Source organism: Muscardinus avellanarius (genome assembly GCF_963383645.1).
Source record: "Muscardinus avellanarius genome assembly, chromosome: 13".
Classification (NCBI taxonomy): domain Eukaryota; kingdom Metazoa; phylum Chordata; class Mammalia; order Rodentia; family Gliridae; genus Muscardinus; species Muscardinus avellanarius.
In genome coordinates this window covers 34,310,074-34,454,252 of record NC_137799.1, presented here as the reverse complement: position 1 = coordinate 34,454,252, position 144,179 = coordinate 34,310,074, and the positions used below count along the sequence as shown (strand labels likewise).

At 41.3% G+C, this 144,179-nt stretch overlaps 2 protein-coding genes across 2 annotated transcripts; both read left to right on the top strand.

Moving 5' to 3' along the window:
- Positions 1–24,659: 24,659 nt before the first annotated feature.
- On the top strand, positions 24,660–127,503 carry LOC308272145 (tomoregulin-1; the record flags this gene model as incomplete). The annotated part of the gene is made up of 10 exons (XM_080708920.1): positions 24,660–24,819; positions 56,019–56,128; positions 66,628–66,757; positions 70,177–70,203; positions 72,886–72,982; positions 94,626–94,774; positions 97,235–97,300; positions 112,884–113,007; positions 122,659–122,817; positions 127,419–127,503. The coding sequence occupies 10 exons, from the start codon at positions 24,660–24,662 to the stop codon at positions 127,501–127,503; spliced, it is 1,107 nt and encodes a 368-aa protein (XP_080565046.1).
- Positions 127,504–129,053: 1,550 nt separating this feature from the next.
- CAVIN4 (caveolae associated protein 4) lies at positions 129,054–138,008 on the top strand (the record flags this gene model as incomplete). Its single annotated transcript, XM_080709371.1, has 2 exons — positions 129,054–129,461; positions 137,340–138,008. The coding sequence occupies 2 exons, from the start codon at positions 129,054–129,056 to the stop codon at positions 138,006–138,008; spliced, it is 1,077 nt and encodes a 358-aa protein (XP_080565497.1).
- Positions 138,009–144,179: the final 6,171 nt, after the last annotated feature.

Sequence of the window (144,179 nt, the reverse complement as noted above, 5' to 3'; positions counted from 1 at the left end):
TAAGAATAGGGCTGAGGGTGTATCTTGGAGGTAGAATGATCCTGGGTTCCATCTCCAGTACCCCCCCAAAAAGAATGGTGGTCCTGCTATATGCGAATGAGAGGATTATCCAAGATTCTAGTTCCGCTTGAAAAATGTCCATAGGTCACCACCAGTATGGGGGTGGGGGACTAACCAAAGATATTCACTAAAGGGCTGAGAGTGTGAGCAGATCTCCAGACATAAACATGGGCTCCCTTTCTTAACTCCTGGTGACTGCTAAGAGATATAGTTAGGTTCTGGTCTGAGTTATCTCTTCCATGGGTTTGCTGGGGGAAAATTCCAAATTCTTTTTTTGGTGGTGGTATTAGGATATTCTGTCTTTAAGCTACACATCCCATCCCTATTTTTTATTCTTTTTTTTTTTTTTTTTTTTTTTTTTAGTACTGGGGGTGGAACCCAGAGGCTTTCTACCTCTGGGCTCTACTCCCAGACCTATTTTCTATTTTATTTGGAAACAGGGTCTCACTAAGTTGCTGAGAACCTCACTAAGTAGCTGAGGCTGGCTTCGAACCTGTGTAATCCTCCTGTCTCAGCCTCCCAAGCGTGGGAATTACAAGCATGCGCTACCACGCCCGGTTTCTATTTTTTATTCTTTATTTTTGAAACAGGCTCTCACTTAGTTGCAAAGGGCCTCACTAAGTAGTAGCTGAGGCTGTCCGTGAACCGTGATCCTCCTGTCTCAGCCTCCTGAATGCTGGGATTACAAGCATGTGCCACCACTCCCAGCTCAAAATACTTTTACTTAAGAGATTGGTTCTTTTAATCAAAAAGGATACTTGTTGTAGTGGAAATATTGTGAGTAGCAGCAGAAGATTCCAGTTCCTTTTCTGTCCCAACATTTGGTTCTACTCCCAGCATAATCAGGAAGGAAGCTCAGGGCAGGTGTTTTGCTGGTAAGGTACATATGGGTCTAGACTCTTTGTGTGTGTGTGTGTGTGCTGGGGATGGAACCCTGAGCCTTGCTCACACTAAGTACAGTCTACCACTGAGCTATTCTCTCCCTGAATCTAGATTCTTATTCATGAATCTACAGAGAGTTTCTTGGCATGGGCTGGTATTATAATTTATTCAGGACTAGAGGGGAATCTCTCCAGGTACTCAGCCACTGGGACATGTGGGCAGTGCCTGGGGTAGCCATGGACCTCTTGTGTGGTCACTATGAGTTCCAGGCTGAAGGGGCCACAGCTATCCAGGGGAAGCTCTTCTCAGGGAAGAAGTACAAGAGGGCAAGTATTGTTATATCTGCTAATAGCTCCTTGGTCAAATCAATTCACATGGCTGAGCCCAAAGTCAAGGGGAGGGAAGCAGACTTCTCCAAAGAAGAGGAGGGGAGAAGGTGAATAATTTTGAACAATAATTTAATCTACCAAAATATTAGAAGGGGGAAAGACACTAGTGGGATACCAAGAAGATGAGATAATATTATACATTAGGAATAGGAAATCTATGCAAGTAATGTGTTCCTTATTTTCTATTGAGACACCTCTCCCCTTTCTTCCTTTCATTTTTTTTTTTATTTGGAGGGGGAACAAGATTTTTAAAATGGCAATAATAATAAAATATGCTTCACTGGATTGCTGAATTAAATGAATGATACAGATGCTCTTCCATGTACAATGAGGTTACATCCTGATAAACCCATAGTAAATTGAAAACAGCATAGGATGAAAATGCATTTAGTAAACTTAACCTCAGAGCTTAGCGAGGCAGTGCACTGAGGAGCCGGCATTGCTTCCCCCCACGCTCACTGTCCTGCCCAGCATCACAAGGGAGCGTCTCAGTGCACCTGGCTAGACAGGGGAAAGATCAAAATTCAAAGTATTGTGTCTACTGAAGGCTTCTCAGTTTTGTATCATCGTGAGTCACACCAATAAAAGTCAGGGATCAGCTGTATATGTATTTAGAACAGTGGCTGGTATAACAATAAACACTATAAACTTTAGTCCCTTTGTTTTTTCTCCTGAAGTAATATGGCTTCTACTTGGGAATAAAAAGGTTTAAACCAAGTGGTCGGCTCCCAAAATCATGGTTTTAAGAATAATAATACACCAGCCGGGTGTGGTGGCGCACGCTTGTAATCCCAGCATTCGGGAGGCTGAGACCTGGAGGATCGCGGTTCATGGACAGCCTCAGCTACTTAGTGAGGCCCTCTGCGGCTTAGTGAGACCCAGTTTCAAAATAAAGAATAAAAAATAGGGCAGGGGGTGTACCTCGGAGGTTGAATGCCCCTGGGTTCCATCCCCAGACCCGCAAAAAAAAAATAATAATAATAATAATACACAAGTCAGGTGTGGTGGCACAAGCATGTAATTCTAGTATTTGGGAGGCTGGATTGCAGGCCAGCCTCAGCATCTCAGCAAGACCCTGTTTCAAAACACTAAAATATAGCCAGGTGTGTGGTGCTTAGCTATAATCTCAGTACTTGGAGGCTGAGATTGGAGGATTACAGGGATTACGGGATTACAGATTCAAGACCACCCTCAACAATTTAGCGAGAGTCTCAGCAACCTAGCAAGACCCTGTTTCAAAACAAAAAATTAAAAGGGTATAGCTCAGAGGTCCCTAGGTTCAATCTCCAGTACCATGCACAAATAAAAAAATATATACATATATATATTTCTGGGGTTAGCCAGGCATGGTTGCATATGCTTGTAATCCCAGTACTTGGGAGGCTGAAACAGGAGGATTACAGGTTAAAAGCCAGCTTCAGTAACTTCAATGAAGCTCTCAACAACTTATCAAGACCCTGTTCCCAAATAAAAAATAAATTAGATAAGGGGGTTATAGCCTGGAGGCAGAAGTTCCCTGGGTTCCATCCCCAGTAGAAAGAAAGAAAGAAAGAAAGAAAGAAAGAAAGAAAGAAAGAAAGAAAGAAAGAAAGAAAGAAAGAAAGAAAGAAGGAAAAGAAAAGAAAAGAAAAAGATCTTGGGTATAGCTCAGAGGTAGAACATCCTTGGGTTCAGTTGCCAGTGCTAGAAAATAAAAATCATAACACAGACTATTTGGGGTCTCAGTTAAAATCTTAGCTTCGTAAAGAATGTTTACCTCCTGAGTATTCAATTATCATCTTCAAAAGACCAGCTTCTTATGATTGCTATAGCAATTACATGAGAATATAAAATGGAAGAGCCGTGTCAACTATAAAATCAAAACAAACAAGCAATCCCTGGACCTCTCTTCTGATCTTTTGTGTTACAACAGAGTCTGAGATGACCTCCCCTCCTATCACAGGCCTCATTGTAATTTCTCTTCCCAGCCTCCCCACCCTGTGACAGTCCCTGAACACAATCTCCGGCCTCTCAGTTTCAGTTTTGTAGCCAGACTGTGAAGACATTTCTGTTGAGACCTCACCTGGAGTGCTTGCTGCCTCTCTACAATCCCTTCCCATCACCTACAATCCATTCCCAACACCAAGGAAGTGTTACCCATTCCTCAAGGTCAAGTGAACACCAGGACCAACTCCTGGGACCTGGGCGCTCATGCAAATCATCCTGTGATGGTGGCCAAATTACTGGGTCTCTCTGGATATTACTTTCCTTGCTTGTAAAATAAGGGTGTTAGAGAAGAGGATCTCTGAATTCCCTTCCTGTGTTCTAATTAGTCTCATTCTGAAGTTAAACTAATCTTTTCAATTTACTACATGTAACCCAAGTTTTTAATTTAGCATTCTCCTTAAAAGATAATGTGTACATAAATAGAATTCAAATATTGCATCCAAGTAGATCAGCCCCAAGGAGGAAAGCACCATTTGTGAAAGCTATTGATATTAGGATCGTGGTTGTACTTACACTGTGCATAACACAATCTAAATATAGTTAGTACAAGAATTTCTATATAATGGGAACAAAAGTGTTGTTGCTTCCCCAAATGTAATTTCCCCAACAAAATGTAATTGGCTTCTGCTTAACTGTTTCAAATTGTCCAATTCTATACATTATAAGATACTTCTATTTTGAAAATTTCTTTGTCCTAAGGCAATAATGTGCCCAGAATATGCAGATATTTGTATTTTTTTGAGGGAGATACTGGGGATTGAACCTAGGGGCATTCTACCTCCAAGCTATATTCCTAATCTGTTTCTTAATTAAAGTGTGTGTGTGTGTGTGTGTGTGTGTGTGTGTGTGTGTTTGCACACGTGCGCATGTGCACGCACACACAGGCATGAACTACTAGGGTTTAAACTCAGGGGCATTCTACCTCAAAACAACACTCCCAGCCATTTATATATTTTTTTGTTTTGAAACAGGGTCTTGCTAGGTTGCTGAAAGTCTTACTACTTGCTAAGGCTGTCCTCAAATTTTTTATTTTGAAATGGGGTCTTGCTGAGTTGGTGAAGGTCTTATCTATCTATCTATCTATCTATCTATCTATCTATCTATCTTCTTAATCAGTTGATCTTGGTAGAAAATATCTATTGGAAAACCAGGGCTGTCTGAAAATCTACTTTAAATGGGAGGATGTCAGTATTTATTGAATATCTTCTATGGGCCCTAGGCATGTTTATATATTATTTCATTTAATACTTTAAAATTTTGCAGGTGTAGTACTATTACCCTGCATTTTACCCTACAATTTATAGATAAGGAAATTAAGCTTTAAGAGGTTGATTTGTTCATAAGCATGTACCCAAAGTTCTGAAAATGGCTAGTGGTGATTATTGTATGATTATGTGAATATACTTTAAACTATTGGGTGTTATACTTTAAAAACGGTTAAAATAGTACATTTTATGTTTTACCACAATAAAAGAAGAAAAAGATTCACATACCTAATTAAGTAGCTTAATTAGCCAGGCATAGTAGCTTATACCTATAATCCCAGTAGTTGAGAGGCAGATACAGGAAAATCACAGGTTCAAGGTCAGCCTCAACAAATTGGCAATACCCTCAGCAACTTAGAGAGACTCGGTTTCAAAATAAAAAATAAAAAGGGCTAGGGGTGGTAGCCCAGAGGTAGAAGGCCCAATACTAAAATAAATAAAATAAATAAAAAAGGGCTGGGGATACAGCCAAGAGGTAGAATGCCCCTGGGTTCAATCTCCAGTAGCAATAAATAGGTAAATTAATAAAAATAAAAATAAATAAGCAGCTTAATTAGATTTAGATGCCAAGTCAGTGTGCATTGATTGGTGTACTCATGGCATGGGAGAAAGGCACTCTGATTGGCTGGTTCTGTTCCTAAGGCTCTGCCAGGCACTGAGGAGCCAGAAACAGAGGGAGGAGGAGAACTACTGAGGTTAAAGGCACACTCTGGCTGAGACAGGGAGCTGAAAATTAGTGGCCAAGCCCAAAAGGAGATGTTACCAGTCAATCCCCATTTAGATTGATGTTCCTCAGACATCCGTGTACATGGGAAACACCCCGGCATCTTGCTGAAAATGCACATTTTGATTAAGTCTGGGGTGGGGCCAGATCTTTTCAGTTACTTGTTATGCGTAACATCTGAGAACCATCGATATCATCCTGCCATGCTAAATAAAATCATTTCACTTTAGAAAGGCTTCTCACATTCTGTTCCTTCTGTACCAGCACCCCAGGTTGACAAAGATGACCATTAGACCCACTTTGGCGGGTGAGAACACCAACATCTCTAATTGTTATGTGAGGGGCCCAGAGACTTTCTGACTTCCAGGAAAACGTTCTTTTCATTATTTTGTGGCTTGCTTTCCCACTTTGCTATATCTTATACTCCTATACAAATTAGAAGTTCTTTTATATCTAAAAAGCTCTGGAGAGCATTTTTCTTACTGTGATACCTTTAAAATTTCAATCTAAGCTGGGCAAGGCAGTGCACACCGGTAATCTTAGTATTTGGGAGGCTGAAACAGGAGGATCCCAGGTCCAAGCCAGGATTGGCAAATTAGCAAGACTCTGTTCAAGGGGGGGAAAATGGTGGAGGAAGGGGCCTAGGTATATATCTTGAAGGCAGACTGCCCCTGGGTTCAATCCCCAATAACCCTTCCCCCAAAAAAACAGAAAAAGGATTTCAATTTAATTTAGCACATTAAGCAGCACAGTTTATGTTTATAAGCATAATATATCCAAGGTCATGACACCAAAGAAAATATTTGGTGAAGTAATTAAGAAATAGACTGCCTTGAGTTGGGCCTGGCGGTGCAAGCCTATAATCCCAGTACTTGGGAGGCTGAGTCAGGAGGATCGGCACTTCGAGGGCAGCCTTAGCAAGTAGTAAGACTCTCAGTAACTAATGAGACCCTGTTTCAAGACAACAAATGAAATTAGCTTGGAGATAAAATGCCCCTGGATTCAATCCCCAGTACCATAAGAAAAGGAAAGGAAAGAAAAGAAGGAAACTGCCTTGATATTTTTAATCTTTTTTTTTTTAACCCTTCACTTAGGTTTACCAGCTGTTTTTCTCTCTTTCAACCATTTGCGAGAAAGTTTCAGACATCGTCCCACTTCAGCATGCACATGCTAACAAAATCGCATTCTCCTACAAAACTGCAATCCCATTATCACACCTAAGAAAATTAACATTAATTCAGTAATATCACCTAATAAGTAGTCTACAATTCAAATTTCCCCAGTTATCCTAATGTCTTTTATTGCTGTTTATTTTCTCAAATCCAATCAAGGTTTATTGCCTTTGGTTGTTTTGTCTCTTTATATCACAAGTCTTTCTCCTTTTTCCCCCCATAACATTAATTTCTTTTAAAGCCCAGGCCTTGTGAAGTTCTCTGTATTCTGAATCAACTTAATTACATCCTCGTGATTAGATTCAGGTTAAAAAAATTTTTTGAGCTGGGTGTGGTGGTGCATGCTTATAATCCTGGTACTTACTTGAGAGGCTGAGATAGGTGGATCGCAGGTTTGCAGCCAGCCTCAGCAGCTTAGTGAGACCCTGTTTCAAAATAAAAAATAAAATAAAATAGGGTTGGGGGTATACCTCAGAGGTAGAATGCCCCTGGGCTCAATCTCCAGTACCATAATTTGTTTTTGCAAGAATATCACGTAGATAAATAGCACATTTCTTTCACTGCGTCATTTCAAAAGACGCATCTCTGCAAATTGTCCCACCATTGTTAACACTAAATATGACCACCCGTTGCAAGCAACATTTGCAAAAAGTCTTCAATATAAAAGTTGAGTTCTTTTACTCGTAGCTGGTAAGTTGTCCATGGGGCGATGCTCTAAGATTCTGTGAATAGCCTCTCCCTCCTAACCTCGCACTCAGTGATTTTAGCAGCCACCGACGATCCTTGCCTGAATCTGTTACTTCACTGAGAATTGCAAAATAGTGATTAAATCAGCCTCGACCATTTGTGTGTACTCAGATGGAAAGAGACCATTTCCTTTAGAACTCCTTTGCTGGAGGTGGTGAGAGCCAGGGATAGACACCCCATGTCGACAAACACTGCCCTGAGACTAATTTCCTTCTAGTATCCTGTTGCTATGCATTCCGGTTCTGGTGTCTGCCTAGTATTATCAATCTCTCCTGAGCTCTGCTGGGAAAAATTATATGCTTTCTCTTCCATTATCATTAAAGGCCACTTTGATATTTTTCTATTCTTTCCAAATGGAACGCAAAATGTCTATCTATGTAGCAGAGACCAGCAATCTGGTCAGAAGGAAGAGAGGCCAGGGCACTTGTTTTGAAATGGTATCTACTACATAAATTGCATAATATAGATATATTTTTAAAGTAACATTTTATATAAGATTGAGAAAATAGAGTTGTTCACATCAAAGATTGTGATGAAGATTGGGGTGGGGCTAGACATGGTGGCACACACCTATAATCTCAGTATTTGGGAGGCTGAGATGGGAGGATCACGGGTTCATGGTCAGGTCAGTAACTTACTGAGACCCTATTTCAAAATAATAAATAAAAAATAAAACAGAGCCAGAGTTCTCGTTCAGAAGTAGAATGCCTCTGGGTTCAATCCCCAGTACCTCCTCCTGCACGCACGCACGTGCGCGCACACACACACACACACACACACACACACACACACACAGACTAGGGTGGGGAGGTAAAGAGAGCTGATGGAGATTCTAGTGGGACTGGAGTTTCCTTGCATTACCTTCTGGTATCGCACTCCCCTCAACCCTGACCCCCATTCTGCCCTACTCCCTTTTCAGAGAACATAGAAGCCACGATCTAGCACTTCCTCAGCACCTTATCTCCATGCCCCGCTGCCTCAGCCTCCATTCCATCTTCTCTCGAAAGCCAATCCTGCTGGGCATGATTAGCAAACCTATGTCATCCCAGTATTTGAGAGGCAGACAGAAGGATCACGGGTTTGAAGCCAGCCTCAGCCACTTAAGGAGACCCTCAGAAACTACTCAGACTTTGTTTCAAAGCAAAAAATTTAAAATGGCAGGGAAGCCAGCCATGGTGACATAAGCCTGTAATCCCAAGCACTTAGAAGGCTAAGACAGGTGGGTCGCAGGTTCAAAGCCAACCCCTGCAACTTAGGGAGGCTCTCAGCAACTTTGTGAGACCTTGTTTCCAAACAAAAATTAGAATAGGGCTGGGAGTGTAGGTTTTAGGTAGAATGCCCCTGGCTTCTATCCCCAGCATAACTACCATAATAAAAAAGGGTGCATGTGCACACACACACACACACAGCCAGTCCTCCCATCTGTGCTTTCAGTACTACTCCTTATCTTCCCAAGAATTTTACATAACCGTGTATTGCATATTCAAGCTTCCCTTTCCCCCTTACTGGACCTTTATAATCACTTAAACATTTTATAGTCTCATCTTAAAAATTCCATCCTCTACCCACAGTCACCTCCTGCTTGGCTTCTCTTCTTCCCTTCACAGCTGAGCTGTCTAAATGTTCTGTCTCCACTTCCTCCTTCTTAGTTATGTTTCATTAAACTCAAAACTGGGTTCCTCCCCTACCACTTTACCAAATGGCTCTCGCTAAGATTACCGGTGACTTCAAGTGACTGTACCCGTCGGATGCTCTTTGGTACTCATCTCTATTGACCTCTCAGTGGCATATGATCCGTCGGCCACGTCCTGCTTCTGGAAACACATTTGTTCCTGGGTCGCCATGACACTGTTCTTTCCTGGTTTCCCTTCGTTTTCTGACGGTTCTGATGCAATTCCCTCCTTTGGAGCTCCTCAGCTTCCTTGGGGCTCTCTTCCCTTCTTTTATAGTATTTCACTAAGTCATGGCACTCATTGCTTTGACTTCATTTGCCCTCTGGTGCCTCCCACGTCTACATGCCCAGACTCATTCTCTCTTATAAGCATCAGATTTACAAATCCAGCTGCTGCTGAACTGTCCCATGCAGATGCCCCGTAGCTCCTCAAACTCAGCATGCCTAGAACTGAACTCCTGTCCCCTCTCCAAACCTGCTTGTCTTCCAGAATTATTTTATAAATGCTACTGAACCTGGGGATATACAATATATAATACATTATTTGCAAATACAATTTATCATTAACTACAGTGAGCATACTGTATAGTAGATCTTTTGAACTTATTCCTCCTAAGTGTAATTATACATGATTTGACCAATATCTCTGCCCCTAATCACCCAGCCCCTGTTGACCATCATTATATTCTCTACCTATTCGAGATCAACCTTTTTGAGTTGCATGTATGAGAACACATGGTATTTGCTTTTCTCTGTTTCCTGACCTTGCCATATTCTTTATTTCAGTTTTACATGTTGAACTTCCTCCATAGAACACTGTCTCTTCTTATCCCCTCTGGCTCTACCTTAGTCTTTGAGACTCAGCCAAAATGTCACCCCTGGGCAGTGCTCCTCAGTACCTCCAGCTCCTGGTAGATTAGGATTCCAAGCCTTTCTCAGTCTTTTGCCAAACCCTTCAGAGCTGTGCTCATTTAAAGTTTTATGTCCCTACTAGACTACAGGCGGGGGACTCTGTCTGCCTTGCTCACCTCTGTGTTTTCACTGCCTCACACGGTTGCCTGGCACATAATGGTGACCTCTAAACGCTGTAGGATGAATGAGGCATTGTCAGCATGCTCCCTGCCCCGCCCTGGCCCTGCGTTCATCTTTGTGCACTCACTGCTACCAACCAACGTGACCTTATGTCTTACCACTATTGTCCTGCGATGAGAGAAATGACTTCAGAATATGGTCTTGCCATCTTACCTTTTCAACTGGGAGTAAAGACTAAGTGTTAGCCAGTTGTGGTGGTGCCCATTTGTAATCCCAGTACTTGGGAGGTGAGACAGGAGGATGATCTCAGGTTTGCAGCCAGCCTTAGCAGCTCAGTGAGGCCCTTTGCAACTTAGTGAGACCCTGTTTAAAAATAAAAAATACGCTGGGTGTAATGGTGCACGTCTATAGTCCCAGTACATAGGAGGCTGAGATAGGAGGATCTCAGGTTCAAGGACAGCCTCAGCAAGTAGTGAGATGCTCAGGATCCTAATGAGACGCTGTTTCAAAATTAAAAATAGGGCTGGGGTGTAGCTTGGAGGTAGAATGCCCCTGGGTTTCATCCCCAGTAACACACACACACACACACACACACACACACACACACTGAAAAATAAAATAGGATGCTCAGAGGTAGAATGCCCCTTCCACATACAAAAAACTAAAGGTTGCTGGGCGTGGTGGCGCACGCTTGTAATCCCTGTGCTTGGGAGGCAGAGACAGGAGGATCATGCAGGTTCAAAGCCAGCCTCACTGGCTTAAAAGACCCTGTTTCCAAATAAAATATAAAATAGGTCTGGTAGTGTAGCCCGGAGGTAGAAGGGTTCCATCCCCAGTACCACCACCAAAAGACAAAACAAAACAAACAAAAACAACAACAAAAAAAAAACCCCAAAAAACTAAAGGTTGAGTCCAGCTGCACTGACCCTAATCCTAAGCACCTCCCAGGCCATTAGATTTAAGGGAATAATTTTCAACAGAGAGCCAAAGGAAAAGATTTTTAAAACTTGACTCAATTCAAGCTCACATGTACATATACAGGTGAGTTGATGCATAATGTATGCGTGAGCACATACATGTAGGTGCACATGTATAAACACACGGCTGAGCTGTCACAATCAAATATGCATGTATGCACACTCTCACAGAGACAACCTGATATATACTCATTCCTTACATATGTACACAGAGACTAAAATGGCATATGCTTGGCACTTATGCATATGTACAGAGGCAAGCTGATATACTCATTACATATGTATACACACAGGCAAATGACATATGCTCAATACATATGTATACATACAGAGGCAAGCTGACATACTTAAACACATTCAAGGGTAAAATATAATTATTTAGCTCCATTTGAATAACTTTAATTCCTCCATGTACTGAGCTCCTTGCTTTTATCTATGATTCTTAGCTCAACGGCTGCCATTTGTGTTCTCAGAGTCTTGGCTGCAACCTCTCGTCCCTCTCTCTGACCCACCTGGCTATCTGTCTTAACCTCTCCTCCCAGCAGCTTGGCTGCTTCTCCAGTCACCAGGCTGCCCTCCTGCAGGTTCCTCTAGTGGGCAGCCAGCCCACATGGGCTCTTTTGACCGTTGAAATTAACTCTTTGGGGTTTAATTCAGAGTGTGGGCTGTGCAGTTAGACAGACCTGGTCCCAGCTCTACTGGCCACCGACTGTGGAATCTTGGGGAAAAGACACAACCTCTCCAAACCTGTTTTCTCATCTAAAGAATAAGGTTAATACTAGCACCTTCCCTATTTGGTTTTTGGTAGTATTACATAATACATGTGGAGCTTTTAGGCTAGTACAATAATTATTGTTAATGACAACTGCCACTAACAATAGCATCTTTCAGGTACAGTGGCACAAGCCTATAATTCCAGCTACATAGGAGGCTGAAGCAAGAGGTCTACAAGTTTGAGGCCAACCTGGGCAATTCAGCAAGATTCTGGTGTTTTTTTTTTTGTATACTTTTATTGTGCATTGTACTTACACATCATAATGAGATTCAAAGTGATATTTTTTCTTTTTAGTATATTTTTATTGGTGCATTGTAGTCAAACATCTTAATGGAATAAAAAACTTGTGGAGATATACATGCACACATCACCCAATTAGCCTTTATCTGATCCCCATCCCATTCCATCCCCCTCCCTCGTTCCCATGCTTGACTTAGTGATTGACTTTGATATGTTTAAGTACATCATGTGCTTTAGAGAGTTTCCATCTTCTCCCCTCCCATTATCTCAGATAGGTCACCTTAATTGCTCCTCTACAAGGCCCCTTCTTCAACTCGAGTTCCTCCTATTACACATTTCTCCCTAGTTTTTTTTATACATGAACACATCACCTGGTGTATTTCCCTCCCTCCTCCCCTACCCAAACGCGTTAGTGAGTCTGGTAGGGGTACCTTTGAATATGAATATAACATCATTTGAACTTCCTCAAGCATCCTTTCCCCCTCCCCATCTTCCTCCCCCAGTCCTCTTCCACTGTTCTATGGGTCTCTCTCCTCATTCATTATCTGAATCTGTTTTGTTTCCTGTTTTCTAGCTTCCCAATATGAGAGAAAACATATATGACACTTGATTTGCTGAGACTAGCTGATCTTGCTTAGTTTAATATTCTCTAATTTCATCCATTTTCCTAACAAATGACATAATTTTATTCTTTTTTTTTCCTGTGGTACTGGAAGTGAAACCCAGAGGCATTCTACCTCTAAACTACACCCCTAGCCCCATTTTTTATTCTTTGCTTTGAAACATGGTCTCCCTGAGTTGCGAAGGGCCTCACTAAGTAGCTGAGGCTGCCCGCGAACTGCGATCCTCCTGCCTCAGCCTCCCAAATGCTGGGATTACAGCATGGGCCACCACGCCCAGCTGAGCCTACACTCTTAATTATTTGGTTCCGCCTCCTGCTTCCATTTATATGTGATTGTCTTGGCCAGGGAAGCTATATCTTCAGTATGATCCTTTATGAGTTTATGAGTTAAAACCCTTGGAGTTTTTTTTTTTTTTTTTTTTTTTTTTTTTTTTTCGGTACTGGGATGGAACCCAGGGGCATCTTACCTCCAAGCTACACCCCCAGCCCTATTTTTAGTCTTTTTATTTTTTTAAAACAGGGTGTCACTGAGTTGCAAAGGGCCTCGCTAAGTAGCTGAGGCTGTCCGCGAACCGTGGTCTTCCAGTGTCTGCCTCCGGAATGCTGGGATTACGAGTATGCGCCGCTATGCCTGGCCCTGGGAGAAATTTTTTAAATGCATCTGAAAATTTCCATTTGCTGAAAGATCAAGAGAAATAGGAATTATGTATTCAGAGCAGGGCTGAACAATTGAATGACAAGAAGACCTGCAGAAAAAAACCCAGAGATGTCTACCTACCTCTCTACCCACTCATGGGGACTGTTTGGGTGAGAAGGCTTTCAAGCTGACAGAATTATTGTGAGGAGGCTGTTCTCTGGATTCTGTAGCACTTTTTGTTCATGTCTTTAAATGCATTCTTGGCTTCTGCCAACCATCTCTGTAATTTAGGGCCACCAAGGGCTGTGGGTAAGATATTAGTGCCTTCAACTGGAGTCCTTTACAATGCGATCACAATAATTATTATCATAAGAATCCCCAACAAAAGCTCCCGGCACTCTCGCAGGGTGTCAGGGGGGCTAGTGCAATCTCTTTAGTGCCTACAGTTGGTTTTCGTGTTTTGGTGCTGGGGATTGAACCCAGGGCCTCATACATGTTAAGCATGTGCTCTTCCCTGGACTACATGCTCAGCCCTTGGTTTTCATCTTTTTTATTTATTAATTGTAGCAATCAATGGGGTTCAGTGCAATATTTTCATACATGGATACAATGTGCATTGATGACATCTAACTACCTGTCTTCCATCCTCCCCTAACCTCACCCCCATGCTTCTTTCCCAAGCCTTAGTAATCCCTATTCACTCACATTGACTTAAAACAATTCACATATGAGAGAAAACATTTAGTATTTATGTCTGGCTATGTGTGTGTGTGTGTGTGTGTGTGTGTGTGTGTGTGTGTGTGTGTATTACCGGGGGTTGAACCCAGGGGCATATTTTTCCTCTGAGCTACACCTCCAGCCCTGTTTTACTTTGAAACACTACGTTGCTCATTAAGTTGCTGAGGGACTCACAAGGTTGCTGAGACTGGCCTTGAACTTATGATAAGTCCTCTCTCTGCCTCCCAACTACTGGGATTACAGGTGTGCACCACTATACCTGGCTGGCTTATTTTATTTAACATAATGGCCTCAAGTTCCATCCATTTGGCTGCAAAAGACAGGATTTCATTCTTTATGGCGAATAATACTCCACTGTGTATACATACCACATTTTCTTTGTTCATTTATCTGTCAATGGGCACCTAGACTAATTTCCCATTTTAGTTATTGTCAGAACCCTAGCTGCACTCTCGGTAGTACCGATATTTGCTTGATTTTGTATCAGATGATGATGCTTATGATGTGGTGGGCTTTCAGGTCATAATGAACCAGATAACTCCGACTTCCTTACAGATCCTTTGCCTTGGGTACTTAAACTCATAAGGCCTTTGCCGCTTCGCCTATAAAATAAAAATAATACCTTATCAACAAGGTAGGTAGGACGATTAGTGACAATATAAAGTCTCTGACATTACCTAGGAGGTTCTCAGTGAATTACCTAGCAGATCCTCAGTGAATCAAGTTTATTATTATTATCATGTATTGCAACAATTATTCTCTCCCACCGACTCCTTTAGTAGCTGGTCTGTTACTAAGGTATAAGCTCTATGAAGACCAAGGACGTTGTTTTGATTACTGCTATTTCTCTGTATCTAAAACAGTCCCTAGACCCTAGTGGGTGTTTAGTAAATACTTGTGGAATCAATGAATGAAGTTCTGAACAAGTGGGCCAGGCACTCTTAGGCCCTTCCTACTCTGGCCAGAATTTGGACCCTTTTTACTATAGGCCACTTGCTCCCCCCCCACTGTGTGTGTGTGTGTGTGTGTGTGTGTGTGTTCCTGAAGACTGAATCCAGGGAGATTCTGCCTCCAAACTATGCTCCTAACCCTATTTTATTGTTTATTCTGAAACAAGGTCTTAATAAGGTGTGAAGGTCCTCACTAAGTTTCTGAGGCTGGCCACAGAACGTCAATCCTCCTGTCTCAGCCCCCTAAGCACTGGGGTCACAAGCCTGGGCCACCACACCTTGCTTGCTTGCCCCTGGTCTCTTTGTTAGCTTCTATTTGTCCTTCCAATCTTAGCAGAAGCGTCACTCCTGAGAAACGTCTGACTTTCTTCATAGCATTTGTTAACTACACTGCAATTTTACTTTTAATTCATATAACTTTGATTAATATTTGCTGCAAACTTCCAAAGGACAAGGACCAGGTCTATTGGACTCACTACTGAATCCTCAGGAACTGGAGGTAGGACTCCAATACAAACTTACCAAATGAATACATGGCTTATCCACTCTTCATTTAAAAAAAATAATTTTAAGAGAATTTAATAATTGGGGGGTTGGGAAGAGATAGAGATGACAAATTCTCCTCCACTTTGTTCCCCTCTCTGTCTGTCTCTCTCAGAAGTGGACTCCAGGGTCTCAGGTTGTATTAGAGATCAGTGCTGCACCATAATTCAGCCCTTTCTCCTATTCTGGATCTAGCACTGTGACTGTCTCCTACCAAGGCTGACATCTCTGTCCTCAGGTGTCTTATCACTGTTTCTCATTATGCAGCCAGACTGTCCAGCAAGAGCCCAGAGAAGCCTGGGTTTTAGCAGAGCTGGGAGGATGGAATGGGATCTGTCATTTACTTCTACCCCATCCTCATCCTATTTATATTATTTGTTGCACTGTGTTGTAACTAATTTTCACATCTCCTTTGCTCCAACACAGTGCAAACAGGTGACCTCTTTCCACTAGAGGCCACTGTGGTGTCCAGCATGCGATGGGAACACACAAAGTTCTCTTGAAGGAATGCAATGTTTTCCTTTGATTGATAACCATTATGTATAGCAAGAAATCCCTTTTTATTTAATTTGGGTTGACTTTTCTATTACTTGAAAATATTTTGATACAGCAATTGATAATGCAATGCAAAGCTTCACTGGGGACAAAACTCAACTCACAGGGGAGGGTACTACCTCTGGCATTTTTCTTTTTCAATCTGAGTCAAGAAATCCCTCCCCACCTTTTTTGTGGTGCTGGGGTTGAATCCAGGGGAATTCTACCTCTGAGACGGAGCCACAGCCTTTTTAAATTTTGAAATAGGATTTCATCAGTTTGCTGAGTCTTGCTGAACTGCTGAGGCTGATCTCGAACCTGCGATCATCCCATCTCAGCCTCCCAAGTGCTGGGATTACAGGTGTGTGCCCCTGCCCTCCCCACATTTTTTTCTTCTTCATTATACTAGGAATTGAATCCAGGGGCATTCTACCTCCCAAGCAACACCTCCAGCTTGCTTAGTTTTTGTTTTCGAAACAGGGTCTTGCTAGGTTACTAACAGTCTTGCTCAAAAGATGCTGAAGTGGTTCCCAAACCTGCATTCCTCCTGTCTCAGCCTCTTAAGTACTGGGATTATAGGCATGAACCATTATGTATAGCAAGAAATCCCTTTTTATTTAATTTGGGTTGACTTTTCTATTACTTGAAAATATTTTGATACAGCATAACTAATAGTGTTCAAGTATAGAATCTCTTGTGTGTGTGTGTGTGTGTGTGTGTGTGTGTGTGTGTGTGTGTACTGAGGATTGAACCAAGGGCTATCTACCTGTGAGTTATACCCCCAGTCCTATTTTTTTTTTTTTTTTTTTTTTTTTAGTCTTTATTTTGAAACAAGCTCTCACTAAGTTGCAGGGCACCTCATTAAGCAGCTGAGACTGACCGTGAACCTGTGATCCTCCTGTCTAAGCCTCCCAAATACTGGGATTACTGATAAAAAAAAATTTTTTTTTTTTTTTGTGGTACTGGGGTTCCTGGAAACCCTTCTACCTCCGGGCTATACTCCCAGACCTATTTAATATTTTTATTTGGAAACAGGGTCTCTTAAACCAGCGCATCTGGCTTCGAACCTGCGTGATCCTCCTGTATCTGCCTCTAAGTGCAGGGATTACAAGCGTGCACCACCATGCCCGGCTACTGATAAATTTTTGTTAAAAAATAATCACTCTAGCTTAGCGCGGTGGTGCACGCCTGTAAATCCCTGTACTTGGGAGGGTGAGGCAGGAGGATTGCAAGTTCCAGGCCAGCCTCAGCAACTTAGTGAGACTGTTTTAGAATAGAAAATAAATGTAAGGAAAGGGCTGGGGGTGTAGCTCAGAGGTTGAATCCCCCTGGGTTCAACCCCTAGTACCAAATATATATGAATCTATACTTTTGGGGTGAGCTCTAGGATGATGTTAGCAGGCATGTGCAAAGAGCAGTGTGGAAAGTGCATGCGTGGTTGGCCTACCTCCTTGCACCATCTCATTGAGAATTCCTTCGGGTAGCTGTTACTCTTCTTGCCACAGTCTCAGAATGAATACTGTCGGAGTGGACCAGTGCTCAGCCTGTACACGGGAGCCAGCCCAGCTGGATCTGAGGCACAGCTATCCAGTTGGCCTCGCCTCAGCCAGTGGAGCCCAGCCAACCCCCATGAGACCTACGAGAAATGATTATTGTTTCCTGCTGCTGAGATTTCTTGGTTGTTTGTTATGAGGCAATAGCTGATTGATCAAGATTAGGTCAGGGGTTTCCCACCTTGGCAGGGTGTCTGAGTTACCTTAGAGAACTTCAAAAGAAATAAGAGATACTTGTGCTCCACCCAGACTGTCTGGAGTCTGGTTCAGAAATCTCCATTCCTTTTCAACTCTCTGGGTGGTTTTTATGTATCAAGTCCCACATCCTTTTGCCATCCGGTATTTTGAGGCCATTCATGTTAAAGCATGTAATGGGTGGTGTTTTATTAGATAACATCTAAGATTAGTTTTTTTTTTCTCTGAGATTTCCTATGATAGAAATCAGAGGAATCCTGTTTTTGAAGTAGAGTCCTTTTTAGTTTGAAAACTTTTGAGAAATCTGTGTTGAATTTTTCTTACCTAATTTGGAGAGAGATGCAGATGTACATTAATTTGTGATATATGGCCGTAGGCTTATTTGCTCTTTATTTAAGCATTGTCCACTCAATATCTTTGCCTGAGCTATAGTCAGCAGACAAATAAAAAATTAAGGCAGAATACTGGGGTTGGGAGAGCCAAGACACAGGTCAGGGAAGAAGAGCATGAAAAATCAAGCTTCAGAGAAGCTTCTGAAGCAGTGGTCTGAGAAGGCGTCTCTGGCTGTGGCTTAGCGCTCTGGCATCTGGAGTCACACCCCATTCAGGAGAGCCAGAAGTTCAACTACAGACGTAAAGATCATGAAGCCACTGCAAGCAGTTTAGAGGTTGAGGCAAATCTTTTTTTTTTTTTTTTTTTTTTTTTTGGTGGTACTGGGGAAGCCTTTCTTCTACCTCCAGGCTACAGTCCCAGACCTATTTTTATACTTTTTTTTTTTTTTTTTTTAAACAGGGTCTCTTAAGCCAGTGCTGCTGGCTTCGAACCTGCATGATCCTCCTGTCTCTGCCTCCCAAGTGCGGGGATTACAAGCGTGCACCACCATGCCCGGCTTGAGGCAAATCTTAATAAAATATTAAAAATGCAAATTGGTTTGTGTAAGAAGCATGATAAAAATGTGATTTATTTATTTTGGTATTGGGAATTGAATTCAGGGCATTCTACCTTCAAAATACACCTCCAGTCCTTTTTATTTTTTGAAACAGGGTCTCTCTAAGTTGCTGAGACTAGCCTTGAACCTATGAACTTCCTATCTCAGCCTTCCAAATACTGGGATTATAGATGTGTGTGATCATGCCTGGATTAAAAATATGATTTAAAAGGATATAGCTAGCTGGGTGTAATCCCAGTACTTGGGAGGGTGAGACAGAAGGATCACAGGTTTCAGGCCAACCTCAACAATTTAGTGAGACACTCATCAACTTGGAGAGACGCTTTTTCAAAATAAGAAATAAAACAGGACTGAAGCTGAAGCTCAGAGATAGAACACCCCTAATTTCAACCCCCAGTACCAGAAAAACAAAACAAACTAGCCAGGAAATAGCTTTGTGAGGTATGGTGATGCACAGCTATAATCCCAATACTTGGGAGGCTAAGACAGGGAAATTGCAGGTTAGAGGCCACCAACTTAGTGAGATCCTATTTCAAAATAAAAACGAAAAAGGGCTGGGAGTGTAGCACAGAGATATTATACCCGTGGGTTCAATTTTCAGTACCAAAAATTAAAAAAGAAAGAAATATATTTAAAAAATTATAACAACAAAAATTTTCATTGAAAAACTTTCAGATCATACTGAATAATACAAAGAGCAGTGTGATGGTATTGGAAAATTGCTCCAGTATTAATTTCCAATATGTAAAAAGCAGTCAGAGCCTGGGTGCTGAGCAGGCACTCAGACAAGAAGGGACTGTGCTTTTATACTGCAGAGCTCCCCTTGCTCTCTGCCTTTTGTTCTAATGTTTACCCAAAAGTAAAGCCTTTAGCCTTAAAAATACATAAATTTAAAGCTCTAAATCACAGTGACTGCCTGGAGAATTTCAGGGTCTTAAAGGTAGTAAAAGCCTTATGCCTTGCTCTTAAAAATTACACAGTCACACTGGCTCTAATCAGTGCCTCTTGTTTCTTTCCTATTCTTTGGGATCCATAAGCTTCATGTGCTGCTTCAAAGCACCCACAGTTGATGGTCAACCAATACAACCCAATACGGCAGAGGTAAAAACAAGGTCGATTATTGACCTCTGCACTTAGTAAGTGTACTGCCTGGAGACAAAGAGGCACCATCTGCCTATGAAATAAGTTACTAGCCCGTCGCCTTGGTAATACTGATAAGAACATACCAATACAAAATCTGTATTAAAGGTTGAGACAGAGAAGGGGGCACAGTTCCATTGTTGGGCTCCAGTGTGGAAGGCACGCTGCTTTTCTTCTCTTCCCTATTTCCTACTAACTTTGTAACAAAGAATTGTTAAAGATGTACCCAACCTATTAGTTTTAACTTCCCAATTCAACAGTCTTAGTTGAATTGAGGAAAAGAGCCTACAGGATCCTTATAACCATAACACAGGTACCTAATATTCATGTGACACTTTAGAGATGACTACTGGTGATATATTGCTGTATATATATATATATATATATATATATATATATATATATATATCCTTATTTTTTCTATATTTACAAATGTACATTTTAGAAAAATAGGATTTTCTTATACATACTCATTAGTACCCTGCTTTCATCAATGTGAATAAACATTAACCTCACCATCTTATTTTATTTTTTGTATTGGTGTTTGACTACAGGGACATTCTACCTCTGAGTTATACCTCCACAACTTTTTACTTTATTTAGAAACAAGATCTGGCTTAGTTGCTGAGGCTGGCCGTGAATCTGTGATCCTCCTGCTTCAGCCTCCCAAGTACTGGGATTACAGATATGTCCCACCATGTCTGGCTATCTTTGTTCAAAGCTGCATAATTCTCTATTGTACTAAGAGGTATCATACTGTAGTTTTCACTGGTGGACACTTAGGTTTTATCTTACTATTATAAAAAGGATGTGATGCTGAATGTGGCATGTCTGTATTTCCAGTACTTGGGAGGGAGACAGGGGGACTGCAGATTCAAAGCCAGCCTTGGCAACTTAGCAAGGCCCTCAGAAACTCAGTTTGTTTAAAAACAAATAACATAGGTCTAGGGGTGTAGCTTGAAGGTAGAAGACCCTGGGGTGTGTAACGGTGAAAACTGTTATGGTACCCTGTTGGGCGCCAAAACTGTTACAGCGCCAAAAACTGTTACGGTGGTACAACATTACAAAGGCACCCAAACTATAACAGTGGGATATAACCACGGGTTCTTGTTCTTAGCTATGTGTAGAAAACAGTAGTCAGAACTTCTTTTTGCTATAAGCTTAAACGATTTTATTATTACAAAAACTGAAAGATAGGACAGAGTTAATAAAGCCCTATACCAGAGGTAGTAAAGGGAAATGACTTGAAAATAAGTCACTGAAGTCTTTGGACAAAGAACAGTTTTATACCAATAGTCTTCTGACCCAACTAGACCCACCCCTTCCTGGGGCAGGTCTTTTGATGTGGGGATTCCTTCCTATAGGCCTGCCCTGTCTCTGGTACAGACACCAAGCCTTTTATTACACCCCAAAATGTGTTAATTGATTATTGGAGTCTGGGATCTCTTGAAGGCTTATGGCATCCCCCCTACATCCTTGGGGAATTTTTGCTTGTCTTTAAAATGTAAAAAAACCCTGTGCTCCCTCTTTTTTCTTGCTAATCACCTTTGGTGCCTGAACTCTGCAGGATCCCTTCCCTGTCTGAGTGCCTGCCGGGTCTCCAAGCTCTGGTTCTCTAATACCAACGTTATTTTCAAATACATCTTGAAACCATTTCCCAATACCTGCACGTTAATAGCAAAGCTATTTTTAAATACATTTGAAGCCCTTTCCCAATACCAGAATAGGGTGGGGAGGCACAGTAGCACATCCTTGTCATCCCAATACTTGGGTGTCTGAGACAGAAGAATCACAGGTTCAGGATCAGCTCCAGCAATGGACTCTCAGCTATCTAGGGAGACCCTGTTTCAAACAAAACATAAAACATAAAACATAAAAAAAGGGTTGGGGGTATAGACTGGAGGTAGAATCCTCTGGGTTCAATCCCCAGTACCACATAAAACTTAAATAAATAAGGCTGTAATTGATTGGTTGGGTCCTCGGGAAGTGACCAATGAGGGGACAGGAGGCAGAACCTCGTAAGCGTAGATATCATGAGAGTCCAGGTGCCTTGAGACTCCAAACATAGCAAGACATACTTGAGATCGGGAGACTACAGATGTCGCGAGAGAAATGGTGTTCCCACGCTTAATCACATCCCCCAAAATACTGGTTTAAAAGCAGGACCACTTCCACCCCGCCAGATGGGTATTTTGGCCAGCTGATTGGCACTATGGGTGACTCTCCAGGCCAGTAGCTCGTCAGTCCTTTCCCCCACGACTGGCTGACCTCTTTCCGAACCTCGAAGGTGCTGAAGTGCTGAGTTCTTTGGGATTCTTCTGAGTAGAAGCAGATTCTGGTACCTCGCTGGCTGCTTGCCTCCTTCGCAATCTCCCCAAACTTTACAGTGATGCATATTCTTATTTATATATTTTTGTGTTGTCTGATCATTCTTCAAGGATGATTCTTTAGGATACCAAAGAAGGAATGTCGGGATCTTTAGGATAAATTCCAATAGGTGGAATATCTGGAACAAAGGAAAAGGTTTTTTTTTTTTTTTTTTTTTTTTTTTTTTGGTGGTACTGGGGTTCCTGGAAGCCCTTCTACCTCTGGGCTACACTCCCAGACCTATTTTTACATTTTTATTTGGAAACAGGGTCTCCTAAGCCAGCGTGCGCGGCTGGCTTCGAACCTGCGCGATCCTCCTGTCTGCCTCCCAAGCGCGGGGATTACAAGCGTGCGGCTAAGAAAAAGTTTTTTACATCCATAATCAAATTGCCCTCCCCCAAACATAAGTTTTGTTAACTCTTTTAACCGTTGTGAATCATTCAAAAGGGGGGAAGTTCTTGTGATTTCGTCTTGCTTTTTACTACTAGTGGCTTTGAACATTTTCATACATTTATTTTTTAACTTTTGGTGACTAGGACAAAGTGAACTTTCTATTTTTTTGTTGTGTCAACCTTTTCTTCTTGACTTCTGTCTACTGCCTCAAGATCTGTCTTATCGTTAAGTTGAAGGCATTCTTTCTGTTCTATTTTCCTGTTCCTGTTCTGTTTTCCAGTGTTTTTGTGGTGGCTCTTCTTAATTTTGTGAGTTAAATGGATATTTCAGTGAGGTTTGTTTTGGCACGGAGGATTAAACCCAAGGCCATTCTTCCTCTGAGTTATACCTGTTAGGTTTTTAGGTGCAAATAAAAAAAGGCGAGAGAGACCGGTGCGCCAAGAAGAAAAAGAATTTTAATGCGGTCTTTCCCGGGTATCAGAGATGGACCGCACCTGAAGACCTCCGAGCTCCTCCAACGCTGGAAGGGAAATGCACTTCCTTTAAAGTTTACGCCTTGTGGGTGAAGTTACACGTGGAAACTCCGCCCCTCTCGCGATATCGCCTGTCTCGCAATATCGCCCCTCAGTCTCCTCCTTTTCTAAGGTCCCGCCCCGCGGGACCCAACCTGTCAATACCCTCAGCCTATTTTGTTTTTATTTTTGTAACAGAGTCTCACTAGGTTGATGAGAGTCTCGCTATACTTGCTGAGGCTGTCCTTGAACCTGAGACCCTCCTGTCTCAGCCTCCCAGGTACTAGAATTACAGGCATGTGCCACCATGCCTGGCTTCAAATAAACCAGAGTTTTGCTAGATTGCGAGGCTGGCCTAGAATTTGTGATCTGTCTGCCTCAGCCTTCTCAGTAGCTGTGCCACACCACCCCTGGCTCAATGAGATTTAAGAATCCCTTCTGAAGTGGGGGGCAGCCTAACACACTGAAACAGGCAGAAGACTTTGGAAGAATCCAGTCCAGGATCTTACTGCCTATGGCGGGGCAGTTACCACCTAGCAAGATGCGGTCTCAAGAGCGCAGGACTCGGATTCAGATCACGTTTCTGGGTCTCAACTTCCTCGTCTGTAGATCAGAATAAAAATTCCCTTGGAGGGATGTAAAGGGAATCGGAGGAATGCACGCAAAGCCCTCGTGTATAGCAGGTGAGGTGCTCTCTCAATTGTAGCTATTTTTCAGGGGAGAGGGCAATACAGACCTTAAAACAAAACAAAACAAAACAAACTCCTGTAAATTCAGCCGGTGTGTGAGTATCTGGGAACCTGGTGAGGTGCTGGAGACTCAGCCATTCACCCAACTTCCCTGTCAACTGTACAGCTGGAGTCAGAACAAAACTTGGGCTCCAATCCTGAGGCCGCCCCTGTCTAGGGATGTGACCTTGCACACGTCACCTTTACCTCTCCAGGGAGCTGCTTCTTCACCTGGAGAGCAGAGACAGGATAGCCCACCTGCCCTCCTCCCGCAGCCTTCCCAAACCTTTGCAGCAAAGGCTTCAAATACGCTCACCAAGGGCGCCAAAAGACGTCTGCTGGATAAACCCGGGGTGGTGACCCCCGGCGCCCCAAGCCCCGCAGCCTCGCGCCCCCAGCCGGGCCGCCTGAACAATAGCTGCCCCGGGGCCGGGGGCGGGGCCGGGGGCGGGGCCTGGGCGCGGGCGGGGGGCGTGCGCGGGGCGGGGTCGCCGCCTCCCCTCCCGCCGGCGGCGCCGTCACGCGCCCCTCACCGGGCGGGCCGGGGTCTTTGTGACGCGGTGGCGACGGCCGCGGACACAAAGGGAAGGCGAGCCGGCGAGCGAGGGGCTGGGCCTGCCCGGGCGCCGCGACCCCCGCCCGCCCGCCCGCCCCCTCCGCGCGCGCCCGCGCCGCGCGCGCCCGCCTCCCGCCCGCGGGCTCGCGCCTCCCCGCGCGCCCGCGCCCCGCGCTGCGCCCCGACCCTCCGGCTCCGTCCCGAGCGAGCGCGGCGCCGGCCCGGCGGGGATGCCGCGGGGCTGCTAGGAGGCGCGCGGGGCGGGCGCGGCTGCTGCCCGGCCTGCAGCTCCTGCTCCTCCGCCGTCCCGGGGCGCCAGCCATGGGCGCCGCGGCCGCGCCCCCGCTCGCGCTCTGCTGCTACACGTCGGTGCTCCTGCTCTTCGCCTTCTCGCTGCCCGGCGGCCGCGCGTCCAACCAGCCCCCGGGCGGCGGCGGCGGGGACTGTCCCGGCGGCAAAGGCAAGAGCATCAACTGCTCAGGTAGGAGCGCCGCCCGCCGGGTCCCCGCCCGCGGCCGGCGGGAGGCTGGGGCGCGGCCGGGCGGGCGTCCGGGGTGCGATGGTGGGGCGAGCGCGCGTGTGTGCGGTGAAGGCTCCGGGAGGAGCGCGGCCCCGGGCCGGGGTCTGTGGGTGCGAGACCCCGAGCGGCTGGGGCGCCCGGGCTGAGGACCAGAGGAGTGACCATGTGGCTGGGGGATGCTTCGGTCGGGCGCAGAGGTCCCGGGGGTCGTGCGGGCATCGGAGCGGGTGGCCCCGAGGTTGGCGGTGCCGAGTGCCGTGTGTCTGTGTGTCCTTTGGGGTTAGAGGTGGGATGGGGGGCTTGGAGTGTCCCCGGGTCTGTGGATAGGGGCAGGGGAAAGACCTAGGGCCTAGGAAGTGACCCCGTGTTTTTGTGTGCTGTGTGTGCACAAAGTCTGAGCCAGCCTGGGGTGTGCATTGAGGAGGAGGGATAGAGTCCTGTAGTGGACCCCGTTTGTCAGAGGGAGAGGGGTAGGGAGTCATCTTGTGTGGGGTTTGGTGGTAGAAACAGCTAATTACGCCCCAGGGAGTACCCGTGTGTAGCGAGGTGTATCTCTGCGTTATTAAGGTGGTGTGCAAAGAGGAGGGGATATTGCTTTGATTGTTTTGCGTGTTTTGTGGGAGGGCCAGCAGATTGGCAGCAAGGGGAGCCCGGGAGTGACCTCTCCCCTCTCTCCAAGGCCGCTTGCCCTCACACAGCTGTTGGAAACAAAGAGCTTGCTGGGGCTTTAATGGATGACACTGAGGAGGAGGGTACTGGGCAGTTAAGTTCCCTCTTCCTTTCTAAAGGGGTCCCCGAGGAGGAGCTGGAGAAAGTCAGGCCCTGGGGCAAGGAGAGGCATCCAGGCCTCTTTTGGAGGTGGGTGGGTCCTCCAGGAGCTGGCCTGGTAGATGCTAGTGATCAGAAACCGATCCTTCCTAACTTGCTTTTTTATCAGTTCTCGGTCCTCCACTTGTCTTCTTTAAACCAGGCGGGAGGAAGCATGGACCTGAGGCCACTGGGGATCTGCCTGCCAGACAGCCTTTGTACCTTTGGGTTCTTGGAGGGGCATTGTTTCTGGGGGAGTGATGGAGCAAGAGTGTCTCAGGGCTTCTGTTACCCTAAGTGAAGAAAGGCTTTGGCCTGCTCTTTAGGTTTGAAAGCCTAAAACCTTTTAATAAATTTCACATGGTATGTTTTATGAGGGGGGAGGGGTTTTGAGAACAGTTAACAATGGCATGTCCATTAAAAGCATTTCCACCCATGAAATAAATTTTATTCTTCTAATGGCAAATGGGATATGACATAGTGCTTTAATAAGTAATCACACTTTTAAGAATAAGAGCCATTGGTAAATTAAGAGTGCCTTTAAAAAAATACTGGTTATCAAACTTGCAAGTGATCACATTATGTCAAAATATTTTACAGGCGAAATGTGCTGTGGTTATTTGTTCTTTCTAAGCTTAGTTATCCTTAGCAAAATATAGTGTGTGTTGATGGATGCCTTTGTGTATAGTTTTCTAACTCTTAAGTACATAGGACAAGGTTTAAGAAAGGAAATAGAGGACTGGAAACCCACATGGTGTGTGAAAAAGGGTGTGGGATCTAGGAGTCATGGCCTTTGTTAAGCAGCTGTGTAATTTGGGGCAAATTACTTATTTTCATTAGTTTCTTTTATTGAAAGAGAGCTTGGATTTTATAATATCTGAGCCTTCTTTCAAGGAATATTTGTCACTGATATAAATGTCAATAAATTAGGCTGATCAAATAAAACATTTTCTGGTGCTAAGATACACTTGAGTAACTCTGAGTCTGATGCTAGAGTTTTAACTAAATGATATTTGCAGATTCTTGTTATAACTGTTTCAAAGATGAAGACTGGGAAAAAATCAGATGGAAAAATACATATTTTTTAAATTGATGAATGTGGACTATAGTAATCCAGACTGGACAAATGCCTCTGTTAATGCAGCTTGAGATTGTGTGTAGATCTTTTAATAGCTTTTATCACCCAGACATTTCCTACATAAACTGAAGTTTACTTATTCATATATTTGAGTATAAAATCTAAATGCTGGGCTTGACTCCCTGTTGACTTTTAGTTTGGCTTTTGGACCACCATTTGAGCTTTCTGAGATCTTTATGGGACCCTCATTCTGTCAGCCTGGGTATGTTGGGTCACTCAGAGCTTTGTGTCACATACAAGTGTGAAGAGCAGGTCTATGACTTTATTATATTTTTCACTAAATTAATAGAAGTGATTTAGGTTGTGGGAGAGGATGGAACTCTGCACTGTTATGCTAGAGACTTCCTACTAAGTTGGTTGATGTTGGTAACATTATTCAACCAGATGTCACCTAGCTATGCATCCTCTTAGTTGAGTTTAACAGATTTTCTAGCTTAATGCTATATTCAACATTTTTCATTCTGTTCAGCCTGTCATTAAAAAAAAAGGTTTGGTTAGAAGGTCTGTTAGAATCAGTCATTTTAGGAATCCTATCAAAAAGCAAACATGTAGAGCTTGCCTTAGGAAGGAGCTCCTAGTGGCATTCTCTTTTTACTGTGTTCAGACTTGTCATTTTCCCACTCTAGAATTTTTCCACAGACACATGTCAAGGTAACCCATAGATACTTTTCTGGATCTGCATGTCTTCTTTTTTGAAAGTTGAAGGTGATTCTTTCATTTCTGATCTGGCACCTTGTTAAGATAGCTCAAATACTGGTCAGCAGTAGATTTAAAAGTTTCCTCTTTTTTATGTATCATGAAGTTAATTGATCAAAAGCAGATACTTTTGAACTGGCTCTATATTCTGCTGCTGTCCACTATCCATGCTACTAATCATAGATGTCAGCTCCCTTTTGCTAGAATTCTAATCTTTGAAGTTTGAAGATCAGGCTCCTTGTTGAAGACAAGCAAAGAAGCTAGATGGGTCTACATGGTCTCTTGAGCTCCTAATATTATGACATTCTCCCTAAGCAGTGGGCCCTTTGTTTATCCTATCATGCTCCAGACAAGCTCTTTTTGTCCTCCACCACAGAATTCTACTCTGGACTTCATGCTTATCAGCTATCAGCTTTCATTTTTATTTCTTTTTATTTATGCCTACTCTTCAAATCTAACTTATGAGGAAGCTGTATGTTCATCCAAACAGAAGAGAGATTAGCAGTACATAATATTTGTGAAGAAAGATGAAAGTTGATTTTAGGAGACCAGGTCACTAGATAATGATTTTTTTCCCCCACTTGTAACATGAATGAATGGTCTTTTTTGGTGTTCGGGTGTTTGAGAAGAACAAATGGAGCTTGCTGGCCTCTGGACCCTGTACCTCTTAACAGTCACTACACATGTCTCCCTCCCCCATCCCCTGGCTGCTACTAATCTACATTCTGTCTCTATGGATTTATCTGTTCTGAATAAGCATGTAAATAGAATCAGACTATGCTTTGTCTTTTGGGTCTGGCTTCTTCCACTTAGCACGTTTCCAGTGTTAATTGTGTTGTAGCATATATTAGATCTGCATTCCTTTTTATGTTTCAATAATATTTTGTTTTAATTAGCTTTTTCATTGTGATGCCCAAAATATCTGACAAGCATAACTTAGAGGAAGAAAGGTTTATTTGGGGGCTCACGGCTTCCTTGTTGGCAGCTCCAAGGCAGAGACCATGGAGGCAGGGTTTTAGGGCATGGCAGAGGAGAAAAAACCATGCTCAACTCAATTGCAGAGCGAACAGGGAGAGAGGAAATAGCCAGGGACAGATATAGTGTCTCCAAGGCCAAGCCTCACTGACCCACCTTCACTCACCAAGACCCCTCCAAACCTAGCTGCACTGCCTAACATATGAGCATTTCATTTTGGTGGTACCATGGATGGTGATTGAACTCAGGGCTTCTCTGCCTCCCAGCTATACTCTCTACTCTTTTTATTATTTTTATTTTGAAACAGTCTCACTAAGTTACCATGTGCTGACCTGGAACCTTTGATCTACTCCCAAGTACTGGGATTTGGGGATTATAAGTGTGTGCCACTGTGCCTGGCATGGGGACATTTTATTTTTTTCCCCTTCTTCCCATGGGGACATTTTAAATCCAAACTACTAACACTATTTTTTTTTTTTTTTTTTTTTTTTGGTGGTACTGGGGATGGAACCCAGGGGCATTATACCTCCGAGCTACACCCACCCCTATTTTTCAGTCTTTTTATTTTTGAAACAGGGTCTCACTGAGATGTGAAGTGTAGCTTAGGCTGTCCATGAACTGTGATCCTCCTGTCCAGCCTCCCAAATGCTGGGATTACAAGCATGTGCCACCATGCCTTGCCAAACTACTAACACTATTATCTGGATATTCCACATTTTGTTTATCCTTCCATTGATGGATATTTGGGTTGTTTTTACTTTTTGGTTATTATGAATAATGCTGCTGTGACATTCACATACAAGTTATGTGTGGATGTGTGTTTTCTGTTCTCTTGGGTGTATCCCTAGAGTAGAATTGCTGGGTTACATGGTAAGTCTATGTTTAACATTCTTTTTTTTTTTTTTTTTTTGCGAGGAAGTGTTCTGCCTCTGAGCTATACCCCCAGCCCTATTTTGTTTTTTAGTTTGAAACAGCATCTCACTAAGTTGTGGAGGGCCTCATTAAATTGTTGAGGCTGTCTCAGTCTCCCAAATGCTGGTGGTATAATTATGTACCACCACGCTGGGCATTGTATAACATTTTTGAGGAACTGCCAAACTTTTCCAAAGTGGCTGTACCCTTTTATTCCCGCTAGCAAGTATGAAGTTCGTATTTCTCAACATTCTCTCTAGCATTTGTTATATATATGTTATATATATCTATATATTTATTTATTATCCTTTCTAATGGGTATGAAGTTGCATATCAGTGTGGTTTTGATTTGCATCTCCCTTTGACTAATTTCCCTATCTCCTTTGAAGAAATATCCATTCAGATCCTATTCTGGTCTTGGTTTTGACATCTTAGATTAATCATTCCCTAGTAGACCATACTAACCAACTCCCACAGCCATTCAAACTGGCAGGCTAGGCCTACCTGGCCTGTGCATCCTCACCAAGAGTCAGTGTGTTTTTCACACTTATTTATACCAGTGGTCCTTGTGAGTATCATTTAATAAATATTATTCAAATCAAGAAATTTGGATACAAAAAGTTATTTTATGAAAGGCTTTGGAAAGACTTGATAAAGCAGGAAGCTTAAGAAACTGCCTTTGAGTGAATTAGATTTGTGAACAAGATAGCTAAAACAGAGTGGGAAAACACTGTCAACTTTGGAAAAGAGTTCCCAGAAAACATTACAAGTATTTTTTAAGTCCTTGTTTTATTTAAAGAAAGGGAATGGGGCCCGGGTCGCGGGACTCTGGGCCCCTGCCGAACTGCGCGTAGCACGCCAGACCCCTGGAGAAACCGGACCCAGTAAGACGCTGGGTTCTGGGCGGGGGTCGCGGGCTGGGCACGCCAGATGGGGCCCGGGTCGCGGGACTCTGGGCCCCTGCCGAACTGCGCGTAGCACGCCAGACCCCTGGAGAAACCAGACCCAGTAAGACGCTGGGTTCTGGGCAGGGGTCGCGGGCTGGGCACGCCAGATGGGGCCCGGGTCGCGGGACTCTGGGCCCCAGACCGAACTGCGCATAGCACGCCAGACCCCTGGAGAAACCAGGCCAAGTAAGACGCTGGGTTCTGGGCTGGGGTCGCGGGCTGGGCACGCCTAATGGGGCCCGGGTCGCGGGACTCTGGGCCCCTGCCGAACTGCGCGTAGCACGCCAGATCCCTGGAGAAACCAGGCCCAGTAAGACGCTGGGTTCTGGGCAGGGGTCGCGCGCGGCGCACAAAAGCCGGGGCCTGGGTCGCGGGACCCTGGGCCCCGGGCCGAACTGCGCGTAGCACGCCAGACCCCTGGAGAAACCAGGCCCAGTAAGACGCTGGGTTCTGGGCGGGGGTCGCGGGCGGGGCACGCCTAATGGGGCCCGGGTCGCGGGACTCTGGGCCCCTGCCGAACTGCGCGTAGCACGCCAGACCCCTGGAGAAACCAGACCCAGTAAGACGCTGGGTTCTGGGCAGGGGTCGCGGGCTGGGCACGACAGATGGGGCCCGGGTCGCGGGACTCTGGGCCCCAGGCCGAACTGCGAGTAGCACGCCAGACCCCTGGAGAAACAAGGCCCAGTAAGACGCTGGGTTCTGGGCGGGGGTCTAGCACAGGGCACGCCAGCTGGGGCCCGGATCGCGGGACTCTGGGTCCCGGCCGAACTGCGAGTAGCACGCCAGACCCCTGGAGAAACCGGGCCCAGAACAGAAAAAGATAAAGAAAAATATCGGAGAGGTGGTAAGAAAGCCGTTATGGATGCCAGGACACTGGAGATGCAGACAAAACTTATCTAAATGCACTGGAACTTATGGAAAAATTCGCCGTGAAAGAGGACTGCTATTTCTCTATATTGTTAAGAATCTCAGACATCACATATAAGGAGAGAGTTTAGCGGAGACCAAGGAGAAATGCGGTGTTGAAAGAGTTCTTCGCAATGGTGGTAGAGACTTGTATTCAGGAGAAGCAGAAACCGGATCTTACCAACTTTATTTTTTTGGAGAAATTACACCAAATGTCGAATGCTACCATCACGCATGCTTAGGAACACTGGACAACATTCAGAGTGGAAAAAGAGCCTGGGAAGGATTTGAAACGGTGGAGGCAGTGGCAATGCCAGTGGCCAATATTCGGGGGAGGCAGAGATCTGATACATTACAACTGGAACCTTTGAAATACTAACCACAGAGACAGTGATCGGAACCTGCTGAGGGGTTAGGCGGGCGCCGGGGCCAGTGGCCGACATCGGAGCTTGCTGTGAGGCAGGGCCACTACTGAGGCCTCCGTGGCGGGATTGTAACCTGCAGAGGGGTTAGACCGATCCTGGGGCCAGCGAGGCCGGCATTGGAGCCTGCCATGATGCAAGGCTTGTGCTAGGGCCTCCGAGGTCGGGTCCGGAACATGCTGAGGGGTTAGGCCGATGCTGGGGTCAGCGAGGCCGGATTCGGAGCCTGCCGTGAGGCAAGGCCAGTGTTGGGGCCCCCGAGGATGGGACCGGACCCTGCTGAGGGGTTAGGCCGGTGCTGGGGCCAGCGAGGCTGGCATCAGAGCCTGCCATGAGGCAAGGCCGGTACTTGGGCCTCTGAGGCCAGGATAAGAGCCTGCCGAGGGGTTAGACCGGTGCTGGGGCCTCCGAGGCCAGGATAAGAGCCTGCTGAGGGGTTAGGCCGCTGCTGGGGGCAGCGAGGCCGGCATCGGAGCCTGCCTTGAGGCAAGGCCGGTACTGGGGCCTCTGAGGCCGGGATCGGAGCCTGCCGAGGGGTTAGGCCGCTGCTGGGGCCAGTGAGGCCGGCATCGGAGCCTGCCGTGAGGCAAGGCCGGTACTGGGGCCTCCGAGGCCAGGATAAGAGCCTGCTGAGGGGTTAGGCCGGTGCTGGGGCCAGCGAGGCCGGCATCGGAGCCTGCCTTGAGGCAAGGCCGGTACTGGGGCCTCGAGGCCAGGATAAGAGCCTGCCGAGGGGTTAGGCCGGTGCTGGGGCCAGCGAGGCCGGCATCGGAGCCTGCCGTGAGGCACGGCCGGTACTGGGGCCTCCGAGGCCAGGATAAGAGCTTGCCGAGGGGTTAGGCCGGTGCTGGGGCCAACGAGGCCGGCAGCAGAGCCTGCCGTGAGGCATGACCAGTGCTGGGGCCTCCGAGGCCGGGATCGGAGCATGCCGAGGGGTTAGGCCAGTGCTGGAGCCAGCGAGGCCGGCATCGGAGCCTGCCATGAGGCAAGGCCGGTACTGGGGCCTCCGAGGCCAGGATAAGAGCCTGCCAAGGGGCTAGGCCGGTGCTGGGGCCAGCGAGGCCGGCATCGGAGCCTGCCTTGAGGCATGACCAGTGCTGGGGCCTCCGAGGCTGGGATCGGAGCCTGCCGAGGGGTTAGGCCGCTGCTGGGGCCAGCGAGGCCGGCATCGGAGCCTGCCATGAGGCAAGGCCGGTACTGGGGCCTCCGAGGCCTGGATAAGAGCCTGCCGAGGGGTTAGGCCAGTGCTGGGGCCAGCGAGGCCGGCATCGGAGCCTGCCTTGAGGCAAGGCCGGTACTGGGGCCTCTAGGCCAGGATAAGAGCCTGCTGAGGGGTTAGGCCGGTGCTGGGGCCAGCGAGGCCGGCATCGGAGCCTGCTGTGAGGCAAGGCCGGTACTGGGGCCTCCGAGGCCAGGATAAGAGCTTGCCGAGGGGTTAGGCCGGTGCTGGGGCCAACGAGGCCGGCATCGGAGCCTGCCTTGAGGCATGACCAGTGCTGGGGCCTCCGAGGCCGGGATCGGAGCCTGCCGAGGGGTTAGGCCGCTGCTGGGGCCAGCGAGGCCGGCATCGGAGCCTGCCGTGAGGCAAGGCCGGTACTGGGGCCTCCGAGGCCAGGACAAGAGCCTGCCGAGGGGTTAGGCCGGTGCTGGGGCCAGCGAGGCCGGCATCGGAGCCTGCCGTGAGGCAAGGCCAGTACTGGGGCCTCCGAGGCCAGGATAAGAGCTTGCCGAGGGGTTAGGCCGGTGCTGGGGCCAACGAGGCCGGCATCGGAGCCTGCCGTGAGGCATGACCAGTGCTGGGGCCTCCGAGGCCGGGATCGGAGCATGCCAAGGGGTTAGGCCGGTGCTGGGGCCAGCGAGGCCGGCATCGGAGCCTGCCGTGAGGCAAGGCCGGTACTGGGGCCTCCGAGGCCAGGATAAGAGCCTGCCAAGGGGCTAGGACGGTGCTGGGGCCAGCGAGGCCGGCATCGGAGCCTGCCGTGAGGCAAGGCCAGTACTGGGGCCTCCGAGGCCAGGATAAGAGCCTGCCAAGGGGTTAGGCCGGTGCTGGGGCCAGCGAGGCCGGCATCGGAGCCTTCCTTGAGGCATGACCAGTGCTGGGGCCTCCGAGGCCGGGATCGGAGCCTGCCGAGGGGTTAGGCCGCTGCTGGGGCCAGCGAGGCCGGCATCGGAGCCTGCCGTGAGGCAAGGCCGGTACTGGGGCCTCCGAGGCCAGGATAAGAGCTTGCCGAGGGGTTAGGCCGGTGCTGGGGCCACGAGGCCGGCAGCGGAGCCTGCCGTGAGGCATGACCAGTGCTGGGGCCTCCGAGGCCAGGATCGGAGCATGCCGAGGGGTTAGGCCGGTGCTGGGGCCAGCGAGGCCGGCATTGGAGCCTGCCGTGAGGCAAGGCCAGTACTGGGGCCTCCGAGGCCAGGATAAGAGCCTGCCAAGGGGTTAGGTCGGTGCTGGGGCCAGCGAGGCCGGCAGCGGAGCCTGCCTTGAGGCATGACCAGTGCTGGGGCCTCCGAGGCCGGGATCGGAGCCTGCCGAGGGGTTAGGCCGCTGCTGGGGCCAGCGAGGCCGGCATCGGAGCCTGCCGTGAGGCAAGGCCGGTACTGGGGCCTCCGAGGCCAGGACAAGAGCCTGCCGAGGGGTTAGGCCGGTGCTGGGGCCAGCGAGGCCGGCATCGGAGCCTGCCGTGAGGCAAGGCCAGTACTGGGGCCTCCGAGGCCAGGATAAGAGCTTGCCGAGGGGTTAGGCCGGTGCTGGGGCCAACGAGGCCGGAATCGGAGCATGCCGTGAGGCATGACCAGTGCTGGGGCCTCCGAGGCCGGGATCGGAGCATGCCGAGGGGTTAGGCCGGTGCTGGGGCCAGCGAGGCCGGCATCGGAGCCTGCCGTGAGGCAAGGCCGGTACTGGGGCCTCCGAGGCCAGGATAAGAGCCTGCCAAGGGGCTAGGCCAGTGCTGGGGCCAGCGAGGCCGGCATCGGAGCCTGCCGTGAGGCAAGGCCAGTACTGGGGCCTCCGAGGCCAGGATAAGAGCCTGCCAAGGGGTTAGGCCGGTGCTGGGGCCAGCGAGGCCGGCATCGGAGCCTTCCTTGAGGCATGACCAGTGCTGGGGCCTCCGAGGCCGGGATCGGAGCCTGCCGAGGGGTTAGGCCGCTGCTGGGGCCAGCGAGGCCGGCATCGGAGCCTGCCGTGAGGCAAGGCCGGTACTGGGGCCTCCGAGGCCAGGATAAGAGCTTGCCGAGGGGTTAGGCCGGTGCTGGGGCCAGCGAGGCCGGCATCGGAGCCTGCCTTGAGGCAAGGCCGGTACTGGGGCCTCCGAGGCCAGGATAAGAGCTTGCCGAGGGGTTAGGCCGGTGCTGGGGCCAACGAGGCCGGCATCGGAGCCTGCCGTGAGGCATGACCAGTGCTGGGGCCTCCGAGGCCGGGATCGGAGCATGCCGAGGGGTTAGGCCGGTGCTGGGGCCAGCGAGGCCGGCATCGGAGCCTGCTGTGAGGCAAGGTCAGTACTGGGGCCTCCGAGGCCAGGATAAGAGCCTGCCAAGGGGTTAGGCCGGTGCTGGGGCCAGCGAGGCCGGCATCGGAGCCTGCCTTGAGGCATGACCAGTGCTGGGGCATCCGAGGCTGGGATCGGAGCCTGCCGAGGGGTTAGGCCGCTGCTGGGGCCAGCGAGGCCGGCATCGGAGCCTGCCGTGAGGCAAGGCCGGTATTGGGGCCTCTGAGGCCAGTTTAAGAGCCTGTCAAGGGGTTAGGCCGGTGCTGGGGCCAGTGAGGCCGGCATCGGAGCCTGCCGTGAGGCATTACCAGTGTTGGGGCCTCCGAGGCCGGGATTGGAATCCTGCCAACGGGTTAGACCGGTGCAGGGGCCAATGGCCAGCATCGGAGCCTGGCGTGAGGCAAGTCCACTCCTGCGGCCTCCAAGGTTGGGACCAAAGCCAGCTTAGGGGTTTGACCGGTTCAGGGGCCAGCGAGACCAGAACTGGGTCCTCCCATGAGGCAAGGCCGCTGCGTGAGCCAGCGAGATCTGGATCAGTCCACTGAGTAGCCAGGCCACTACTGGGACCATCAAGAGTGGGATTGGTACTTGCAACGCAGCATGCACAGAGAAATATCGCAGAAAATATAAATCAGACGCTTCTCTTAATCAGCAATAACTAGGAGGAAAAGGGCAACAGGAAGAGGTTGAGCTATAGAAAGGGCCCTATAGTGAAGCAACTAATGTGATCAATCAGAGGGTATGTAATACTGGAGGACGGAGCCTCTTTAAAATGCAGGAGGTACATAAACAAATATATCAAAGTAAATCACCAAAGAAGTGTGGGATGGAGGGAGGGGGAGGGAATGGGACGGTGGCTGGAGGAGGGCTAATTGGATGATGTGTGCTTGTATATCCTCTCAAGTCTTGTACTCCAATGTGATTGATATATGACTACAATGCACCAATTTAAAAAATAAATTAATTAATTAAAAAAAAAAAAAAAAAAAAAAAAAAAAAAAGAAAGGAACATCATAGATGATTATCCCTGTAGTTTATCTAAGAAAATGGGTAACTACTTCTAGCAGACTCATACTCAAAGAAGCCTTGGTCTACTTTGGCAAATGGAAGCACATTTATATGTTTGAAGTTACGGTGGTTCAAGTATGTCTGTGTCATTGGTAAATAAATTTCTGCTTACCTACCTTTTTGATTTATCACTGATCACTCCTGTACGTACAAAATGAGGGCTCCCACTGTATAAGGTGCCTAAAGGAAGGAACAGATACGGTGTTGAGGAAATGAATAATTCTGATTTGTAGGAATAAAAAAAAAAATAGCTTCCCAGAGCAAGCGGCACTTGAGCTGGGCTTTCCGGGAAAGTGGAATGTGAGCTTGAGACACTAGGTACATTTGCCTGTGGCCTTTGCTGCTGCTGTTCCTTTTGCCTGGAACCTTCTTGTCACAGTTATTTATCCCCGTAACTCCTTTGAGTCCTCTCTAATGTCACGTTCAAAATGATGCCTTAAAACCCCTTTCCTCTCTCTTTCCCTCTCTCACCCTAACTTTCCTTCAGGCCTTTTTTTCTTGTGCCAAAGAACTTTATCCTGTGTGACTTACTATACATTTTACTTACTACTTTTCTCCTTTATATAGTTCCTTGAAGGCGGGATTTTTGATTGTTTTGTTCCGTGCTGTCTCCACAGTGTCTGGCACCGTTAGTTGCCCTTTGCATGTTTCTTTGTGGGGTGGATTAATGACTGAATGAACCCAGCAACTGAGGAGAATGGGCAAAGGTTTTCTGGGTTGAAGCAGTGGCTTTAGGTAAGGTACCATGTGGGCAAAACAAAGGCAGTATTTTGGGATTACTGCCCTGGGTCGTGGGGATGAGGGCAGGTGACAGGTGTACAGGATGCTGCCACATCAGTGGTAGGGCTGATGTGAAAGTTCAGTGTTCTAAACACAAAGGTAGGCTTTTAAAGGGGGGTTGAGTGACTTTGTGGTTTTATTTATTTATTTTTATTCATTTTTTTTGGTGGTCCTGGGGTTCCTGGAAGCCCTTCTACCTCCAGGCTACACTCCCAGACTTATTTTTACATTTTTATTTGGAAACAGGGTCTCTTATGCCAGTGCGCGGCTGGCTTTGAACCTGCGCGATCCTCCTGTCTCTGCCTCCCAAGCACGGGGATTACAAGCGGCGCCACCACGCCCGGCTGACTTTGTGGTTTTAGAAGGCAGAGCCTGCATCTGGTGCAGCTGAAATAGAGAAGAGAATGGCAGCATGGTGGAAGCAGAGTTGGAGATGGGGATAATTGTACTGGCCTACGAAGTAGTTTAAAAAGTTGCATTGTAGCCGGGTGAGGCAGTGCAGGTTTGTAATCCCTGTGCTTGGGAGGCAGAGACAGGAGGATCACGCAGGTTTGAAGCCAGCCTTGCTGGCTAAAGAGACCCTGTTTCCAAATTTAAAAAATATAAAAATAGGTCTGGGAGTGTAGCCCGGAGGTAGAAGGGTTTCCAGGAACCCCAGTACCACCAAATATAAAAAATAAAGAAAATAAAAAGTTGCATTGTTGGTAGCCATTAAAATCTAGAAACTTTGCTTTCACGTCAGGATTTCTGCCTTCCCTTCTAAACTTGTAGGTACTGGCAGCTTCGGGCGCTCATTTCCACGAGCCAGAAAAGCCTGAGCTGTCTAGCAAGGCAGAAGCCCTCTCTACTTTGCTGGTCCAGATCCCGCCGGCCTGATGATAACGCTCCGGAGTCTGGATGAACTGTGATGCTCTTAATTTGGAATGGAGAGGCTGTTTGGAGGAGTCAGATTGGTGTGCATCCTTTCATTCCTGCTGTTCAGTCACCAAGTTGGATGCAAGTCCTTACTTCTGCAGTGCCCAGCCCCTCCTGTCTGAACATCTCTTCCGCCTGTATTTTAACTTCTGCGCACGCTGTCCTCCATTCTCTGTTCTCCGAGAAACTTCTATTCCATACTCTTCCAAAGGAAAAGAACGATCATCATTGGCAAATGGAAGTTCCAGCAACATAGCACCAAGAGGGGCTTCACTCAGGATGTTCCTCCTCTACCCTTCCCTAGATTCCACCTACCCATTGGTGTTTGAAAACTACCCTCCTGTCTATACCATTTTCCTTGAAACTCACTAATGATATTTTTATTATGTCTACTTTTTCCATTTTTGTCTTTATTTTTTTGTTTTAGTACTTCCTCTTCATAAACTTTCCCTTTCTTTTTCTCTTTTTACGTTCATTATGTTTCTGTTTCTTTAACACTAAGGCATTTATGTTAAAAATTCTTCTCAAAATTGTCGTAAAACACACGAATTCAGAGAAGTTGCACATAATTTGTTTCATAATTTGGTATTATGATCTGAGAATGTGTCATATAGAATTTTGGGGTTGTTGTATTAAAATTAGTTGAATCTTTGCAACCGAGTATAAGAACAAATTTTGTGATTCTTGTACCCGAGGAAAGGAAGTATGGTTTCGCTGGCTTTTAACTTTTCATATTAAATATTAATTTTATTAAAAAGTTTAAAGATTTTGCCTGGGCATGGTGGCACATGCTTGTGATCCCAGTATTTGGAAGGGTGAGACAGGAGGATTGCAGGATTGTGGCCAGCTTCATCAACTTAGTGAAGCGCTCTGCAACTTTGCCAAACTTTGTTTCCAAACGAAAAATACAATAGGGCTAGGGATATAGCTCAGAGGTAGAATGCCCAGTACCACAAAAACAAAACAAGACAAACACACACACACAATTTTTAGGTACTTCACATAGTTTGCTTTTTTAAAACCTATCATCCATCTGTCATTTTTTTTTATGAGCATAGTCCTGCCATGTTGGCCTCTAGCAAAGGGAAGAGTTTAATTTATTGTTTATATCAATTCTTTACGTGTGTGTGTGTGTGTGTGTGTGTGTGTGTGTGTGTGTGTGTGGTATTAGGGATTGAACAATTTTTAGAAAATTCATAGAGAGGTTGCAGCAGTAGATCCACGTTTCCCAGTTGTTAAGGTATTTCACGTTTGCCTGGTCATCGCTTTGTGTATCTATTCTTTTTCTTACCTATCATCTGTCATTGACTTTTTTTTTTTTTTTTAATGAACATAGCCCTGCCAGGTTGGCCTCTAGGAGAGGGAAGGGCTTAATTTATTATTTGTATCAGTTCTCCCCTCTCCCCCTTTCTTGGTGGTACTGGGTACTGAACTCAGGGTCATTCTACCTCTCAGCTACAACCCCAGCCCTATTTTACTTTATTTTGAAACAGGAACTTGCTAGGTTGATGAGAGTCTCAGTATTTGCTAAGGCTGTCTTTGATTTGCTTGTTTTCTTTCTTTCTTTTCCTTCCTTCCTTCCTTCCTTCCTTCCTTCCTTCCTTCCTTCCTTCCTTCCGTACTAGGGGTGGAACCCAGGGGCTTTTCTACCTCTAGTCTATACTCCCAGACCTATTTTATCCTTTATTTGGAAACAGGGTCTCACTCAGTTGCTGAGAGCCTAATTAGCTGAGGTTTGCTTCGAACCTGTGCGATCCTCCTGTCTCAGCCTCCCAAGCACTGGGATTACAAGCCTGTGCTACCACGCATGGTTTGTAATCCTCCTTTCTAAGGCTCCTGAGTACTGGGATCACAAGTGTGTGGCACCATCCAGATACTTTTAATTTTTATCTTTTTTCATCTCCTGTTAGTGAAATATTGATGCCTCCACATATGATATAAGCTTATTTTTCAGTTTTCTTGTAAGAATTTTTGCTATTCTCTTTAGAATGGAGAACGGGGTGGAGGTGCTTGCAAAACAGCTTCTCATCTCTAGGGAGTTGAAGAATTCTAGATGTGGGCTAGGAATAATGAGGAATAGAGATAGGCTAGTAAAGGGGAGGAGTCGTGTCTTTTCTGGACCAGGTGGTAGTGGCAGGTGGGGATCTTCTAAGAACTCAGATCCGATTGCTTTTCATTCCTTTTTGGTCTGGTATTTCTGGTCATGGTGGCTGGTAGGTGTCTTTAGCCCAGGCCACAAAGGTGACAGACGCTCATGAAGACCGTGATGTCATACCTTTTCATCTTATTGCACTCATCCTATCCAACATCTGCAGCCCAAGTAAAGAGTTATTGTTTTCCGCAAAAGTAGACTTCAAGTCTCTGAAACGTGATGTAGGCAACCATTATCATGATACTCCATGGGGACACTAATAACATCTTGCCCAGCTGTGTAACTTCCAAAATTAGAAATTTTAAAATTAACTAAGCCTGGCATGGTGGCGCACACTTGTAATCTCAGCATTTGGGAGGCTGAGACAGGAGGATCACGGTTCGAGGACAGCCTCGGCTAATGAGGGAGGCCCTTTGCAACTCAGTGAGACCCTGTTTCAAAATAAAGAATAAAAAATAGGCCTGGGGGTATAACTCAGAGGTAGAATGCCCCTGGGTCCCATCCCAAGTACCACAAAAAAAAAAAAAAAAAAAAAAAAAAAACAACACACAAAAAAACTAAGAGCTAAGAGCAAGTGAAACTAGAGAGTTTATTTAGGTTTTTCCTTGGTAATGTACCTAGGAATGGGATTTCTGGGTCACTTGGTAACTTTTGTTAGGGGTTGGGTATGGGATGTCCCCCAGAAAAGCTCCTGTGTTGGCAGTGCAGACCTGTTTAGAGTGATGACCTCATCTGTGGATCAGTCATTTGAATGGGCAGACTGGGTGGTAACTGCAGTGGCCAGGTGTGGCTGGAGGAGGGTGTGTCCTTGGGGACTGAGTCTGTCTCTGGTCTCTTTCTTGCCCTCTGCTTCCTGCCCTGAGTTGAGCAGCTTTCTTCTGCCAAGTCCTTCCTCCATGATATTTATGTCTTGAAGCTGCAGGTTATGGGTTGAACCCCTGAAACCATGTGTCAAATAAACCTTTCCTCCTCCAAATGTTCTCATCAGGTATTTTGGTGCAAAAGATAGTAAAACAATTTTGAAGAACTGTTTTCCAAAGTGGTAGCATGGTGTTATATTTTTACTAGTCATGTCAAAGTGTTTTGTTTTCTGCATTCTTACCAATACTTGTTAATTGCCATTTTTATTATAACCAGCCATCTTTATTTAAGTACATAGTTGTTATTCGTTTTGCTTACATATGTGGTTTCCTTCTTTTTTCTCCCTTGGTACTGGGGATTGATCCCAGTGTACTCTACCTCTGAGCTATACCTTTAGCTCTTTTTAAATTTTGAAACGGGGTCTTGCTAAGTTATCAAGTACTGGCTTCAAACCTACGACTCTCCTATCTCAGCCTCCCAGGTACTGGGCTTACAGTGTGTGTCACTCTGCCTGACACATACATGGGTCCTTTAATGGAATTTAAATTTTTACTTTTTTTAAGCTAGGTTAGAGAACTTCAACCATTTACCCTCCCTTCCCCCATTTTTACTTTGTTAGGAACATTGTTTTAATATAACTATGTTCATTATTTCTGTTATTCTATTATTAGCTCTCATGGGAGAAATATGGTATTAGAAACTTGGCATACTTCTCATGTGCTTTAAAATTCTATGTTTAAATTTTAAAATTCTCTTAGCATATGCTATTTTATGAGATGATTTCCTTTATTGTTAATCATTTATTACTATTCAAGTCCATTTATTTTTAAAATGTGTCATATATTTTCCATGGTTCAATTGCCTCATCACTTTTTCAAAAGTAATTTAAGGTTCTAAAGTTCTCTTTCTTTTTTCCTTTTTTTTTTTTTTGTAATAGTGGCAATTGAACACAGGGGCGTTCTACTACTACATTGCGTACTCAGATCTTTTTATTTTGAGACATAGTCTCTCAAAGTTGTCCAGGCTGGCCTTGAACTTGCGTTCCAAGTAGCGTCACTCCTCTGTAATCTTTTAACATTTAGATCTTCCTCTCTTCCCCTCCTCCTTACTCTTTAACCTTACTGCCTTAGTCTCCTAAGTAGTTGGCATTACTCTTCTGTGATCTTTTGACATTTATGCGGAAATGAATTCATTTGGTAATCAGAAAGATTTTTAACTTTTTGGTATTAATTTTTGCCTTGACATTTCCTATTTGTATTGGAGCTACTACTGAGGTTAGATCTCCTTCTGAGATTAAGTTCAGTTTCTTTTGCTCTGACCAGCTTTCATCTAATACTGTTGTGCAAATGAAACTAAACTGTTGCTATTGCTGTATCAGTCCTGTTGTTTGTAGTCTAATATATTTCGACTCTCTTTTGCTTACGAGTCACTCAGTCTTTTGTTTTAGTTTATGTTCATTTTTCATAGCTCCCCCCTTTTTTTTTAAAAAAAAGTGGCTCAAGGTAATTTTTAGGGGATACACTTGTATTTACCATTATTATTTGCTTCTTTAAGTTTATAGCATAAGTGCTTTCTGATTTATTACTTAATTAAGCCTAGGTGTTTTCTTTCTTTCTGTTTTAATTCTTCACTGTTTTTACAGCAGTTTGCTGGGGTTTAAGGTTGCAGTGTCTTTTTCAGTTTGATTTTGATGGCTTCAGCCAGGGAAAAGAAATACCTTTTACAGTATCCAGTGTTCTTTTGTCCTCATTTAATCCTTGTGGTCCTATGAGGTATTATTGGACCCATTTTTAACTCCAGAGAGCTGGGATTTCTCAGGTTTAGTGCTTGGCGGGTACTTGGCCAAGGTCACGTAGTCATTCAATCTAACAATTGGAACCTTAAGTCTGAAACTCTCTGATGCACCAGGATATGGGAGGGCTTATAAAAGCTCTCCTTTTAAACAGTTAATACTGAGTTCGCCAGTGCCAGTTTGCAGGTGTGCGGTTACGGATCTCTGTCTTTGTGGGTGAGTTCTCTAGGTTCTGGCTGCCCCCTTTCTACTTAGTATTACAGACAGCAAGGAACAGTGGTTAGAAATGGAACCAGAAGGTGTTATTCTTGTGTTTAAATTTATTTATTTATTAATTTTTAAAAATTGCTGATGGAAGAAGCCTGTTAAATGTATTTGCAAAGTCGTCCTAAAACATATATGTGTTACTCAATAAAATGGGATTATAACTATAATTTTATGAACTGCCACTTTTCACTTTTACAGGGAGTCTTAGTCTTCTTTCCATATGCATACATGTGCTTCCAGTGTCTACCTAGTATTTGATCAATAATTTAATTAATTCCCAACAGATGGACACTTAGGTGGGTTTTTACTTTGCTGTTTGCTGTTATAAAAAATGCTGATGTTAACAGTCTTGCGCATATACTTTTGTCTCCTTTTATCTTCAGCATCATTTCTTACAATTAGAAGTGTTGGGCAAAAGGATAATTACAATTTTAATACGTATGGCCACATGAGAGTTTTGCTAGCATGTATCCTCCCATAGTTGGTTCAGGTGCTCATTTTCCCACACCTTTTCTAGCACTGATACTAATAAAAAAAAGTAGTAACCAGCACTTAATATAACACTCATTATATGTCACACACTGCTCTTTTTGATCCTCTGTCAGCATTACGAGAGGTACCTGTTTTATGGGCAACAGAGGTGGTAAATTATTAAGGTTATGCAGCTCATAAATGGAAGAGCCAGAATACTGATTGAAGAGGTCTGGTGTGCCAGGATATGCTTCTTCTTCTTCTTTTTTTTTTTTTTATGGTACTCGTGATTGAACCCAGGGGCATACCCTCAACCCTATTTTTAAATTTTTATTTTGAAACAGGGTCTTGCTAATTTAATGAGAGTTTCACTACTTGCTGAGGCTGTCCTCGAACCTGTAATCTTCCTGTCTCGGCATCCCAAGTACTAGGGTTATAGGTGTGTGTCACCTTACCTGGCAGGGTATACTTCTTAAACTCAGAATTATGATGCCTGTTCATTTGTTGTTTGCTAATTTTTTCTAAAATATAAGTAGTGTGATTGATTTTATTTGATTTTTTTTTTGCAGTACTGGAGGTGGAATTTTTATCTGATTTTTAAGTCATTTTTTGTTAGGATGATTCATATTGTGTAAATATATACAATTAAGTGATTTTTATATATTCACTTTTTTGTGCAGCCATCATCACTGTCTGCTATCGAATCATAGAACATTTCATAGAAATCAGAAATCACCACGGAAAGCATCTCTGTAACCATTAATCATGGTTACATGGCAGTCGTATGGAGATTTTCTGTCTCTATAGCTTTACCTTTTCTGGGCATTTTATATAAATTGAATCATACACTATGTGGCCTTTTTTGTGCCTGTCTTCTTTCTCTTATCATAGAATTTTCGAGATTCTCACATGCTGTAGCATGTAATTATTTTATTTGAATTTAAAAGTATTACAAGATCATAAAACTCAAAACAATTCAGAAAAGTATAGAATGAAGAAAGGTTTAATCCACCTTCTCCCTCCCCAGTACTTGGGATTGAACCCAGGATCTTGCTAGGCCAGCACTCTACCACTGAGCAACACCCCCAACCTAAAAAGTTGAAATTGTCTCAAAAGATAACCGTGGTTCATATTTTGGTGTGTATACATATTTTATGAGCATTAAAAAGTTTGAATTATACATCTTACTTGATTAATTGACTAATCAATTAATTTACTAGTGCTAGAAATTGAACTAAGGGGCAGTCTACCTTTGAGCTGCACCCCCAGCCTTATTTTTATTTTGAAGCAGGTTGATGAGAATCTTACTACTTGCTGACACTGTCCTCGAACCTGTGATCCTTCTGTTTCATCTTCCCAAGTACTAGGAGTACAGGTGTGCACTACCATGCCTTATATATATTATATATATTATATATATATAATATATATATATTATATATATTTTAAAAATCTGCCTTTATCTGGGTGTGGTGGCGCACAGTTGTGATCCCAGTACTTGGAAGGCTGAGACAGGTGGATTTCACAGGTTTGAAGTCAGCCTCAGATACTTAGTGAGGCTTTCATCAACTTAGTGAGACCCTGTTTCCAAATAAAATAGAAAATAGGTTGGGGAGTGTAGCTCGGAGGTAGAAGGCTCCTGAGTTTCATCCCCAGTATCACAACAAACAAACAAACAAACAAAACCCCCCAAAAATCTGCCTTTAAAGAAAAACCTTAATAATCTTCATAGGAAACGTAGAGGTTTTTCATGTGTATGTGTTCTACCCCTGAGCTAGGACCCCTACCTCTTATTTTTATTTTACTTTTCTTTTTTTTTTTTTTTTTGTGGTACTGGGGTTCCTGGAAGCCCTTCTACCTCCGGGCTACACTCCCAGACCTATTTTTACATTTTTTCATTTGGAAACAGAGTCTCCTAAGCCAGCGCGCGCGGCTGGCTTCGAACCTGCGCGATCCTCCTGTCTCTGCCTCCCAAGGGCGGGGATTACAAGCCTGCGCCACCACGCCCGGCTTACTTTTCATTTTGAAACAGGGTTTCATTTTGTTGCTGAGGGCCTCTGTAGTTGCTGATCCTGTGATCCTCTTGTTTCAACCTCCAAGGTACTGGGATTATAGGTCTGGGCCACCATGCCTGGCTCATCGTTATTTTTAATCACTTTCTCATAATAGATTCAGTTACTGATCTGTGAGATGGAAGCATATTACAGGTTTGCCAAGCTAGTGTCAGACCTGAATCCCAAAGGGTAGGCAGGAGAGATGATCACTGTTCAGGACCTTTGGCTAGGACTGGGGAGGTCTGGAAACATCCTGGACGCCTTTCACGCTCAGCTTGGGATCCAGCTCTGTTCTTACATCTGATCCGGCAGTAGCTGTCCTCCCTGTCACCTTGCCTGAAGCATCCCAATGGGGCATTTAGAATTGAAGTGTAGGCAGCAGGAGAGAGCGCAGGTGTGGGGGTGGAGGATTGACAGGATCAGAGTGTCGTTTAACAAAGGGTAGCTTGGCAGTAGCATGCAGATTGGAATGAAAAATATTGGAGTCTGATAATTGTGTGGCATATGTGAAATTTCTTTCCTCAAATATAGCTTAGAGAAATTTTAAGTCATTTCTGCTGTTAAGGCTTTTTAATATTAATGTAAGCTGCTTTTGGTTTTGTATCATGAATTATTAAATAAAGTTTATTTTCTCCCTCACATCTTTATAGTAGAAGGTAAATACCATAATATGGTTAACTTAATAAACAATTTGAGGAAAATTAAATTTTTTTTTTGTGTGTGTGTGTGTGTATGCTGGGAATTGAACCCAGGGTCTCATGAGTAGTAGGTTGGTGCTCTACCCCTTAGCTATAGCCTTAGCTCAAGAAAATTTAATTTCTAATACTTATGATTTGCTAGGACTTAAGCATTGACTACATCTCATCCTTGATTTTACCCTGAATTATATTTCCAGAGATTTGTGTCATTAAAGATGCCCCTCAGATTGATTGGGAGTTGATATGTACAGAAAAAAAGGAAGTGAATGTTACACATTGTACCTGCTTGTTCCAGGTACTATTGGTCCTTAATACATTATCTCTTGTGACCATACAGAGGGGGGGAGTATTATTCTAAGAGGTGAAGACCTAGTGTGTGAATCTGCCTGTCACTCACCTCCAGACTCTTGCTTTTCCATTACATAGCAATGATGTCAGTGATGGCCTGAAATCACATTGAGCTTTTTCCACTGTAAAATAATAATTGGCACAGGAACTTGAGGAAAAAATCACTCATCGTTCAACTGGTACAATATAGTTGCTATTACCACCTTGTTTTTTCTTTACTGGATTTTTTATGTTACCATGTGTATGTGTATAGTTTTGTGCTTTTTAATATTAATTTATTGATACTATATTTAAGTCACTATATTTCATGACTCTATCACACAATTTCTAGGTGAGGAGTATTATAAACCTTTATGTATTTATTATGGTACTGGTGATTGAATTCAGGGCATTCTACCTCTGAACTACACCCCTAGTCTGATTTTGTTTGTTTGTATGTATATATCTATGTATGTGTGTATTATGTATGTATTTTTGTTTTGTGGTACTGGGGATTGAACTCAGACACATTCTACCTTTGACCTACACCCCAGACCGATTTTATTTCTTATTTGGAAATAGGATCTTACTACGTTTAGTCTGACTACTTGCTGAGGCTGTCCTTGAACCTCTGATTCTCTTGTCTCAGTCTCCCAAGTGCAGGTATTACAGGCATGTGCCACCATGCCCCGCTTTATTTTTTATTTTGTAACAGGGTGTCCCTAAGTTGCTAAGGTTGGTCTCAAACCTGAAATTCTTCTCTTTTAGCCTCCCAGTACTGAGATTACAAGTGTACACCACCATGCCCTGCTTTATTATAAATGTTTAAATAATTTAAAAAAATTTATATTTTTTTACTGTTTTCTGTACAGAGGCTGTAGTATTGTTTATCCTGCAGTTGGGTGCAGGTTTAGGAATGAGCAGGACCTGTCATATTGTATTGGCATAGTTTTCTGAAAAAGGGTAGGTTTCCCCAAATACTGTTAACGTCTAGAAAATGAGTATAAACTCACTGAGGTTTTGTTTTTAAGGAAAAGGTAAAAAGTTTGAACATGTCTTTATTGGGAGTCAATAAGGAATCAACTAGAGATAAGTGAAAGGTTTCCACATTAGTAAGGTCTTAGCATTCATTTATAGAACTTTCCCTGGCAATGTTCTGAGGACCGGAAGTAGCACTGACAAGAACAGAGGACATGGCTGTGTGAGGCCGGGAGACCAGGCTGAACACCGACGTCGGGGTGAGTGCGGGCGGCCCCGGGGCGGCCGGCCGATGGCGGCAGAACATTTTGTGTACAGTAGGAGCCCTCTTGTCATGTTTCTGTGCGAGGAGTCACAGAAGTGATTAGTAAATGCATAAAACATTTTATTTTAACTTAAAAACATATAATGATATTTTAAAAGATGACCCCGGATTTTCTTAGGGAATAGTTTTCTCTTTCTTGATTAAAACATTTTTTTCTCAGTGCTTAGAGATCAAACCCAGGGCACCTATGGTATGCTAGGTAAGCTCCTCTACCACTGGGCTATATATCTTCAGCTCTTAACACACACACACACACACACACACACACACACACACACACACACACACACACGCATACGGTGCTGGGAGTTGAACCCAGAGCATTCCACTTTAAAGCTATACCCCTAGCCCTATTTTATTTTTTATTTTGAAATAGGGTCTTGCTAGGTTGATGAGCCTCACTACTTGCTGAGGCCGTCCTCAAGCTTGCAGTCCTCCTGTCTCAGTCTCCCAAGTACTGGGGTTATAGGCGTGTGCCACCAAGCGTGGCTAAAACACATTTTTAATGCATTGGGTTTAAATTCTAGTTTTAATCTTTTTTAAAAGGAACTTAAAGATTTGCGAATGCAAAATTGTAAATGTAACCGCAATTTTCTGGAAAGCCGTTCACAGTTTCCAAGTCTTTAGTTTAAGTTTTCATAGTAACAACTTTTCACTCAAATGAAATGTTGAAGTCACATCATGATAGTAACACATGCAAGGGGCCTAACTAGGCCTGACAGCATTCCCGGAAGCACAAGAACTGCTCCCGTGGTTGGAGCTCGAGTGCTCGTGGTCATTATGGAGAGTGACCTGGTAGCCTTGAGAATTCCTTGCGCCACAAGTGTTCGTCTGCACACTTGGGTCCATTGGGAGAGTTGTTTAACCTGCAGATATGTTCTAGGAGTACAGTAGTCATGGACAGGGCAGTAGTAGTGTCAGGGACAATAGCTGATTCCTCACCTTGGGACGGTTAGGGTCCTTGGCCTATGTGGTTGAAAAGAATTTCAGCACTGGCCAATCTGAGACATAGACAGAGGTTTATTTGGGAAAGTAGGAAACTCACATTTAAAAGAGTGTGTGGGCTGAGCGTGGTAGCGCACGCTTGTAATCCCTGTGCTTGGGAGGCGGAGACAGGAGGATCACGCAGGTTCGAAGCCAGTCTCGCTGGCTTAAGAGACCCTGTTTCCAAATAATTATATATATACTATATATATATATGTATATATATATATATATAATTATACACACACACATATATATGATAACAATATATATATATATATATATATATATATATATATATATATATATATAAAATATAGGTATAGGTTTGGGAATGTGGCCCAGAGGTAGAAGGATTCCATACCCAGTACCACCAAAAAAAAAAAAAAAAAAAGAGAGAGAGAGAGAGAGAGAGAGAGAATTTGGGCTACCCCCAAAATGAGGGAAGTCCTTTGGGAGAACTTTGATGCCGGGTGGGCAGGAGGTATGTGAAGATGACCTAGTCCAGTAGTCACAAGATGACTTCGGGTGTTTCTGGTCCTGACCTGCACTATCTTATTTACCATGGGGATCCTTTGAAGTTATTCAGTGACCACCTCCAATGTTGAGATTGCTCTCTGGGTGGTACCCAAAGGGATTCCTTCTTTTGTGTCATCTGTTGTCAGATACACGTCTCTGTAAGGGTTTACAGCAGGGGTCATTTGTAAATTCCTCAGAAACTTTTGTGTTGAGTAGGCCTCGGCACAGGCTTTCATGCTAAAGTTACATTTTCCTTGTTCTTCCTTATATCTCCTTTCTACCTATTTCATTTCTTGTATCCCACATCAGTAAGAGAAGGACAAAAGGAGTAATTTAATGAGAAGTGGTCCAGAGTCGGGAGATAATGAAGACGGTTGGGTAAGAAGGGGAGGCCTGGAATATCAACTGCTGGAAAATGGTCAAGAAAAGACTTAAGGGAAACGCTATTGGCTCTTTAGAATAGGAGGTCGTGTTGACTTTAGAGAAAAAGTCTTGATATGAAGAGAAAGAGAACCAGGCTTGCTGGAGGTTAAGGCATTATTATAGCTGGAGCCTCTACTTTGAATCCTAGCTTGACACAAGCTTGGAGTTGATATTTTTAAGTCCTGCCACCAAAATGGGAAATAGCTGCGGTAATTTGCCAAGATCTTGGACGTAGTGTGTGGGGAAGGGGGATGTTTGGTAGAGTCTGGTAGTCTACATTTTTGGTGTCCATGGCTGGTGTGGCAGCTAGTGGGTAGAGGCCAGGGATATTGCTTCATATCCTGTGGTAACAACATAGCCCCTGCAACAAAGAACTATTTGGCCCCAAACGTCTAGAGTGCGCAGATTGAAATGCCCTGAATTCTATTGTAACACCTTATGAAGTCTGATCCCTTTTGTCTGTTAGCTAAACAGACTACCTTCTGTTTCCTGGAAGGGTGGTAGAAAAGCCATACCATTCTGGAGGGCTGCTAGGTCTCATTTTGAACTGAACTCAGTGAGTGGTGCCAAAAGTTGGGAATTTTGGCAGCTCAGGTTCAGTCAGCAGGATTCCCTCCCATAGTGTGCATTGTTTCCCAGCTTTGAGATGTTAATTAAATTTGAGACAAGTTTTGCATTTTGAGAATTGCCTGATGGGCAGATTTGCAACTAGCACAAAATATTTTTGTTTTGAGCTACTCTTCTGGGCGCTTCTTTATGTAAAATATTTGTTCAGAGAATTGACTTTTGAGGGCCTCAGCAATGGCTCATTCATTTTGGTGAATTTTCATTTGGGTTTAAGAAGGCAGGAGCATTGTCATCGTTATACAGCGTTCCCTCTGGATGCCCGGTACTCTACAGCATACATGAAAAGAAAGAACATTCAGAAGATGATCCCAGAGTAGATTGCTTCTGTAGCAAGGTTACGTGCAGGCAGTGGTTCTCACATTTGTTAGGAGGCAGAACACCACGAAGTCATGGCGCTCTTGAGAAATTCATAAGTGTGGACTGTGATATAGCACAAAATTTATTAAGATTTTGCTTAGTAATATTGGTCTTAATTAAATTTACATGCAGTTATATTGAGATTGTGTTTCACTGTATCAGTGACTTGACCAATAGTGGCTTATATGACAAGGGCTTTATTATTTTATGTATTCATCCATTTATTGCCTACAGTAGTCAGTCTGGAGGGATGAACCCATAGTAGGCCTGGTGAGTCCAAGATGCTTCTCCTTCTACTCTTCTTGCTCCTGGCTTTTTTCCTCTATCATCTTGAGCTTGTGGCTTCCATCTCTATACTTGTAAGGGCGCTGCTTCATCCTCAGGCAGCAGGCGTGCGCTCCAGTCAGGAGAAAGAATGGAAGAATGAAGGAGGAAGGGACAATACTGCTTATTTATGAATTGTGGCACTAAGCAAGGGCTAAGAAATATAGGTTACATGCTTAGGTACCTTGTTTTACTGAATCAGCTAGTGGTTATTTTACTAAGAAAGACCAAGAGCATGGATCCAAGGAAGGTAATTAGCAGTAACTACCAAAATTACAAAACAATTTAAAATGCATATTCATGAGCTTGTTATATTCATGACCTATGTTATTTTAAAGCACTGTTGGAATTTTTCTGTAATAGTGTTTATTTTGGATATTTTGTTGATAACTAGCAAAGAAGTAATTTCAAATACTGAAGGTTTAAGAAATATAACTGAAAAAAGTCTTACAATGATAAATTATTTTCCATTGCTTTTTTTTTTTTTTTTTTTTTTTTTACTTCGTGAATGAGAAAAATCTGACTTGGTTTTAATGAAGATATACTCTTTTCCTTTTTGTGGCACTGGTGATGGAACCCACAGAGACCAGCTCTTCCTAAGGAACATTGTGTGGGAACCAGTGAAATCTGTGTACTACTAAATTACTTTGTCTCCACTTTTCACTTACCTTGTTTTTTTAGTGAAGAACATTTTCCCCCTCTTTTAACATTATTCAGGTTATGGGCAATTAAAACATTTTTAAAGCATCTTTTCTAATTTCTCTTTAATGAATCTATATTAGTTTTATTATCAGAAAAAAAATCTTTGCTGATTTTTTTAAGGTCAATGCAAGTCTTACTTTTTCTGACACTGTACCCTGTTCTTTTTTTTTTTTTTTTTTTTCGCTACTGGGGATGGAACCCAGAGGCATTTAACCTCTGAGCTATACCCCCAGCCCTATATTTTATTCTTTATTTTGAAACAGGGTCTCACTGAGTTGCAAAGGGCCTAATTAAGTAGCTGAGGCCGTCTGCGAACCCGGATCCTCCTGTCTCAGCCTCCCAAATGCTGGGATTACAAGGGTGCGTCACCATGCCCGGCTTGTACCCTGTTCTTCTATCTTTATCCATGGTTTTTAGAAACTCTTAGAGCAATCATAGACTGTATAACACTTTTATATCCTTAATTATCGGCATATTGAATTCATCACTAACTGTTACATATGCTAGCAAGATCATAAGCTCTCTGTTACGTATTTTTCTTTTTCTTTCTTTCTTCTTCTTTTTTTTTTTTTGGTGGTACTGGGGTTCCTGGAAGCCCTTCTACTTCCGGGCTACACTCCCAGACCTATTTTTACATTTTTATTTGGAAACAGGGTCTCCTAAGCCAGCGCGCGCGGCTGGCTTCGAACCTGCGCGATCCTCCTGTCTGCCTCCCAAGCACGGGGATTACAAGCGTGCGCCACCACGCCCGGCTTGTTATGTATTTTTCTGTATGTTCCAAATTCTGAGCATAGTACTAGGTACATAGTGGATGTTTAATAATTGCTTCCTGATCAACTACATAATCATTTAACACTAAGATACATGGAAATAGCATGGGATTGGTTGTAAAACAAACATAAAAGAAAACATAACTCATTACCAGAGTAATCAGAATTTCCTTTCATCTTTACCTATTGTTATATAGAACCTTGTCTGAGTCTGTTTTCTCTTGTAATAAAAGAATGCCCGAGCCTGGATAATCTTTATAAATTCTTCTTTATAAAGAAAGGTTTATTTTAGAGGCTGGGAAGCCCAAGATCTGGCTGACGCATTTGATGAGGGCCTGGTGCTCCCCCTGTTTATGGTGGAAAGCAGAAGGGAAGATGAGCACATGCAAAAGAGAGAAAAGGGACCTGGTGTGGTGGTGCACACTTGTAATCCCAGGTCTTGGGAGGCTGAGACAGGAGGATTGCAGGTTGGAGGACAGCCTCAGCAATTTAGTGAGACCATTTCAAAATAAAAAGCAAAATAGGGCTGGAGATAGAATGCCCAGTATCAATCCTCCCCCTAAATATATACACATATATGGAGAAAGAATGTGTGCGTGAAAAGGGGTGGCATTCCCTAAATAGCTAACCCATTCCTTTGAGAAAGACATGAATTCATTCATGAAGACTCTGCCTCCTCCCACAAGGCTCCACTTCCCAACACTGTTACACTGAGGAATTAAGGCTCCAGCACATGTACTTTTGGGGGACGCACTTAAACCACAGCAGACTGCTAGGTCTCATAAATGCCTCCCTTCTGAGGGTGTGTCCTGAGGGTTCGCCTTTATATTCTGGCCACCGCCGCGCTGCACCTGTCTTTTTCTTCCTATACCCCAGCGGGTGTACGCTGTGTCTTCTGCCAGCTCTCAGAGGTGTGCCTCTTTGCCTGGCATCACTTTCTCCTTGCCTTCTGTTGTCTCTGTGTTCTGCTGATAGGCGGGCTGGGGGCCTCAGCCGTGTTTCCCACTTGTGAATATCAAAGCAGAGCTCCTTGTTGTGTGACTTCCAGGCTGTTAGTGAGATTGAGGCTGAAGCCATTCTTAAGTTTCTTGTTGTAGCCCGTCTATCTCTGTCTTGGCTCCAAGTGACAGACCTCACACTGTGCTCGAGATGTCTCCTCCTCCTGCCCAAAGCTTTGATTATTAGACCAAGCTTTTACTGCCTCTCTTTGGTAAGGATGATTATTCTCATAAATTTTCCTTAGTCCCTTATGCAAATAGGCTCCCAAATGCGGGCATTTTAGTGGCAGGGGTGGTTTAGATTCTAGAATGTGTTTACACTTTACTACGGAACACAAAAGATGGAACACAATGACATCTCAAAAGACCCTCAAGCCAAGACAGCAAGTTATTACTCAGCATTATCTTGATCCTCAGACCCAAAATTCTTTCTTTTTAATGTCTGATAATATTATAGATTATAATTGAACCCAGTGTGAAGTTTTAAGACCCCAAAGAAAAGAAAGAAGGCAGGGCATGGTGACACACGCTTGTAATCCCAGCATTTGGGAGGCTGAGACAGGAGGATCGTGGTTCGCTGATAGCCTCAGCTACTTAGTGAGGCCCTTTGCAACTCAGTGAGGCCCTGTTTCAAAAGAAATAATAAAAAATAGGGCTGGGGGTGTAGCTCGGAGGTAGAACGCCCTGGGTTCCATCCCCAGCACTGCAAGAAAAAAAAAAAAAAAGCACTAAATTTTATTTCTTGAATTGTGCAATTCTTATTTCCTTGGTTCTTGAACTTTGTCAAGCCTGGAGTTAAGCAAAGATATTATGCATTTTTCTTTACCCTCTTTTTCAGGTCATCTTTTTACTAAGATTTAGGTACTTTCCTTGGGTACGAAGCTATATATTTGATAGTTATTTGGAACTGGATCTTGTATATGTTTCTAGGCGGAGTGTGGGTAGATAAGGAAAAAAATGACCTGTCTGTAAGAGTAAGCCTCAGATGCTAAAGCATATAGTAAAGGAGGAAGGGGGAGAGTGAGCAAAAGTTGGGAGAGGGTGAGAACCAGGGACCTAGAACCTTCAAGCCCGGGCCAGAGGGATTTAAAAGACCATCTTCTGTACTTGGGATAGTTTGTGAAATAGAGTAACAAAGCACCTGTGTTCATTACCTCTTGTTTAAGTGTAAATGCTTGAACTTTAGAGTAATCCAATTCTGTGTGTCTGAGATCCATTTAGGAACAAGAATTGTAACCCACAGTTATAGGCAGTGGTTATCCTAGTGCAGTGATTGGTTCATAGTGGTTCCTCACAGAGGTGCCCTGGACTGTCACTTCCTTGGGTATTCAGGTACTTGATTCTCCATTCCTGGGAATAGCAGACGCTACCTAACGCAGAGCGTGAGAACAGGTGGGCAGAGAGGTCAGCAAAATGTCACAAAGATTCACACCACCTTGAATCTCCTTGACTTAGTCCACGTGTCCTTCTTTGAAATCTAGGAGTAGGAATAACCAGGGATGGGGTGGGGAAGGACTCCTGAGATCCGCTTACTAGACCTCATCGTCATCTAGAATTCAGGAGACCTTGTGCTTTTCCCAGTCACTCAAGGTATTGAGTGGCAGACTGGGTTTTAAGGTAGGCCTCTCTGCTCCCAGATTCATGTGATTATAACTATGCTAGAATTAAAAAAAAATGTCATTTGCTTATTGTTTGTACAAGTGCATTTGTTGTTGTAGCTTGCATTCCAATAGTGAGAACACAAAATTGCATTGTAGGGCTTTTTACCTGATTCCATGCGGTTGGCAACGTTACCCTGAAGCAGTTATTTAGTTTAGTGAATGCTTGGTCCCATGCTTTCAGTGCAGGACTGACAGTCTTGCAGCAGGAACAAATCATCATAGAATGATGTATGATGTTGATTGACTCCACTTTCTGTGATAGAGTAAAACGAAATCAGTTATTTTAAAAGTTCTAAGACTATTTAAATCACTACGTTAATTTTATGTGTATAAATGTTCCATTTATATCTGTTGTATGAGATTCAAGTTGCTTTTACAATTGTTTAATAGTTAAGATTGTTTATTTGTGTAGAATTATCACTTCAACTTTATTCTGAGTACAGAAAGAAGATTCCTTCTAGTTATGTATTATCAGTAAACATAAGTTACTCAGGAGAAAAATAGCCCCAAATGTTAAGATAATAGTAAGAGGACTGGGGAGCTCAAAAATAGAAAAATTCTGTAGATTTACTTTGGGAATTATGTTAAATCTTGAAATTTTGAGCTTCATTTTGGGGCAGGTATCTTTTAGGCATATTATTAGCATTCTCTTTGGGTATACTGAACATTTCACATCCTGATAATAACTTTTTGTGTATTTACTTATTATTATATTTGTGAATAGGATCCCCAACCCATTTTAAGATTTTGCTTTTATTATCTATGTGCATTTGAATTAAAAATACATATATGTATATTTGAATCAATTTTTTCCTCTTGCAGAGTTAAATGTGAGGGAGTCTGATGTAAGAGTTTGTGATGAATCATCATGTAAATATGGAGGCGTCTGTAAAGAAGATGGAGATGGTTTGAAATGTGCATGCCAGTTTCAGGTGAGGAAATCAAACCTATTTAAACTAAAGTAATTTTTATTATATGTTAAAATTTTGTTTTTTAAATTTAAAAGCTTATAACACATTGACCCCTCATGAGGAAGTTGAGTTCAAAGCCTACTAGTTCTTTCTTGTCAGATGAAACCCTGATATTTGTACATTCCATGCTTCTTTCTTAGAATTAAAAAGAAAGACAGGCTGGCAATAATAGGTGAGAAAATGCTTTGGAAAAATATTAAGGTTCTGTCAACTATAAGATTTAATTGAGCTGGGCATGATGGCGCACGCTTGTAATCAGCATTAGGGAGGCTGAGACCTGGAGGATCGCGGTTCGTGGACAGCTTCAGCTACTTAGGCCCTCTGTAATTCAGTGAGACCTGGTTTCAAAATAAAGAATAAAAAATAGGGCAGGGGCTGTAGCTTGGAGGTCAAATGCCCCTGGGTTCCATCCCCAGGCCCGCACAAAAAAAAAAAAAAAAAAAAAAAAAAAAGATTTAATTGCCACCGGGTGTGGTGGCTTATGCTTGTAATCCCAGCATTCGGGAGGCTGAGACTGGAGGATCGCAGTTCATGGACAGCCTCAGCTACTTAGCGAGGCCCTTCGCAACTCAGGGAGACCATGTTTCAAAAATAAAAAGACTAAAAAAAATAGGGCTGGAGGTGTAGCTCGGAGGTACAGTGGCCCTGGGTTCCATCCCCACTATTGCAATTTAATTGCCACCGAAAGGAAGTAAAGTACAGGTTGCATGAGAACCTATTTACCATGTTGGCATCTTTTCCCTTTTCCTCTTCTGTCAGTCTTTCTTTTTACCTTCTATTCTTATTTGTTGCTGTCTCATCTTATTAGACTGAAGGACTTGACTCACTTAGAGATACAGGGTAAGGCAGGGTTAGAATTGGACTAGAAAGTAGAACCTCAAACTCAGAGTATGGATATCTTTGCTTTTCAGGTGCTGTTTTAGTTGTGATTTTATTGTTTAAAAAAAGAAGCAAAGGGGAGTAGGTTAAATCCAAAATTTTTTGTATATTCTCTATGATTAAATTATGATCTGGCATCCAAATGTTTCTCACAAGATAGTTCCTGACTCAGTATTTGAGATGAGACAGAGAAGGAACTAGAATTTCTTTGTTCACTCATGATCTAGTTAAAATATACCTGCCATTTTGGATTTGGGGCAGGGGGTGGGAGAAAAGGGATCAGCGGCCAAGAATAAAAGCATAGGAGAGTTATTATTTCCAGTAGAACGTCAGATGAGTTTCTGTATGACCTAAGGTTATTTCTTCCGTATCAGCCAATATTCCATTTGAAAAGAGAAGTCCCATTTCCTCCTCCAGTTTATGATATTGTAATGAGAATCAAAATTAGAAGAGAGTTTGCACATGAAACCTCTTTGGAGACTATTTAATATCATGGTTTTTTTTTTTCATTAAAAGAAGTAGAGAGTTTATGGAGGAAGGGTAGAAGGGTGTGCTGTTGTCCAGCCAGACAGGTTATTCATGATCGAAAGGGACTTTGCATCCAGTCACAGAGTGCTAAGGGGGTTCCTCTTGGGCATTTTCACAATAGCTGCCTTCTTGCAAGCTCACTTAGGTACTTTTGGCTGCCTTCAGATCCGTGCTGCCTGTTGGCTGGAGACATTAGTTCTTTGTCAGGGGTGCCTTTCTATAGGGCTCCTTGCAGCACGGAAGCTGGCTTCATTCAGAATGAGATAAGTCAGTGATAATCAGACTTTCCCCCCCTATGGGTAATGTGTCATTTCTTCCTGGCTGCTTCAAGATTTTCTCTTTGTGTGTTTAGTAGTTTGATTGTAAAGTGCTTGTGTGGTTTTCTTTTTGTGTGTGTGAAAATGGGAGTTGAACCTAGGGGCATTCTACCTCCAAGCTACACCCCTAGCCCTATTGCTATTCTTTATTTTGAAACAAGGTCTCACTAAATTGCAGAGAGCCTCATTAAGTAGCTGAGGCTGGCTGCGAACCTGCGATCCTCCTGTCCCAGCCTTATTATTTCTTAAAATATTTGTTTTCCATTTTATCTTTTTTCTTTCCAGTACTAGGGATGGAATTCAGGTGCATTCTACCTTCAAGCTACACCTCCAGCCCTATTTTTTATTCTTTTTTTTGAAACAGGGTTTCACTAAGTTGCAGAAGGCCTCACTAAGTAGCTGAGGCTGTCTGTGAACCACGATCCTCAGATCTCAGCCTCCTGAATGCTGGGATTACAAGCCTGCGGCCACCATGACTGGCCATTCTATCTTCTTATCTGGGCCTTGAGTGGAATGTTAGACCTTTGGATTTTGTTTCAAGGTCCCCTGAGGCTCTGTTCTTTTTTCCCAGGATTTTTCCTCCTTTCTCTTTTCCATAAGCAGATAATTTTGTGGATCTGTCTTAGCTTCAGTAACCATTTCTTCTGTTATTTCTATACAGTGAAAATTTTTTTTTTGGAGGTACTGGGGTTCCTGGAAGCCCTTCTACCTCCGGACTACATTCCCAGACCTATTTTTACATTTTTATTTGGAAACAGGGTCTCCTAAGCCAGCACACGTGGCTGGCTTCGAACCTGCACGATCCTCCTATCTCTGCCTCCCAAGCGCGGGGATTACAAGTGTGCGCCACCACGCCTGGCCTACAGTGAGATTTTGATTTCAGATTTTTAAATTCTAGAATCTATAATTTCTTTTAACTGAAATTTCCTTTTCATTCATTACATTTTCATTGGGCATAGATATTACTGTTTGCCGGCCCCTCCCTCCCTCCCTCCCTCCCTCCCTCCCTCCCTCCCTCCCTCCCTCCCTCCCTCCCTCCTTTCCTTCCTTCCACTGTAGATTGAACCCCTGCCTTGGAGCTATACCCCCAGCTAGGTTTTATTTCTTATTTGGAAACAGGATCTCCTTAGGTTGATGAGGCTCTCACTGCCTTGCTGAGGTTGTCCTTGGATCTACGATCTTCCTGTCTCAGCCTCCCAAGTGCTAAGATTACAGGTGTGCGCTACCACGCCTGGCTTACTGCTACTTTAATATGTTTTTCTGCTATGGTTATTATCAAGGACATCTTACATATAGTTTCTGTTGGTTTTTTTTTCCATTTGGGAATAGATTGTTTTCCTATGTTTTTGTGTTAGGCTACTTAAAAATTTATCCTATACAATGTGAATAATATGATTTACAGCATCTCTTAAGTTTCTTTGAAGAGTATTTGTTATTTACTTATTCATTCATTTATTGCAATGCTAGGTATTGAACCTAGGGCCTCATATATTGAACCTAGGGCCTCATACATGCTAGTCCATTGAGTAATGGACTACCATTACCATACATGCTCTACCATTGAGTAATGTTATTTTTTAAGTGATTAAGATGACTGGACTCTATCTGCAGAATCTGTCTTCACTGTGGTGGATAGCAATACAGATTATCACTTCATTTCTCTTGGTGTTAGTGAGTCTGCTCACGTGTGGTTCAGGGTCAGCTAGAAATTAGTACTGTATTTATACCCAGAAGTTGGAACTACCCACTTGCTCTTCTCTTCCTATGATTTCCCTCTCATATTCTAGTGATTTGGGTTGCCCTGGACTCTGTTTTCTGATTCATCAAACCAGAAGGATTTCAGGTTATGTGTTGGAGTTTTAGCGACTTCACATGGGTAAGACTGAGACTGTTCCCCTCTTTCAGTTGTCCTAAGTATCTGGCCAGTGGGACGCTCACAGTGCAGTTAACTAACTTACCAACAGCATCACATCAGACTGACTGTCTCCCCTTAGCTTCTTGATCATGGATTTTGTCAGTTCCTTTTAAATTTTATTCATCGGAAGAGCAACAAATATTTGCACTTGATTACTAGAGGAATTGAAAATACGCCATTTATTTATTGGCCATTTTTTGAATTAATATTTTACATTTTTGCCTCTCTTGAATGTTTTCCCTTTAGCTGATTTGTAAAGATGTATGTGTGTAGTATATGTGAATGTACGTGTATATACTTAACACAGTACAGTATTTGAATACTTAGATACTGCTTTCTATGCTGAGCACGCACTTTATATCCATGAAATCAGAAACTGATGAGAACCTAATGTTTTGATGCGTTTTTAGAGAGTAATATATGCTCATAGAAAATGACTTGAACAATATAAGAATATAGCAAAAAAGTCTTTCTTGCTCTCCTGATTCTTCTTAGAAGCAATATTTCCTATTTGTATTTTTTCTAGAAATATTCTGTTTAACATGTAGTTTTAATTTCCTTTTAATTATATAAGTTACTTAATAGTATTTACCTTAGAGAGTGAAAGGGATTTCAGTTTATGTAAATTGCAGAAAAAGGATTCTGGATTTTAAATAAATAGTAGTTATTTTCTGCAGTTTTTTTCTTTAAAATTTATTTTTAATTGACAAGTAAGAATGACATATGTTTAATTTTCATTTTGTTATATTGTTTGACGTAAAGAAATTTGAGATTTTCATTATTTATCTTCCTGTTTTTGTCTTTATGTTTCTACTTTTCTTCATTCTTTGAAAAATATTTCCTTGAAACTTATTTTCTTTGCAATACTAGAGATTAACTCCAGGGGGTGCTCTACCACCGAGCTACAGTCTCAACTTTATTTTCTTTTAAACAGGGTCTTGTTAAGTTGCCAAGGCTTGCCTTGAATTTGCCATCCTCCTGCTTCAACCTTACAAGTAGCTGGGGTTTTATAGACTGAAACTCTTTAGATTATAAGGAAGTAGCTTTTTTTTTTTTTTTTTGGCAGTTTGGGGATTGAACCCAGGGGCATTCTATCTCCAAGCTACACCTCCAGCCCTATTTTTTATTCTTTTATTTTGAAACAGGGTCTCACTAAATTGCAGAGGGTCTCACTAAGTAGCTAAGGTTGGCTATGAACCTGCCATCCTCCTGTCTCAGCCTCCCAACAAGCATGTACCACCATGCCCAGCAGAAAGAGCCTTTTTAAGAAACTTGATTGGTTAGAAGAACCTTCCAGGATGTGTCAGGATCCTTTGCATTCTTAGCTTGTAGCAGAACAGGAAAGGGAAATATAAATTAGAAGTAGAAATTTGAGGTGGTTTTTTCGACACTTACTTTATGCAAGGTCTTGTGTGAGATGCTGGGAACATAAAGATGTTTAAAGACAGGTTTCTTGCCTTATTGGGGAAAACTGCCCAAGGGCTTACTTCTTAGTTTGATCTTCCTGCTGAAGAAGCCTTCCTTCAACCACAATTTCTTTCCGTAAGCTTAGAAATCTGTTCAAGTTAGATTTAGGTTATTGCCAGCTTAAAAACAATGAATTAATTTGCACATTAAGCAGTTCTTTCTGCTGGATACTTTAGCAGTGTCTTTCATCTATTTAAAAATTATGGTTTAGCGTGCTTTTAGGGCTAATACAAACTTTTTGGTGTATGATGTAAATATATTTTAACAGGTAATAATAATAAGACTACATAAAAGTCTAAAATCTTTTCAATCTACTAATAAGAGCTATTATCTTGCTGTTATCTTGCCACAGATATAAACAAAGCCATGCTTATTAAGTTTGTACAAACAGAAGTGATCATACTATGTCTTTCCCTTAAAACTTAGTGCCTATGACCTTTTCTCTGTTTTTTTTTTCCCTTTGTTCTGTATGTAGTTCTCTGAATTATGTGGTTTCCTGAACTTATCAGTGTCTGCTGTAGCTGGGGGCCAGGTCCTCTTATTGGACTTTTGTATTAGAGTTTTCCAGAGATATAGAACCAACACACACACACACACACTATCTCTCTCTCTCTCTCTCTCTCTCTCTCTCTCTCTCTCTCTCTCTCTCTTATAAGGAATTTTCTCATTTGATTATGGGGGCTGACATGTTCCACAGTCTGTCATCTGGATTTTAGGAGCACAGGAAATCTAGAGGTGTAAGCCCCTGCCTGAGACCAAAGGCCTGAGTTCTAACCCACAGTAACTACTCAGTAAATGCTTGAATGGATGTGGTTCCAGAGTTGTACCCTGCTGCATCTTTCTAAACTACATAAAATAGCTGGCAGTATCATCATGCTCTTTTAGCTAAAGAGAAGTTATAGGAGCGATGTTTTCCCATCCAAAGGTGGCAACACAGAGGAGAGGACCTTGGGTTAGAGAGTTCCCATACCAATGCATACGTGAGCAATTCCATGTTGTTAATAATTGTCCTGAGCCCTTCGTTTGCACATAAGTATGGTGAAAGACTTCTAGGAGAACCTCTGGAAACTGAGAATGACCAGGGAACAGCAGGTCTGCCGCTTCTGTCTCAGACTCACTCCTAGGCCTGTACTTGTGACATTAACTTTCAAGGACGTTACGTTTCCTGCTCACTGTCACCAGGTGCCATATGGTGAGACCCTGCTGGATAGCTTGAGTGTTTAGTGGTCATAAACATCACTTATGAGGAAATGTGGCTCTTCTACCTGTTAGCTGTGACCTGGGCAAACACTTAAGACTTGGAAATGATGATAGCAGTCGCAAAAATAGCTAATGTTTATTGAGAATTTACCATGGCTAGGTATAAATGCTACTGGCAGATTTCTCTTATTTAATCCTCAGGACAACTTTGTTCAGTAGGGACTATTATAATTATCATTCTACAGCTGGGGAAAATGGTGCTAGTGCCAGCTTATAGTCAACAGGGATCGTAGGCCCAGGATTTGGACTCCAGCATTTTTGACTTCAGAGCCCTATAGCTAAGCATCAAACCATGTGCTTCACATGGTGGTTAGGATATTTAAGTTAGGACATTTAAAGTTGTAGCCCGCTGGGCGTGGTGGCGCACGCTTGTAATCCCCACGCTTGGGAGGCTGAGACAGGAGGATCGCATGGGTTCAAAGCCAGCCTCGGCTACTTAGTGAGGCTTTCGGCAACTTAGCAAGACCCTGTTTCCAAATAAAATATTAAAAAAAGAAGGTCTGGGAGTATAGCCTGAAGGTAGAAAGCCTCTGGGTTCCACCCCTAGTACCACAAAATAAATAAATAAATAAAGAAAGAAAGAAAGAAAGAAAGAAAGGAAGAGAAAGAAAGAAAGAAAGTTGTAGCCTACTGCTTATCAGATAGGGACTATTTAATAAATGTTAAGATTCTTAGCTGTATTAGACTTAATGCTTTTTAAGCATTTTTATTTTTAATTTTTATTGTTTGGTGGTACTGGGGTTCCTGGAAGCCCTTCTACCTCTGGGTTACACTCCCAGACCCATTTTTTATATCTTTGTTTGGAAACAGGGTCTCCTAAGCCAGCACACGCGGCTGGCTTCGAACCTGCGCGATCCTCCTGTCTCCGCCTCCCAAGCGCGGGGATTACAAGCCTGTGCCACCACGCCCGGCTAAGCATTTTTAATAATCAGTAATTTGTATTTCATTTTTACTATCCTTAAATAAAATTCAGAAATGTAACCCACAAAAGCACATAATAAAGAAATGAAGATAATGCATGATTATAATATAAAAGAAAATAAGGTAATTTATAATAATATAAATATTTCAGAATGTTGCTGGGCATGATCACCCTAGAAGACCGTACGGCAGGGATACTTATATCTGCTTAAAATGAATGTTTGGATTTAAAAAATCCAAAGCAATTTCATATCAGATGTATAAGAAGTAGAGATATGGTGAATGTTAGACTAAAAAATAAGGTTTAACAGACCAGACTTGTATCTGGTAAGTCTTACTATATTGTCTACATGCGTGGTGAGTCAGACATTCAGACACTGTTTGGCACTTCTAAATCTTGGTTGTTTGGAACTGTCCTTCCCTTTGGTCTACATCTCCTATCCTTAGAAACCACCTGCTCATTGGTAACAATGCTTTTGTTCTTGTGACAACCCAAAATGCAAGGGGACCCTCCCCTTGAGGATAATGTTGGCATCATTATTAAAAGTGCCACATTTGCAAGTCATTTGGCATTTGTTGCAGGAAGACAGTTGGGTTGGAAAGTTCACAGAGTTAGCACTTGACATCTTGGAGCTTAGGGGTTTCCTTTGCTAGTTATATCTTATATAAAGTGGCATACTGACTCATGCAGGCATCATAGTAGTAGTAAAATTTAAGGAGAAAAGATAAAGGAGTCAGGTTCATGAAAAATCATAGGAACAGAAGCTTTCTTAAAGTAAAATTTTAGACTTTTTTTTTTAGTGTGTGCATGTGTGGTGTGGTACTAAAGATTTAACCCAGGTACTCTACCTCTGGACTATACCTCTATCTCCCTCCTTTTATTTCTCGTTTTGAGACAGGGTTTTCTAAGTTGCCTAGGCTGGCCTTGAGCTTGTGATTCTCCTATTTGGAATTACTGGTGTGCACCACTGCATCTTACTTAAAATTTTAGTTTTAATAAAAGAATTTTGCTGATATTGAATGTATAACAAAATCAAGTTGGTTTATAAAATATTTTATTAGTAAGAAGTTGTTCTTATCAGAGCTTAACCTGTGGTAGCACATCATACTTATGCTTCATAATGTAAATATGACTGTTCTTTTTATAAGTAGAGAAATTATAAATCTTGTTGATTGCATAAAAATTAAAAAATGCAGAAAATCATAGACACATAATGTGAAAAAGATTTTTGATAATTTCTTCTAAAATTTCTTTTACACATTCATTTCTTTTGAATTATAATATATATGTAATTTATTTTATACTTTTAATTCTGTATTCAGTTTCAAGGACTAGATAATATTTCTAAAAAGTGGCACAGAATTCCCAGAAGTTACATATGTTTTTCACCTAACATTGTACTAGCCTTTTCTGTCATACAATATATATATATATATATATATTTATTTATGGTACTGAGGAACCCAGGGGCATTCTGCCTTTAAGCTATACTTTAGCCCAATTTTTAATTTTGAAATAGGGTCTTACTAAGTTTCGGAGGGCCTCACTAAGAGCTGAGGCTGGTGGTGAACTTGTGATCCTCCTGTCTCAGCCTTCCAAGTACTGGGATTACAAGTGTGTTCCACCATGCCCAGTCACATAATATTATTTGAAAAGTTAATTCTGTCTGGTGTGGTGGCGCACACTTGTAATCCCTGCGCTTGGGAGGCGGAGACAGGAGGATCGTGCAGGTTTGAATTGAAGCCAGCCTTGCTGGTTTAAGAGACCCTGTTTCCAAATAAAAAAAATATAAAATAGGTCTGGGAGTGTAGCCCGGAGGTAGAAGGGTTTCCAGGAACCCCAGTATCACCACCAAAAAAAAAAAAAAAAGTTAATTCTTAATGACTGAAATATTAATTCCTTGGACAAATATAACATGTTTTAATTAAGCATTGCCTAATTGGATATTGAGATTATATAGTAAAAATTAAGAAACTATAATAGACATTTGTCTGCAATATTTCTTCAGATTCTTAAATGTGTAATTCTAGATCAAAAACTTCATTTCTGTTTTAAGACTTTTTTTTTTGGTGGTGGTGGTACTGGGGTTCCTGAAAGCCCTTCTACCTCCGGGCTGCACTCCCAGACCCATTTTATATTTTTATTTGGAAACAGGGCCTCTTAAGCCAGTGAGGCTGGCTTGGAACCTGTGCAATCTTCCTGTCTCTGCCTCCCAAGGGCGGGGATTACAAGCGTGCGCCACCATGCCCAGCCCATTTTAAGACTCTTGAAACATACTGATAAATGATTTTTTCCAAAAGTTGAACCAGTTCAGATGACTTCAACTAGTGTATTGGGATGCCCACCTAAGTGAAAGATGTTTAATTTTTTTAAGTTAAAAATATCTCATTTTTAGTGTACCACTCTGATCACAAGTACTATCAATCTTTTTTCTGTACGTTCACTGGTCATTTGTAATTTTTCTGTAAATAGTCTATGTCTTTGGTCTGTTTTTATTAATCTGTGCTATCTCTTTTTTGGCAATGATAACTTGTATCCAGTGTCATTTCTCAAACCTCTCACTTTTTTCTTCTTCATCTTTCTTCTTTCTAGTCATCCTCCCAGGCCTAGTTCATAGTGCATTTCTCTGAGTAGGTTTTCCTTGAATACTCTAGCTTACAATACTATATATTAGGTATTATAATTATTGTAGATTTTATTAATTTGGAACATGATTTACCTTTGCAATGTTTTCCCCCCCTTATTACTAGCAAGAGCATAAGGTCTCTGAGAATATAAGAAATATAAATTCATTTTATATTTCTTTGTGCCTTGAGACTTGCTTACTAGAGGGATTGAATAAGTGAATTTTGGTAATACTAAAATGACATTATGTATGTATTACTCTTCACAAACAGTGTCAAAATTTTCTCATCTCAGTGGGTTTTCTAGCAAATAAATGAAAGAGTGTAAGGATTTTCAGTCTGATTTTATGGATAGAGGGTATTTTCATTATCAGTGTGAAAAAACTTAAGAAGAAGTGAAAGTTTTTTTTTTTTTAAAGCCAAGTAAAAGAAGAAACTCTTCAGTAGTAGAAGAATGTCACAATACTATGATACTGCATTCATGAATGTCAAGTAAACTATTAATATTCATGCCTGGATCTGAGAGTTTATTTTTGTTTCTTTTGCAGTGCCATACAAATTACATTCCCGTCTGTGGATCAAATGGGGACACTTATCAAAATGAATGCTTTCTCAGAAGGGCTGCTTGTAAGCACCAGAAAGAGATAACAGTAGTAGCAAGAGGACCGTGCTACTCCGGTATGTATGGTATTCTTCTGAATAGATGTTAGAGATCACAGATTGGTGGGTTGGGGGCGGTTGTACGGGGATTTGGAGAGTTCTGTTTTTACCTTTTAGCCTTTAGTGCTTTCATTATTAGGTTTAATGCTTTTGTGTATGTGTCTGTGTGTGAGGCCTTTGCATGTCCTGTACCCTATGGTTTGAACTTTAGACGTAAGATTTGGAGTGGGGAGTGACATGAAGGGCATCGTGTCTATTTACTTATTTTTGGAGAGGTTAGGAGTCTTTGTAAAATGCCCTAAGTAGTGTTTTGGGTTGTATCTCTTTCTAATCTCTTCTCTCTTTGCCACCCATTGTCACTTGTATTTACTGTCCTTGTATTTGATGTTTGTATTTACTTTCTTTTTTTCTTCTTAAATTGGTAGTATTTGATTTGGGGAGGCATTAATGTTAATTTCTCTCTAGTGTTAGTATTTGAGGGTAGGGATAGAGGTAGGTATTATAGATAGAAAAATTGTGTAGAGGCGGGTGTGGTGGCACATGCCTGTAATCCCAGTACTTGGGAAGCTGAGACAGGAGGAGCTTAGGTTCGAGGACAGCCTCAGCAAATAGTGAGACTCTCATCAACCTAATGAGACTCTGTTTCTAAATAAAAATAAAATAGGCTGGGGATATAGCTCAGAGGTAGAATGCCCCTAGATTCTCTCCCGAATGTCTCTATTCCCCAAATAAAGGTTCCCCAAATTACCTTCATGCTCAATAATTTGCTAGAAGGGCTAACATAATTCACTGAAAGCCATTATACTCATTTTTTTTAAACTGATGTATAAATCAGGTAAAGGACATCATGCTAAAATCAGTTGCTAGAAGGGCTAACAGATTTCGCTGAAAGCCATTATACTCATGTTTTTTTTAAAACTGATTTATAAATCAGGTAAAGGACATCATGCTAAAATTAGTTAAAGGAAGAGACACACAAGACAGACCCTAGGGGGATCCAGATATGGAAATTCTGGCTGTCCTCTCCCTTTGGAGTCATGGGCAGTATTTTTTTTTTTTTTTTTTTTTTTTTGGTGGTACTGGGATGGAACCCTTCTACCTCCGGGCTACATTCCCAGACCTATTTTATATTTTATTTGGAAACAGGGTTTCTTAAGCCAGTGAGGCTGGCTTCAAACCTGCACGATCCTCCTGTCTCCGCCTCTTAAGCGCGGGGATTACAAGTGTGTGCCACCACGCCCGGCTCATGGACAGTATTAATTCCTTTTGGCCACATCGTGTGAAATTACAAATGGAATGTTTCCACCAAGAAGGCTTGCCTGAGCATCAGTGTTCAGTGTTTTTTATTGGGATTGTATTCCACAGGCATGATTGGTTGATTGATTATTCATAAGTGTTATCTCAGACTCTAGGTCTGCTAACACTCTTTGTCCCAAAGCCCCTACCCAAGATTATTTGATATGGCTGACCCCATCCTAAGTTCTGATGTAGCATCTCCCTCATGAGCTGAGAATGTGTCTTATTTATCATTTTATTCCTAGCATTTCTTATGGTCCTTAATATATATACCTAGTCACTGGAAGAAGAGTTTTACTAAGAAAGTTTGGTCATTAAAAACAATGTTAAGTTGAATTCCTTTCCTATATATTTTTCCTGTTGCTTTACCTATCTCTTCCTCCTTACTTAGAAAAGGTGTCATTTTATGGCTGATGAATAAATTTGAACACATCTGAAGACTTTCCATAAAAATCTTATGTTCATTTTACAATCAGTAGTGCATACAATATATATTTTTCTAATTCCTCCTGTTTCTACCCTATCTTGGAATTTGATTATTGTCTGAAGGAGCTTGAAGGGAAAGGAACAGTATTGTTCTGGGTATTGTCTTCAACTCCAGAGAACTCTTGGAAGAATGGAATAGATTCTCCAGGATCAGGGTATCCTATCCCCAGAACGTGCTGGTTTTCACTTACCACCTGTCTTAGTCATTCTCCCTGCTATAATATAAAAGATTGACCATGTAACTTAGAGGAAGGAAGATTTATTTGCTCATAGTTTCCCTTGGAGATTTTGGAGTTCAGTCCATGTGAGGGTGAGGACTACTCATCTCAGGGCATGAGAAGCAGAAGGAGGGAGAGCAGAAGGCTTTGCTGCTTATATCATGGAGGAAGCAAGAGAGAGAAAAAGCAAGGGGAGGAGGGACCACATATAGTCCCTGATGCTGCACCCCCAGGACCCACCCTCTCAGCTGCACTTTTCCAGCCCAGGCTCCCATCCAGGTAAACCCATTACATGCCAACCCGAGCTTATTACATCAGCTCTCAGGGGCCACTCTACCTCATCTTGACACCATCCTTACTCTATACCATAGTATTTCCCCCTTTTTAAACATGTTTTGTTCTATATGTTGGTTCTTTTTGCGTTGCAAAATAAAGTTTTACATTAATTATATTTTTGGATAGCTCTATACCATAGTATTTCCCCCTTTTTAAACATGTTTTGTTCTATATGTTGGTTCTTTTTGCGTTGCAAAATAAAGTTTTACATTAATTATATTTTTGGATAGCTCCTTTCTGAGATTCCCTCTGATTAGGTTCTCAGAAGTTAGTTTTATCAGCACTATGAAAACCAGCACTCGAAGGTTCTTTCTTTCTCAATCGTTTGGGTTTCCCTCTACTCCCCACTTCTGGTTTTCTGGTTTTATCTACATATTAAGAGGTATGGAATAATACTCAAAGCTTTTTTTTTCTACCATTTTAATAAAAATAGCTTATTCATTCTCAAGCTTTAAAAAAATTAGCCAGGCGTGGTGGCGCACGCTTGTAATCCCCACGCTTGGGAGGCAGAGACAGGAGGATCGCGCAGGTTCGAAGCCAGCCGCGCGCGCTGGCTTAGGAGACCCTGTTTCCAAATAAAAATGTAAAAATAGGTCTGGGAGTGTAGTCCGGAGATAGAAGGGCTTCCAGGAACCCCAGTACCACCAAAAAAAAAAAAAAAAAAAAAAAAAAAAATTAAAAAATTTCTTTTACCTTTTAAGTGAGTAAATTAAAATTTAGATTTAGTTATTTATAATATTTACTGGCCCTGACTCTGTGCAGAGTACCTGGATATTTCCTGAATGGCTTAAAAAGATGTATGCGATGCAGAAGACTATGTATCTTAAGTCATTTATATTTTGAGAGAGGCATAGAATAGCTTAAGAATACACTGTTAGTGGGGCACGGCGGGACATACCTGTAATCCCAGTATTTGGGAGGCTGAGACAGGGAGATTTCAGGTGTAAGAAAAGACTCTGAAACATAGCAAGAAATAAGAATACGAGAAAAGGGCTATTGTAATGGATATTACACAATTTTATATTTGATAACAAATTTTACTATTTGAGAAGATGAAATTTCCAGGGAAAAAATGTTTACATTCATTGTTTTTCTTCTCAGATAATGGCTCTGGATCTGGAGAAGGAGGTAAGTTTCAAATACTTTTTGAAGGGCATTTGTTTTCTTTTGTTTTTAAATAGTTTTGTAACATATTTTACGTAGCAGATAATTCATTCATTTAAAGTGTAAAACATAGTAACTCTTAGAATACTCACAACTGCACATTCATCACCACAGTCGACTTCAGAACATTTCATTAGTTCAGAAAGAAGCCACTTGCTCGTCATCCATCACCCTGACCCATCTCCCCTGACTCTGTGGTCCCTCTTGGCCCCAGGCATTCATTCTCTATTTCATGCATTTTTCCCTGAGGTTTGTTGTCACACTAAGGGGAAAATGCTGTAGCTTCTGTTAAATTGGGGTTGCACAATATGATCTACCCTTAAGATCATCCACACAAGTGGTTTTTGCTTGGATCAGAGTATTTTTAAATTTTTTCCTAATCTTTGCTTCCCAGTTTTTTTTTTTTAAACAAAATGAATTTTTTAAGGAGTAGAATAAAAAAACTCCAAAGTGAATTGTGCATAGAAAAGGGAAAACTTGAAGACTAGCCCTAGGGGAATTTAGAGTTTAATTTAAACTTTTGTAAATTTTCCTGTGTTTTAAATTTTAGCAGTAGCAACAATAGAGTTTAAATGGTCAGAATTGAGAATGACTAAACTATTTCATAGTCTAGTGATGCTGTAATTCTTTATACTGTACGCAAAAAAAAAAAAATGTTTGAGGTACTGTGAGAATACTCTAAAAGAACACTTACACTGGGAAAATTCATGCCAAATATAAACTATAGCTATGATCCTTTCAACACCATATGAAACCTTGTTCCAGGTTACTCCTTACTCTGTGTTTTATAGATTCCTAAAATTTTAGAGTTGGAAGAGACTTTGAAGGTCATCTAGAGAAATAGACCGGTCAAGAAGAAGAAATTCAAGGATGGCAATTTTCAGCAAAAAGGAAAATGATTGAAGCTGTTGAACAATAGAATTTGATTTAAATGGACAAGTTCAAGCAGATGGCTTTATAACATATAAAGGACCAGATCATGAATTCTCTGAGAGCTAGAAAGGATTTTAAGAGATCATGTGGTCTAGTCCCTATGGTCATATTTTCAGTGAGGAACTCATTGTTTCTTTGTTAAAGAAGTGAGAGTTTATTGTAAGATTTGCTAATATAATATAGTACTGGATATCTTACCTTAATGATGTAGGTTGACCATCTGTTTTGTTTTCTGGTATTGGGGAGTGAACCCAAGGGCATTCTACCTCTGCATTATACTATTTTAATTTTTTATTTTAAGACTGTGTCTTCCTAAATTGCTGAGGCTGGTAATGAGCCTGCAATCCTCCTGTCTCAGCCTCCCAAGTATTGAGATTACAAGTGGGCACCACCGTACCAGGCCGGTCTACCATCTTTTTAGGCAAGTATGAGTTAGAAAGGCTAGTGATCTACTCGTATTAGTATACTAACATTGCTGAGCTCATGGTGGTGCTGATATTTGTAGATCACATGATGTTTCTGAGGCCTCAGAATTACTTAGGATTATGATCTATGAAATGTTTTGGGGAATATTTTTAAGAGGACACTAAAAATTGAAAGATTGAAAATATTTTGTATTTATTATGATAGATCTGTTGTATCCCCCCCCCCTCCCCATGATACTGGGAATTGAACCCAGAGCCTTGAGAATGTTAGGCAAGTACTCTACCACTTAGCTACCCTGACCCCTTTTTTAAGTTTCATTTTGAGGCAAGGTCTCACTAAATTGTCTAGGCTGGCATCAAACTTGGCATCCTCCTGCCTCAGCCTCCTGAGTAGCTGGGAATACAGATGGGTACCACCACATCCAACTTTCTTTTAAAGCCTTCTTTACTGATTGGCACCCTCTGACTAATATTCTTTCCTAAACTAAATTGGGAAAGTGCTTTACGTGAATTGACATACTTAACTTGGCCTCAGAACTGATTCCCTTCACGGTTTGAGATTATTAGAATTAGGGATTTGTATAGGAAATCTTTAATTTTGACGTGTGAACTGACTTAGGGGCAAGTGCTTTTCAGTGTGTGTGTGTGTGTGTGTGTGTGTGTGTGTGTGTGTGTGTGTGTGTGTGTTGGGTCATAAGGGACCCACACACTTCTGCATCTGGGTATTTTTGTCTATGCTAAGTGTCCAAGTAGATAAAGGGAGAAAGTCCTTTATAAAGAGATTTCTTTCCTTTTAAAATTTGTAGAAACTATTTCTTTAACTCTGGAATTAGTGTTTATATAGTTAGAAAGACAAGTGTAAAGCTAATATGAAGAAAAGATGAAAATTATGTTAGTTGGTGTTCCCGGAGGTTTATTTCAAAAGGAGGGTAATCACAGAACTGAATTTATTGTTAGTTTTTTTGGGTGTGGTGCTGGGGATGCCAGTATTAAACATTCTTTTTTCTTTTCCTCTCTCTCTCTTATTCAATGTTATATGGTAATTCTTTTAAAAGCAATTCATTATCAAACCTTCCTTTCTTTGCCAGCAATTATATTTGCATTACAGAATATGTTATATGCATTATTGACAACATTTTTGGACTCTAGCATTGATGGATTTTGGAAATGACTGTTAGGTAACATTTTTCATAGAAATAGGGTAATTGCTTGGGAAAACAAGAAGCATATTTGGAAAGAATCCCCAACTTTTGGTTGAAAGTCTGATTTCTCTTTTGTTTTTAAACAGAAGAGGAAGGATCTGGGGCAGAAGCTCACAGAAAACACTCCAAGTGTGGACCCTGCAAGTATAAAGCTGAGTGCGATGAAGATGCAGAAAATGTTGGGTGAGTTGAGTGAGGTAAAAGGACAAACTTACTCATAGGTTAGTCCTCAGCATCACCAGATTGTGCAAAGGAATCTGTACCAGGTTCTGTGTATATTTTGTGTGTGCTTTCAATATATATACACACATTTTTTTGTTTGTTTAAAGCTAGTCTAATTGACTTTTCTTTATGTTGATACAATACTTTAATAAGTTTGTTATATTTTAGAATGAGAATTCATTTATAGTTTTTGTTTTACCTATGGCTTTTTTATTGATAGTTTTATGCAAAGTACTGATTATATTTATTAAAACTATTATTTGGAATTGTATTTATTAAAGCTATTATTTTGAATTGTCCAGTTACATTTTCAGTTATTATCTGTAATAAACAGCTTTTCTTTTTCTTACTTTTCAGTTTAAAAATAAAGCTTACCTCCTAGTTTTTCTTTTTCTTTTATTTTTCACTCCATTTTTAGTATTTATGATACAATATCATCTATTTTTATTTATTTCAGTGTATTAAAAAAAAGCCCAAAAGTGCTATAAAATTGTAGACATATTAAAAATATTTTATAGAATTAAAAGTTATTTCTAGAACTCTTGGTTGTACAGGCTGATATTTTGTTTTTCTCCTGTCCAGCCTTCACTGAGGTGAGTTTGGTGGCTAAAAGCACTGTCCAATTTCCCATTCACTCCCTGTAAGAAGTGGTGGTCTTTGGTAGGATAGTAATAATGTAGACATTTATCAACATAGTCCTGTTTGATATTTTCCATTCATTAGTTCTCTTACTCCCATTTTTATCTTTTAATTTTCCTGTGGTGCTTGCTTTTTACATGTTTGATTTTAAAACGTTAATGCTGACTGCAGAGATGGATGACACCAATGTCTCTTCACCTTCTCAGTTCCCTCTTAGTGCGTATTTCAAAATACTTTTAGAGATTTGTCCTGTCCTCTTAACGTATACATATTTTCAGTCTCATCTTTATTCAGCTGTTAAATGCCTTTCACAGAACAGCAGTAATTAGATCTAATTAGCATTGATGCCCAAAGTGAGTATTATAAATCAGGATCACTCCATTCCAAGTACTTAGGGTAAAACATCAGCTATTTATTTGGATGGCATTTGGTAAATTAGTTTACTTGCTATATAGTTCAAAGTAGGTGAAAACTGGCAAAAGATCAGCAAGTTCAATGAAAAGTAAATTCAACAGAACCTGAATTTACTGTTTTTATACACTGGTCACTTGGACTGACCTGTGTCGTCCATTTCAGTCAGTGTGGTTTGATTTGGGAGAGTATGTTTTCCAAAGCAGAAAACTGACCTGTAAAACAAAAGATGATTGGCCAGGCATGGTGGCACTTGCTTTTAGTTCCGGTATTTAGGAGGCGGGGACAGGAGGATTGTGGGTTTGTGGCCAGCCTCAGCTACTTAATGAGACTGTTTCAAAATAAAAGAATAAAAGAGAGCTAGAGGTATAGCTCAGGGGTAGAATGCACCTGTGTTCAAATGATGAAACACTGTGTGTGTGTGTGTGAGAGAGAGAGAGAGAGAGAGAGAGAGAGAGAGAGAGAGTGTGTGTGTGTGTGTGTGTGTGTGTGTGTGTGTGTGTGTTGGTGCTTAGTTATTTTCCATATTTTTTCTTAGGACTGCTTTATAATAGTGTTCAGAGTATACCCAACTATTGGTGATTGATTGGCTAGCTCTGTTGGTTTGCTTAAATTCCTTTGATAGAACGTCTTTCTAGCTCTATTTATATATTTCTCTTGCTATCTTCATGCTAAATAGACTGAGCTAGAAGATCAGGCATGGTGGTGAATGCCTGTAATCCCAGCACTTGGGAGGCTGAGACAGGAGGATTGCAGGTTCGAAGCCAGCCTCAGCTATTTGGTGAGACTCTCATCAATCTAACTAGACCCTGGTTTCGAAATAAAAAATAAAACAGGGCTGGGGCTATAATGTAGAGGTAGAATGTCCCTGGGTTCAATCTCTAGCACCACCAAAAAAATAAAAAATAACAATAGCTAGAGGTTTTTTGTTTAGGAGTAAAATAGATTCCGTTTAGTTGCAGAGTTGGCTCCAACTCTGACATCTATATGATAAAATATACATCTTTATGTGAATAAACGCCTCATAAGATGCATCCTATTTCCATTCAGAGCAGCTCTGTTGTATGTACTAATTTTATGTGTGTCACTTTATTTTAGAGTTTGCAGCCAGCATTCCTGCACATATCGGCTCTAAGCATAATGAAGTGGAAACATACCAGGGAAGGGCTCACTGATAGTTAGGAACATATAGCATCATACCAGCAGGCTAAGGAGAATGTAGACTGTATAAGCAGCCAAGACCATGCAATAATAGGAAACACTGAGGAAGTAATTGATACCTTTACAGAGAAAACAAGAGATGAAGTTAAAATGGTTTAGCCCACTGTGGAAAGAGACAAAAGGAAATTTTAGAAACATTTAGCCTTTTAGTCTATAAAACATTTACTACTGAGCCGGGTGTGGTGGCGCACGCTTGTAATCCACACGCTTGGGAGGAGGAGACAGAAGGATCACGCAGGTTTGAAGGCAGCCTCACTGGCTTAAGAGACCCTGTTTCCAAATAAAAATATAAAAAATAGGTGTCTGGGAGTGTAGCCCGGAGGTAGAAGGGTTTCTAGGAACCCCAGTACTACCCAAAAAAAAAAAAAAATACTACTGATTACAGTTGTTTATTTATTTATTGTTTTTGGTGGTACTGGGGGTGGAACCCAGAGGCTTTCTACCTCCAGGCTATACTCCCAGACCTTTTTTATATATTATTTGGAAACAAGGTCTCACTAAGTTGCTGAGAGCCTCACTAAGTAGCTGAGGCTGGCTTCGAACCTGCGTGATCCTCCTGTCTCAGCCTCCCAAGCACGGGGATTACAAGCATGCGCCACCACGCCCGGCTTACAGTTGTTTTAATAATGTAAGTATAACTTAGTGGTTATTTAGGTTTTTTTTTTTAATTTATTTATTTTTATTGGTGCACTGTATTCATACATCATAGTAGGATACATACTTTTGTAGACATACATGCACACTTTTCCCAGTCAGTCCCCACCCAATCCCCACCCCATTCTCTCCCTATCCCTCCCTCCCATGCTTGGCTTAGTAGTTGACATCTAGTATTATGGCAATTTATCTAAAATTAAAAATGATAATCTCACATAACAGTTTCATTTGTCTGATACCAAGCTTTTGATGACTTAAAGATAACATTTCAATATTTCTTTTTGCTTTCTTTCTTACGAGAGAATATTTTTTTTCTATTTTTTAGGTGAAACTATCATATATTTATATATTTATTTTTCAGAAAAAAATCTATCCTAATATGGAATATGGACTCTAGGTACCCAAAACGATCTTGAAAAAGAACAAAGCTAGGAGATATATATTTTCTGATTTCAAACCATATAAAGCTACAATAATTGAAACAGTGTAGTACTATTCTAAAGGCAGATATATAAACCATGGAAGTTAAATAAAAGCCTAGAGCTAAATTCTTCCCTATATTGTCAAGTTATTGTTGACAAGGTTTCCACGAACATTTGGTGGTGGAAATATTAATCTTTTAACTAAATATTGTTAAAAATAATAATTACATGGAAAAGAATAAAATTGGACCCTTACCTAATCCCATATACAAATATTAACTCAAAATAGATAATAGACCTAAATATAAATCTTAAGACTATAAACTTTTAGGAGAAAATCTGGGTCATAAAACCTCACAACATTGAAATTGGCAGTGTTTTCTTGGTTATGATTTCAAAGGCACAGGCAACAGAGGAGTATACAAACTCCCTAAAAAAAAAAAATTGTATATCCAAAGACAATGTACACAGAGTTAACAGTTACTAATAGAATGGGATAAAATATTTCCAAATGCTATATCTGAAGGTGTATTAATATTCCAACTAGGAATCCTAAAAATTAACAACAATAAAGGCAAACAATACCCTTTAGAGATAGGTAAAAGACTAACATAAATAATGAATCTCCACAGATAACCAATCTTAGTTGTTTGTTGGATGGAAAATCTTGTTTCTCTAGTTCTGGAGTGTGTTACCTATTTCTTCTTTGTAGTTAATCTCTGAGTATTTTCTCTAGCACTGGTTTTGAAGACATAAATTCCTTCAGTTTCTGTTTGTCATGGAAGCTTCTTATTTCTCCTTCTAATTTGATAGAAAGTTTTGCTGGGTAGGAAATTTTTGGCTGGAAGTTGTTTTCTTTCAGAGTTTGGAATATGTTACTCCAAGCCCTTCTGGCTCTCATGACTTGGTTTGGGAAGTCTGGAGTGATTCTAATTGGTTTGTCTCTGAATGTCACTTGGCCCTTTGCTTTTGTTGCCTTTAAGATTCTCTGCTTGGCTTCCACATTGGTCATTTTGACAATTATGTGGCGTGGGGATCCTCTTCTCCGATCCTGTCTAAAGGGAGTTCTATAAGTTTCCTGGACCTGTGTATCGACCTCTTGCTCTATGTTTGGAAAATTTTCTGCTATTACTTCCTTGAAGAGATTGTTGATCCCTTTGGTTTCACTTTCTTTTCCCTCCTCTATTCCAATTATTCTTAGGTTAGCTCTCTTAAAATGGGCCCATATTTCTTCAATATCAGATTCCTGCTGTCGGATATTTTTTTCTAGATTAGAAACTATGCGTTCATTTTTGGATTGCTCATCTTCTAAGAGCGAGATTCTGTTCTCCATGTGTTCTAATTGGTTGTTTGTGCTTTGAATTGAGGCCTTTACTTCATTAATTGCATCCTTTATCTCTTTTTGGCTCTCTCTGAGTTCTTTTCGAAGCACCTCTATTATTTCTACAGTTATTTTCCTGATTTGATCTTCTAGAAATCTCTGATTTTCAGTTTTATCGGGTTCTGATGTTGTGGGGTTGTGGGCATTTATTGCTCCAGTATTATTCCTCTTTCCCATGATTTCGGATGTTTGTGCCTTCTCTGGGTTCTTCCCTTGGGTCACTATGACTTCACTTAAGGTGCTCTGGATCTCGAGTCAGTAGTATCTCAGACCCCACTACACCTTTACTAGGTTGTATCACAGAGTCTCCGACCCAGAGAGTCGATAGAGGCTGCTTTAGACTGTGGGGGGTGCCAGGTTGCATGTTCTCCTATGGTGTGATATCTCTGCCACCGCCCCTCCCCCACTGGGTCAAGTCCCAGGGAGTACAGTACTGGGATTTCTCCTCTGTGGCCCGCAATTTGACTCACTGTTCTTGAGTACGCAGATGTAGCTGTACTGAACTCGTTGAATTCTCTGCTGCTGCCGCCGGTGGCAATATGGCGCCGCTGCTACGCCCTCGGCTGTGGGGCTGGTGTTTTTCTTCTTGGTTTTGGTTTCCACTCTGAATCCCTGCAGTGTGTGCTGAGCTCGGCCACTGGGAACTTTTGATGCTCTCTGCACGGAGAAATCCCGCCTGGCTGTTCCGCAGTGGCTCACCTCGGCTTGCTGTAGCTGTCCCGTGAATTCGCCGGCAGTATGGCGCTGCTGCCGCCGCGTCTGCCGCGTCCTCGGGCGTGAGGCCGGTTATCTCCTCTGTGGCTCTGTTCTCAGTCCGCTTTCTCTCTGGAGCCTGGTGATTTTTTGTTTCACTGGTGATGGTGTTTTCTGGCTATGAAAGGCGTTGATTTTGTGTTAATGGAGGTTTGTTGTTAGCCGGGCTCTTAAGCCCCGCTTTTCTCGGTCGCCATCTTCCCGGAAGTCCCAGGTTTTTTAAATTTAACTTTTGAATGGTCCATGCTGCCAGGAAGGCTCTGTGAAGGTTACGCAGCTCCCTCATGGCAATTTCATTGTGTTTCTCATGGCTGGCACCAGGTGCACAGTAACGTTGCTGTCTAAGGGCAGTTTTGGCTGGCTTGCTAGACGATTTTAGGTATAGAGAATGGAGACATGCAGAAACATGAAAATAGTCATTAAGACTTAAGTTTTCATATAAAATCAATTTATTAAGATGTTATATATTTTTCTTATTAGAAGATACACTTTTGTTATTAAAGACATAAACTTTTAATTACTAATAAAACATTCATGTCATGACTTAATGATTGTAAACCCTGCCAGAATGAGAATATTAAGGATAGAGATAGGATCTCAATATTATCTTTGAGTTTAATCTTTTTATTTTATTTTATTTTTTATTTCTTTTTGGTGGTACTGGGGTTCCTGGAAGCCCTTCTACCTCCGGGCTACACTCCCAGACCTATTTTATTTTTGGAAACAGGGTCTCTTAAGCCAGTGAGGCTAGTGTGTGCCACCACGCCCGGCGTTGAAACAGGGTCTCTTAAGTCAGCGTGGCTGGCTTCAAAGCTGCGCAATCCTCCTGTATCTGCCTCCCACGCACGGGGATTACAAGCATGCGCCACCACGCCTGGCTCATCTCTTTATTTTTTATGTTTGGATCCTTGAGCTACTTTCTTCTAGTTCTTTGTAAAATATACAACAGGTCATGATGAACTCTAGTCACCTTACTGTGCCTAGATCACAAGCACAGGGAATGGGCATAGGAGGAGGTCACAGGCATAGGGTTGATTGGTACCAGGATGCCTGATGACTTTTTACAGCTGCCTTTCCTCTCCGTCCATCCAGCTGCCAGTACCAGCTGTGGCTTCTTAACTTACCTTATCTCCTAGTCACTCTGATGGATGCTTTTCATAGGCCCTCACTGTCATCTAAACCTAAGTGGCTATTTATTGATTTCCTTATCAGGAACTTTTACACCTTTTGACAGCACCTCGTGTAAGAAATACATTGACATTGTTTCCCAGCAGTCTTGTACCTATACACATAGTACTAATGCATGCTAAGTAGAACAGAGTTCTATAGAATGATGCCTCTATTAAATGTAATGCACTTTAGTATTTTTTTTTTAATGCTGGCAGTGAATCACTAAATTGACTTAATCTGCTTGTGATTGTGACCTGTGCTTTGTAAAAAAAAAAAAAAAGTACTGTAGATACCCTTTCTAGACTATAAGTATAGTAGATATATACATTATATTAGATTTGGGTATGAATATCCATTATGACTGTTTTATCTTTTCTCATTTTGAAATATCTTTCTGTCAGGAGAAATGCTATATAACCCATCTGGTTTCCAAAGAGCAGCTAAAATCTTTCTCTTGATTTAAAGCTCTTTTTTGTGTTTAATAGATAGTTTTAAAAAATTGGCATTTTGAGGGAAGAGATAAGTGGTACCATGTAAGTTAATTTTTTATTTTTAAGAAAAGTGCTATTTTTTTCATTTAGGCATTTTAGTGAAGAATGACTTAAATACATTACATACTTCCTTGCCTTCTTAAACAGAATGCAAAGAACATATTCTAACACATTCCTGACAAATTTTGTAAAGTGTGTTACATTTTTACATATTTTGTCCAGCTCTTGTTGGCAGTTCTTTCTGGTAGGTAGGCAAAGAAGTCTCGCCCTGACTTTACAGGTGACGGTGAGCTCAGGAGAGCCTGGGCGGCTTGCTGTTAAGCTTCAGAAGCAGGACGCAGGTCTTCTGAGAAGAGAAACAGCCGCTGTGCTGTGCACGTGTGTGACAGCAGGAGGTTCTTAGGGGCTGCTCACACTGCTTGTTTCACTATTGCACTTAAGGCTTTGTGTCTCTGCTTTGTGTTTTGAATTTTTCTGCTCCCTTGTCAGGCTATTTGCTGCTTCTGGATGCTGTCAGCGTGACTTGTAAGCCAGACTGTAAAGGCCCAAACTTTTAGTTTTCTTCACTGCTGCTTGAAACATGAAACGCTGTACTCTGTAACAACTGTGTCTAATGTAGCAGTAAGTTATGAAGGTAGAGAGTATATATTTTCATCTGAGGGAAGAGCATGAACTCTTTTGCATGTATTTTGATCAGACTCTTTTGCTTAGTGGTTATTTTCACTTAATTCAAGTGTTTTTGTTTCCGTGAGGCTCTCCTCTCCTGTCCTGAGGGGTTGCGTCTCCGGTGGTGGTGTGGGTGTTACGTGGATGTGTGACAGCTGTATTAATTACTATTTACATTTCAGATTTATACCTAGAGGTAGGTGGGTAAGGTTTCAAGAAATGTAACTCCCTCAGAGTGAGGTTTCAGTGTTCACAGACTATTGTGAAGTTCAGCAAATGGACTTTCAGCTTAAAGTTTGAAAACAGAGCCTCTCTTACAGCACTTTACATTTCTTAATCATACGTTGTTAGTAGCATACCCCCTACTCCTAAACAGGATCTTTAATCTGTCCAAGGCTGAAGTTATTGGTGCAAAATAACCATCAGCTCTTTCTCTGGACAGTGGGGCCACATAATCATAGGATCCCTTCATATAAGTATCTTTTTAAAGATACTAAATCCCTCCCCAGGAGTGATTTGAGGAGTCTGTAAATCATCAGGCATAAGGCCAATACAGGTTTTGAGTTTTAAAAATCCTCAAATTGTTCCTTTTCAACTTTGCAGTGTGTTCTATGGAAATGATCCCAGCTCTTCTGCCTCTTTGATATAATATTTTCTTTGGAGCTGCTGTTCCCTTCTCCCCTCCGCCCTCAGTGATCTAAATATTTCAGAGTTATTCAGAGAATTACACTGATAAGCAGTTTTTAGTCTACCTGCTGGACATCTTTGACATTTGTGGGTATCATTTTCTATTTTGACAGACTCCTGGACAGTATTACAGTGTGATGAATCTCTTCCTTAGAGGTGCAGTGAAATCTTTTCCCTTTTTAAAACAGAGTAACACTATATATTTATGTCCTTCAATAAATTCTCCTTTCAAGAGGCTTCTTATTCTTTTTTTTGGTATGAACCCAGGGGCATCTTAATTCTACCTCTGAGCTACACCCCCAGCCCTTTCTATGTTTTAATTTCAAAATTAAAATTTGTTAAATTGCTGAGTCTGGCTGTCTCAGCCTCCCAAGTATAGGCATGCACCACTACTAACAGCTAGAGCTTTGTGCATTTTTTTTTTTTTGGTACTGGGGAGTGAACTCAGAGGCATTCTACCTTCAAGCTATGCCCTATTTTTTTTTAATTTTAATTTTTAATTTTAATTTTGAAACAGTGTCTTGGTTTGTTAGTAAGAGTCTTAGCTATTTGCTAAGGCTGTCCTCGGACCTGCGAGTCTTCTGTTTCAGCCTCCTAAATACTGCGATTACAAGCACGTGTCACCACACCTGGTGAGCTTCATATACTTGAAAAAATAAATAAAACAATCAAAAGGCACCTTTCTGTCATACTCTGTTCTTGTTATGTTTCTTCCTAATCAGCGATGACAGTAATTGCTGTCTTTTAGTGGTGCCTTATTTTGGATATGTACAATGGTAGACTTTTAGAAGTATGTAGGTTTAGTAAATTCCTACTATGCAATTATAATGGAAATGTAATCTTATGTTGTCGTCCAGCTTTCATCCAAAGTATAATCTCGATGTTTCCAATGACAGGTTTCTGTGTCCAGAGTTAACTCTGTGGAGTTGTACGAACTTTCAAGAAAGGCTAATGCAGAACTCCGTATTTCCACAACCTCTTGCACTTTTCTTAATGCGCTGTTAGCTCTTTCACACTTCTGGACTCACTTTGCCCCGGAACTCCCAATGTCTGCTTTCTCATCCCTGTTTATTTACTTCTGCAACTCCTCCTCCTCCTTCTAGATGTAGTTGAAGCGTTACTTAGGTCAGACATCACCACTTTTTCTTGGAGGCCCACCTTATCCTCTTCTGTGGTCTCTGTGAGCTGATGACCATTTTCTTTGTTTCCCTTTGTCTTGGTTGTATAAGACTTATACTTGGTTGTCAGGCAGTATAAGCACTGCCTGGCTTATACTTGGGACCCCTGGGCAGGTTTAGGGCTCCCTCTGGGCAGGCACTTTGTCTCGCTGATTTCTGTATTGGGTGAACTTGCTATGAGGTCGAGTAGCTTTTGGTGGGTCTCTTTATAGGTCTTTGTTAAATTGGTGGCAATCAACAGTTGGGCTTTATTCACTTAGAGCTGCTTGGGAGGATTTAGTATGTGTGAAAAAGACTAGTATTGTATTGAACTTGTTACAGCCTTCATTAGACTTTTGTTAAATCTAAAGGGCTTCACATGAATTAGCTTAAGCCAATGTTTTCCTAACTGCTCAGTAAATTGTGTTAAGGAAAAAAAAAAAACACTTTATTTTAAGGTAGCATAAGAAAAAAGGAAGGGAAGGGAAAGGAGGAACATTTTTCAGTAATAATACCTTTTGGACATGCATTGTATTTGATATATTTCAGAGGGCTTTTTGTAAATCTTACTTGATTTTGTCACATCAGTGTTATGAGGTATTATCCTTATTTTAAAGACTTAAGAGTTGTGATTTGCTAAAACCATAAAGCTAAATCATAAAAGTCATTTTATTTATTCATTTATTTATCTACGTATATATTTGTGCCTTTGAAATCCAGTATTAGAAATTCAAAAGCTTAGCCAGTCGTGGTGGCCCACGCTGGTACAGCACTTGGGAGGCCGAGACAGGAGGATCGCACAGGTTCGAAGCCAGTCTCAGCTACTTAGTGAGGCTCTCAGCAACTTAGTGACTCTCAGCACCTTAGTGAGACCCTGTTTCCAAGTAAAGTATAAAATAGGTCTAGGAGTATAGCCCAGAGGTAGAAAAGCCCCTGGGTTCCACCCCCGGTACCACCAAACAAAACAAAAAACAAAACAAAACAAAAAACATTCAAAAGCTTTGGTAGACTGTACAGTGGACGGTCTCCTCCTCACCAGTTCCCAGCCACTCAGTTGTCTTCACCAGAGGCCCTCCTTCTTGTCTGCTTCTTGTTTAATCTCCCAGGAGTATTTTATGCATGTGCAAAAAAATATGTACATATATTCTTTTTCCTTTTTAAAAAGTAGTGGTGGCACACTAGCTGCAGTTCTGGACTTTAATTTTTTTTTTTTTTTGGAAACCAGGCATGGTGGCGCACTCTTGAAATCCTAGTACTTGTGAGGCTGAGACAGGAGCATCTGGGTTTGCAGCCAGCCTCAGCTACTTGGTGAGGCCCTCTGCAACTTAATGAGACCCTGTTTCAAAATAAAGAATAATTTTTAATTGTAAAGTGTACATTGATATAGAAGTGTTTAAAAATACATATGCAATTCAAGCCGGGTGTGGTGGCACATGCTTGTAATGCCAGCATTCGGGAGGCTGAGACAGGAGGATCACGGTTTGGTGACAGCCTCAGCTACTTAGTGAGGCCCTTTGCAACTCAATGAGACCGTTTCAAAATAAAGAATTAAAAAAATAGGGCTAGGGTTATAGATCCGAGATAGAATGCCCTTGGGTTCCATCCCCAGGACCGCAAAACAAAAACAAAAACAAAAACAAACAAACAAAAACACTTGCTGGGCATGGTGGCACACGCTTGCAATCCCAGCATTCAGGAGGCTGAGACCGGAGGATCACTGTTTGCAGACAGCCTCAGCTACTTAGTGAGGCCCTCTGGAACTCAGTGAGACCCGGTTTCAAACTAAAGAATAAAAAATAGGGCAAAGGGGGTCAAATGCCCCTGGGTTTCATCTCCATACCCGCAAAACAAACAAACAAACAAAAAAACAAAAACACCACATGCAATATAAAGAATACCTATATATTTAATAAATACTGTCCACAACAGAGTTATTGCCGTATTTCCAGTAAGTACCAAGCATTAAGCTTACCATGGAATGAAAGGCAATAGTGTATTAGATGAAGTTTACAAAATAAGAAACATGAACAGCCTCTGAGTCAGAATCTCGCTTTTGGCTTTCCTAAGAGTTTATAAGGCTCCTTTTGGGGAAGTCGGAACCACAGAGTGAAGAAGAGGCATCGATGGGGTTCTCCTGTGTGGATGAGTGCAGAAGTGCGGTCATGATGGATTGTTTTGTGTTGCCTCTTTCTGATCTCGCCATAGGCTCCCTCTCAAGAGCTGGTCTAGGCAGTAGGACATGGACAAGAGCAGGAGCTTCATCACCATAGAGTTAAGATAAGCCACATACAGATGAAATTCTGGGACAGGCTCACCTGGAGGTTGGGTCAGTGTTGTATCTTTTACAACAATTGAGGTGGCTTGGGAGGCAGAAGTTCAGACCTACTAATCCTCATGGTTGGTTTTGGGGAGGGTCTTAACCCCACCCTCAGTGAATCATCTTGTTCAAATGTGGAAGACTCTCCTAGGGGCTGAGGACCAACTCAGTGGTAAAGTACTTGTCTAGAAGAAAGCAGCCATGGGTTTTATTAATTTTTTAGTGGTACTAGGGATTGAACCCAGGGATATTCTACCTCCAATTTTACCCTCAGCCCATTTTATTTTTTGTTTGGAAATAAGATCTCACCAAGTTGCTAAAAGCCTCACTGAGTTGCTGAGGCTAGCTTTGAACCTGTGATCCTCCTGTCTCAGCCACCCAACTACTGAATTTGCAGGCGTGCGTCACCATACCTGGCTGGCCCTGGGTTTTAGCACTGAAAAGAAAAAAGGAAAAAAAAAAAGTCTGACTTTAAGACTTACCTATCATTCAGGAAATTCCAGGGGTTATAGGAGCTCTGTGCCATAAACTAAGGAAAAAAGATTCTGTGTACCATAGCTCTCATTCTAGAAATTCCTTTACTTTTCTCTTCTATAGGATACTACAATTCTTGTATTTTTTGCTTTCGACTCCTTGGTTTTATTCTTTCATTTCATTACCTCTTCGAGTAGCTTCTGGAGAAAGTTACACAATTTAAAAACCTTTAGGGAGCATATGTTTGAAAGTGGTTCTGTTTTTCACCTAATGCTTGCATTATAGCCTGGCAAGTACATTTTTCTGGACGAGGTAATCTTCCTCAGCCCTGAGCAGGCTCTGCTCTGCTGTCTTGTAGCTTCCAGTGTTACTTATGAAGTCTGAAGCTTTCTGACTCTTGATCCTTTGTGTATGATTTGCGTTTTCTTTCTCCTGAAGCATGGGGAATCTTTTTTTGGTTCCCAGTATAATGTAATACCAAAAATGTTAGGCCCTCCCCTAGGACCTTATGAGGTAGAAGACAGAAGGATAGGTGGAAAGGAGACATAAGGGAGAGAACGAGAATAGCTATGGTTAAAAGTCTACATTCAAAGTTCACGTTCATATACTCTGATCACAAACAACACAATTAAATCATCAGACCTACTCCTTTGGTCATCTCATTACTTTGTCTGTGTGTCAGACCTTTGGTAATTCCGCAGTGTTACACCAGTGTAGTATTAAGTTCATAAAACAAAATAAGAACTCTCTTTTTCTTTTTTTTTTGGTGGTACTGGGGATGGAACCCAGGGGCATTAACCCCTGAATTATACCCAGCCCTATTTTTTATTCTTTATTTTGAAACAGGGTCTCACTGAGTCATAAGGGTCCTCACTAAGTAGTGGCTGAGGCTGTCTGCAAACGCGATCCTCCTGTCTCAAAACAGACCTTTTGATGAGGAAGTTATTAGAGATTTGTCATCAAGAAAAAAAGAAGAATTCCGGCGTGGTGGCGCACACTTGTAATCCCCACGCTTGGGAGACGGAGGCAGGAGGATCGTGCAGGTTCGAAGCCAGCCGCACTGGCTTACGAGACCCTGTTTCCAAATAAAAATTTAAATATGTCTAGGGGTGTAGCCTGGAGGTAGAAGGTCTTCCAGGAACCCCAGTACCCCCCCCCAAAAAAAAAACCCAATAAAATAAAATAAAACAAAGAAGAAAATACCTCTAATAGTAATATGGATATATCTAGTGTCCATCACAAAGGAGAACTAAAAATGCCCTCTCAGGTCATGTTCCTCTAACAGATTTTACATGTACCTAGCTGAGATGTAGGCAGCACATTTCTCTCCAGTGCCCACACTCTGTCCTGCCTCTCACAGTGTGTACTTCTTACCTTCTCCCAATAAAATCAATTTGTTACCTGTCCTTAACTCCTTTCTGTGACAACAAGGACCTTCAAGGCCTGAGTTGAGGTCTGCCTCCATTTGGGGGACCTCCTTGGGATCCTTGTCCTGGAGATAATTACTAACTCTGTTTTGACAGATTTTCTTTTATTCTTTTTGGTGTTGGTTGGTTCGAGTGTGTGGTACCGGGGAATGAACCCAGGGCCTTGCATTTGCTAGGCCCACCCACACTCTGCTACTGAGCTACATCCCCATCCCTTACTAATTCTTTCATGATTTCCTTTCTCCCTTTCCTATCATTGAATGTTGAACATCCTGGGCTAGTTCTCTAACTTGTTTATCTTTTTTCCCCCTGATTTCTAGTGTGTGTGTGTGTGTGTGTGTGTGTGTGTGTGTGTGTGTGTGTGTGTTACTGGGGATGGAACCCAGGAGCATTCTACCTCTGAAGTATACTCCCGGCCCTATTTTGTATTCTTTGTTTTGAAACAGAGTCTTGCTGAGTTTTAAAGGGCCTCACTATATAGTAGCTGAGGCTGGCTGTGAACCACAATCTTCCGTCTCAGTCTCCTAAATGCTGGGATTGCAGTATGTGCCACCACGCCTGGCTAGAAGCCAGACAACTTGTTGAAGGCACTATCTGGTTGAGCTCAGTGCCCACTATAAACACTGTTACTTATTTTATTTTACTTTTGGTGGTACTGGGGTTCCTGGAATTCCTTCTAGTTCCGGGTTACACTCCCAGACCTATTATATATATATATATATATATATATATATATATATATATATATATATATATATATATTTATTTATTTATTTGGAGACAGGGTCTCTTAAGCCAGCGAGGCTGGCTCCGAACCAGTGCGATCCTCCTGTCTCCACCTCCCAAGCGCTGGGATTACAAGCATGCGCCACCACATCTGGCTCACTGCTACTTATTAAACAAGTGATTGTTGTTTCTTCTTACCAGATTGGTACAGTATCTTATCATTGTTGCTGAGCCTTTTCTTGGTCCTGAAACAGTTCTGTTTTTTTTTTTTTTCTATTATCCAGCATTTCTGTTTTTTATTACCATCCTAATTTTGCCCACTTTTGTCTCTTAAACCACGGGTGGGTAGACTTTATCTGCCAAGGGTCAGATGACAAATCCTTTAGGCTTTGCAGCCTATGTGTGGTTTTTGTCACACCTACTCTTTTAAAAATGTAAAGACCATGTTTTTGATGTATAAAGATAGCCCTCTGTCTGCAATGATCCACTGCTGTAGTATACCAACCCGTACTTTAAACCATCAGTATTTTTTAAAATACATGATAGACAGCAAATAGTGAGCACTTTTATTTCGGGTCAAACTGAATTCTTTCCCCACTGCTATTTACTTTTTAATTTTGTTTTTATTATTTCTCCATTTCCTTTGCCTTTTTGTTTTCATCCTTGTTCTCCATTGATTTTCTACAAATGAAAAGTTTGTTTTGCTTAGTGAAGCCTTTGGCTTTGCCTGCTTCCCTCAATTACTTTATTCGTATCATTTAAAAACTTGCCAGTTCCATGGGGCATACTGAAAGGAAAGAAAAGCATTGCTTTTTTTGATCATTCCTTTTATTACCTTTCTCTCATTTTTCCGTTAACTTCACCAGATTGCTTTTGAGAATTAATTTTGTTTTCTTGCGTGGTTTGACCTCTTCGTTTCGTTACCTTCCTTTTTTTTCCACATGACTTCACAGCGGCCTGTGAAATGACGCATTACCAGGAGGAGATCCTTCTCAAGGGTTGTTATTCCTCAATGGGCAAACATATTTAGATTTGATGTCCAATAAGTACGTTGGGAATTTAGGAGATATTCTAAAACCTTGTCTTGTTTTGATATATTAAAAATAATATCTTCTTTGAAAATGGGCATGGGCTCTGTAGAATGTGGCAGTCTGTATACAGACTGTCTCTATGCATTCTGTATACAGAATATTTTTCTTTGTGTTAGAAATGTGGCATTTCATTCCAGAAATGAGTGCTATGTGAATATCGTGACCCCGCATAGAGAATCTGAAATACTGTTCCCTAGTAGAAAAAGTAGGTTGAATCTTGGAAACCCATTTCTAACAGTAATGGACTGGTAAACAGTATCATAGGGGTTTCTATGTAGACATTGCATCATATTATAGGATTTAGAAAGCCTTGTAAAATGCAAATCACTATTGTAGGATTATTTTTCCCCTTTGCTGAACCTTGAAGAGAAGAAACTCGGAAAGCAGAAAAAAAAATTGCAGAGAAATGGCGCCTTTCCTTGGTAAATTGTGAGCAGGAAGGTTTTACAATTAAGTTATTACTTCAGGTTTTGTTCAAGTAATGGGAAAGGCCTTTGTACATTTGGTTAATACAAAAAGCATTGTTATTAAGTTTGGTAATAGGCACGTCATGATCTTTGAGCTTCAGTGACCTTTCAGCATTACATTTCTTTTAAGTCCTCTGTTTTATGAACTCTGTTTCTGAGCATATACTGACATTTCTAGTAACAGCGTAGGCTTACCAAGAACAAGTTATGCTACAGCTAACTGTCTCTCTTTGTCTCTCACGGAGAATCCATTCTAACCCATCCCTCTCTCTTCTCTTTTCCTGAGTGTACTGACAAAATCTTACACGTGTCTCCTCATACATACCTGTAACAAGACTGCAAGAACCTTACCTATAGTGCAGTTGTTGGACAAGTAGAAGTCTAGCTTTTCATGATTAATGCCTGTTTTCCAAAGCGGTTGTATCAGTGGAGAATAAGAATTTCCTATGCTCTTCATCTTATCAAAACTTGTTATTGTCATTCTTCTTCTTTTTTTTTTTTTTTTTGGAAGATTTAAAGAAGTTTATTAAAAAGAAATACAGAAGATAGTTACATCCTCACGTTACCCAGGGGGTAACATGAGGGGGTGTTTCGAACGAAATCATCCATCTTTATTCTTAATTTTTGTCAACTTAGTGAATATGGATACATCTCATGCTTTTTTTTTTGTGTGTGTGTGTGTGTGTGTGTGTGTGTGTGTGTGTGTGTGTGTGTTACTGGGGATTGAACCCAGGGGCATTTTACCTCTGAGCTATATCCTTCAGCCCAGTTTTATTTTTTGTTTTGAAACAGGGTCTCACTAGGTTGCTGAGAGCCTCACTACTTGTTGAGGCTGTCCTTGAACTTGCGACCCTCCTGTCTCAGCCTCCCAAGTACTGGGATTTCAGGCCTCACAGGTCATTTTCACACATTACAACACCCATGTCATTTTCTTGATTATTAGTGAGTTGATCCTTTCACACACATTGTTCTTACATGTTCCTTTTCTTCCTAATTAGTTTATTCTTTTCCCTTCCCTTTTGATTATATATTTCTTAAAAAGCTGATTTGTATTTATGTATTCTGGATATTAATTCTTGTTTAGTTATATGGGTTGTAATATTTTTTGTTAGTAGTTTGTATTCTTCTTTTCTTTATGATACTGTGTGTGGGAGCAGTACTGGAGATTGAACCCAGGGGTGACCTACCACTGAGTTACACTCCCAGCCCTTTTTTCTTTTTTATATTTTGAGACCAGGTCTTGCTAAATTGCCCAGGTTGGCCTTGAACTTGCTATCCTCTGTCTCAGTCTTCCAATCACTGAGATTAGATTAATGTACCACCATACCTGGCTATGAGGCATTTCTTTATTTCAAGCTTGAGTTTATTAGTATATTATATTTGATCTTCTCAATCTTAATAGTTTGCCTTTCACACTTAGCTTTAGTTCATGAGGAATTAAAGAAGACTTCAAACTCATAGGAAAGGAGAATAAAATAACATAGACCCCTCCTTCTAACCCATCACTCTTCTCCAGAAAGTCTAATTTTGTTTCATCTTTTCTTCCTTCTTTATCTTTTTTTGGAGGGAAATATTTTAAGCAAATCTCGGCATCAAGTTATTTCACCCAGGAAGATTTGATTTACTGATATTTTTTTCTGCTTCATGTATAAGTTACCGAGAGGTATTTCATGCTAGTTTTTTCAGCTTATACTTTAAAGATTTTGAGGCTGTCTTAAAATGTTTGAATTATTATATCTTCTGCTACATAAAACGTTTTACTATTATGAAAGGACCTTCTTTATTTCTCATAATCCTTTTTGCCCTGAAGTTTCTTATATCTGATATTAAATATAACCATACCAGGTTTCTTCTATGCTAGGTGTGGTAGTTCTTATTTTTTTTTATTTTCAATTTTTTGGTATCATTACATCTTTTTTTTTTCTTTTTTCTCAGCACTGAGGATGGAACCTAGGGGCATTCTACCTCTGAACTACACCCTCAGCCTATTTTTTTTAATTCTTTTTATTTTATTTATTTATTTTTTAAATTTTAATTTTTTGGTGGTACGGGAGATGGAACCCAGGGGCCTTCTACCTCTGGGCTACACTCCCAGATCTATTTTATATTTTATTTGGAAACAAGGTCTCATTAAGTTGCTGAGAGCCTCACTCAGTAGCTGAGGCTGGCTTCGAACCTGTGCAATCCTCCTGTCTCAGCCTCCAAAGTACTGGGATTACAAGTGTACGCCACCATGCCCAGCTTCTTTTTATTTTTGAAACAGGGTCTCACTGAGTTGCAAAGGGCCTCACTGAGTAGCTGAGGCTGTCCGTGAACTGTGATCCTCCGGTCTCTGCCTCCTGGAATACTGGAATTGGAATTACAGGTTTGCGCCGCCACACCCAGCTGGTATCATTATATCCTAACATTTATCTTAAAAGCTGCACATTGCTGACTTTTGTAATTTCATCCGGCCTATCTTGGTAATTTAACTGTTAAATTTAGTTCCCTTAAATATTATAAATTCTTACATATTTCGAATTTTTAAATTAGTTTGTACCTTTGTCTTTTCTTTCCTCCTTTTCTTGCCTCTTTTTGAAATTTTTCTCTACTAGTTTCAAAGTTAGGGATTCTTTTAATGGTAACCTTAGCAATTTTAACATTATATTCAACTTACTATAGTGTCATTAATATGCTGTATTTAAACACTTTAAATACTTCCAAGCTTGAATACTATAATTATAATGCATTTTAATTTCCTTTTTAAAAAATGTAAGAGCACACAGCACTGTTGTTGTCTTATGTAGTCAACATTTTGTTAACATTACCCACATCTCGGGACCTCTTTTCCTCATCTGTGTTTGTAACTTATAGGATCATTTTTCTACTGCCTTTAGAATTTCCTTTAAATAGTCACAGGTGACAGACTCCTAAGCTTTTACCTTTTAAAAATTACATTTATTTTTCCTTCATTTCTGAAAGATGCTTGTCTTTATATAGAATTCTCTTTTATCTCAGCACATTATATGTACTCCTCCCCTATCTGTGGGCTGTACATGATTTGACTTTAGTATTGCTTTTGAAATTCAGTTATCCTTATTTTCCCCTTATTTTTGAATGTTATCTTTCTCTTCTTTCTGGTTCCTTTAAAAATATATATATCTTGGGCTGGGATATAGCTTAGTGGCAAATCACTTGCCTGGCAAGTGTACCACCCTGGGTTTGATCCCTAGTCAAAAAAAAAAAAAGACCCCTTAAAAATATATATCTTTTTTTTTGGGGGGGGGTAAAAATTCCACTATAGTATTTCATTGTGTGGCTTCATTTTTAAAGAAATTCTATTTGGAATTTTTTTTTTGACTTCTTGGAAAGTCAGAGTAGTATCTTTTTAGTTCTAGGAAGTTTGAAGAGAAATTACTGAAAATTTTTCCCTGCTTCATTCTTTAAACTTCTATAGAACTCTAGATTTTTGTTAGCTTTTTAAACTATTTTCTAAGTCTCAACTTTTTTCCCCATGTATCCCATGTCTTTGGCTACCCTGGTCTGTGCAATCTTCCTTCTTTTTCAGTTCACTAATTCTCCTTTAATTTGCGAAATCTATCATTTGTTTTGTTTTGTTTTTTAGTAAGACACTTTGTTCATGAAGGTTTGTCTGGTTCTTTTGAAAATTGACTTCTTCTGCTTTGTGGTATTTTTTTCTTATTTATTATGGATATGAGAGAGAAAGAGAATGAGTGTGTGTGTGTGTGTGTGTGTGTGTGTCTTGTCTGTGGTGAATCACTAAGTCTAGGATGAAGTCAGGTTTCTCCAGAGAGGAATGTATTTGTTCTCTTATTTGCCCAGGGCCCCTTCCAGTCCTTGACTTCTTAAACAAATTCTGGGCTTGAGGTTTTTTTGAACAACCAGATAGAATTTTAAGTAGTAGTTACCCACGTGAGGACTGGCCTGTGGCTTTGCATTCCCAGGGAGATGGTTTTCTTCCCTGTCTTTAATGCTGTGTTTGAAGGAAGCCCTTTTTCTTTGCTTAAAAACAAAAACAAAACAAAAAACAACAACAGCAAAAAAAAAACAAAAAAAAAACAAAACAAAACAAAAACCAACCAGTCCACTTGGAATAGGATTTATGAGTGCATTTAGGAAGATGTGCTTTTGTTACTGCTTTTCAGCAGGAGGATTAATAAAGGTTCCTAGTCAACATATTGCTGGAAACAGAAAACTCTGTCTCTTTGTTTCTTTTTATTCCCACCTAGTTTTACTGTTGTTGAGAGGAGAATCCATACCTTGGACTTCTTTGGCATTCTCTGTGGTATGGTGCCTAGAATTCAGTGGACACCCTGTTAAACAGGTAGATGTGTAGCTGGAATGCACTTTGATGGTTTGCATTATTTTATATCTGATATATGTATATTTTGGTGGTACTAAGGATTGAAATGAGAGACATTTTACCTCTGAATTATACCCTCCAGCTCAATTTTATTTTACTTTTTTACATATTTATCTTATAGCCAGTTGAACAAGAAATGCATATATAATTAAGCAAATAAGCATGACAGTATCCTCTTTGGTACAATACTATATCCAGTCAGTTAAAAAAAAGTTGAATTTCTTGAACTATTGCAATAGACTCTGACAATTCTGTGTGTGTGTGTGTGTGTGTGTGTGTGTGTGTGTGTGTGTGTGTGTTACTAGGGATTGAACCTCAGGGCACTCTACCTCAGAGCTACACTCCATCCCTATTTTGTTTTTTATTTTGAAACAGGGCTTGCTAAAGTGATGAGAGTCTCACTATTTGCTGAGGTTGTCTTTGGTGGTACTGGGGTTCTTGGAAACACTTCTACCTCCGGTCTACACTCCCAGACCTATTTTTATACTTTTTAAATTTGGAAACAAGGTCTCTTAAGCCAGCAAGGCTGGCTTCGAACCTGTGCGATCCTCCTGTCTCTGCCTCCCAAGTGCAGGGATTACAAGCGTGCACCACCACGCCCAGCCGGTGGGGTTGTCTTTGAACTTGTGATCCTCCTGGCTCTGCCTCCCAAGTACTGGAATTACAGGCATATGCCACCACACCTAGCCTGTTTATAGATTGTAAACTAAGACTAGAGGAAGAGTCTGGACAGAAATCTGGTTATTAGTAGGGCTACAATTTAGACTCATGACCTTTGGTTTATAACATAATTCTTTGTTCTGTTAACATTTGACATTTCCTGGTTATTTATCTAGATATGAAAATTCTGGAGAAAATATTACAATAATAATATGTGAGTGAAATTATCTCTATCTTTATACAAAAGAAATGTATAGCTAAGTGTTCAACTTGCTTAAGCTTTCATTAGTGACATAAAACAATATACTGACTTCTGTTATAGAAAGCAGAGAAAAAGACAAAATTTTTTTTTTTTTTTTTTTTGCTGTTGCAGCTTTGTGAATAACTTTTGTTGTAAAATATAGATAATTGTCATCTTTCCCAACAGGTGTGTATGTAATATAGATTGCAGTGGATACAGTTTTAATCCCGTGTGTGCTTCTGATGGGAGTTCCTATAATAATCCCTGTTTTGTTCGAGAAGCATCTTGTATAAAGCAAGAACAAATTGATATAAGGCATCTTGGCCATTGCACAGGTAAAATCCATTCTACTGACTCAGGATCCTGTCTTTAAAAATATTATATGTCCATAATCTTATTTTTTAGTGTTCCAAATTTGTAAAATGTGAAATCCTTGAAACTTTTTGTTATTGTTTATTGTGTATTTCAGAATTTATTCTGTTACTTAGAATTTTTTCTTTTACTTATTTTCTGTGTGTGTGTGTGTGTGTGTGTGTGTGTGTGTGTTGCTGGGAATTGAACCCAGGGGCATTCTACCTCCAACCTATAACCCCAGCCCGATTTTTTATTGTTTATTTTGAAAAAGGGTCTCATTAAGTTGCAGAGGGCCTCACTAAGTAGCTGAGGCTGGCTGTCAAGCAGGATCCTCTTGTCTCAGCCTCCCAAGAACTGGGATTCCAAGTGTGCACTGCCACACCTGGCTCTTTTTTTTTACTTATTTTCATCAGCCATGCTTCTTGTTTTTTTTTTTTTTAAATTTAGTTAGTAAAGAAAATCCTAATAGAGTTAGATGTATTTATAGTACTAAGGTAGATTCAAATTAGATTATACATAAGAATTAGTCAATTTATTTTGTATCTCTAAACTTTTTTCCCCTTTGATCATAGTCATTGACTTTGTTTTTATATTATCTCTTTGTAGTTTTGGGCCTACAGTACATGGTATATGTAAAGTGTAGATTTAGGTGTGATTGGAAAAATTATGAACTTTAAAAATTATTTTTCCTTGCATTTTCTTATAATTTAGAAACTATGATACCATATAAGAATGTGTTTTGTTTTCTCTCCCTACCATAAATATTGATTGTCACTGGAGCCAGAGTTTCTTAATCTATTTTCCTCCGTAGTACTCACATGGGCTGGAATACTGGAACATTTTCTAAGTAATACACGTTATCCAAGCACATTTCTGTGCACTAGGACTGTACATTGTTTCTGCTTACTGGTTCCATTCCCTGCCCCCTCCTGCCTCCCTTTGGGGGCTTACTAAAGGATTATGCTTTTATCTGAATGAAGAGGGAAAGGTTGTAAACCAGGGTTTGGTACTTTATTTTGGTAACATTATTTGTGGCACACTGCCCAACTGACCACAACACCCAAGAGTATCAGTGAAGTTCATCAGAGGGTTTCCAGGTCGGGCTGTGAATGGGCATGGTAGAGCAGACCATTTCCTGACAGAGGTCTCCTGTAGGTAGGCATTCTTCTTGGCTTTGATCTTGAGATTTTGTTTTATTTCATGGGTGGCATTTAGAGTTTAGACGGGAGGAAGCGCTTAGAGCTTATGTTCTCGGAGGAACCAGTACATGTTTGGATGGTACCCCCTAAAATATCAAGTTCATGCTTGAGAGTTTTAGTTGAAGTTTATGCAGCTTTTGACTGCTCTGGAATGGTTGGCCTTTGGTTTTTGTTTTAGTCCCTTCAGTGGTTTCCCACCTGTACTTAATTGTACCTTCCCACGGCCCTCCCTTGCCGTGCATCAGAGGCCGGAGCTTGTTCCTCCCAGCAGGCATTTACAGCTCTTTTTGGTCTTCCCAGTCCAGATGCAATTCATACATCAAGGGTCTTTTTAAAAGTGGTAAAATGTTTGATAACACAGCTGAGATTCCAAATTAAACTTAATCTGAGGTTTCTAGGAAAACTGTTAGGAGAAAATAAATCTTGAGGTTCCTTGAAGAACAGCTATGTGGCATTTTAGTTTGCCCAGGAAAGACTTTTTGGGGAAGGAGTGATACTAGGGCTTGAACACAGGGACATTTTACCTCAGAGCTACAACCCCAGCTTGATTTTATCTTTTTATTTTAAATGAGGTCCAAGTTGCAGAGGGCCTCACTAAGTTGCTAAGGGCCTTGCTAAATTATTGAGGCTGGCTTCAAACCTGCAACCCTCCTCTCTGCCTCCCAACTACTAGGGTTACAGGTATGTACCATCACACCTGGCTAAGAAAGACTTTTTAAAAGGTAGGTGGTATTTGAAAAGAAATCAGACTGCTCATTATGTATGCTAGGGCTGCTTTGAGGCCAGAGAGGAAAAGGGGACAGTTGATGAAAGAAAGGTAGAAAACATCTCACAGTGTTATATACTTCAAAACATTTTCTAGCGTGGTGGCGCACGCTTGTAATCCCAGCATTCAGGAGGATCGCAGTTCGCGGACAGCCTCAGCTACTCAGTGAGACCTGGTTTCAAAATAAAGAATAAAAAATAAGGCAGGGGGTGTAGCTCAGGGGTAGAATGCCCCTGGGTTCCATCCTCAGACCCACAAAAAAAAAAAAAAAATTCTACATGATAAATACATACAGTGTTACCTGTTTAGAAAAATAACATAATGACAGAATGAATGAATGAACGAGTGATAGAAAATGTGAGCAAGATCTGTACCAAAAGTTAAGAAGGACCTGAGTATTTTGGATAATTGGGTATTCCATGGCCTGATTTTAAACATCATATGTTTCTTAATTTGCAAACTGTTTTCTCTTACAGACACAGATGAGACTAGTCTATTGGGAAAAAAAGATGATGGACTACAATATCGACCAGATGTGAAAGGTACTGAATCATTTTCTAAATTTTTTTTTAAATTTAATTTTTTTTATTGGTGCACTGTATTCATACATCATAATGGTATAGAAAAAACTTTTGTAGACATATATGCACACATCACCCAGTTAGCCCCTACCTGATCCCAACCCCGTTCCCTCCCCATCCCTCCTTCCCATGCTTGGCTTACTGTTTGACATCTAGTATTATAGCAATTTATCTAAAATTAACAATGATAATCTCACATAACAGTTTCATTTGTCTGATACCAAGCTTTTGATGACTTAAAGATAACATTTCAATATTTCTTTTTGCTTTCTTTCTTACCAGAGAATATTTTTTCTTTTCTTTTTTTTTTGATGAAACTATCACACATTTATTTATTTATTTTTCAGAGAAAATCTATCCTAATATGGAATATGGACTCTAGATACACAAAACAATCTCAAAAAAGAACAAAGCTAGAAGATATATATTTTCTGATTTCAAATGTTATAAAGCTATAATTGAAACAGTGTAATACTGTTATAAAGGCAGATATATAAACCATTGAAGTTAAATAAAAGCCTAGAGATAAATTCTTCCATATATTGTCAAGTTATTTTTGACAAGGTTTCCACAGACATTTGGTGGAGGAAATAATAATCTTTTAACTAAATATTTTTGAAAAATAATAATTACATGAAGAAGAATAAAATTGGACCCTTACCTAATTCCATATACAAATATTAACTCAAAATAGATAAAAGACCTAAATATAAATCTTAAGACTATAAACTTTTAGAAGAAAATCTGGGTCATAAAACCTCATGACATTGAAATTGGCAGTGTTTTCTTGGATATGATTTCAATGGCACAGGCAACAGAAGGGTAAACAAACTCCCTAGAAAATAAAAAAATTGTATATCCAAAGACAATGTAAACAGAGTTAAAAGTTACTGATAGAATGGTATAAAATATTTCCAAATGCTATATCTGAAGGTATATTAATATTCCAACTAGAAATCCTAAAAATTAACAACAATAAAGGCAAACAATACCATTTAGAGATAGGTAAAAGACTAACATAAGTAATGAATCTCCACAGATAACCAATCTTAGTTGTCTGTTGGATGGAGAATCTTGTTTCTCTGGTTCTGGTGTGTGTTACCTATTTCTTCTTTGTAGTTAATCTCTTTGAGTATTTTCTCTAGTGCTGGTTTAGAAGACATAAATTCCTTCAGTTTCTGTTTGTCATGGAAGCTTCTTATTTCCCCATCTAATTTGATAGAAAGTTTTGCTGGGTAGGAAATTTTTGGCTGGAAGTTGTTTTCTTTCAGAGTTTGGAATATGTTACTCCAAGCCCTTCTGGCTCTCATGACTTGGTTTGGGAAGTCTGGAGTGATTCTAATTGGTTTGCCTCTGAATGTCACTTGGCCCTTAGTTTTTGTTGCCTTTAAGATTCTCTGCTTGGCTTCCACATTGGTCATTTTGACAATGATGTGGCGTGGGGATCCTCTTCTCCGATCCTGTCTAAAGGGAGTTCTATAAGTTTCCTGGACCTGTGTATCAACCTCTTGCTCTATGTTTGGGAAATTTTCTGCTATTACTTCCTTGAAGAGATTGTTGATCCCTTTGGTTTCACTTTCTTTTCCCTCCTCTATTCCAATTATTCTTAGGTTAGCTCTCTTAAAATGGGCCCATATTTCTTCAATGTCAGATTCCTGCTGTCGGATTTTTTCTAAATTAGAAACTATGCATTCATTTTTGGAGTGATCATCTTCTAGGAGCAAGATTCTATTCTCCTTGTGGTCTAATTGGTTGTTTATACTTTGAATTGAGGCCTTTACTTCATTGATTACATCCTTTATCTCTTTTTGGCTCTCTCTGAATTCTTTTCGAAACACCTATATTATTTCTGCAGTTATTTTCCTGATTTGATCTTCTAGAAATCTCTGAATTTCTGTTTTATCAGGATCTGATGTTGTTGGGTTGTGGCCATTCACTGCTCCATTGTTATTTCTCTTTCCCATGATTTTGGAAGTTTGCGCCTTCTCTGGGTTCTTCCCTGGGTCACTACGACTTCACTTAAGGTGCTCTGGATCTCGAGTCTGTGGTATCTCAGTCACCACTACTCCTTTACTGAGTTGTATCGCAAAGTCTCAGACCCAGGGAGTCAATCAAGGCTGCTTTAGACCATGGAGGGTGCCAGGCTGGGCGTTCTCCTGCATGGAGTTGTGACTATAGTGTGATATCTCTACCACCACCACTCCCACACTGGGTCAAGTCCCTGGGAGTCAGTACTGGGATTTCTCCTCTAGGGGCCACAATTTGACTCACTGTTGTTGAGTGTGCCGATGGAGCTGTAGTGGACTTGGTGAATTTGCTGCTGCCGCCCCGGTGGCAATATGGCGCTGCTGCCACACCCTCATCCGTGAGGCTGGTGTATTTCTTCTCTGGTTTTGCGCTCCGCTCTGAGTCCCTGCAGGGTGCGCTGAGCCCAGCCTCTGGGAGCTTTAGACGCTCCCCGCGCCGAAAAATCTGCCGAATCCCTCCCGGCTGTTTCGCAGAGGCTCACTTCGGCTCGCTGTCCGCCGCTCCTCTCTGGAGCCTAGTGGGCTGTTGAGTTTGTTGGTCTGGTGCTGTCTGATGACGTCGCCGCTGCCGCCAGCAGTATGGCGTTGCTGCTGCGTCCTCGGCTGTGAGGCTGGCGTATCTCCTCTCTGGCTCTGAGCTCCGTTCTGAGTTCCCCTCCTCTCTGGAGCCTGGTGCTGGAAGGAAAGATAGCGTCTGCACAGCTCCGCGCCGCAGCTCTGGCTGCAGCACTGCAGTCTGGTTTCTTTCTGGTGTCTCATTTTTTCAGCCCTCTTTTTCTCTGTCCCTTGTATTTACCTTTGTTTCTCTGCTGATGGTGTTTTCTGGCTATGAAAGGTGCTGATTTTGTGGTAATAGAGATTGTTTGTTAGCGGGGCTTGTAAGCCTGGCTTTTCTCCGTCTCCATCTTCCCGGAAGTCTCATTTTCTAAATTTTGACCAACTATTGAAATACAGTTATTAGAAATCCTCAGTACTAGTTTCATCACAGTACCTCCAGCTTTGCTCCCTTTAGATTATGCAGTTGATTATTAGTATTAACTGAAACAGCTAAGATGCATCTCAGTTTATAGAGTGCTCTCATATATGCTTCTTATTAGGTAAAATTCTTGAGATAATTATAGACTTGCAATGCATTTGTAAGAAATCATGCAATTACTTCTGTAGGCTCTACTGCTAATACTTTCCCTTTGTACCCAGGTCTTTTAACTTTGTCCCCTCTGCCTGGAAGTCTTTATTCTTCTTTGGTCTCCTATTAATCTTTTTAGTTTTAGCTTGGGAGTCGTTTCCTTTTAAGGAAGAATTCCTTGACCCTTACATCTGGATTCGTTGCCTCTTCTTCCATCCTTTCCTATCGGAGCACTTAAGTGCTCTATTGTTATCTTCTTGTCTGTGTTCTCCTATGGGCTGTGAGTCCTGTGAGGACTGGAGACTCTCATCTTCACTTGGCATCCATAAACACAGCAGAATGCCTGTACCTAAGTAGATTTTCCATATTTGTTGAAAAAAATATAGATGTGGCTCAGAGTAGCTGTAGCTTTTATTTGCACAAATTCTCACAGCTAGTAAAGGCTAGCGCAGAGATTGGAATCCTTGAACTCAAGTCCACCCTGTTTGTGTTCACATGCATTATTTTATTTGATTCTTACTACTACTCTGAGAAGAGCAGTAGGTCAGTGCAACAGACTCAATGATGATAGAGGCAGTTAACTGAAGCAGTTCTAGGTGTTTGGATTCCTAGATCAGGACTTCTATACTACTATTTACATCATCTACTTATTTGGTTTATTTTTTGGCAGTACAGGGAATGGACCCCAGAAGCATTCTACCTCTGAGCTACATCCTCAGCTCTATTTTTTTTTTTTTTTTTAGTCTTTATTTTGAAACAGAGTCTCACTGAGTTTGAAAGGGCCTCACTAAGTTGAAAGGGTTCACAGTACTGAGGCTGTCTGTGAACCTTGATCCTCCTGTCTTAGCTTCCCAAATGCTGGGTTTATATGTATGCACCACTGTGCAAGGCTCTTATTTGGTGATTCTAATGGATATACATGGTTAAATCTGGGATCTACCTTATTTCTAAAAAATAGGAAACAGAAATGGTAATAGTATCTGTCTTACAGAGTTAAAAATAAATGAAATGAGATAGTACCTGTCAGGGGTTGAATAGTATCTAACATACTCATAATGCCCAGTATGGTAACTGTTATTGTATTGAATAATTTACTTTCCTTATTTGAATTTTATCAAACCTGAATCGGTTATAACCCATGAGCCCATAAAATACCAGTTTTCTATGTTGACACAAAAGTGATGTATTTGAAATAGGAAATCTTCACTATTCTCTTAGAAGATACAATAGATCATTTCTAGTTTTATTCTCTGTACTGGTAATATATGACCAGAAATCGAAAGGGCACTTTCAGTATTTAGAAGCATATACTTAGGGTATTCTGGGGAGTTGTGTAGACCCCAAACGCTTGTGTGCTGTTGATAAAAATGACACAGTAATATGACTATTTGTTGATAATTCTTTACACTTAAAAATTGATCTGTAACTTAAATTATCATGATCAGTAGGTAGAATTTCTTATGTACCTAATTTGTACTGGTCATTTTACCAGACACTACTTACGGATAGAAAGATATCCAGTGTATAATCTTTACCTCTTCAGAATTTGTGCGATAGGAAGAAATGCATATAGCTAACTTGTAACAAAGTGGGAAGTTGGTTATTGTCATAAAAATAGTTTAAAATTTTTAATGGAAATTCAGAAAAGGAAAGATTACTCTTTAGTAGGGGACAGTGAGAATCTGAGAACTGTCATGGGAGAGGTGAATGAACCTTGAAGGGTCAAAAGGATACGTAGGGAGGGTCGAAGAGCATGAGCAGAGGTGTGGACACAAACGTTATGAGAGGATGTGTTGGAGAACGGGCAGAAATCCTTTTTGGATATAGAGTTGGAAACTTAGAGGTAGAAACAGAAGGCAAGCTAGAAAGAGCTTGGGGCAAGAGTGTGCTTCCTTAGGGAATTTAGACTTTATTTGTGGGTAGCAGAGTTTTATTAATATAATATTTGGAAATGATAGGGTTAAAAAGTTAACTGCTTAAACAAGTGGTATCTGACAGGAGAATCACATTTACGACATACACTGGAATGCAGGCAGGGAGACCAGTTAGGAAGATTTGGAGAAACTAGACATTTGTGTAGAGAGAGTTATCTATGGCTGAGCTTAAGCTCAGATGACTGAGGTGGTGAGTTCTTTTTATAAAATTAAAGGTGCTAGGAGGGGGAAGGTGTTTGGGGTCAGATGAGGGAAGAGTTGATGGTGAAGATACTAATTATATTTTGGAGTTGGAGATGCTTATAGAGTTCAGCATCCACGAGACTTAGTTCAGCATAAACTGAGGCAGCCCTTGAATATAGAGATGAAAATGGAAGCCATGAGTATGAAAGACAATATAGGTCTTCATGGTCTGCTGCAGTAGCCACTGGTCCCTTGTGATGGTTTAAATTAAAATGAAATCCTTACTAGCCTATTTCACGGGCTCAGTAGCCACGTGTGACCAGTGACTGCCACAGTGACCAGCACAGTTGTAGAACATTTACAGAGCTGCAGAAAGTTCTGTTGGTCAGCACTGTTACTTAGAAGGGAAAGAAGCCCAACACAGAATAAAGCCGAGAGGCTTGAGAGAGGAAGGGAACCAAGAGGAAGTGGCACAGAAGCTGTAGGAAAAGATGGCAGTGGTTTAAAGTGCAGCAGAAAGGTGTTTAAGAGCATGAAGGCTAAACTGAGCCTTGCATTTAAGACAAAGGGATCATTCACAGTCTTAGGCCAAGGAGTTCCTATGGCGTTAGGAAGATGAAACCCAAACTGGGAAAGCATTAAGAAGTATTCCAGGGGCCGAGTGACAAATGCCTGTAATCCCAGTGAGTTGAGAGACTGAGACGGGAGGATTTCAGATTCAAAGCCTGCCTCTGCAATTTAGTGAGACCTTGTCTCAAAAAATGGTTGGGGGTGTAGCTCGGAGGTAAAATGTCCCAGGATTCCACCTTTAGTACAAATAAAGTAAAATGAATGAAATAAAGGGCTGGGGAGGTAGCTGTAGTGCTTGCACTGTAGTACTGCCCAGACAGACAGACAGACAGACAGACAGACAGACAGACAGACAGATAAGACAGAGTGTCCCAGTAGTAAGTAGAAGTCAGAAGTTAGCTCTATTGTGTTTTACCCTATATTGTTGTTGTTTTTGTTATTTGCACAACTTACATAGGGTCCTTAGCAAATATTCATGTGTTCAGTGCAAAGCCAAGGCTAGGTAGGTAGGCAGGGCCTGGGGTGGAGCCCAGAGTGGCCAGCAGGAATACTGCACCAGCACGAAGCCAGGTTGGAAGGGGTGCTCAGTGAGAAAGAGCTTTGGAAGTGAAGCTCTTAGAAGAGTGCTGTAAAATTGGGTATATTTGAATGGCAAGAACAGGGGCCAATTTAGGCTCCTCTTGGGCTGTTGGAAACCTCTGGTAGAAGTGAAATTGGGGTATTAGAAGCTCTGTTCTAGGTATTGAAGTCCTAAAGGGTGTGATGATTGAGCATGAGGTATATGTGAGATGAATATGTGACATTGAAAAACTGAACATTTCAAATATAACAGACTAATGTAATGAACCGTCACGTATTCGGTACCCTTCAACCCTGAGGGCTTTTTTAAAAAATATTTTTATTAGGAAAAATGCCAAACATATGCAAAGTTGAAGGAACAATTTAACTCACCATTGTCCCACTTCAGTAGTGATTAAGTCAGAGCCTGTCCCACTTTGTATTTCTAGTCATTTTTTCTTTTCTAATGGTGTTATAATTAGTGTTGTTTTGTTATTTCTTATAGTACTGGGAATTGAACTCAGGACCTTGCACATGCTAGGCAAGTGCTCTTCTACTAAGCTACAGCCTCAGCCCTTTATAAAAATTTTACTTTGAGATAGGGTCTTGCTCCGTTGTACAAGCTAGCCTCAAATTTACCCTCCCTGTGCCTCAGCCTCCCATTCTCAGCCTCCCATCCTCAGCCTCCCCTTCTCAGTCTCCCATCCTCTACCTCCCATTCTCAGCTGTCCTCCAGTATTGTTTTAAAGCAAATCTCATTTACAGATAAACTTATTTTATCTATAAATATTTTGGTATGTGTCTTTCAAAGATAAGGAGTCATTTAAAATGTATATATACTGAAATAAAAAACCATAACATCTAAAATTATTAGCTGTTTCTTAATACCATCTAATATTTGAGAATATTTTAAAATTCGATTTTCTGTATTATTTTTTTAATTGGCAGTGATTTCTTGGATATGATTCCAAAGGCAAGGCAACAAAAGAATAAACAAACAAACTTCATTAAAAAATAAAAACTATTGTACATCCAAAGACAATGTAAACAGAATTAAAAGTTACTGATAGAATGGGATACAATATTTCCAAATGCTATATCTAAAGGTATATTAATATTCCAAATAGAAATCCTAAAAATTAGCAACAAATAAAGCAAACAATACAATTTAGAAATAGGTAAAAGACTAAAATAGATAATGAATCTATTTTAGACGTTCTTTGCACTGAAAGAACTGCTGAATTACACCCGAATGATCCATAGCTGCTCACTTCAGGTCCTTGTTTACCTTTCTTCTCTGGAGCCTGGTGCTGTGAGGCAAGATGGCACCGGAGTGGCTCAACCACCTCAATGCGGGCTGGTTTCTTTTCTGGTCTCTGGTTGTTCTTCTAGACTTCTTTTTCTCTGTCCCTTGTATTTACATTTTTTATTGAAAAGCGCTGATTTGTGGCAATCTAGAGGGCTTTTTTTAAAGGTATAATTTATAATAGTGAAATGCACAGATCTTATGTGTCAGTTTTGACAAATGGATATATCCTGTGTACACCACTTTATTCTGACTGATAATGTTGCCATCCAGAGTTTCTTATTGGTATAAATATTTTAACGCAAAGATATTTTCCTATCACCTAAAATGTAAACAGAACATCTTTTTGTTACAAAGACATTCTCATTTCACACCTGAAGCTCACTGTATCTCAACACTTACCCTCATTCCTGAGCCTCATTGGTCTCTTTGCTCCTGCTGGCCAAAGTCAGTGAGATGTCACTATCATGGGTCTTATTCTTTGGTGGCATTTATATAGTTCAACCCAACTCTTTTGATAGGTCATTTTTGAAAATGATGACACTGTAGCCTAGGTGCCATGCTCATTGAAGAAGTCTGATGGTGTGTATTGTGAAGCATCATGAGGAGGGTGGTTCAGGGTCTCCTGAGAGAGGACTCAACTTGTAGGGCATGAGGGTGGAGACCTGGCCTGGAAGCAACCATGGTAAGCATGCCAGGGAAAGGTGGATGGAGATAGGATCTAGGAAGTGGTATGGTCTTGATACATCAGGGAGATCAAAGAAAAATTTCCTAAGGGAATTAGTTTGGGAGGTAGATAGCTTAATTCACTTTAGAAAAGGTGTTTCACTGGCAGAGTGAGGAAGAGTCAGGGCTGGGATGGAGAACAGTGGGGTTTAAAATTAGCCCGGGAGGTGCTGAACAGTAGATTGGAGTGGTTTCTAGGTAGATAATTCCTTAAATGGGATCCAAGGAGATTGGGATTAGGGGAAGATATGTGGAGGGATATGTTAATAGTGAAAGTTGGGGTGCAGGGTAGTATAAAAAAGCAAGACAGAATATTTTGAACTTTTTAACTGTAGAGATTCCTAAAAGTAGTGAGCCCTGGAGTTCTTGATGCAGTGTTGAGGTACTGTGGCCTTAGCAGTGTGCCTTCCAGGTTCCTGTGTCCATTGTTAACAGCAGCTGTTCATGCTTCATCTGGGTCTTTCCCTGATGGTCCAGGACAGATAGCCCATGGAACAAGCCTTTGCAGATAGCCACTTGGTCTGGGTTTTCTTAGAACATCATCAGTTTTAGAACCATACTACCCTTTGTATTTGAACACACTGCAGATGGTGGCAGATTCATTTGTGAAAGTTTCTGTGATGGGAAGAGCCACTGAGTGACACTTGAACTTTTTATATGGCACACATACAAACATTGTTCAGGCACCAGCCGTCGTGGCAGCAGCTTTTGTTCCTGGAGCCTGTCACCACTTGCCTCGGGGCATTGTTTAGACAGGATCTTTCTGTGGTGAGTTCTCTCTGTGCAGAGGCCACATTTTGTCCTTGTTTTCTGAAACCAAGCATGATTGATTGCATAATTTATTTATTTACTTAGGGGTTGGTGATCAAAGCCAGTGCCTCACACATGCTTTATTGTATCTTTACAGTCTTTTTATCTTTACTTTTTGAAGCTGTCTGATTGGCCCAGAGAGCAGGTGTTTGGACATTCCCTACACATCTCCCAGGACAGCTTGGTGAGATAATGGCATAATGGCTAAGAGCTTATGCTCTGGAGTCAGATTTGCTCTGCATTTAAAAGCTGTGTGGCCTGATTTCTCTGAGCCTTAGTAGCCACATCTGTAAAGTGAAGGCAGTAATAGCTACTGCCTAGGATCACTCTGAATATTAAGCACCAGGTTACTGAATTCATTACCAGTGTTGGCACAGTATTTCTGATACTTTTGTTGATTGATTTCCCCTTTGGTCACCTGGCTGTGCTCAAAGATCTCATTCTTTTTTTTTTTTTCTTTTTTCTTTTTTAATTTTTTAATTTTAATTTTTATTTTTTATTGGTGCACTGTATTAATACATCATAGTGGGATACACACTTTTGTAGACATACATGCACACATCGCCCAGTAGGCCCCCACCCGATCCCCACCCCATTCTCTCCCCATCCCTCCTTCCCATGCTTGGCTTAGTGGTTGACATCTAGTATTATAGCAATTTATCCAAAATTAAAAATGATAATCTCACATAACAGTTTCATTTGTCTGATACCAAGCTTTTGATGATTTAAAGATAACATTTCAATATTTCTTTTTGCTTTCTTTCTTACCAGAGCATATTTTATTTCTGTTTTTTTAGGTGAAACTATCATATATTCATATATTTATTTTTCAGAAAAAAATCTATCCTAATATGGAATATGAATTCTAGATACCCAAAACGATCTTGAAAAAGAACAAAGCTAGCAGATATATATTTTCTGATTTCAAACCATATAAAGCTACAATAATTGAAACAGTGTAGTACTGTTCTAAAGGCAGATATATAAACCATTGGAGTTAAATACAAGCCTAGAGCTAAATTCTTCCCTATATTGTCAAGTTATTTTTGACAAGGTTTCCACGAACATTTGGTGGTGGAAATAATAATCTTTCAACTAAATATTGTTGAAAAATAATAATTACATGGAAAAGAATAAAATTGGCCCCTTACCTAATCCCACATACAAGTATTAACTCAAAATAGATAAAAGACCTAAATATAAATCTTAAGACTATAAACTTTTAGAAGAAAATCTGGGTCATAAAACCTCACAACATTGAAATTGGCAGTGATTTGTTGGATATGATTTCAATGGCACAGGCAACAGAAGAATATACAAACTCCCTAAAAAAAAAAAATTGGTATATCCAAAGACAATGTAAACAGAGTTAAAAGTTACTAATAGAATTGGATAAAATATTTCCAAATGCTATATCTGAAGGTATATTAATATTCCAACTAGAAATCCTAAAAATTAACAACAATAAAGGCAAACAATACAATTTAGAGATAGGTAAAAGACTAACATAAAGAATCTCCACAGATAACCAATCTTAGTTGTCTGTTGGATGGAAAATCTTGTTTTTCTGGTTCTGGTGAGTGTTACCTATTTCTTCTTTGTAGTTAATCTCTTTGAGTATTTTCTCTAGTGCTGGTTTTGAAGACATAAATTCCTTCAGTTTCTGTTTGTCATGGAAGCTTCTTATTTCCCCATCTAATTTGATAGAAAGTTTTGCTGGATAGGAAATTTTTGGCTGGAAGTTGTTTTCTTTCAGAGTTTGGAATATGTTACTCCAAGCCCTTCTGGCTCTCATGACTTGGTTTGGGAAGTCTGGAGTGATTCTAATTGGTTTGCCTCTGAATGTCACTTGGCCCTTTGTTTTTGTTGCCTTTAAGATTCTCTGCTTGGCTTCCACATTGGTCATTTTGACAATTATGTGGCGTGGGGATCCTCTTCTCCGATCCTGTCTAAAGGGAGTTCTATAAGTTTCCTGGACCTGTGTATCAACCTCTTGCTCTATATTTGGAAAATTTTCTGCTATTACTTCCTTGAAGAGATTGTTGATCCCTTTGGTTTCACTTTCTTTTCCCTCCTCTATTCCAATTATTCTTAGGTTAGCTCTCTTAAGATGGGCCCATATTTCTTCAATGTCAGATTCCTGCTGTTGGATATTTTTTTCTAGATTAGAAACTATGCGTTCATTTTTGGATTGCTCATCTTCTAAGAGCGAGATTCTGTTCTCCATGTGGTCTAATCGGTTGTTTGTGCTTTGAATTGAGGCCTTTACTTCATTAATTGCATCCTTTATCTCTTTTTGGCTCTCTCTGAGTTCTTTTCGAAGCACCTCTATTATTTCTACAGTTATTTTCCTGATTTGATCTTCTAGAAATCTCTGATTTTCTGTTTTATCGGGTTCTGATGTTGTGGGGTTGTGCGCATTCATTACTCCAGTGTTATTCCTCTTTCCCATGATTTCGGATGTTTGTGCCTTCTCTGGGTTCTTCCCTTGGGTCACTATGGCTTCACTTAAGGTGCTCTGGATCTCGAGTCTGTATTATCTCAGACCCCACTACTCCTTTACTGGGTTGTATCACAGAGTCTCCGACCCAGGGAGTCGATAGAGGCTGCTTTAAACTATGGGGGGTGCCAGGTTGCACGTTCTCCTATGGTGTGATATCTCTGCCACCACCACTCCCCCACTGGGTCAAGTACCAGGGGTACAATACTGGGATTTTTCCTCTGGGGCCCGCAATTTGACTCACTGTTCTTGAGTACGCAGATGTAGCTGTACTGGACTCGGTGAATTCACTGCTGCTGCTGCCGCCGCCGGTGGCAATATGGTGCCTCTGCCACACCCTTGGCCATGAGGCTGGCGTATTTTTTCTTCTCTGGTTTTGATTTCCACTCTGAATCCCTGCAGCGTGTGCTGAGCTCGGCCACTGGGAGCTTTAAATGCTTTCTGCACTGAAAGATCCCGCCTGACTGTTCCACAGCGGCTCACCTCGGCTTGCTGTAGCCGTCTGTTGAGTTCGCCGCTGCCGCCAGCAGTATGGCGCTGCTGCCGCGTCCTCGGGCGCGTGTGTCTCCTCTGTGGCCCTGAGCTCTGTTCTCAGTCCGCTTTCTCTCTGGAGCCTGGTGGTTTTTTTGTTTTTCTGGTGATGGTGTTTTCTGGCTATGAAGGGCGCTGGTTTTGTGGTAATGGAGATTGGTTGTTAGCGGGGCTCTTAAGCCCCGCTTTTCTCGGTCACCATCTTCCCAAAGATCTCATTCTTGGTGAGTTTCCCTATCTTGCCATTTAATATTACGATGATGAATCTACTGTAAGAAAGTCAAACAGCAGGCAATTTAAAAATAATACAGAGCTGAGAGCTACCAGATAATTCAGATACATGAAAACAGTAATAAAAAGTTAACAAAATTAATAACAGGGTCTTGAGTAATTAATAGATGAAGTTTGGCACCAGTAAACATTTATTGAATGAATTAATGAAAGAATATGGTATCGAGCTGGAGACAAAGTGGAGCTGTATAAATATGGACACATCCAGTAGGGCTTTAAAGTTTGTGGACACAGAGTCCAAATTCAGCATTCCATTCTATGCCAATATTATTAATTCTGCTATACTTCCACAGTATTCTGTGCATGGCCATAGGTTCAGCTAAGTTTCAGAAGACATAAAACGCATAGGCTGGGTGTGTGGGTGCGTACTTGTAATCCTAGTATTTGGGAGGCTATGACAGGAAGATCACAGGCCCAAGGAAAGCCTCAGCAGAGTAGCAAGATTCTCAGCAACGTAGTGAGACCTGTTTTTTTATTTTTTTCTTTTTTTTGTGGTACTGGGGTTCCTGGAAGCCCTACTACCTCCAGGCTACACTCCCAGACCTATTTTATACTTTTTTTTTTAAAATTTGAAAACAGGGTCTCTTAAGCCAGCATGGCTGGCTTCGAAACTGCGTGATCCCCTGTCTCCGCCTCCCAAGCGCAGGAATTACAAGCGTCTGCCACCATGCCTGGCATGATACCCTGTTTTAAAACAAAAAATATAAAAGGACTAGGGGTGTAGCTCAAGATTCAATCCTGAATACCACCAAAACAAAAACAAAAACAAAACAAAAATAGAAAAAGCACACATGTTCTTTGCCCCCTTGAAGCTTATAACCAATGTAGAGAATCAACATATACACATAAGAAGCTCAAAAATTCAAGGAAAGAAGCCCCCTCATGGAAATTTACAGTTGAATGTCACCAAGATTCTATGGAGGTTCATGTTCAAAGGAGAAATCACTGTGGCAAATTACTCAGTAAGGAGTTATAGATAGCACCAAGTTAATGCCCCAGAGCATGAAGAGTTTAAGTAAAGGAATGATAAAAGCCTAAGGGAGGCTAGCGCAAATGGCATGCTCAACAACAAGTAGATGGTCAACGTAACAAGATCAGTACACTAAGACTGAGGAGGGGGTGTAAGTCAAAGTAGGAAAAGCAGGCTAAAATCAGATTAGGAAAAAATTTGGGTTCCGGGGGAGATGTGTCTTCTTAATCATACGAGGAAGACACTGAAGGCCTTCTACCTAACACAGTGAAAGCCATGTTTTATATAAATATTAGTTGAGACTGGTTGCCGAGGGTGGGTTAATGAGAATAGGGAGTGGCCAACGCTGATGGGTATGAGGTTTCTTTTAGGAATGATGAAAATGTTCTAAAATTAGATTATGGTAATGCTTGTAGAATTGTAAATATACTAATACCAAACAGGTGAACTTGAGAGTGTGTAAATTATATCTCACATATAAAAAGCTGTATGCCAACATAAGACAAAGGGCAAAGGGACTAGGAAGACAATTGACTGATTAGAAGGTTAGTAGATACTGCAAACCTGTGGCAACAAAAAGCTCAGCTAAAGCCCAGCAGTAGAAACAACCAGGACACAAAAAATACAAATACAGCTTGAGCTGGGTATGGTGGTGTACACTTTTAATGCCAGCATTTGGGAGGCTGAGACAGGAGGATCTGGGTTCGAGGATAGCCTTAACTACTTAGGCCCTTTGCAACTCAATGAAATCCTGTTTCAAAATAAAGAATAAAAAAACAGGTTGGAGTGTAACTCAGAGGTAGAATGCCTCTGGATTCCATCCCTAGTACTGCAAAAAAAAAAAAAAAAAAAAAAAAAAAAAAAAGAAAGGAAGGAAGGAAGACAGCTTGAGCTAATAGACCCACGTCTGAAAGGATCCATGGAGGTATCTGGTCTGGTAAAGGAATCTCTTGAGACTAACCCAGAGAGCCTGAGACGAAAAACCCATCATAACACAAAGAATTCTAGTACTGCTGGATTTTTGCCATTGGGGGAACTCTGAGCCCAATAGAGCTGAGGACTGATATATTGGTGTATATGTTTAAAAAATGGGTGTAAAAATCCATTTCAAAGTGTGTGTGTGTGTGTGTGTGTGTGTGTGTGTGTGTGTACGAGAAAGAGGAAGAATGACTGATTTTGAAAACTGGATCATCCCTGAGACTCTTTTCTTGCCCTGTTCTGTCTCCTGCCCCCTTTCTTACAGTGGTATTAACTCACCACTTACTTTTTCCCTTCAGCTCAGCTCAGTTCAAATCATTATACCTAAATTGGAACAGATGTTCATCAACATGTTTACAGTGTTTTTCTTTTGATAGAGGGCTCTCAGGTGACTTTAAATTTCTTTTTAATTTGTTCTCTATGTTATTTGGACTTTTTTTTTTACAGTGAACATTTGCTAAGGGAAACTGCTTTAAAAGAAAAACAATAAAGCTATATTTTTGTTTGAAAAAAGTAGTATGTTTGATACTTTTCATTCCAAAAATGAATCACTCACCCTAAAATTTTAGAATCCCATAACTTGCTCTCTGCGGCCCAATGTTCTTAGATGGTATCCATTCCATAGGCTCCAGGTAAATGGTAACTTTACTCCCCTAAAGCCAGTATTATATATACTCATGTCTCTGTCACAGAGGTTAACTTTCTTTTAGACCGAGTTATTATTTTTTTTTGGAAAGCTGTTTAGATATCTTTGGCAGGTTGTCTTTATACAACAGTAGTTCATAGTGGTCACATCCTGCAAAAATTTTTAAATGTTTTGAATCTAAACAGTCTACCTGCTGTGTTTGTGGCAAAATGGGAATTGGACCGGACCTTGGATCTTCTCCAACCTCCATTTGATTAATCTCCATTCCAAATTGCCCAGCAGGTGCTTGAAAAGGAGTGAATTCATTCGCTGTTTCAAAACCTTTGAAAAGTCCATATTTTTCAGTTTGTTTTTCACCATTCTGTGACCTGGTTTGTGTTCTTTTAAGATGCTAGTGATCAAAGAGAAGATGTTTATATTGGAAACCACATGCCTTGCCCTGAAAACCTCAATGGTTACTGCATCCATGGGAAATGTGAATTCATCTATTCTACTCAGAAGGCTTCTTGTAGGTAAGTCAGTGCCTTTACACCAGCGGGGAGATGTCTTTTTGTGTGTGTGATCACTGCTTTATAGAAAGCAGTGAAATGTGGACTAAATATTACCAAAATATAGTTTTTATTTGCGATAGAGAAGTAAAGCAAAATCAGCATCTTAAAAAATACTTTCGGCAAGAAGTAAGCAAAAGCAACATGTTTTATTAGGATTTTTTAACATTTTTAAGATAATTTTTTTAATATAAAAAAATAAATGTGCCATGTTCCAACACTATTTTGGTCTTGAGGCAGTCTGGCAGAGAGGGTGGTTGAGAGACTGAAAAATATAAGAATAGTGAACATGTAACTCAAATGAAATATATGCTAAAATAGATTTCTAAAAATAAAAGAGTAAGGATGAAGAATCAGGTGTGAGTGTAGAGATGGAAATGGGAAAGGGTGTAAATCCTTAACTCCCTGATTCCAGAGAAGTTATATAACTCATTCAAGGTCAACAGCAAGTTAGAAATAGAGCTGGGGAAAAACTGTATCTTGTATTTCACATACTCAACCTAATGATGTCAGTGTTCTTTGCTGTTGTCTGTCTGTCTGCTGATAGCTCTTTGTGCTGCTGCCAGGGGCTCATCCTCGGCCCAGCTTGGCCTGGCTGGCCAGGCAGGTTTCCACTGACAAGGGGAGATGGCTGTCATTCTGCTCGCTTCTGCATCTGGGAGTTGGGCCAGAATCCTTTCCCCTCTCTCAGTCAAAACAAAAAAACATGGAGAGATATTCTACTTTCTTTTTGTGTTGTTAACCTAGAAGGCAGTGAATTTTTCTTTCCAAGAACTAAAAGGAAACTGTTGAACATTCAGTCTCTTTAGTCCCTGTACTTCTTTAGCTCCATGCTTCTGTGGTTTTTTTCTCTCTTCTTGCTTGAAAACAAAATAAAAAATTGTAAAGTATTAATGGTTAGATAATTCTTTCCTAAGCTTTGGGCTTTTTTTTTCTTGAAGAAACGTTCTTGTAGTCAAGTGTGGTAGCACATGCTTGTAATCTCAGTACTTGGAGGCTAAGATGAGAGGATCTCAGGTTCACGGCATGAGAAATTAGACCCTGTTTCAAAATAAAAAAGAATAAAAAATAGTATTGGAGGTGTAGCTTGGAGGTAAAATACCCCTGGGTTCCATCCCTGGTACCACCCAAAAAAAAAAGAAAAGAAAAAAAGAAAAACTTAGGTCGGGCGTGGTAGCGCATGCTTGTAATCCCAGCATTTGGGAGGCTGAGACAGGCGGATCGCAGTTTGTGGACAGCCTCACCTAATACTTAGTAAGACCCTTTGCAACTCAGTGAGACCCTGTTTCAAAATAAATAATAAAAAATCAGGCTGGGGGCGTAGCTTGGAGGTAGAATGGCCCTGGGTTCCATCTGAGGTATCGAAAAAAAAAATCTTGTCGTTTGAGGAGTTAGCCTCCTTACATTTGTCATAAATATTTTTAAAAATACAGTTGTTTAAAAGATAACAGGCCAGATTTAAAACCACATCCTAGGGTGATTCCTTCTACTTGTTCTACGGTGGCACAGGTATCTTGATAGAAGTTCTGGTCCTGTGGTCCTCTTTGGATGGTGCGCTCGCCTGCCTGCCTGCCTGCCTGCCACCACTGAGCTACACTGCCAGCTCTTTATTTTGAAGTAGGGTCTTGATAGGTTGCTGATGCTGTCCTCAAACATACTATCCTCCTGCCTCAGCCTCCAGAAAATAGGATTACAGGCCTGTACCACCACACTTTGCTTGATAGGGCATCTTTCAAGACATCTACACAAAGGAAGAGGGAGCATCGTTTCCTGATAATGATATGATACCCAGCCACTGTAGTATTTTACTGACTGACAAAGAATTGAATGACATGCTGGTAAAAGGTTTTGGAGTCAAATCTATTGACATGGCCAGTTATTAGCTATAGGTCCATCAGAAGATACTTACGATGTCATTTAAGTATCTTTAAAGTTTCTTAAAACTTTAAAGTTTAAGTATCTTTTAAGTAACTTAAAAGTTTCATTTTCCCTATTTCTAAAAGTATGATAGTAATAGCCTGTCTCATAGCATTGTTAAATTAAATGAGTTAGTATATGTAAAGAGCTTAGTGTACAGTATCTTGTATATAGTATGTATTTAATAAGTAGCAATTGGTATTATTACACTATAAGCCCATTACATTGGGGATTTTGTTTTACTACAGCAGGTACCCAGTAAATATTTGTGTGTATCTGTGTGTGGGATATTTGGGATGGAACCTAGGAGCATTCTACCTCTGGGCTATACTCCCATCCCTATTTTATTTTTTATTTTGAAACAGGGTCTTAGTTGTGGAGGGCCTCACTAAGTTGCTGAGGCTGGCCTCAAACCTATAATTCTCCAGTCAGCCTCTCATGTACTGGGATTATAGGCATGTGTCATCATGCCCAACAATCCCAGTAAATATTTTTTGAATGACATGTAATAATAATCAACTTTTCCCTCTTTTCCAGAGGAGCTCCTTTTTTTTTTTTTATCTTTTTTTTTTTTTTTTTTTTGGTCATGCCAGGGTCATTCTACCTCTGAGCTACACTTCTCAGCCCTGTTTTATTTTGAACCTGTGATCTTCCTGTCTTAGCCTCCCAAGTACTGGGATTACAGCATGCCCCTCCATATGTAGCCAGAGGAGTTTCATAAATACTGAAGAATCTCAGTATTTAAGACATTTATTTCAGACATTTATTCCTTAAAAAAAATGTAGCAGGTTCTCTTGTCTCAATACTCACAATATATTGCTTACTTGTACAAAATCCTATCTGGCACTAGACTGTTAAATTTGAATGTGACAGGAATTCCAGGATTTTACCTTAAAAAACCATGCAGTGGAGACTGACAGTAAGTATAGTGCTTACCTGTCATGCCTGCAGCTCTGGGTTCCATTCCCAGTCCCCAAAATAAATAAACAAATAAATAACTAAATAAATAAAGCCTGAAAGAGTAAGAAGTGTGAGCCTGAATTAAATAATGGAATTGGCCGGGAGTGGTGGCACACACTTGTTAATACCAGCATTCGGGAGGCTGAGGAGGATAGTCGTTTGCGGCCAGCCGTAGCTACTTAGTGAGGCCCTTTGCAACTCAGTGAGGCCCTGTTGCAAAATAAAGAATTAAAAAATAGGGCTGGGCATGTACCTCAGAGGTATGTATAATGGTCCTGGGTTCACCCCTAGTACTGCAAAAAAAAAAAAAAAAAAAAGAATTGTAGGATTGTAGGTGAGATTAAGTAGATGGGTTTCAGAGATAACAAAGTAGTTGAATCTGCAGATATTGGTGAGCAGTTTGGTGGGGGGATGAGAACCTCAGGTTGGTGTAGGGTAGTGGGATGAAGGGTCAAGAAAGTGTCCTGGGTTTCTGGTGAGGGCAAAAGTGAGTAGTAAATATATTGGAAAGAGTGAAGTTGTTTGGGGGAAGTTATATATTCAGTTTAAGACTTTTGGTGTAAGGTGCCTATGGAATATCTATGTAGGGATGTCTAATAGGATGTTGTATGTGTTTTGGCTTAAGAACTCATGAGAGATGTGGGTTGAAGACATGTATTTTAGAATGATTCCATCTCTACCATATCCCCTCTGGCTTCTACCTAACAGTCCCTCTACTTTAGGGCTTCCAGCCTGCTGGTCTCACCTTTTCAGTGTCCTTCACCCTCTGGACGTCGTCGTGGTCTTTCACTGTAGTGGATTCCCTTGCTTGCGCCTCAGCTCTCTCTTGCTTCATCTTATTCACGTGACAAACTACAGTCTTGGGTCCTTCCAGCTCCCCACGCCTGCACACACATACCCTTGCACACCACCATTGTCTCACAAAAGCATCTGTGGGTCTCAGGTGGCCTTTCCTGTTCCCAGGCCAGTGTTCATGAGGGAGAAATCAACTGCATCAAATTCTATGAACCATTCAAAAGTTAACTTAAGGCTGTGGTTCATAGAATTCTACACAGCTAATTTCTCCCTCATGTTTTATTTTTTTTAATTTTTAAAATTAAAAAAAATTTAAGCAGAGGGGGAAGTACTAAGTACTGGGAATTTAACCCAGGGCACTCTACCTCTGAGCTACACCCCCAGCTCATTTTTTTTTTTTTTTTTTTTTTGCGGTTCTGGGGGGTGGAACCCAGGGACATTCTACTTCTGAGCTACCAGCCCCAGCCCTATTTTTTTTTTTATTCTTTTATTTGAAACAGGGTCTCACTGAATTGCGGAAGGCCTCACAAAGTAGATGAGGTTATCCGCAAAACCACCATCCTCCTGTCTCAGCCTCCCAAATGCTGGGATTACAAGTGTGCACCACCACGCCCGGCTACTCATTCTTTATTTTATTCTATTCTATTTTATTTTTGGTGGTACTGGGGTTCCTGGAAACCCTTCTACCTCCGGGCTACACTCCCAGACCTATCTATTTTTATATTCTTTATTTGGAAACAGGGTCTCTTAAGCCAGTGAGGCTGGCTTCAAACCTGCGTGATCCTCCTGTCCCCGCCTCCCAAGCATGAGGATTACAAGCGTGTGCCACCATGCCCAGCTCTCTTTCTTTCTTTCTTTCTTTCTTCTTTCTTTTGGTGGTACTGGGGTTCCTGGAAGCCCTTCTACCTCTGGGCTATACTCCCAGAGCTATTTTATACTTTTTTTTTATTTTTGGAAACAGGGTCTCTTAAGTCAGCGTGGCTGGCTTTGAACCTGCACGATCCTCCTGTCTCCGCCTCCCAAGCGCAGGGATTACAAGCGTGCGCCACCATGCCCGGCTCATTCTTTATTTTAAAAGCAGAGTCTCATTAAGTTTTGGAGGCTGGCCTTGAACCTGCAACTCTCTTGTCTCAGCCACCCAAGTACTGGGATTACAAGTGTGGACCACCGTTCCAGCTTCCTTTGTGTTGATAGATGTTCTCCTGGTTTCTAGGACTACGCTCTTGGTTTCTCCTACTTTTGCTGGGCAGTTCAGTCTTCTTGGCTGATTTGGCTTTGCTCCCTGACTTCCCATTTTGTAGGGCACCGGGGTTCTGTCCTGGTCCTCTTCCTTGGTGATTCCATCCTGTTGTAGTAGGGCTTTATAGGACATATGCTGGTGCCTCCTGATTTACATATATCCTAGACCCCTCTCCTGAATTTGAGACGTCATTGAATTTGAGATCCATCTGCTTTCTTTATGTTTCCACGTGGATGTCTAACACCTCAGTCTCAACAACACTAAAGCTCATCTCCTGATCTGCTTCCCCTCCCCAAACCTGCTCTACCCCAACCTTTTCCATCTCAATTGATGCCAACTCCATCTCGTTAGTTGCTCAGACAGAGCACCTCTGATACAACCTTGACTTTTCCCTCTCATGCGCCCCATATGGAGTTAGCTGGGAAACCTGTTAGCTTGTCTATTTCAGAAGATACCCAAAGTTTACCTCTCACCGTTGCCACTGATATTCCTAGTCCAGGTCAAACACTTCCTGTCTGGCATAATTGCAGTAGCTTCCTTGATGGGATCCTGCAGGCCATATTTAGCAGAGCAGCCAGGGAGAGCTTTTTAAAATAAAAATTAGTTTTGCCATTCCTCTGCTAAAAACCCTTCAGTGGCTCTTCCATCCCACTGAGAGCAGAAACCCCCGCACAGTTCGGCCCCTTCACTTCTCTGTCTTGTTCACCTCTCCCTTGCCAGCTCCACTCTGCCACACTTGTGTTCTAGACACGCCATGCTTGGATGCACCAGCCTTAGGGAACATGTGTGGGTCTTTCCTTTGCCTGGTTGCTCTCCTCCCGCTGTCTGCATGGCTGACTCCCTCTCCTCCTTCATGCTTTATTCACATGTTACTTTTTTAATGAAGCCTGCCTGACCACCTTAATTAGAATTGCACTCCTCCCTTTCAGGCCAGTACACTACAGTGCCCTGACAGTTTCCCTGCACGCGTGCTCGTGTGCACGTGTACACACACACACACACACACACACCTTTTGACACAATCATTTAGCTTGCTTACTTGTGTCTATTGACCCCCTTCCTCCCACTAGCAGGTAAGCAGGACAGGGATCTTTACCTCTTTGTTCACAGTTGTGTCCCTCCTGTTCTCTGTAGTAGTGCCTGACACCTAGCAAGCAGGTACTCAATGAATGTGGTAAATAGAGGCGTGAATGAGTCAGCTCACAGGCCAGGGAGTGAATGAGATGAGATTACTATGGAGGAGGGTATGCAGGAGAAAGAAGTAGATGTCTGTGGACGGAACCCCTGGATCTGCCTCTAATAGTAGGAGAAGAAATAATAACTTAGACCTTAATACTCTAGACATTTGGAGAGTATGACTGTAAAAGTCAGTTGCAGAAAGTAATATCTGGAGATTACTTGAATGATGTATGGCCTAATGATTCTTTTTGATACTCTGATTTTAATATTTGCACTAAGCTAACCTGTCTGAGAGCTTCATATCTAGGACATTAGAACAGCTCTCTGTGGAACTGTTTTGATTTTACTGAGCTTTAACTTTTGGCCATTAGCCTACCATGAAGGGCATTATTTTTTAAAATAATGTCTTATGAGACTTCATTATATTATTGAATTTAGTGCAGAAGATGACATTCTCTATGTTAGAAGGCGCCTCTTTAAATGAGGACCAATGAGAGGAAATTCCCTCGAGTTTAATAACAGCAGCAACTGTGCTTATTTGAAGTGACTTGTTTGACACAAAAGGTAATCTCCATAAAATAAAATCGATGATCTCCCTCCCTTCCTTCCTCTTTTCTCCTCTCTTTCTCCCTCAATTTTAGAACATTTTCATCACCGGAAGAAGTCCCAGTCCTTCTAGCAATTACTCCTAGATCTTCCTATTAACCTCAGCCCTAGGCAGCCACTACTCTGTTTTCTGGATTACTTATTTTGGACATGTGGTATAAATGCAATCATTTAATATGTGATCTGGTATGTCTAGTTTCTTTCACTTAGCTTAGTGTGTGTGTGCGTATTGTTTTACTGGGCGGCACTGAACCCAGGAGTGCTCTACCTCCAAGCTGCATGCCTAGCATTATTGTTGTTGTTGTTATTATTATTATTATTATTATTATTATTATTATTATTATTATTATTATTATTATTAATAGGGTCACTAGGTTGCTGAGAGTCTTGCTAAATTATTGAGACCGGTTTTGAATGTGTGATCCTCCTGTCTCAGCCTCCCAAGTACTACTAGGATTATAAGCACGAGCCACCATGTCCGGCTTGGCGTACTGTTTTTAAGGCATATCCATTATTTGTGTGTGTGTGTGTGCACTGTATTCCTTCTTATGGCTGAATAATATGTGAAGAATATCACATTTTTATATTCACTCATCTGTTGAACATTTGGATTGTTTACACATTTTGGCTATGAGAATTAATGCTGCTAATCAGTTGTTTGCACGTTTTTGTGTGGACATATGTTTTAGTTTCACTTGGGTAAGTGCCTAGGAGTAGAATTGTGGGGCTTCATATAGTAACTCTGTGTTTAACTTTTTGAGGAATGCCAGATTGTTTTCCAAAGTAGCTGCATCATTGTACATTCCCAAGTATCCTCACTAATATTTGTAATTCTGTGACTTTCTTATTCAGGCTGTGCTGTGGGTGTAAATTGATATTTTATTGTGGGTTGGATTTGTGTTTCCCCACGATAATGATGTTGAACATCTTTTCTTGTGCTTATTAGCCATTTGTTTATCTTCTTTGTAGAAATTCTACTTTGCTAGTTTTTTAGTTAGTGGAAGTTTTTTTTATTGTTAGTTCTTTATATGTTCTGGGGACAAGTTCCTCATCAGATATAGAATTTGAAAAAAAATCCCCTATTTTGTGGGTTTATCTTTTCACTTCCTTCACAGTGTCCTTAAGCACAAAAGACCTTAGTTTTAATTTAGTTCAGTTTACTTTGATCCTAATTATTATAGCTTTTACTTTTTGTGTAATATCTAAGAAATGATTGCCCAATCTAAAATTATGAAAATTTACCCCATCCTCCCTCCCTCCTATGCTTGAACCCGAGGGCATTCTACCGCCGAGCTGTAGCCCCAGTGGTTTTGGTTTTTTTTTATTCTACAGCTGAGCTGTAGCCCCAGATGTTTTTTTTTATATTCTTTATTTTGAAACAGAGTTTTGCTAAATGCTCAGTGTCTTGCTAAATTGGTGAGGCTAGCCTTATGCCTGCAATCCTCATATGTCAGCCTCCCAGTGTTTGGGATTATAGGCATGTGCCACCATGCCCGGCTCCTGTGTTTTCTTCTAAGAGTTATAGCAGCTCTTACATTTAGATCTATAACCCATTTTGAGTCAGTTTTTGCTGAGTTGTGAGGAGGCAAGCTGTGTTCTTTTGCCTGTAGGTATCCAGTTGTCCCAGCATCACTTGTTGAAAAACCATTCTTTCCTTGTTGAGGTGTCTTAGCACCCTTGTAAAAAATCAGTTGATCATCGATAACTGTGCTTATCTCTGTGCTCTCAATTCTCCTATATGAGCTATGTATCTATCTCACTTCTCTTGTTCATCTGGGAAGCTCGGAGCCTGGTGTGAACGTCCTAGCAGGTGTTGGGAGCCCCAGGGACCAGGCCGGTAAATTTGTCACCTGGTGCTCCCTGCTTCTCTTTGCTCAGGTGTTTCTTCTTTTTTTCCCTGTTGTTCTCTTTGCTTTATGTGACTGCCTCAAATCCTTTTGTAATGAGGTCTGTGACATTAATAAATGTACAGCCCTTACACGCCACATATTTTGTTAATAATCAGTTCCAACTGAAGTTTGGCTAATTTATACATTTCACCTCTGTCATCTTAAGGATATGCATTTTCTGTTAAATATCTTAAATGTTTCTCCCTCACTATCATCATCAGCCAATGATACTGCCTCTATTTACTTTTAATTGAAATTCAGATATTTCTAAGATTAGCATCTACTTTACTGCTTTTCTGTTTGCCATTGGTAACTTATTTTCATCTCCTGCATTTTAAATTCTTGTGTGCTTTGTACAATGAAAAGTGTCTAGAGTCTAATATGGTACAATGTTCATAGAACTACAGTGTTTATACCTGCTTATTCAATATTTCAGCTATCTTAGCCTATAGAATGACTAAGTAGAAAAGTACACCTTAATAAGATGTTGACCATACCTAATTTATAATTGTAAAAAATTGGAAACAGGTTTAGATGTATTATAGCCATTGGATGAAATATTGTGATTCCATTTTAAAGCCATGGTGTTTGACTTCAAAATTAATGTAATTAACATAGGTGAAAGAAACACTGTGTAAAATAGGCATGTCAAAAAGACTGTAGGAAGCTGGGCATGGTGGTGCATGCTTGTAATCCCAGCATTCGGGAAGCTGAGATGGGAAGATCGTGTTTCGCAGACAGCCTCACCTACTTCATGAGGCCTTTTGCAACTCAGTGAGACCCTGTTTCAAAATAAAGAATAAAAAATAGGGCTGGGGGTGTAGTGTAGCTCAGAGGTAGAACGCCTCTGGGTTCCATCCCCAGTACCTCAAAAAAAAAAAAAAAAACTGTAGGAAAATACATGTGGCTTTTTTCCTATTCCTATTTAAATTTGATTATTCTTTTGTGTCTTTTAATTTAGCAGCCTGCTCATACAAAAGTGTGTAATTCTCTCCCATAGGAACTCCCCCCTTTTTTTTCCCTTTTCAGATGCGAATCTGGTTATACTGGACAGCACTGTGAGAAGACAGACTTTAGTATTCTCTATGTAGTGCCAAGTAGGCAGAAGCTCACTCATGTTCTTATCGCAGCCATTATTGGAGCCGTGCAGATTGCCATTATAGTAGCAATTGTCATGTGCATAACAAGGTAGGTAATGATGTAAGAAATGTCAACTTGCAACCTGGGCAGGCGTGGGTTGCCTCAGTAGTACTGCTTAGCCTGCACAAGGCCATGGGCTTGATGTCCAGCACCCAAACAATACCCTGTCTCAAAAAAGAAACCCCAAGCCGGGCGTGGTGGCGCACGCTTGTAATCCCCGCGCTTGGGAGGCTGAGACAGGAGGATTGCGCAGGTTCAAAGCCAGGCTCAGCTACTTAGTGAGGCTCTCAGCAACTTAGTGAGACCCTGTTTCCAAATAAAATATAAAAAAGGTCTGGGAGTATAGCCCGGAGGTAGAAAGCCTCTGGGTTCCACCCACCGTACCATCAAAAAAAAAAAAAAAAAAAAAAAGAAAGAAAGAAACCCCAAAATATAAAAACAAAAGATTGGTAGTTGTTAAATTGGAGAAACACCTCGAACTTTAATGATAGGGGCTTTACATCCACCAACCCATTAGGGAGACACAGTCTAACTCCTCCCTGTCTTGCTTCTGTAGCATATGTGTAAGAACTCATTCCCAGGGCTACAGGCATTATCTAGGTTACAGGCAGAGAGAATATGAGAACAGTCAGTGAAATGATGGACTTTAAGGATTTTTTTTTTGGGGGGGGTGGTCCTGGGGGTGGAACCCAGGGGTTTTTCTACCTCCGGGCTATACTCGTAGACCTATTTTATATTTTATTTGGAAACAGGATCTAACTAAATTGCTGAGAGCCTCACTAAATAGCTGAGGCTGGCTTTGAACCTGTGTGATCCTCCTATCTTAGCCTCCCAAATGCTGGGGTTACAAGCGTGCGCCACCACGCCTGGCGACTTTATGGATTTTAATCGAACCCTGCATTCAGTGTTAATAATGTTACCAACATTATCAGAGTTTCTAGAATGGTCTTTACATACACAGAAGAGCCATGAGAAATGTTCTAAACTCTGCAGAACTGCAATGTGTTTTATGCCCTTCAAATATACTTTATCCACTGTAAATATAGGAAAGGAGGAAGTCAGAAATTAAAGAGTATTTTCCTTATTATATCTTTTTTTGTGTGTGTGTGGTACTGGGGGCGGAACCCAGAGGCTTTCTACCTCTGGGCTATACTCCCAGCCCTATTTTATATTTTATTTTGAAACAGGGTCTCACTAAGTTGCTGAAAGCCTCACTAAGTAGCTGAGGCTGGCTTCAAACCTGTGCGATCCTCCTGCCTCAGCCTCCCAAGCGCGGGGATTACAAGCGTGCGCCACCGCACCCGGCTTATCATTGTTTTAATATTACTTCATATTCTAGATTATAGTGATAAGTACTAGGCTTTAACATGTATGCTTCTACTATTCTGTACCTCATAATGATAAATGATTACAGTGCACCAATAAATTAAAGTATTATATATCAAATAAAATAATTTAAAAATAAAGGACTTAGCCGGGCGTGGTGGTGCACGCTTGTAATCCCCGCGCTTGGGAGGAGGAGACAGGAGGATCGTGCAGGTTCAAAGCTAGCCATGCTGGCTTAAGAGACCCTGTTTCCAAATAAAATAGGTTTCCAATATAAAATAGGTCTGGGAGTGTAGCCCGGAGGTAGAAGGGCTTCCAGGAACCCCAGTACCACAAAAAATAAATAAATAAAAATATAATGATAAAGGACTTATTTGGATCACAGTTGGCATACTATGGGTCTTTTCCAAACTGCATGGAAATAGCATGTCAGACTAAGCCGGACCCGAGTAAAGTCAGCAAATGCCCTTGTGCTTCCCAGTCTCTTGCTTGTCTCTTCCTTCCTCCTTTAAAGTTTGGTTCAGATGTTCCATAAACATTTTTTCTTTTTACTTTTCTGCATTTTTCTGGACAGAGAATTGGAGCATATCAAATAAAGATTCTGGCAGGCCATATTGGATTTATGGCCCTTTGGTAGTCTCAACCACCTGAAGCTAAAATGTTAAATCTAGAAACGATGAAAAAAAAATGCTCCCTAGCAGAAAATTTTCAAAAATTCAGGCGCTAAAGACAGTGCACTTTATTCCAGAGAACAGATGATCTGCTCTTTGGCAAGACTACTGAATATAAAATTGGGCAGTAGATCAAAGTAGGGACAGAAAGACTTAACAAATAATGACAACAGGAAGAAAAGACAGGAAAAAATTAAAAAAAAAATTTAACAGCAGGGCTGGCTGTGGCCATTTAATAAAGGCTCAGAGGTTATCCAGTGTGCCTGTGATCACCCAGTAACTGGTAAGTGAAGGGCTTGGGTTGGGATTCATTGCTGTCTGATTGCCCAATCACTCCTCTTTCTACCAGACTGTCAAGAGGATGGTCCACATTGAGTCATGTTGGGAAATGGGTTTGCCAAGAATGACCATTGCATGGGAGCAGGCGTCAAACTTTGTAGCTTTAGGGTTCTTGAACAGGGGAGGGACTTGGTATAAATTGTTTTTCCAAAGCATTAATTGAAGGGTCATGTGCAAAATTTTTTGGAATAGGGAACATTTTTGAGGGGAGAGAACTATTAGGACATTATTAAAGCAGGAATAGAGAAATAAGCGATTTGGGAGGTAAAAGAAAAACTATAGGTAATAGGAAGAGAAGATTTTCTGAGGCCAGACAATATTAACATCTTAGAGGACCAAAAGATGTTGAGAACATCGAGAAACAGCTGTGATTTCAATCCCTTTCTCTAGAGAAGTGAGGATATTAAAAGCCCTAGGTTGAGAAGTGCCTTCCTCAATCTCCAAGAGCTAGGTAAGCCCCTTTAGGACCTTAATCCAGCCTTTCCCTCACTCAGTGCTTCACTCTCGGCGTGCTACAATCCCCAACTACTAAAATAACCACATGGTAGGTATTTGTTAAGTTGGTCCCCACAAATTCATACTCCAGGTCCATTTGCTGACTCCACGGCCACTTGGACAACACAGTTTTCACTTCCTGCTCTTTCTGCAACTGAAGGTCTTCTCATTGGCTTTTATGTGCTATCCCACTGCCCACCAGAATGCCTTGCAGTCTATATTATAATTATGTACTTGACTTATCTCTATTGAATTTTTAAGGAGTGCCTCTCCCACACAGTCTGTTATGAGGCAGCTGTTCACATACCCCATGGTGGCATTTGGCTTGTGAGGAATCTTCCTTTAAAAGGATGTTCTTACTGACCCACTTATCAAGACTGCATGAGTCACATTTTTTTCTTTTATGCTTGGAATCTTTTTTTTTTTTTAATGTTTTTAGACTCATAGAGTGTCAGATTGGCAGGAACCTTGAACATCATCCTAAATAAATTCCATTATTTTATAAAGAAAAAAAGCACGGCCCCAGGAAATTGGAGCTTTCCTAAGTCATGGCAAGTTAATGATGGTTAAAAAGGGTTGCTTGACCTCTCCTCCAGTTTCCTCATTTACCAAATGGAGATGATTCTAGCTCTGTCTATCTCAGTGTATTTTTATGAGGATTAGTGAGATGAAATATTTTGAAAACCTTACACAAAATGGAAGCATTATCATCTAGGCTTTTAAGTGAAGGCAAAGCCAGCACTCTTTGGAATTGAATAGAGATGTGGAATACAGGACTTTCCATTAGATTATAAATTCCTTTATACTCAGAGATTATAGAGGTTAGTTCAGCTCCTAATTTAATAGTTTACATAGAGGAAAATTGAGATTGCATAGCTTGTTATTAGCAGAAATTACCAGAATTCATCCCAGCCCCTCTACTGTGCTTCATGTAACACACACCTTGTGTACACCAAGACCTAAATTTCAATCTGGCAGGCAGGTGCATGAGCTATTCCAATGCTCTGAGGTTCATTTAACCATCGAGAAACAATTACAGTAAACTGAGAGCAGAATCAGCCGTGCGTGGTGCCGCACACTTGTAATTCCAGTATCGGGAGGCTGAGACAGGAGGATCGTGGTTTGCAGACAGCCTCAGCTACTTAGTGAGGCCCTTTGCAAATCAATGAGACCCTGTTTCAAAATAAAGAATAAAAATAGGGCTGAGGGTGTAGCTCAGAGGTAGAATGGGTTCCATCCTCAGAACTGATGGGGAAAAAAAAAACTGAATCAAAGACTAGCCCTCATCCTCAGAGTGCCAGCTCCAGCAGGGGCAGACAGCTCTTTGGAGTCATTATGTGGAATCAGTAGGCATTCCTGTGCATTCATATATGAGGTTAGTAAGCACATTTCCTATTTCTGCCTTCCTCTAAGATTTTGTTGTCATTTTTGAAGATGTCATAACGGTCAGGGAAAGTACACAGGTCGACGTTCTTTTTGCCATTATTGATTACAAGTGATCAGTCCCTATTCTGGGGAGTTTCCAGGCCAGAGGAAGGATGAGCTTTCTTCTCTGAGATGCAAATGCAGTAACATAGGCCCCAGGGATGAGTTTGTGTGTGGTCCTCCCAACACCCGCTCTGTAGGGAAGGTGGCAGCCTGGTGTTGCACTTGTCCTAACCCCGCCTTGCACCAAGCCACTTCTTGTTTTCTCCTCATGTGATTGCGTGCAGTATGGCTTTGTGTGAAATGTATAGTACTGGGGAAACATTTGAAATATTCTTAACAAAATGATAGAAATGATCTTTTTCTTTTTTTTTTTCTTCTTTGATACAACAGAAAATGCCCCAAAAACAATAGAGGTCGTCGACAGAAGCAAAACCTAGGTCATTTTACTTCGGATACATCATCCAGGATGGTTTAAACTCATGACTTTTACATGTAGACTGGCCGTGTGATGTATACTTATGTCTTTTTTTAAAGAATGGAAATATTTATTTCAGAGGCCTTATTTTTGGACATTTTTAGTGTAATACTTGTTGGCCCGTATTTAGACGATTCAACTACAACAGTTTTGAACTATTTAGTAGTCTTTGTTTTACGTTTTTAAATACAGAAATTGGTTTCACGAATTTGTACCACATGGTAATTCTGAGACTTGTTCTTTACCCATGGAATGTAATATTTTTGCAAAGATGGACCCACTTCACAAATGGTTATAAAGTCATACTTACATCTTCCACAATGACCACAACAAATGACCAAGCATGAACTAAAGGTAAAGATGTTTACAGATTACTTTTCTTACAAAGAAGAAAAAAATCTAGAAGACACTGTGTTTAAATAGATATTTAAATGTTTTGGAGATTTAGTACCTGATTTTTTAGACACTGCCTACAGCATGACCTATAAAGCTGTTTGTGTTAGATGTAAAATATTTATAAGATGTATGGACTGGAATTTGGTTATTTCTCTCTTTTAAAAAAATAATTGTAATAATTTGGCAAAGTACCTGGAAGCGATTATTCAAAAGATCACTGAAAAGTAGATTTAGATATTATCACAATAGGCGTCTAACACACAGAAGGAAAAGAGCCTACACTGTCAGTGAAACTACTTTAATACACATTCATTTTTAAACAATATTTCTTTTAACATAAACAACTTGTATTAGTGTTTGTAAATACAATGCAAAAAATGATTGTTTAATGATTGGTGCTCTTAAAGTGAGCTTAAAACATGACCTGAGACCTCGATCCAAATTTGTCCTGTAGTAATAGCTATATTAATAGATGTTGGTGTTTAAAGGTCTTAAGTGTGAGTAGAATGTATCGAGCTGTTTAATGTGTAGTTTAGATACTCAAAAATATGCATGTAGAATTTAAAGAATATGGTCAAAATTAAATATTAATTTTAATATTTGGTTTGGAAAAGCATGTTATAATATAATGGTTTCACTATATGGCCTCTGTTTTGGTGTGTTTATTTCTTCATCTTCTTTGATACTGATGTATCAGTACATATAATAGGTGCAGCAAAACCAATAGGAAAATCAGATTTCCGTTCAAAATTCCCCTTTGCTTTTACAAGCACTGCTTGGAATTATCTGAAGACAAAAGCTACACCTAGTATTTGGAGGTTGCCTTTTTGTTACTTGGCTTGTAGGCTAAATACTAGTAACGTGATGGCTTTAGTGAACTTTTTAAAGAAAGCTTTTCTCTTCTACCCACACAGTCTTATTTGAGCCCCTTAGTCAGTCAGTAAGCATGTTTGGAACAGTCCCTGCTGCTCTGCAAGGGCTCATGTTGCAGAGCAATCACGTATGGGTATTTGTAGTTATAAATATTTGACCATTCTCCAGGGGTGGGGTTTCCAGCCCTTTAAGCAACTCTGTTGCATGTTATCAAACGGACTCTTCGCTCCCAGTGTCAGTATTCATTGCAGCAGGACATCTTTCACTGAGAAATAAGTAAAATGGAACATAACGGGTCTGCTTCAAACACTGATAAACCCCACCAGAATCGCCTGTCAAGCGTTACTGAAGATGAAGACCAAGATGCTGCTCTTACCATCGTGACTGTGCTGGACAGAGTAGCCACCATCGTGGACAGTGTGCAGGCGAGCCAGAAGAGAATAGAAGAGAGACACCGGGGGATGGAAAACGCCATAAAATCTGTTCAGATTGACCTGTTGAAGCTTTCACAGTCACATAGCAATACAGGCTACGTCGTTAACAAGCTGTTTGAGAAAACCCGAAAAGTCAGTGCTCACATTAAAGATATAAAGGCCCGGGTGGAGAAGCAACAAGCTCACGTAACAAAAGTTGAAACCAAGCAAGAGGAAATAATGAAGAAAAACAAATTTCGTGTGGTAATATTCCAGGTAAGCTTGCTCTTGTGGTTAGCTCGATTTCTTTAATCTCTTGCAGCCTGTAATCGTCAACAAGTCGTATTGGAGGTTTCTAGTGTCGCATCTTAGCTTGTCTGTATTACTGCAGTGGAGTTCTGTATCAGCAGACCCCAGGATAAAACTGTTTCTGTGTTAACTAATGTACGATATCTATCATATGTCAGTATTTTGCTCTCTCAGCCATTTCGTGTAATATGAACTGTGGTTTATAACTTAGGCTATTTCTTCCCTTTGAAACTTAATATTGCTAAATCTTTTTTAGTATATCAGCCATATTAGCATGATGCCCTCTCATAGACTTGGAGAATGTTACAACTAGAAGAGCCCTGAGAAATCTTTCAAACACCTCTTTGTTGCATAAAAGAAACTGGGTGGGGTGCTTGCCTAGCATGTATAAGGCCCTGTGTTCTATCAGCAGCACTGCAAAAAAAAAAAAAAAAAGAAAAAAAGAAAAAAAGAAAAAGGAAAAGGGGCGATTGGTTACCCCCACAGTAATAGTTTTATTCTTAATTGTGGAGGGTGTGGAAAGCCCAACCAGTAAAATATAAACTTTTTAGAGTATAATTTATCTCTTGGAATTTTACATGTAAGTCATGTTAATAATAAGAAAAGCCATTTCTTAGTGAACAAGTATTTTTATTTTTAAATTGTTGTAGTACGGATATGGAGGTCACATAAATATTTGATTGCAAAGTCTTTTAACTTAGCTGGTTTAATAGTTTTTGTGGAGAATTGTATATGGAGCTAAGTTATTATAACTCTGTGCTCAACACTAATTTTGACACAGAAAGATATCCATGGCAAAGTCATAACATACAACAACATATCTTACAATATGTTTTAAAAATGCATAACAACCAGAATGAAAAGTTTAACTCTTCCCATCAATTAAAAGCAATAGGAAAGGCATTATCTGGCAGTTAAAAAATGAAATAAATAAGGACAGAACTTATCTTTTGCCTTCTTAAACACTGGCCTTTTCTAAACATTTTAAGGGTTGGAGAAACACTTTCATATTCTCTTTGTAGGAGTACTAACTGGTACATTTCTGGAGAGCAGTCTTGGTGTAGTGTATATTCCCAACTTTAAAAAATTCACAAACCTTCTTCCCCCTCATATTTCATGTCAAAGAATTTTGTTCTAAGCATAACATCAGGAATGTGTGTAGGGTGTTCATTGGTGCACTTAGATAATGTATTTCACAAAGTGTTTTTCCCTGTGCTCATTCACATAGGGAAGAAGCTTCTGAAGAATAAGAACAAAATGAAATAGGGCTAGAGTTGGCTAATGTTGGCAAATATGTGTCAACTACTGGGATATGGCCCATAATTCCCCACAGCATTATTGACTCATTCGTCAGTTCTCCATAGCCCTTTGTTGACTGATAAACTGGGAGAGTAGAGTGGTATTTAGGATCTGTTTTTCAAAACTTGTAGGTTATTTAGGGAAAAGAATAGGGAGAAAAGAGAAAATTTACTTACCTCCAAAGTAGGCAGAGTGGACGAAGCCATTAGAAGTCCTTTACCATTTCCCTTTCTGGGCCTAGAGGCCCTCCCCAGGCTTAAAATTTTCACCTTGTTTCAGAGGCAGCTTTAGTGTTAGTGTAGGCAGGAGATCTCGATTTTTGGTATTGAAGAATGTAGTGTCGGTTCACCTTCCATTCATTTTCCAAGGACATTAACCTATATGGTTTTATCATCCTCTACTTGTATGTGGTCCACCAGGAAACATACTTGGCACTGAGCACTTGTGTGCAAAGCAGTGGAGCCAGGTGCCTGCCAAGACTTAGATGCTATGGATAGCAAAGAAGTTTTTGAAAAGTTCTGACTGTCCATTGATGTAATTCTTTTTTTTTTTCTTTTAAATCTAATTTGTTTCTCGATTTACCTGTTTATTCTCTATAACTTACCATTTTTCTTTTCTTTTTAACTGGAGCCTCTATACTTACTTAAAGGAACTGAGAAATACTAGTTTAAGGCAAATCTCTTTTAAGGTACAATGTCATGAAGAGTCTGTGAAATGACGACGGGCGTGGTGGCGCACGCTTGTAATCCCCGTGCTTGGGAGGCGGAGACAGGAGGATCGCGCAGGTTTGAAGCCAGCTGCGCTGGCTTAAGAGACCCTGTTTCCAAATTTTAAAAAGTATAAAAAATAGGTCTGGGAGTGTAGCCTGGAGGTAGAAGGGCTTCCAGGAACCTCAGTACCACCAAAAAAAAAAAAAAATCTGTGAAATGGAGTTCTTCATGAGTTTGTCAAAAAGCAGTTGCTCTCTTTCATAAGGTTATAGAGTAAAGATAAAGGCACATACATAACACTGGACACAAAACTTGGATTCCTAAATTCATTAAATGTTAGAACACTATACCATATTCATGTGGTTTTTCATAGCACTTAAAACTGGTCATAATCAATTCTCGTAGTTAATGTGTTATATGGGGATTGCCCCTCCTACTAAAATTTTCTTGAAACTGAGCTATTGAGCTATAATATACTTTTATTTCTCTTTTTCCCCCCTCTGGGGAGATGAGAGTGTAACTCAGTGGTGGAGTACTTGCCTAGTAGCCTCTGGGTTCATTCTTCTGCTTTGAAAAAAAAAATCTCTGGGTTTACCTTTTGGCTTTAATCTTGGTTGGTATCATATCTCCTAGAGTTGTATGTGGCTAAACTTTTACTGAATCCTACATATTGGCATTTGAAACATTATTTGGTATTTCTTACACAATTATGGTATGAACACATAAGTGAGGAGTTATATCATATTTTTTGATAATTTTAGTTGCTAACCACAAGCCTGAGATTTCTAAATGAGCTATTTGGGCATTTTCTAATGATAAGTTCCAGGCTTGTATGTGTCTAAAAGTACCCTAGTTATATTGATATTTAATCAAGTTTAATTTACTCTATCCCATAGTAGTCATTACAAAAATTGTTATTTTTATAAGCAAATATAATTGTATTTGGAGATCAACTATAATTACCCATACAATCTTCTTTATTATTACAGCATATTACCATTCACTCCTGGTATTGCCAAATTACCAGGAGTTATAACAAATAGATCTCCATAGCAAATACCTTTCCTGACTCTGCTTTCACTTTGTTTAAAAGCTTGATTTTGCACTATTTGTTGTGCAGCTAAGGAGCAGCGTATGTGATTTCTGAGTTAAGCTGTATCTGATATCTTCACAGCAAGTTTGTGAGGGTTTTCCTACTAGGCAGTAATTACTCTTTGGCTCCTTCCGTTTCTAATTATACCCTTTCAGGCCAAAGCAACCCACACTGTGTTGCTGAAGCTGCTCTCTGCAGCAGGTGTCAGGAAGGGAGAGGAATAATTTCCCTGCCTCTCACTGATTCATCAGAGAGCTATGAGACACCCACCTCTACCTTTTTTTAAGCTCCTAGACACTCTAATCCTGTAGCCAAAGAATTTAAATTTAAATAAGTATCCAAAGAAATTAGATTTGAGGAATTCCTTTTTTGTCACTCAGGCTAAATTTTAGAATATGTTGTAAATGTGTTTCTGGTGTATTTCTTTTTTAAATACTTTCATTGGTGCATCATAATGTAACTCATAGTGAGAGTGACATGCACACAGCACTTGGTGGGCTTCTCCCCGGCTCCCTCCCCACCCATCCTCTTCCCCACACAGGGTATTGAGATTGGCATTGGTATGTATGTATGTATGTATGTATGTATGTATGTATGTATGTAATGTCAATGGAAGTGATGTCTTCATTGATCCTTCCTCTCCCTCACCTTTTCCCCTAGACCACCTTCTTGGCTCCACTGGGGTTTCTCCTCCATCATCTGGAGTCCCTCCCTCTGGTCTCTCGATTACTCCCTAACTTCTGCATGTAAGAGAAACCATAAGACCTTTCACTTTCTGTGACTGACCAATCTCACTTAAAATAATATTCTCCAGGTCCATCCATTTTGCTGCAAAGTATATTTATTATATCACTTTTTGATTGAATAGAATTAATCTGGATTTCAAGTAGGAACACAGTTTCTTTTAGAAGCTTTAACTCATGGTTCAGTTAAAAATGTCCTTTTCTTTTTAAGTTTTGCCTACTTTAGTTTTTCCATAAGGTTTTGTCTAAGTATTGAGCTAGGTTCTTTTATACCTGAGGTGTGGTTTGGCACTCAGGTGTCAATGTTGTGTTTTCCAATTCAGTTCTCAACCTTATTCTTTTGACACATTTTTTATAGTTGGTCCTTCCTTCCTTCCTTCCTTCCTTCCTTCCTTCCTTCCCTCCTTCCTTCCTTTCCTTCTTTCTTTCCTTCTTTCCTTCTTTCTTTCCTTCTTTTGTTGTTTTTATTTTTTATTGGTGGTGCTGGGGATTGAACCCAGGGGCATTCTACCTCTGAGCTACATCCCTAGCCCCGTTTTTTATTCTTTATTTTGAAACAGAGTCTTGCTAAGTTGTGGAGGGCCTCACTAAGTAGTTGAAGCTGTTAAGAACCAGCGATCCTCCTTTCTCAGCCTCCCAAGTACTAGGACTATAAGTAGTCACCACCAAGCCAGACTTGGTCTCCCCATTTAACTTGTGGGGAGGGGTTGTTGGGGATTGAACCCAGGACCTCCTGCATGCCAGGCAAGCACTCTACCATGGAGCTATACCCAGACCTTTTGTTTTCTCTTTTTTCTTCTTCTAGAGGCTTTTGGTGGAACTGTACTCCCAACCCTAGTTTAAATAGGGTCTTGCTAAGTAAGTCCCTGAGGCTGGTCTTAAACCTATGATGCTCCTGTCTCAGCCTCCCAAGTACTGGGATTGCGGGTGTGTGCCACGCCTGGTTATCCCTCTATCTCTTCTTGAAACTGCTTTTCCCTCAGCCTCTATGGGTGTTACTTTCTCCTGGATTTTCTCCGTTTCCTCTTCCTGCCTCACTAGCTGATGTTTCTTCTTTTAAAAATTCTTCCTCATCATCCCTCCCCCACTTTTATTTTTGGTGATAACTTTGATCTATATCCCCAAGCATTTTTTAATTTTTTGTTTTGAAACAGGGTCTTGCTAGGTTGCTGAGAGTCTCACTACATTGCTAAGGCTGTCCTTGAACCTGAGGCCCTTCTGTCTTAGCCTCCCAAGTACTGGGATTACAGCCATGTACCACCCCACCCACCACTCCTTCCCTCAAATCTATAGGTCCCAAAGTGCATGATATAACACCAAATTCCAAAAAAATTTCTAAAACAAAACTTTTTAAATAATTCATCTGGCAGGAAGACTTAGCTTGACCTGAGCTCATTCATTGGTAAAACCTGATCTCAAGTAGCTTGAGTTGGTGTATCGTCTTTATCCCACTTTAGTATGAATATTCATATTTCTATTGCGGAAATGTTTCTTCTTCAAATCTCAATACATTATACTACTTTCTCCAGACCTAAAGTATTCTGAATTTCGACATACAAAGTTTTGAATAAAACTCAGTGTACACCCATTCACTCCATCTCTTGGTGATTTCTTGTGGTCTGATGACTTTTTAATTTCATCTCCACATTGATGACTCCTAAATGGGTATCTCTACCACAGATCTCTCTTCTGAATTCCAGACTCGGTCCTCAGCTGCCAAGTTAGCATCTCTGCTTGTGCGTCTGGGGGCATTTCAGAGACAGCTTGGAGGTCTCCTCCTTCCCTCTGGTTCTTCATCCTGCTCTTGGCCCCATCTCAGTTAATGACAGATTTCCTGTTGCTGAGGCATGTACTCGAGGACCAGCCCCAACACCCATGAATACGCGACATTCAAGGGAATAGCAAATCCTATTGGCTTGTACCTCCAAAGCAGATCTGGACCTAGACTATGTCTGCCCCTCTGCTCTGACTCAGTGCTGCCTGGCGCTTCTCCCTGCATCTTATCCTGCCTCAGAGCTTCTTTTTAACAGAGTGATCCTTTTACAGCATAGGTCAAATCACTATTCCCAAAGCCTTGAGAAATCTCCCTGGCTTACTTGGGATAGGAGTCACTAGCCTTGATGGACACGGACCTTGGCGACCCGGCTTTCCTGCTGTCTCTTGCCGCCTCACCTCCTCTTTCTACACCTTGGTCACTGCTCCAGCCGCACTGCCCTGCCCTCCTTGCTGAATCTCCATTCTCCCTGCTTCAGCTTCAGGTCTAGGCTCAGATGTCGCCTGATTAGTGAGGCCTTTCTGACCACTGTATTTTTTTTTCTTTTCATGGGAGTGGTGATTAAACACAACAGGGCTCTAGTCACTGAACTATATCCCTAACCTTTTTTTTTAACTTTTTATTAATTTAATTTAATTTTATTTGTGATACTGGGTATCGAAACCAGAGGCATTTTACCTCCGAGCTACACTCCCAGCCCATTTTTTATTCTTTACTTTTTGAAACAGGGTCTCACTAAGTTGCAGAGGGCCTCACTTAAGTAGCTGAGGCTGGCCACGAATCTGCGATCCTCTTGTCTCAGCCTCCCAAGTACTGGGATTGCAAGCATATACCTCACACTTGACTTTATATTTTGTTTTGAGACAGTGCTCAGCTCAGTTGCTGAGGCTGTCCTCAACTTGTGATCCTCCTGCCTTAGCCTCTGGAGTAGCTAGATAATTACAGGTGTGTGCCACTCTGCTCAGCCATGACCATTGTATTTCAAGTGGCACCCTTCCCTGTCACTTAACACCATCTTACCTGCTTAATTTTCATCTTCATACTTATTGCCACCCAACATACTATTTGAGTAATTTTTTAGTTTCTCTCCAAGAATATAAGCTCTTTCTCTTCTTTTCTTCAGAGGTGCCTCAGTTCTTAGAATATTGTGCTGGGTGCTTAGTCAATTTATAAAGGCACACGCTTTTTATTTGATTCAGTAACGATTTATTGAGCATACCTACTATGTACAAGGCACTCATAAATACTAGGTCTAGACCATAAGTGAGACACATTATCTCTGCTTTTGGGAACCTATCATTTTTGAAGGCCCAGGAATACATATATCAGTGAGTAGAATTCTACTGCCATTCATATTGTGATAAATGTCAAAAAGAGTGGTAGGTACATGTTCTTTTGGTGTAAACTGGAGATAATATTGGTTACTGAAAAAGTTGGGACATTTGAATTATTGTTTTTTCTACTTCCTCTCTCCCTCCTCCTCCTCCTCCTCCTCACTGGGGATGGAACACATGGAAATTCCACCTCTGAGCTACAGCTACAGCCTTATTTATTTATTTATTTATTTATTTATTTATTTATTTATTGCAGTACTGGGGATGGAACCCAGGGGCATTCTACCTCCGAGCTACATCACCAGCCCTATTTTTTATTCTTTATTTTGAAACACGGTCTCGCCGAGTCGCAGAGGGCCTCACTAAGTAGCCGAAGCTGTCCACGAACCACGATCCTCCTGTCTCAGCCTCGCAAATGCTGGGATTACAAGTGTGCGCCACCACCGGCTTGACTTACATATTTCTTACACTTGTATTTTTCTAGTACACAGGGCTTGGCGACCAGTTGACCGTGGTATGAGAGGGAGAGGAAACTTTGGGAATGATGATTAAGAGGGTTCCATCTTGTTGGTGCTGACAGGTACAGAGAAAGTAGTACAAGTAGCAACAGTGGTGGATGGGTCCTGGCTTTTGGACTTGCTAAGCTTGAGCTGCCTGTGTTATATCCAGGTGGAGAAGTTTGTTCGTCATTTAGACTCATCTTCAGGCAAAAAGCAAAGGTATAATGTCATGGGAAAAGGGTCATGGAGAGAGAACCTCCCAGAAATGACAACTTTACAGAGCAGAAGATCAACAGCCCACAGAGGAGGCTCTCAGGGTGCAGCTGGCAGGTAAAAGAGATGTTCACTCCTGCAAAGGAAGCACTAACATGCTTTGCTTTTCTTTCCTTCAGGAGGAGATTCGGTGTCCAACACATCTGTCTATTGTCAAAGACAGAAGCCTAACTGAGAACCAGGAGGAGGAGGAAGTCTTTGATCCTCCAATAGATCTCTCTTCAGATGAAGAATATTACATTGAAGAAAGCAGATCTGCCAGGTTTAGAAAGTCAGGCAAGGAGCGCATTGATAACATCAAAAAGGCGTTTTCCAAAGAAAACATGCAGAAGACACGGCAGAATTTTGACAAGAAAGTGAACAGAATTAGAACTAGAATAGTGACACCGGAGAGGAGAGAGAGGTTACGGCAGTCAGGCGAGAGGCTGAGGCAGTCGGGAGAGAGGCTGAAACAGTCAGGGGAAAGATTCAAGAAATCCATCTCTAACGCTGCTCCCTCAAAGGAAGCCTTTAAGATGCGTAGCCTGAGGAAATCTAAGGACCTCACGGCCCAGGGTCAGGAAGGGGACAGAGAGATGGGTGTGGACATCATCACGGGGAGTCCATCTCTGTGCCCCATCCCTGAACTCCACACTGACGAGTCCAGTGAAACAGAGCAGGAGGCCGCCAGTGTCCCCCGAGAAGGTGGGGAGATGCCAACGCCTGAGCCTTTAAAGGTTACTTTTAAACCTCAAGTGAGAGTTGAGGATGATGAATCTCTCTTGTTAGATTTGAAGCAGTCCTCATAAAGAGGAATGAAGTATAAATCTCTTTAGTTAGTCATGCATTTCTAGCTTGGATAGTATAGCCATTTATATTTATTTATGTGCCATGTAGGAAAACAAATGGGATGACTGTTTCATTTCTTTATTTTTAAATCTTGAAGATACATGAATATTGTATACTTTTTCTTGTGACTTCCTTCCTTCCCTTTTTATTTCCCCAGAGCATATATGATTCTAGCAGCTTTTTCTTTTATGTTACTCCTTGTCATGGCAGCTGTGGCTATTTAAGTTCCTTTCTTTTGGACTGGGTATAGAGGCATAAGCTTGTAATCTCAGTACTTGGGAGTCTGAAACAGGAGGATCGCAGGTTTGAGGCCAGCCTCAACGATTTAGCAAGAACCCCAGGAACTTACTGAGAACCTGTTTTGGAATTTAAAAAGTTTCTCTCTCTTCTTCTCCTCTTCTTCTTCTTCTTCTTCTTCTTCTTCTTCTTCTTCTTCTTCTTCTTCCTCCTCCCCCTCCTCCTCCTCCTCCTCCTCCTCCTCCTCCTCCTCCTCCTCCTCCTCCTCCTCCTCCTCCTCCTCCTCTTCTTCTTCTTCTTCTTCTTCTTCTTCTTCTTCTTCTTCTTCTTCTTCTTCTTCTTCTTCTTCTTCTTCTTCTTCTTCCTCTCTCTCTCTCTCTGGTGTTACTGGGGTTCCTGGAAGCCCTTCTACCTCCGGGCTACACTCCCAGACCTATTTTATGCTTTAAAAAAAAAATTTGGAAACAGGGTCTCTTAAGCCAGCATGGCTGGCTTTGAACCTGCGTGATCCTCCTGTCTCCTCCTCCCAAGGGCGGGGATTACAAGCGTGCGCCACCACGCCCGGCTAAGTTTCTTTCTCTTGACCACCAGGAAAATAGTTGCCTGGCTCAAGCCAGTTGGGCAGAATTGTGTTAATCATTTACAAGTAAATTCCAAATTTTGGACTAGATTAATGTTGTGGCCAATTTCAAATGGGAATAACTGATGTGTAAATTATATCATCCAGATGTTCAAATCAACGGATTTTTTAGTAAATCCGCATTTGCACCCCCTTTGAAGCTTTGCAGAGGAACCTTGAGGTTCTAGACCCGAGCTTTGGTTTCAGCACCATAGCTTCATTGAGAGTGAGACGCTTCAGCAAGTTACCTGTATATCCTCCTTGATGGAAATGGGGAGGGAGTGCCTGCCCTGTCCATCTCAGAGGCTCTTCAGAAGACTGGGAATGTCACATACTCTGGGGGAACAAGAAGTATATCTGGAGAAACACAGACCACACTCATCTCTCAAAGACAGAATGAAAATACTCAACACTTTTTGAAGAAGCCCTGAGCAGTAGGCACTGAAGGTCTAGACTGGACAGAAACTCAAGGTGGATATCAGAAGACACTTCACAGAATCAGAAGTGAAAAACAAATATTTGGAATGAGTCTTAAAATGTTCTCTGGAAAATCCTTTTCTCCTTTTTGACTAGGTCTGGTGTGGACTCTAGGAGCCCCCTCCCCTTAGTCCTGGGGACCCAGTCCTGGGCGCTCACGTGTGCTAGCCAAGTGCTCTGCCGCTGAACCACATCCTCAGCCCACACAGCAGCTTTTGTTTGAGCAGCATGAAGCATAAGACTGTTTTCAAGTGTCCTTTTTATAGTCTGCTCTGATGCAGTGGGTTGGGAAATGATTTCTAATATTTCTGTTTTCTAGAGTGAACCCTTCAGAGCCCAGCTGTCTAAAACAGTGTTCGCAGGTGTTCATCACAGTTGCTGGGGGGAAAAGCAGATTCCACTTAGCTATTAGCTTAAGATGTATGCCATCCGGATATAGGTGTTCTTACTAAAGAAAGAAATGGTCATCATGTTTTTGCACTTCTAGTGTATTTGAATCTGCTTTTTTTTTTCATAAGAGAGAAACAATTGTTGAATTTGAAGTTTGACAATAATAAACTATGCCATATTTGCTTTCAGATCAAATTCAGAGGATCATGTAGCAGTTAAAAATAATAAATATATACATATAGTCTCAGGCACAAACAAATCAGCCTTAAAGTATTTGACTCAGTTACCCAGATGTTTCAGTTTGGGAGTTTGATTCAGCATCATTTCCTCTTCACTTTGAATATAGAAAAGCATAACTTGTTTATTTCATTATCTTTTCATATTGAAAACTAATGTGTGTACAACATTAGATAAAACTTATAAAGCATAAATCTAAAAACATTTTTATTATAGCTTAGGAGTTTGGATGCCTTAGTCATTTATTTTCTTAAGGGCCATAATAAATCTGAATTCAGAAAGACATTGCAAGGTTTGATGTCAGTGTTCTAGTTATAAATATTTTCACTGATGCCAACAACATGCAGCCAGAGAATGACATAGTGACCCTTTTTACAATAGATACATTTCTGGCTTAGGAAACACCTAAGGAAGTTACACATTTTTTTCTAACACTATGAAGAGTAAGTATAAGTTGGGCTAAAATATTGTTCTGTAAATAGTACTGTCTAGAATTTTGCTTAATGACCATTATGTAAGCAAACTTGACATTTTAGAGGACATTTCCGTATAGGTATATTTGAATTTAGAGCATTTCAGACAATACAGAACAGATGACTTACTCACCTGTGTTTTAGAAATTATACATATCAGACTTAAAATAATTCATTCAAGTAAGGCCATTAGAAAGGCTTATACCCCTTTCTTGATGTGAGGCAGAGCAGTAAAACATCTCTACATACCAGGGGCAAGGAGCTCGCTCTGAAGCACTCTGGCACAGCAGATAGAGTGGAGAAAGAAATTAAATTCTGTTTCCTGTGTGCTCTAATACAGGTATTTTCCTTGTGAGTGGATAGTGGCCCAATTCTGCCTTAGAGAAACAGGACAAATTTTGAACAATAAATGTATAAAGTTCAGCTTGTCGAGAATGTGATTGTGTGTATTGAACTCCCATGAGCTCTTCCATAAATGAAAAATATGAAATAAAAATGCAAATCATTGTGACATCATTTCTTGTCCATGCACCTAAAAAACTTTGGTTTAGAACAGGGCCTGAAGTTCATTGTGATTCTTGCCAGCTAAGAAGTGTGGAGCCTGCTAGGTAAAATACTCCTTAGAACTGTGGTTAATTCTGTTGCATGAAATCACTGGCTTTTTTTTCCTTGTTCTTCTGAGACACATTTTCTCTAGCTTTTTTATTGAACCCTGCTGAGAAAATGTACGTATTGTAATCCCCAAATATGGATAATGACTGTTATGTTTTACCCTCCATTCTTTTTGAATTTGCGGCGTACCAGTACCTGGTGTCTAGAGCATGAACAGTGAGGAAGCTTCCTGCTGACTTTGTTATTCTGTGACCACCCCTGAGTCTCATGTCAGATTTATAGCTGTTCTTCCCAGGCACAGTCTGTCTGTTTCATAAAGAGAGGATGGGAGCTCTAGGACAACTACTGCTTCACTGCGGTCTCTTGGGACATCCATGGATGCCCAGGAGGATAGAGAAGGGTAGCACAATATCCTTGGGCATGGAGTTTGTTTTGGACATCTTCCTTAAAGCAGCTGTCGCTAGTCAGGTCTTCCTCAGGTTGCTTTTCCCCTTGATGGCTTTGCTTATTCCATGTGCAACATGCTTGGACCGCCACCTTCCCCTTCATTCTGAGAGATGACTTTCAATTTCAGTAATTATGTCAATTTCCTTATTTTAGCTCTGTGGTCTGTCATGATTCATTATTCCACATAGCCAACATATATGGCATCTTTATGTGTCACATTCTGTGTGAAAGAAGCCCTAAGGAGATTCTATTCAAACCCCATCCGTGTAAACTTCTCAAGCTTTATTTCAAACTTGCAGTGTCTGGCAGTCAAGCAGAAATTCAGCAAGGTGACCAGTGCCAAGCGTGAAGATGGAGCAGTAGGGATGGAGGATGTTTTTGTGGTGTTTTGATCATCTCCTAGCATGTGCAGTGCATTGTAGTTTGTGTCACTGTCTTCTGTTTTTTTTTTTTTTTTTTGGTGGTACCGGGGGTGGAACCCAGAGGCTTTCTACTTCCGGGCTATACTCCCAGACCCATTTTATATTTTATTTGGAAACAGGGTCTCACTAAGTTGCTGAGAACCTCACTAAGTAGCTGAGGCTGGCTTCGAACCTGCGCGATCCTCCTGTCTCAGCCTCCCAAGCGCGGGGATTACAAGCGTGCGCCACCACACCCGGCTTGTGTCACTGTCTTCTAAACTAGTCTGCTTCTCAAGGGCAGGAACTCTTATTTCTTTGTGTCACCAGCATGTGCAGAGCCTCCTGTGTGCTGGTGGCCCGTATCTCAAATTCAGAGAAGAGACGCCTCTGTGCTTAAGGAGCTGTTAACCTGACGGAGTGAGATCGACCTGTCATGCTCAGATTCAGGAAAAGAGGAGAGCAGAGCGGAAGAACACCTGGCTGTCTGGAGAAAGGCTGTCAGGGACAGCGAGAGAACATGTTGCTTAGGATGCAGCACTTTGGAGACCAATCAAAAGCTAAGTGATAGGGAATCACGGCAAGATGCAGCTAGCGAGGCTGTGGTGTTTGGTGTGTCAAGAGAGACTTGAAGCTATGGAGTGTCATGGTGGGCATTTAAGACTGGGTATTCTGTTAACAGATCAGAGGCAGAGACCAGTTAGTAGGGATCTCACACTTTTTTTCTAGTTCAGGGGCACCTGCACTAAAGCAGTACCTGAGCAGTGGAGGGGTGAACTTGGTTGTGGGCCATGATGGGCAGCAAAGGGTTGCCAAGGTTCGGCCTTGGACAGCAACTGTGCCTGTCCCGACACAGGATCCCATGTTCTTAGCACCCTCCCGATGCTCATCTCTGTTCTGCCCTTGGTTACTCAGTTCCTCGGTGTAGCCCGAGGGGCAGACACAAAGGGGCCATGCCTGTGCTCCGCGCTAGGGGCATGCTCATTCCATCCACAGCGCGAGACCTGTGCTTGCAGAGAGGCCTGGATGGAGACCTCTCTTTCTGGCTCTAGCAAGTGGCCCCTTCCTCCCCACTGAGCCTCCATAGTCCTTGAGAAGCAGAATTACCTTGCAGGTTGAAGGCCATTGAGAACTTTCCCTTTACTCAAGGCTAGGTACTCAAGGCTCATTGTGTAGTCCAAAGAAAAGCTACTCCTGATTCTTAGAATGGATTATTGTTCCCTGCCCCCTTACTTATTGATTGGCACCTGAGCATTCAACCCAAGCTGTGCTTTCTTGCAACTGAGGCCACAATAAAAGCTGCTGTTACCTGCTACAGTGGCCGAGGCCAGCTGCCCAGATCCATATGGCTGCTCAAATCTGCTGCCATGGTTGCAGCAAGCGCCTCTTCTAGCTTACTGTGGGTTGGTTTTATCTGAGATCCCTCTTGAAATGGTGGTCAAGACAATGTCTGCCACATTGTCTCTGAGCCATAGCATCAAAAGTACATTAGAGCTGGGTGTGGTGACACACACTGGTAGTCCCAGTACTTGGGAGGTTGAAACAGGAGGATGGCAGGTTTGAGGCCAGCCTCAGCAACTTAGTGATACCCTGTTTCAAATACAAAATAAGGTTGAAAGTGTAACTTGGAGATAGGATGCTCCTGGATTGAACCCCCAATACCACAGAAACAAAAATGTATTAGAGGTTGAAGATGAGTTTGTTTTTTTTTTTTTTTCGGGTCTGGGGATGGAACCCAGGGGCATTTGACCTCCGAGCTACATCCCCTACCCTATTTTTTATTCTTTATTTTGAAACCGGGTCTCCCTGAGTTGCAGAGGGCCTCACTAAGTAGCCGAGGCTGTCTGCGAACCGCGATCCTCCTGTCTCAGCCTCCCGAATGCTGGGATTACAAGCATGCGCCACCAAACCCAGCTGAAGATGAGTTTAACACAGCCCATTTTTCCTGCATTCTGATGGATGGAGACAGATGCCAGAACGCATTTACAGAAATGCAATAAAACAGAGATCAAAGTGTTATCTTTATTTCAGGATGGGCAAATGTCTAATCAACCCCCTCTGTAATGTAAATTCTCTTGGCAAAGATGGCCTAGCCCCAAGACTGGTAAGGCCCTCCTGTCTCCTTGGGGAGCAGAGTGTCCTGGTGTGGCAGGGAGAGCATTGTTTGGAGCAGACTCAGTGTTTCTTCAGTTGGCCCTGTGGCTCACAGCCCTGCCTCACACACTTGGCCGGCGAGGGCAG